The 144,179-nt window shown below is 45.2% G+C and overlaps 1 protein-coding gene across 1 annotated transcript; it reads right to left on the bottom strand.

Annotated features, from left to right (window-relative positions):
- Window positions 1-30,833: 30,833 nt before the first annotated feature.
- On the bottom strand, window positions 30,834-115,161 carry LOC142760322 (uncharacterized). Its single transcript, XM_075863473.1, has 5 exons — window positions 114,594-115,161; window positions 83,485-83,563; window positions 80,890-81,371; window positions 55,739-55,792; window positions 30,834-34,350 (listed from the first exon to the last, which is right to left on the bottom strand). Exons 1-5 carry the CDS (start codon window positions 114,660-114,662, stop codon window positions 34,222-34,224), a joined length of 813 nt encoding a protein of 270 aa, XP_075719588.1. The 5' UTR covers window positions 114,663-115,161; the 3' UTR covers window positions 30,834-34,221.
- Between the last annotated feature and the right edge of the window lie 29,018 nt (window positions 115,162-144,179).

Genomic DNA, 144,179 nt, shown 5'->3' with positions numbered 1-144,179 from the left:
ATCTCCTATTTGTTGCGGGTTTTACCTCCCAATTGAATTCAATGGGGAAAATTCACAACAAAAAAGCAGCGATTACACAAATACAATTCACGCTGCGGATTAAAAAAAAAACAGTGCATGTCAATATCTGAGCGTTTTTTCCGCTTATCATTTGCGCAGCGTGTGGAGGAGATTTATTCTACATCATCCCCTCTGCTGCTACTGTATTATGCTGCGATTTTCCACAACGTAATCCGTTGTAGAAAATCTGCAGTATTTACGCTACGTGTGAACTTACACTGAGGCCTTGTTCACACAGCGTGTATTCGACGCGCTTTTGACGCATTTTACGTGCCGTAAACTTACCCTAAATGTGCTGATGTACTGACTGTAATGCTGTTTTATCCCCCTAGGTGGCGCTGTGTAGGTGGAGATGCCTCTCAGCCCTCCGCACTTCTGTTGCGCTGCTGTAGATGTTGCGCTCTGTAACGTTGTGACCATTTTTTGCGACTGTTTCTTTGTAGAGTAAACGGTGGTAGGTCGGCTAGAACCAAAAATGCATGGCGGTGCGGTGTACGGCATGGACGCCATCTTGTTTGTATTGCCGCGCCATAACAGTACCAGTACGATGCAGCAGAGATACGTTGCGTCCTGACATTGACGGCGACGCTGACTCTATAAAACGGCGGTGACAACTTACAGGACTTATAGGATCTGCTGCCATAAAGTGATGTCTGATCTGTGTAAATGTCAAATAGGAGAAAATTCTGAATATTTGGGCAAATTTGCCGTTCAGGAGTCTGGGAAAGCTCGCTGACAGTTTCTGTGAAATTGGCGGCATTTGTTAGCAGTAGGACGCGCCGGTCGAGCGGATCAGCTGTATTTTATTTTCAGACAGGAAATGTCAGATTGAATGGTGGAAACTGTGAGAACTCCATCCGCCTCCAAGTATGAGCCAAACCGTTCCACAAAGAGCAGGATTTTTCTGGTGGATTTCTCAATATGTTTTATTCATTCTTCTCCCGTCAATAATGTCAGAAGGGGTGAAGTGTTCACACGCAAAGCTGCCGACCACTGGTGCGCACCACAAGACCGCGGCAAAACCGGATATCACTACAAACATCCTGGAACTCAGTAATAAAAGATGCCGGATTATCAGATATTCTGGAGTATTGGACGATCATAAAATAGATCACACTTATTTTCTTATAAGGGTAGAAAAACTGTATAATCCGCCGCAATCCAGAGGATGGGATCTAATTCCTGATACATCACAGCAAAAAACAGAAAAGCCATATAAAAGTATTCTACATAAACACCAAAGTATAATACAGGATAAGTAATGTAATGTATGTACACAGTGACACCACCAGCAGAATAGTGAGTGCAGCTCTGGAGTGGGTGGAGTAGGAGGTGTGGAGAGAGCTGCTGAGACTACCGTGCAGGCCTTGGATCCAGGGACTTTCCTTATTCTATCTGCCCAGGCCTCATACCATCTGCCTGGGCTTGGAAAGTACCCTGAGGGGGGTTCCATCCTAGGATGGAGCCTCAGACCTCTACCTCCCGGAGCATGCCAGCGGGGGGTAGAGGGTCATCCCAGCTGGCTGGGAATATGCAAACAGTCGCGGGGGTGAGGAGATCATCTCGGGGCAAGGCTGTCCTGGCTCCCCCTGACGCTGGAACCCTGGATAAGGGTATGGAGACGCGGTCCGGCAGGGTGATCGAGGTGTCGTCATCTGGAGAAGGACCAGCGCCGTCCGGACATTTGGATGACGGTCGTGTGGAGGAATGGGGACAGCTGAGGACCGGAGAGACGGTGGAGAACTTCAGCTCCCGTCTGGCTATGCGGTTGGAGGAGTATCGGGACCTCAGGAAGTCGCTGCAACGGCTCCGTGCGGACTTGGCGGTCGCCAGAGGAAGGGCTGCAAAAGCCTCAGGAGGTAAGAGGTCCCGATACCTTTTAAATGTGAAATCCTTGTTGGAGGAAATAAAAGAAGTGGAAGAGAGACGTGAGGAGATTTTGGCAGGCGGAGGGGTGTTTGGTGAAAAATTAAAAAATGAAGAGAGGTTTGCCGAGATGGCAGAACCTATAAAAATAGAAAGTGTGGAGGAAGACAGCAGAGCCCCAGACACAGCAAAGGAAATTGTGGGGGAGAAAATGGAGCATGAGAATGCAAAGTCCAGAGAAGGCTCAGATTCTGAGGCACCCAGGAGCAGTGAGGAGGAGGAGGGTGGACTCACAGCTGGGAGAAATCAGGAGAGTTTTGATACTGACAGTGAGCGGCCTCCAGGATTACTCACTCAGATCCGTAATGTGGAGTCGCCGGTATCCTTCCAGGGATTTTGTTTCGGTGCGGAGTTACCCGCAGAGGAGGAAAAGCAAAAGAAAAAAAAATTTAAGAAGAAAAAAAAGACAAAGGAAAAAAAATCTGCTGAAGGTTCATTTAAAATGGTGTATACAGCAAGATCCTTCCTGTGCTCTGAGCCAGATGCAAGTCAGGATCAGGGCGCAGGTCCCGCAAGACCCCCAGCTCAAGCCTCTGCAGTGGGGCTGGAGCGGGAATGCGGGGAGAGTGTTACGGGTCCGGCATTAGAACACGTGGTGGTCAAAATGGCGCCGGACGCCAACCCCTGCAAAGGGGGCGGTACTGGTGGCCTGGTGACGCCAGGGGGTGTGTCCCCGTGTCCGGTTAATGGCGAGCCCGGGAAACTGGTCTCTGATGCGAGTCAGCGGTCTGGAGAACGGGTAAACCAGAAACCGGATGTGGTGTCTGAAAGCCGGAAGATGGAGGTTAATGAGGCTTATAACATCTGGTGGCGTCCCTGCAAAGGTGCCTGATGATGCGGAGACTGAAGCAGTGTCTACCCACACAAAATGTACAGGAAAAATACATAACATAGGACCAGGCCTGGCCAGAAGGATGACTGCAGGGGGACCTGGTGGGTTAAATAAAAAAGTTGCGGCTGTGGATGTGGGAACTGCTGGGGGTATGCAGGTGTCTGTAAATAAAGTTGCTGGAGTGTCTGCTGGTAATGGGGTGTTGAGTGCTGTGTCTGTAGGTGGTGAGGTGGTGGGTGGTGGGGATGGGGTATCAACCAGGGGCAATGGGCCTGGCGCTCCTCTTGCTGTGACATCCGGCAGGTCTTATGCTGGTGTGGCAGCGGGGGGACAGCGGGCCCACCCATCTTCATCCTCAAGGTCCGGGGACGGTAACTTGCAACAACGTCTCTTGGACGCTTTAAGAGAGGGAAAGCAAACCCTAACCATAGGGGGAGTGCAGAAGGACCTGTCTTTCTGGATAGACAGATATGGTCTAAATGCCTTCCGAGAGCAACGAGGAGATCAGTGGTCGCTCCCAACAGCCGGGCAGGCTGTAGCCAGGAGGAATGTGGTCCGTCTCCGGTGGCGTGGCAATGATGCGTGCCCTCCCAGAAAGAGGGTGGTGGAGCTGCTGCTGGGGATGGGCTTCAAGGCGAGTGACATCTTTGCCTTGATACATCCTCATGGCTCGGTCGAGTTTGACATCAGCTTTGTTCACCTAGGGGGCCTTGAGGTCTTCTGGGGGAACTACGAGCTGATGAAGGACGAGCCTGGCTGGCGAGACTTTGCTGCACAAGCAATTTCTCGCCAAAGTGGTCCCAAGAGAGTGACCGTTCTTACCCGTAATGAGTCACTCTCTTGTATTGATATAATGACCTGGTTGGGAAGGTACGGAGAGGTAGTAGAGATGCCACGGAAGAACATGGATGAGTTTGGCATCTGGTCAGGGGCCTGGACGTTCATGGTTAAACTAAAGCGTCTGGGACAGACGGTGTCCCACATACCATCGTCTGCTTTCCTGGGAAGAGATCGGATCCTTGTCTTCTACCAGGGGCAGCCGAAGTTGTGTCACCGGTGTGGCGACCCCTCACATTTGAGTGCAGGCTGCAAGGTGCAGAAGTGTGCTCATTGTGGGGGGATTGGTCATCTAGCCGCATCGTGTGACCGGATTCGCTGCAACCTGTGTGGTGACTTAGGTCACCCGTTCAGTCGGTGTCCTCGCTCTGTTGTCAATGCTTGTTCCAAACCTGCAGAGGATGAGAGGAGGGAGGCCTCCGTGGGTGAGGGTGCGGGCAGGGACGATGGGGCACAGGGGCAAGGGAAGAATGCAAAGAAGGGTCCCCCTTCTCGCCAGAGAAGGGCGGAGAAGCGAAGGAAGGAGAGGATTTAGAGGGCGCTCCAGGAAACTGGGACGACCTCTGATTCGGATCTGGATGACCCCCCTGAAGCTGATGCCCCTGGGGAGGCCGAATTGAACGAGGAGATGAGGAGGATCCAAAGGGAGCAGAGGGCTGAGGACTCTCAGTCCTCCCACTATGAAAGTGTGGGAGAGGAAGAGAGGACTCAGCCTACAGCAAAAGGGACACCGGGCAAAACCCAAGGGCCAAATACATCTGGCCCCGCCCTGGCCCAGGAAGGTAAATCCTGTACCCCCCTGGTGCGCTCTACTGATCGATACCATGCTCTTGTGGACGTTCCAGCCTCCCATACTAAGAGGGAGGGCATGGTAGGGCACCCCAGAGTCGTTGAGCCTCCCCTGCTGCAGGGGCCGTTGCCCCCAGAGGGGGAGGTTGACCCGGAACTTGGGGATGAAGATGGGAATAGGGTGGTGAGTATGGACTCCTCAGTTTGCAAGAAGCGAGGCAAAGAAGGGGGGTCCTCATCAGATAGAGGGGGGGGGTGGGAAGAAGAAAGCCGTCTAACTCAAACATCCATGATGGCGGCACCCACTCCGTTGACGCTGGCATCAATTAACGTTGCCAGCATTAAGTCAGATAGGGCGAGATTTGCAGCCTTTGATTTTCTTGGCCGAGTTGAAGCCGACATTTTGTTTTTGCAGGAGACCAGGCTGTCACTTTTGGCAGACGTCGTTAAATCTAGGAGGGAGTGGCGACGCGGGCCCTCCTACTGGTCTCTTGCGGCTGAGCCCTATAGCGGAGTGGCGGTCCTTTTCACCGCACCGGTAACATGCCGACGGATGATTGAGTTAGAAATGGGGAGGTGCTTGATCTTAGATGTCCTCATGAGGGGACAGGAATTAAGATTAATCAATATATACGGACCCCAGAGCAAATGGGACCGTAAAAGTCTCTTCATGAGGATTAAGCCTTTCCTTTTTTCAGGTCGACAAGTTATCTTTGGAGGGGACTTCAATACTGTCGTGAGGCCCCGAGATAGAGGAGGTTCCGGAGATAAAAAATTGACCTATGATAGTGTAGCATTAAAAAATATAGTTAGCGATGCTCGCCTGGTGGATATCCACATCAGGCATACCCCAGGCCACTCGGGTTTCACCTATCGTAGAGGTAGTTGTAGGTCTAGGATAGACAGGTTTTTTTTTTGAAGGAGGAAGCCATCTCTTCACCAGTGTCCGTTGTTGAGGTGGAGTTCTCCGATCACTGTATGATTATTTTCTCTTTGAACATTGCAGAGTCCCTCCAGATGGGAAGAGGTATATGGAGGCTGAATTCTACTCTCTTGGAAGAAGCGGAGATAAGACAGGCCTTTGAGGATTTTCTTCAGAGCCAGGTACCTTTGTTGGATCTCAGTGGTACTAAGTCTGAGTGGTGGGAGTTGTTTAAAGTCCGGGTGGCAGGATTTTTCCGCAGGCTCTCGAGCCTCAGGTCCATGAGTAGGTACCGCCTATATCAGGAACTGAGGAGGAAACTCGAACATCTGGTCTCAACCGGGGGTAGTGGGGAGGAGATCTCCGTGGTGAAAGCTTTGCTCAGGAGGTGTCAGTATGATAGGCACACATCTTTAGTTCTTGAGAGGGATTTCGGGAGGTACCGCTCGCCCGACCCCTACAGGAACTGTAAGATGTCAGTGAGTCGTAAGGTTGTGACAGGACTGATTGATAGTACAGGATCTCTGAAGAGATCCAAATCAGGGATCTTGGAGGTCGTCAGATCCTTCTACTCGCACCTCTTGGGGAAGCAAGATCCAAACCGAGACGAGATGTCGGCTTTCCTGGCTGAAACCATCCCTGAGCCAGGGGTAGACCCCTCTCTCAGTGTTTTGATAGACTCGATCAAGGAAGAGGAAGTGGGATTGGCGATTGATGGGCTTGCCCTCAAAAAATCGCCAGGGCCGGATGGCTTAACATCCGAGTTTTATAAGACTTTTAAAGGAACCCTAGTTCCCCTCTTGACTGAGGTGTTTAATGAGTGCCTTTCCTCGGGTACTTTGCCAATGTCAATGAGGAGGTCGGCCTTGATTGTTTTATCGAAGGGTAAAGACTCGACCCGTATTGAGAATTGGCGTCCCATAGCGCTGCTCAATACGGACAGAAAGGTTCTCGCAAAGGTGCTGTTTAATCGGCTGGTGAAGTTTGCATCCCGGCTCCTTTCGCCGGTCCAGCATTGCTCTGTTCCAGGCCGCAGCACATTTAGTGCTGTCCTCAGTGTCAGAGAGGCAGTGGAGCAGGGAAATTCTGGTCGGTGGGAGGGGTACATCCTGTCCTTGGACCAGGCCAAGGCTTTTGACCGGGTGGACCACGAGTACCTCTGGTCGGTCCTTCTGAGGTACGGCCTACCGGGGGGGTTTGTCAATTGGCTACAGACCTTATACACTGGGGCTGAGACTTTTGCGCTGGTGAACGGTTGGGTTGGAACCCCCTTTGAGGTTGGGTCTGGTGTCCGCCAGGGTTGTCCCTTGAGCCCTTTGCTATATGCGTTCGCAATTGATCCTTTTCTTAAAAGGATCGATCGTGGGCCATTGGCGGGAGTCAGGGCCGGCCTGGAAGGGCCGGAGGCCACTCAGAGGGTGGTTGCGTACGCAGACGACGTCTCCATTTTTGTCTCCTCGAGAGGGGAAGCAGAGTGGGTGATGTCGGAAGTGGAGCGTTACTCATTGGCATCTGGGTCCAAGATCAACCGGGATAAGTGCAAAAGTCTCTGGCTGGGAGGAGGAGATCCTGGTTTTGATCTCCCGGACACCCTTCCAGAGCCTCAGGGGTCTGCTAAGATCTTAGGAGTCGAATTTGGCCCGGGTGATTACCCCAAGAAGAACTGGGAGGATAGGCTGAATCTAGTTGCCCAGAAGGTCGACCAATGGAAGGGTTGGTCCTTAACCCTGAGGGAAAGGGTTCACTTGGCCAAGGCCTACCTGGTGCCCATGTTGCTTTACCTGGGCAGTGTGTGCATCTTGCCAGAACCTCTCTGGACTCGGGTCTATAGCCTGTTCTTCCAGCTGTTATGGGGGAACAGGCTCAACCTAATCAAGAGGGAGGTTACTTACCTACCAAGGACACTAGGTGGGTTAGGTATGGTTAACCCGGTGGTGTTCCTAGTGAACACCTTTGTTAAGATCAACCTGGCAAACCTCTGGCAAGAGAGGGCTCCTTGGTGGATATCCTCCTGCAGGGGGTGGTTTCGGCCTTTCTTCCAGGAATGGGAGAGAGGAGGGCAAGTGAAAGACCTGCGTACACCTCACGGACATCTCCCGGCTTATGCCACCCTGGCGCTGAAGATTGTTCGCCGGTGGGGTCTGGAGGTGTGGGAGATCAGGACCATGTCGAGAAAATTTCTTGACAAGAGGGTCCTGATGACCCACTTCCAGAAGCCCCTGGCGCTCAAAGACTGCCCAAGTAGTGACCTCGGGGTGGGATTAAAACTTTTAAATTCAGCGAGGATTCCCCAGAAGTTTTGGGATCTGGCTTGGCGTTGCTTCCATGGGAGACTGTACGTGAGGGACAATCTAAAGTGCAGAAGCTCTGATGATCGGGATTGCCCCCGGGAGGAGTGTGGCGGAGTGCTGGAAAGCATGGAGCATTTCCTGCTTCATTGCCCTTTCAATACAGAGGTATACAAAAGGGTGGGAGCCTCCATTGGTTGGCCAGGCCTAACCAGCCTCTCCTATGCTGGGTGGGCCTATGGAGTGTTCGGAGACCTCGGTGGTAGGGACCATTGCACCTTGTTTCTAGTCAGTATAGTGGTCAGGCACTTTATGTGGAATGCACGATGTCTAGTTTCTACCCAGAAGAAAATCCTCCTAGTGGATGAGGTTGTTAGCAATATCATGGGTGACCTGGTGAAGGTGCATTCTTTGGAGGTTGGCAGATTGGGAGCATCCAAAGCCTCTCGTCTTTGGAGGGGCTTTTCCTTTTGGGTGCCTTAGTGTGTCTGCCTTCATGAGGGAGGGGGGGTCGTCACCGGTGCTCAACTGGAGGTGGGGGTCTGCGTTCCGCTGAGGCACCAAAAAATTATAGAGATAGGGCTCGGAATAAGGGAAAGGTGAGGGTCAGCATAGGGTCAGCTTTCAATAGGGTCAAGAAAGGGCTAGTAATAGGGTAAGGAGATAGGGCAAGCGATAGGGAGGGTGCAGCGGTGGACGTGGTACCTTGGCCTCTGGGGGGGAGCTGGGGGGGCTTTCCCTTCTCTCTATCTGGTGATGGGCTAGGTAAGCACTGGAAGATTTTTGTTTTGTTTAGGATTGAAATGGCAGGAAAAAGGTTTACAAGCGACTGAACTTGGTGCTTTCGGGTACGGTGTATTTTGTATATGGTTTGGTATTTGGACAAGTTGGTGATGTGTATTGTATTATATTGTAGAAATGTTGTTAGAATAGGGATAGACTTAAGTGGGTTAATAGATAGGTTGGGAGGGGGTCGGGTGGGGGGGGGGGTTTGCCTGACCCAGCCCCGGACTATGCGGACATGGGAGGACATGGGGCGGGGGGCTGGGCTGGGGTGTTGGGTGTGGTGGTGGGGGCCAGCATCTGGACTATGCGGACGTGAGAGGACATGAGGCGAGATGCTGGCTGGGGTGGTGGAGTTTAGGTAAGAAGGGTAAGGTTAGGGAAAGTCAGGATGTGTATAGTGTGTTTAAAAAAAAAAAAAAAAAAAAATTGGGATTAGTATTATTATATTTTGGATTGTTTTTGTTATTATTATTATTTTATTTGTTATCATTATTATGTTGTTTCTTTAGGCCCTTGGTTGACGCGGGTCGGGGGATTTTCTGTTGGTACTTTTGATTACGTTTATATGATGTTTGTATATATTCTAGTTATTGTTTAGTTTCGGATGAAGTGTAGATGTAAGTATATAAGAGTGGGGTGTATGTGGCCGGGTCTGGTATGGTTTTCTCTTCTCATATACAGAGATGTATATAAGAAAATTTGTTTATAAGAATTTGGTTGTGACTTTTTGGTTATATGGAATTAGTTATGTATTTGTTTTTCAGTTTATGTTTTGTAAATTTATATAAAATAAAGAGATACAGGATGTAACTCAGGATCAGTACAGGATAAGTAATGCAATGTATGTACACAGTGACTCCACCAGCAGAATAGTGAGTGCAGCTCTGGAGTATAATACAGGGTATAACTCAGGATCAGTACAGGATAAGTAATGTAATGTATGTACACAGTGACTCCACCAGCAGAATAGTGAGTGCAGCTCTGCAGTATAATACAGGATGTAACTCAGGATCAGTACAGGATAAGTAATGTAATGTATGTACACAGTGACTCCACCAGCAGAATAGTGAGTGCAGCTCTGGAGTATAATACAGGATGTAACTCAGGAACAGTACAGGATAAGTAATGTAATGTATGTACACAGTGACTCCACCAGCAGAATAGTGAGTGCAGCTCTGGAGTATAATACAGGATGTAACTCAGGATCAGTACAGGATAAGTAATGTGTGTACACAGTGATTCCACCAGCAGAATAGTGAGTGCAGCTCTGGAGTATAATACAGGATGTAACTCAGGATCAGTACAGGATAAGTAATGTAATGTATGTACACAGTGACTCCACCAGCAGAATAGTGAGTGCAGCTCTGGAGTATAATACAGGGTATAACTCAGGATCAGTACAGGATAAGTAATGTAATGTATGTACACAGTGACTCCACCAGCAGAATATTGAGTGCAGCTCTGCAGTATAATACAGGATGTAACTCAGGATCAGTACAGGATAAGTAATGTAATGTATGTACACAGTGACTCCACCAGCAGAATAGTGAGTGCAGCTCTGGAGTATAATACAGGATGTAACTCAGGATCAGTACAGGATAAGTAATGTGTGTACACAGTGACTCCACCAGCAGAATAGTGAGTGCAGCTCTGGAGTATAATACAGGCTATAACTCAGGATCAGTACAGGATAAGTAATGTAATGTATGTACACAGTGACACCACCAGCAGAATAGTGAGTGCAGCTCTGGAGTATAATACAGGATGTAACTCAGGATCAGTACAGGATAAGTAATGTGTGTACACAGTGACTCCACCAGCAGAATAGTGAGTGCAGCTCTGGAGTACAATACAGGATGTAACTCAGGATCAGTACAGGATAAGTAATGTAATGTATGTACACCGTGACTCCACCAGCAGAATAGTGAGTGCAGCTCTGGAGTATAATACATCATGTATCTCAGGATCAGTACAGGATAAGTAATGTAATGTATGTACACAGTGACTGCACCAGCAGAATAGTGAGGGCAGCTCTGGAGTATAATACAGGATGTAACTCAGGATCAGTACAGGATAAGTAATGTAATGTATGTACACAGTGACTCCACCAGCAGAATAGTGAGTGCAGCTCTGGAGTATAATACAGGATGTAACTCAGGATCAGTACAGGATAAGTAATGTAATGTATGTACACAGTGACTCCACCAGCAGAATAGTGAGTGCAGCTCTGGAGTATAATACAGGATATAACTCAGGATCAGTACAGGATAAGTAATGCAATGTATGTACACAGTGACTCCACCAGCAGAATAGTGAGTACAGCTCTGGAGTATAATACAGGATATAACTCAGGATCAGTACAGGATAAGTAATGTAATGTATGTACACAGTGACTCCACCAGCAGAATAGTGAGTGCAGCTCTGGAGTATAATACAGGATATAACTCAGGATCAGTACAGGATAAGTAATGTAATGTATGTACACAGTGACTCCACCAGCAGAATAGTGAGTGCAGCTCTGGAGTATAATACAGGATATAACTCAGGATCAGTACAGGATAAGTAATGTAATGTATGTACACAGTGACTCTCTTTTTCACAATGCCTTGCAGATGACCTTCCCAAAATGCACTGTGGTTAACCCTCCCTCATATATGTTTCTGTTACTTTTATATTACTAATGCTGACTTGGTGTTATATATCTTAAAAGGGGTTGAATATCGTCCTTAGAGAGTCAGACAATTCGGACGCTTGCGATTCATGAAGAATTTATTTGTGCTCAATCAAATTGAAAGGCCGATTTGAAATAAAATAAATGTTGGGAAAATCGCTCATCTCTTGTAGCCGGTCATTGAAGTTGAACTCTGCAGTTTGCGGAACGTGGCGGATTGGGTACGCCACGCTCGAGCTTTCAGGAGGTGGAGTCGACCAGAGTTTACAGTCCAAGAGTAGGCCGGAGACATTGTGTAACGTGAATATTGTCTGAGTGTCTGAGCGGCAGAATGCCGCCATTGTGATCGGGAATTGCGTGGAATAAGCTGTGGCTGATTGGTTGAAGAGAGAGCGTCACATGTGAGAGAGACACCCGAGGAGGCGCAGGGCAGAGTGAGAGAACCATCCTATGGCTAGTCAGATCGTCTGTGCACATCGCGCTGACAAGCCATTTGCCGCCACTGTGAAAAAAACATTTAAAGGGGAAGCATCCTCTGCCAACAATTGTAGATAGATGTTCGCAGAGAGTCTTAGAATTGCGCCTATTGTGGAACCAGCAAGCGTATTGTCCCGAATTGAAAAACCGCCACCAATCTGCCAACCGCCCCGTGCTTAGTATTTGTCTGCAACAAGGTGTGCGCCCGCTGTGCGAGAGACTGAACCGTCCGCTTGTTGAACTGTGTATATATTTGATACCGGACGCTTGCATCGCCTGAGGACTGAATAAAAGTAACGCTTTGGCGCCGCAGCCATTTTCAGTTTTACATTTTAGTGTTTTGCTGTCGCCTTACAAAAACCATGTGACGGCTTGTTTTTTGCTGGACAAGTTGTCGTTTTTAATGTCACAATTTCAAGTACCGTATAACGTACTGGGAAACGAAATAAAAATTATTTGTGGGTAGAATTAGAAAAAAACGGATTCCTTTATTGTTTTTTAGGGTTTTGTAGTGAAGGCGTCCACCGCGCAATAATAGCTACGTGTTAACTTTATTCTGCGGGTCAATACGATTATGGCGATACCAAATTGATAACGTTTTTGTAAAAGAAAAAAAATTGCGCCGCTGCATTCTGAGACCCATAACTTTTTTATTTTTCCATCTATTTTTCGGTACATACGATGTTTTTTTCACTTTTTAATCCATTTTTTTTTTGGGGGGGAATCGAAGTGACCAAAAAAAACAGCAATTTTGGCAGTTATTTATTTTTTTCGTTCACTGCGAAGTTTAAGTAACGTTATATTTTAATAGTTTAGACGTTTATGGACGCGGCCATATCAATTATCTTTACCTTTTTTATTCTATACATTATTTTAGACGAACAGGATGTTTTTTAATTGTAATATTTTTTCTTTTTTGTACATTATTAAACATTTTCTTTAAGTATTTTTCACTTTTTTTTTTAGTCCCTCTAGTGGACTTGAACAAGCAATTGTTTGATCGCTGGTGCTATACACGGCAATCCTTATGTATATTGTGCTGTTTACCAGCTCCTATTAAGCCCTGCCCCTGCTTAATAGGAGTAGAAAGATGGCAGACTTGGGGGCCCCCAGACTGCCATGACCACTACGGGCACCCCGCGATCGTGTAGCCCGTGAGCCCGCATGAAATCAATGATGAGCTGTTTGCAGTCATATTTCAATTGTATTTCGGAGCGTAATGCGTCGTGTGAACGTGGCTTTACAGGCCCACCCGCACTTCAGAAGATCCATATTTGGTGGCATTTACTTACCCCCATAAATAATTTTTGTCATGCATCCCCAAAGATACGCAATTCAACGTTCTTTTTTTATCTTGGTTTGAAGGGGGGCGGACCTGGGATGGGGAAGTTTAAGATTTATACATAAATTATTTAATGAAAATTCCAAATATGGTAATCACGGCTCATAATTCCAGCTTAATGTCACGTTTCTAGGATCCGGAGCGCGCGTGTGAGGGTCTTTGCTGCGTTCTTCATCCTAATGAATGGCCGCCCAGCTCATCAATAGTAAATGAGTGCTGAATTGTGGCCGTGGGTCCCGGGCAGCGTCCCCTAGAAATACAAGGCTTGTTATCGGATCACTCTTCCATAGTCTGGCTGGGATTGGCCTCCAGGAAACGCTGAAGTGTCTCCAGATGTTGCTCTTCTGATAGGCTGGGATTCCGGCTCGGCGGAGAAACGAGAGGTTTAATAAAACAAAGTCTCTGGCGTCCGTGGACGAGCTTCTAAATACATTGACTCGATAGCCTGATGCACAAGCCCCTTGTTAACTGCATACAGTAAGAAGAGTGGGGGATGGGGATTGAGCAGGTGGTAGCGATTGTCTCCGCGATGGCGGCTCCGTAACACAAGGTTGTAATTATGAGCCCATTGTCATTGTGAATACGGAATATATCTGGAGGGGAGGCGAGGACGACCATAACCTGGGAAGACCATGGGAATATCCAAGCCATCGATAGGTTCTCGTCTACGTCTTCATAAGAGTCGCCATTGTGAATAATTAACAATATTCAGAAGCCAGCGTGACGTGAACCCGGCGGGCGGTTGATGATCGGACTTGGTTTATAGGTGCGGATACTAAATCAATAGATAAAAAAAGGAATATAGAAGGTCTGCAGGATGAGGTCACCACATCCATGACAATTGGCACCACCTGATGACATCACCTCTTACAACGTCAACACATTGGTCCAGTCCTTCATCTGTGGTCACAACGGTCACGGGAAACGCATACCTTCCATTTTAAAGTAGGCACAAACGTCCCCCTCCCTACAACCAAAGGCCATGTAGTCCCCAGAGCCTCAGTCACCGATGCCCCATACAGTATGTCCGCAGCAAATGCCCCCTATAGTAGTCCAGTCATAGATGCCCCCTCAACTGTTGAGGTCTCAGATGTGCCATCAAGTGTCTAAGCCACAGAAGGTCCTTCAAGTACTCCAGCCGAAGATGATCTGGGCAAGAAGTCCCTCCTCTACACCACAGTTGTAGAGACCCCCCTACATGCCTGAGATACATAATCCCTCAAGTGCTTCCGCCTCGGAAGACCCCAAATAGCCCCAGCTTCATGCCAACCCGAGGAGCTGGCAGCAACTTCTGGCCGTGACCTCCTGAACACCAGTGGTAGAATAAATCTTGCATGCTGATTTTTTTTTTTTATGTCTAAATGACAAAATTGAAAAAATTGGACCAAAAAAACATTTTTGGTTACACATTTTAAGGTCTTAATCAACCGTCCTTCATCTTGTAGCAAGAGACAATGGTGAATCCAGACCTCGGCTTGACTTGTGGTGTGAAGAACGTCGTGGCCCTGACCACATTAATTCAATCCGATCCAGACCTCAAAACATGTTAACAAAGCTGCCGCTGTCACAGAATGCTGGGAGTTGTAGTCTTGTAAGGGCAGGAGAGCCACAGGTTGCACAGCACAGGCTGTAGATTGACAAGGAGATAATTCCACAAGGTGGCGCTATGATGCACTCATGGTGTAGAGCCTGCAGCAAGGTGTAAGGTATATAGGATCTATTCTATAAATTGTTATATATATATATTTATTTTTTTCTGACGTTTTACATAAGGTATTAAAACCACTTTGAGGTATGGCACAAGTAAGAATAGTAATAACTGCTGGTCGCCATGTCTTCTGCTCCATTGTCAGTATATTGGCCCTGTAATCAGGGATATAAGGGACGTATATTCATGTGAATAGATGTTCAGCATTTTGTGCTTTCTGTAAAAAAAAAAATGTTAATAATAAAATAAAAAAAATGGCAGCTGCAACTATAACCGTCCCATCCAGGGCCATTTTAAACATAGGGCAATTGGTGCAGCTGCCCTGGGCCCCTTCAGTGGTGTCAGCCCGGCGCCCTGTGCTGCCAGAGATCAAATTTTCTACTCTCTACCTACTCACTAAAGGACTGCGGACAGGAGCTGTGAAGAACCTGTGGAGATCCCGCCCAGAGGGGTGGAGCTTATCACTGCACTATACAGTAGTCCAGAGGGGAGGAGCTTATCACTGCACTATACAGCAGTCCAGAGGGGAGGAGCTTCTCACTGAACTACAGAACAGTCCAGCGGGGAGGAGCTTATCACTGTGCTACAGAGCAGTCCAGGGGGAGGAGCTTATAACTGAACTACAGAACAGTCCAGCAGGGAGGAGCTTATCACTGTGCTACAGAGCAGTCCAGAGGGGAGGAGCTTCTCACTGAACTACTGAGCAGTCCAGAAGGGAGGAGCTGATCACTTAACTACAGAGCAGTCCGAGGGGAGGAGCTTATCACTGAACTACAGAGCAGTCCAGAGGGGAGGAGCTTATCACTACTACAGAACAGTCCAGAGGGGAGGAGCTTATCACTGAACTACAGAGCAGTCCAGGACCATGCTACATCTGACTAAGGTGGCAAAACTTTTTAATGTGTGACTATAAGGGTGTATTCACACATGCAGGTTTTGATCAGGTTTTGTTAAGGTTTTTGTTATGCAGTTTTTGAAGCCAAAACCAGGAGTCGATCATAAAGGGAGAGAAAGTATAAAGAATATATACTACTTCTCCTCTTATTCAAATCCACTAATGGTTTTGGATTTAAAATCTGCATTAAAAAAAAAAACCTGATTAAAACCTGCAAGTGTGAATACACCCGTGTGTGTGTGTGTGTGTGTGTGTGTGTGTGTGTGTTTTATGTATATATGTGCTGCATATACAGTTTATGTGGGGGGTGTGTGTGTGTGTGTGTGTGTGTATATACTAGTATATAGTACACGTAGTGTTTATATACGTGGTGTCTATATATTTGGTGTGTGTGTGTGTATATATATATGTGGTGTCTATATAAGCAGCATATATAGGTGGTGTGTGTGTGTGTGTATATATGTGGTGTGTGTGTCTGTATATGTGCTGCATATATATGGTGTATTTAATGTGTTTTTATATATGAGGTGTGTGAGTATCTGTATCATGCGGAGAAAGAGGTGGAGGGATGTATTTTTCAATTATTATTTTAAAATGTTTGTGGGTATGAAAGTGATTGGTAAGGGGGTCCCACTCATGAAATATTTGCACTGTGCCCATAAATTTGTAAATAAAAACCGGCCCTGGTCCAGTTTATAAAGATCATCCTGATGTCCCAAATCCTGCAGGATCCAACAGTTGGAAGAACCTCTGGGACTGCAGTACAGCTAGAAATGTCAATGATCCATTACTGGCCGCGGTCAGCAGAGGGCAGCATACACTTCCTGCACTGTTATGGGGGCACCTCTGTGATATATGGGGAACATGGGCCCTAAATGTACACACTATAATTCACTATTTATCTGAATAGGCTCTGTTGGTTTCTATAGGGCACTCCCTTGGCACCTCTGGCACTATACGGGTACAGTATAGTACTGAGCAGATACTGATTTGTTCTGTGTAGATGAAGTCTGGCTTTCTCTGAACTAGGGCCGGGCAATTATGATCTAAATCAAAATCACGATTAATTGAACATGTAACCTCGATTACGATTATTGAACGATTATTTAGGCCACGCCCCCTATTTGCATGCCACGCCATTAAATTAATATTTATCCCCTGAGCCTGCTGTATACTACTGTGTATAATATACCCCCTGACACTGCCCCCACACAGTATAATGCCCCATAGTGCTCCCCACACACACAGTGTAATGCCCCATAGCTGCCCCCACACAGTATAATGCCCCATAGTGCTCCCCACTCACAGTATAATGCCCCATAGCTGCCCCCACACAGTATAATGCCCCATAGTGCTCCCCACACACACAGTGTAATGCCCCATAGCTGCCCCCACACAGTATAATGCCCCCAGACACACACACACACACACACACACACAGTATAATGCCCCATAGTGCTCCCCACACACACAGTGTAATGCCCCATAGCTGCCCCCACACAGTATAATGCCCCCAGACACACACACACACACAGTATAATGCCCCATAGTGCTCCCCACACACACAGTGTAATGCCCCATAGCTGCCCCCACACAGTATAATGCCCCCATAGACACACACACACACACACACACACACACGCACACACACACACACACACACACACACACACACACACACAGTATAATGCCCCCATAGACACACACAGTATAATGCCCCCATAGACACACACACACACACACACACACACACACACACACAGTATAATGCCCCCATAGACACACACAGTATAATGCCCCCATAGACACACACACACACACACACACACACACACACACACACACACACACACAGTATAATGCTCCCATAACTGTCCTTCACACAGTATAATGCCCCCACAGTGCTACACACACACACACACACACACACACACACACACAGTATAATGCCCACACAGTGCTACACACACACACACACACACTATAATGCACCCCATAGCTGCCCCCACACAGTATAATGCCCCCCATAACTGTCCTCCACACAGTATAATGCCCCCATAGCTGCCTCCACACAGTATAATGCCCCCCATAACTGTCCTCCACACAGTATAATGCCCCCATAGCTGCCTCCACACAGTATAATGCCCCCATAGCTGCCTCCACACCGTATAATGCCCCTATAGCTGCCCTCACACAGTATAATGCCCCCACAGCTGCCCCCAATAGTGCCTGATAAAAATAATAATATACATACTAACCTAACCCCTTTCCAATGACGGGTTGAGGAGATCCCTCTGCTCCTCTGGTCGGTGCAGACAGGCGCGATGACGTCACTGCCACACGTCCAGCGATACACAGTGAATGGTAGAGCAGGGACCTTAGTCCCCTGCTCTACCATTGGATTCAACTGTATCTGCGTCCTGAAGATGCAGATACAGCGTAAACCGGGAGAAAATAATTGCTAAAACTGAAATTCGCAAGATGACGTCGATTGATTGCGCAGAATTTCGATTTTGATTATTTGTCGATTAATTTCCCAGCCTTACTCGGAGCACAAATAAACCATAACTTACACTCTCCCTTCTTGCATACCCTCCCCCCCCCCCCCCCCCATGTCTTTCTGGTTTTTCCCTAGAAGCTGCATGATTTCTGATGTTCTATCTTATGATGCGGCCTGAGTGGGAGCGATCGATAACAAGTCTGTGCAGCATGGAGGAGTCGTCTCCTGTACAGCAGACAGAACAGTATGTTGCCTTTTCAGTATATGTAAGTGCACGCAGTGAAATGGTGGTCACCCGAACAAGAAGACGAGCGGTTGCTAGGCAACATAAACTAAAATTCCCTATACATTACACTAAAGTAGCGCAGCAAGAAGGGGAATAATCATAGGTCCTATTAGGGAACATAATACTATGTAATACTTTTTTTTTGTGTAAGTTCTGTGACCCTTTCAAGGCTTTTCACAGATCTGCTAATGTAAATCCCATCCAGGGGTAAATGAATGGCCGTCTCAGTCCTTTTCTCGGGGGGCTTCCAGTCCTTACTATTGCCGCAGCCTGCCTGGACTTCTAAGTTAAGCCTCTGTGAGTTCTCGTGCTCCTCGGAGTCTGCTGGAGGGGGCTCGGGCACAGCCAGAAATTTGGATTATGTAACATACAATAAATTTGTTAGTGTTTTCGGGCCAGCTGGCTCCGGCGGGGTATTACTGTAAGGAGCGAAGTCAGGAAATGCTGGTTTACGAGGGCACAGCAACTCAATGCTGTTTTATGTCATTACATCTGGAGAAATTATTGCGGTTTCATTGACTAATTTAACATCCTTGGAAAACATTAAACATTTATGTCATTGCCATAGAGTATAATGGATACTATAGACACCCCTAAACTATAATGAAGGAAGCAGCGCGCATCTGTTACTGGCTTTACCCGGCTTCTTATTGACGCTATTCTTCCCCTTAATGCCGTAAATGTCTGTCCTATAGATTTCCCTTTAAGCTCATCGTATAATAGCCCGACCAGTCCTGGGCTGAATTTGCAACTGTGTCGGGAATGTGAGACCTAATGTCTTACCGTACCAAGGTTCAGTTCACACGTTGCGTAAATACTGCGATTTTTCCGCAACGGAATTAGTTGCGGAATATCCACAGCAAATACAGAAGCAGCAAACTGGATGACATAAAACAAATCTCATCCACACGCTGCGTAAATACGGAGCGGAAAACCCGCTCAAAAATGTACCTACGGTGCGGAATTTTATTTCCGCAGTGGACATTCCAACCGAAAAACTGCACCACAGTTTCATGCGCTTTTTTCGCCTGGAATTCCTTGCAGCGCACAGGGCGGATACGCTGCGTGCTTTTACGCAGCATATCCGCCCCTTGTGAACTCAGCCTGAATAAAATCAGGACTACACAACCTAGTGTGCAGTTCTACCCCAAGCGGACTCCCTGTGGCGGATTAAGTAGACCATAGGCCCTGGGCTGTTACCCACACTTGGGCCCCCCTTCCGCACCGCCGCCGCCGCCCTGTCGCACCGTAACTATTTTTAACACTACCTTTTTGGGCAAGCATTAACAAATGGGTGTTACAATTTCCCTTGTCACAGGGCTGTGTCCCTACATACTGACAGGATCACGCTGTGCAGGGACACATCCTCCTGACAAGGGGAATTGTCTATCAGTCCTGGACTGCAGAAAGACTTTGTGAAATACAAGCATTTCCTATAATAAACATGTCAGGAGAGGTGACAGATTCTCTATAAATCCAGTGACTCACAGGTGACGACGTCTCAGATTCTAGTAGTTTTTTACCCTAATTTCTTCTCCATCCGGTCCAGAGCTCATGACGACTTCTCCCGGCCATGACTCAGTTCTGCAGTTTGCCGCTCAGATGTCTTCAGCTCCTCACTTGTCCAACATTTCCACACCTATAAACGGAAATAAAATTATCATGGTGCCACACACTGTGCCCCTAAATATAATAACCACACACTGTGCCCCTAAATATAATACCAAACACTGCACCCCTGAATATAATTGTGTCAAGCACAGTAAAGTAATGCACCACATACACAGTGCCCCATGTACATAGCGCCACACACCGCCCCCTGTAGATATCACACATTCCCCCATAGCTAGCAAAACACACAAAGCTCCCTATAGATAGCGCCACACAGCCCTCCCCCTCTTGTAAATAGCGCCACACAGCCGACCAGTAGAGAGCACCACACACACCCCTGTGAATAGCACCACACAGCCCCCCCTTGTATATGGGGCCACAAGGCGCTACTCCCCTTGTATATAGTGTCATACAGCACTCCCCCCCTTTGTATATAAGGCCACACAGTGCTCCCCCCTTGTATATAGGATATAGGGCCACACAGCGCTTCCCCCCTTGTATATAGGGCCACACAGCGCTTCCCCCTTGTATATAGGAAATAGGGCCACACACCGCTTCCCCCCTTGTATATAGGGCCGCACAGTGCTCCCCCTTGTATATAGTACCACGCAGCGCTCCCCTCTCCCCTTGTATATAGGGCCACACAGTGCTTCTCCCTTGTATATAGGGCCGCACAGTGCTCCCCCTTGTATATAGGGCCACACAGTGCTCCCCCCTTGTATATAGGATATACAGCCACACAGCGCTTCCCCCCCTTGTATATACAGCCACACAGCGCTTCCCCCCCTTGTATATAGGGCCGCACAGCGCTCCCCCTTGTATCTTGGATATAGGGCCACACAGCGCTCCCCTCCCCCCTTGTATATAGGGCCACACAGTGCTCCCCCTTTGTATATAGGATATATGTCCACACAGCACTTCCCCCTTGTATATAGGGCCACACAGCCCTCCCCTCCCCCCTTGTATATAGTGCACACAGCCCTCCCCTCCCCCCTTGTATATAGGGCCACACAGCGCACCCCCCCTTTGTATATAGTGCACACAGCCCTCCCCTCCCCCCTTTTATATAGGGCCACACAGCGCACCCCCCCTTGTATATAGTGCACACAGCCCTCCCCTCCCCCCTTGTATATAGGGCCACACAGCGCTTCCCCCTTGTATATAGGAAATAGGGCCACACACCGCTTGCCCCCTTGTATATAGTACCACGCAGCGCTCCCCTCACCCCTTGTATATAGGGCCACACAGTGCTTCTCCCTTGTATATAGGGCCGCACAGTGCTCCCCCTTGTATATAGTACCACGCAGCGCTCCCCTCTCCCCTTGTATATAGGGCCACACAGTGCTTCTCCCTTGTATATAGGGCCGCACAGTGCTCCCCCTTGTATATAGGGCCACACAGTGCTCCCCCCTTGTATATAGGATATACAGCCACACAGCGCTTCCCCCCTTGTATATACAGCCACACAGCGCTTGCCCCCTTGTATATAGGGCCGCACAGCGCTCCCCCTTGTATCTTGGATATAGGGCCACACAGCCCTCCCCTCCCCCCTTGTATATAGGGCCACACAGCCCTCCCCTCCCCTCCCCCCTTGTATATAGTGCACACAGCCCTCCCCTCCCCCCTTGTATATAGGGCCACACAGCGCACCCCCCCTTGTATATAGTGCACACAGCCCTCCCCTCCCCCCTTGTATATAGCGCACACAGCCCTCCCCTCCCCCCTTGTATATAGGGCCACACAGCGCACCCCCCCTTTGTATATAGTGCACACAGCCCTCCCCTCCCCCCTTTTATATAGGGCCACACAGCGCTCCCCCCCTTGTATATAGTGCACACAGCCCTCCCCTCCCCCCTTGTATATAGGGCCACACAGCGCTCCCTCCCTTGTATATAGTGCACACAGCCTTCCCCTCCCCCCTTGTATATACTGCCACACAGCGCTCCCCCTTGTATATCGGGACACACAGCGCTCCCCTCCCCCTTGTATATAGTGCACACAGCACTGCCCCCACCCAAAAATAAATATATTGTGCTTGCCCCGTTTCCGCTCCAGCCGGACACATTCACATCCCCTGCGGGGGGGGGGGGGGACGGGACACATTCGCAGACCAGTTAGATGCAGTGACGTAATCACGCCGTCCTGAGCAGGGAGTCTTCCCAGCGCCGTATAGGCTGCAGGCCTAACGTGGCCTGCAGCCTATAGTATTCATTTGTATCTGAGTCCTGAGGACTTAGATACAAGTGAATGCAGCTTCCGCGATCCACGTGGCCCTCTCCATTACTTGCGACTCCACCGGGCATGAGGGGGCCCGTGCGGTCATGTGCGGTTCGGGCGGCCATGGGCCCCCTGGAAGCCTTGGGCCCGGGCGGCCGCCCGAACAATGATCCGCCACTGCTGACTCCGGTTGATACTCAAGTAGGAGGAAGAGCTAGCTACTTCCTCCCACACATATATCAAGCTTAGCCTAATCTTCCCAGAATTCCGTTTTCTACTTGCTAATAATAAGTCGCTTCTGAGCCCGCGCCATCACCACAACGTACAGTTGCGTTCTGCTGTGGTAAGTCATTGGCTGCAACCACGTAACTGCACAGTTTGTCATTAAGGGATATAGACTATGTTCAGACGGGGCGGATACGATGCATAAAATTACGCAGTGTATCCGCCCTGGCGGCTGCAGGGAATTCCGGCCGAAAAACCGCACCAAATTGTGGTGCAGTTTTTTGCCCGGAACGTCCGCTGCGGAAAACTTCACATAGAAGAAAAAACAACAACATATATTTACGCTCTGACGTCCTGCGGCCCAGCCCGGCCTCCGGGGATGACGTTTAATCCCAAGTGATCGCTGCAGTCTGTGATTGGCCTGTAATTTGCTGCAGCGGTCACATGGGATAAAACGTCATACGCGTTTCCTCATGTGGAGATTTGTTCAAATTTCATCCACTCTGCGGCTACTGTAATATGCTGCAGATTTTCCGCCATGAAATCTGTTGCGGAAAATCTGCAGTATTTCTGCTACGTGTGAACTGACCCCTAAGGGCCTGGCGAAGGCCATGACCAAACATAGAATATTTGCTTCAAAATGGAGGCGGAGGATTTTTTTCTGGTTCGTTTGAACAAAATTAGCCAGATACGCTGCTGCCACTGAAGAACTACAAGTCCCAGCATACCCGTCAGTTCATTTTAGAAGCAGAGACTGGAGTTGTCACCCACCCAGGCCTGAGGCTGATCGTCTGTATTCATAGTCAGGCCGGATCTGAACATCTGTCAGTCAGCGTTACAGTTAAATCAGTCCCGGAGGGCCGGACCCCACCTCGTGCCCCCGCATACACAGCTGCCGGGGGGGCCTGACGTACAATCAGTATTTCGGGGGAGGTTTGGAGCAGCAGAATTCTCAGAACTGACTAGGACAATGTGTGTTTAAAATGAGAAGCAGCCGGTTCACAATTTTCTGCTTGAAAGAGCGTATAAAAGCCGTGCTGAATATTTAATAGCGCCCTACACCCAGGATCGGCCGCCCGCGCTCCGGTCACCTGGAGTGAACTGCTGGCTGACAACAGGATTCACGCAGGAACAGAAGGAGGAAAAAGCAGAAGCCGCAAGGCTCGGGCTTTAGGCCGGGTTCCCACAGGTCGGACACGCGGTGTAAAAATCACGCAGCCTGTCCGACCTGGAACCCGCAGTACATTCTGTCCGAAAAATCGCTCTGTTCGGCTGTATTCACACACAACCGAAAACGCCTGAAAATACGGAGCCGTTTTCAAGGGGAAACGGCTCCTGATTTTCAGATGTTTTTTAATTAACCAGCGTTTTTCGCGGGCATCTCTTTACGTGCAGTGTTTGGAAAAAGGCGTAAAAAAAAACGCCCCGCCGGAACAGAACGCCGTATTTCCTATTGAAATCAAAGGGCAGATGTTTGTAGGCGTTCGGCTTCCGATTTTTCAACCGTTTTTCGGGACGTTTACAGGCCGAAAATAGCCCGTGTGAACATACCCTAAAACTGGCGTATGCAAGTCTGGGCGTGTGTGTTTCAAATCTTCATAATATGTAAGATCTCTGTTTGCTGTAAGAGAATGGAAACATTCATGGTTTACATTCAGAGCCTGGAAACATGTCCTGACCTAAACCTGCTCATTGAGCTGCAGTTTATTACAATGTAGCACCGCAGGCGAGCCAGGATACAGGTACGTGCTGCAGTGTGGAGCTTATAGCAGAGGCGGAAATTCGGGGGGTGCAGAGTTTGCAGTCACATCTGGAGCCTGAAACGTATTGTACAATAGCTGAAGGTCCTGTTATAGACAGCATTGGTGCCCAGTAGAGATGAGCGAACCGGGACAACCGAACCCGGTTTCGGTCCGAACTTCCGGTAAAGTTCGGTTCGCAGCGAATCCGAACTTCACCGGGTTCGGCCGAACCCGTTTTGACCGAACCCGGTCAAAAACATTATACAAATCGGCAGCCACTTATCTCTATCAATCACTGATAGAGAAAAGAGGCTGCTGATTAAAAATAAAATAAAAAGCATTTCATACGTACCCGGTCGTTGTCTTGTTAACGAGTCCCTCTTCTTCCTCCAGTCCGACCTTTTCTGACGCGGCAGCCTGTGATTGGCTGCAGAGGCCTCTGCAGCCTGTGATTGGCTGCAGAGGCCGCGGCAGCCTGTGATTGGCTGCAGCGCTCACAAGGCTGCATCGTCATCAAGGAATGTCGGGCCGGATGTCGAGAGGGACGCGTCACCAAGGCAACGGCCAGGAGACCGGACTGGAGGAAGCAGAAAGTTCTCGGTAAGTATGAACGTCTTTTTTTTTACAGGTACTGTGATCGGTAGTCACTGTCCAGGGTACTGAAACAGTTACTGCCGATCAGTTAACTCTTTCAGCACCCTGAACAGTGACTATTTAGTGTATGTGCACACACACTAATTACGTCCGTAAATGACGGACGTATTTCGGCCGCAAGTACCGGACCGAACACAGTGCAGGGAGCCGGGCTCCTAGCATCATACTTATGTACGATGCTAGGAGTCCCTGCCTCTCTGCAGGACAACTGTCCCGTACTGTAATCATGTTTTCAGTACGGGACAGTAGTTCCACGGAGAGGCAGGGACTCCTAGCATCGTACATAAATATGATGCTAGGAGCCCGGCTCCCTGCAGGGTGTTCGGTCCGGTACTTGCGGCCGAAATACGTCCGTCAATTACGGACGTAATTAGTGTGTGTGCACATACCCTTACTGACGTCACCTAGCAACGCTGCCGTAATGATGGGTGCACACATGTAGCCACCCGTCATTACGGGGCCTCATGCACACGAGTCGACCATAAAAACACCCGTTATCACGGGTCGTAATTACGACCCGAAATAGCGGGCCCATAGACTTCTGTTAGCCACGGGTACCTTCCCGTTTTCTCACGGGAAGGTGCCCGTGCCGTTAAAAAGATAGAACATGTTCTATTTTTTTATTTTACGGGCCGTGCTCGTAATTACGACTCGTAACTACGAGCACGGCCGGCTGGCCACGGGCAGCCGGCCGCTTTTGCGAACCGTGCTGTCATTATAATTATAGCAGCACGGCCCGTAAAATAGAAAAATAGAACATGTTCTATTTTTTTAACGGCACGGGCACCTTCCCGTGAGAATACGGAAAGGTACCCGTGGGTAACAGAAGTCTATGAGCCCGTTATTGCGGGTCGTAATTACGACCCGCAATAACGGGTGTTTTTACGGTCGTGTGCATGATGGGAGCACGGCTCGGAAAAACGAACGGCTGCCCGTGCTCATCTCCTGAAATACTCTGTGCTGCCTTAAACTCTGTGGACAGGTCAGGATCCTGTTTCTTTTAAATGCTGCTAGGGAACCCGCTCGATCCACTATATAAGGCTACGCTACAGTGCAGCATTTAAAAGAAACAGGATCCTGACCTGTCCACAGAGTTTAAGGCAGCACAGAGTATTTCAGGAGATGAGCGTGCAGATTCAGTGCTGTTGTGAACTCTGCTCTTACCATTACGTAGCTCTCAGTCTGTTATCTCTCCTCCACTCCTGTCCTCAAGAACACCTTCACATGATTGCCAAGTCACCACGTAATGGTAAGAGCAGAGTTCACAGCAGCACAGAGTATTTCAGGAGATGAGCGTGCGGATCTTGTGCGTGGTGGTGACTTGCCAATCATGTGAACGTGTTATAGAGGACAGGAGTGGAGGAGATGTAACAGACTGAGCTACGTAATGGTAAGAACAGAGTTCACAGCAGCACAGAGTATTTCAGGAGAGGAGCGTGCAGATTCAGTGCTGCTGTGAACTCTGCTCTTACCATTACGTAGCTCAGTCTGTTACCTCTCCTCCACTCCTGTCCTCAATAACACCTTCACATGATTGGCAAGTCACCACCCCGCACAAGATCCGCACGCTCATCTCCTGAAATACTCTGTGCTGCTGTGAACTCTGCTCTTACCATTACGTGGTGACTTGCCAATCATGTGAAGGTGTTCTGGAGGACAGGAGTGGAGGAGAGGTAACAGACTGAGAGCTACGTAATGGTAAGAGCAGAGTTCGCAGCAGCACTGAATCTGCACGCTCATCTCCTGAAATACTCTGTGCTGCCTTAAACTCTATGGACAGGTCAGGATCCTGTTTCTTTTAAATGCTGCACTGTAGCGCAGCCTTATATAGTGGATCGAGCGGGTTCCCCAGCAGCATTTAAAAGAAACTGTGTTTGTGTATGTGTGTTTGTGTATATATGTGTGTTTGGGTATGTGACTTTGTCTGTTTTTGTTTTTATATGTGTGTGTGTATATATGGGTGTGTTTGTGTATATGTGTTTTGTGTATATGTTTGTGTATATATGGGTGTATTTGTGTATATGTTTGTGTGTAGATGTTTGTGTGTGTTTTTGTATATGTGTATATGTGTGTATATGGGTGTGTGTTTGTGTGTATATATGGGTGTGTTTGTGTATATGTGTTTGTGTATATGTGTGTTTGGGTATGTGTGTTTTTGTTTGTATATGTGTTTGTGTATATGTGTTCGTGTATGTGTGTATAACTGTGTGTGTGTGTGTGTTTGGATATGTGTGAGTTCGTGTATATGTGTTTGTCTGTTTATGTGTGTGTGTATATCTTGTTGTGTTTGTGTATATATGTGTGTCTGTGTATGGTTGTTTGTGTGTGTGTGCGTGTATATATGTGTGTGTAGGAGAGTAGAAGTATTGGTATTGTTCACATTGATAACTGTTTTTTTATGTTGTTGCAGATTTTGATGTACCGATTGGACTACATCTACGATTCGTTGGACTACTGCGTAGATCTGCGTTTTTTCAAATTTTAATAAAATGGTTAACGAGGGTTTTGTTGGGGATTTCTTATTTCAATAAAAAAGAATTGTCTTTGTGTTTTTTTTTCAAACTTTATTAGTGCCTAGATAATGGCAGTTGGCTGATTGACAGCGTCCATTATTAAGGCGGTACTTAGTGTTAGCCGGTGCAGAGGCTAGCACTAACCACCCATTATTACCCCGGTACCCACCACCACCAGGGGTGCCGGGAAGAGCTTGGTACGATCCAGTACCCGACCATCTGTTGTGATGGTCGGGTACTGGGGCGGCCGTAGGCTGGTATTATGAGGCTGGGAAGGGCCAAAATCAGTGGACCTTCCCACCCTTGTAATGCTAGGCTGCTGCTGCTGTGTTGTATCGGGCTGGTTATAAAAATGGGGGGGACCCCCACGTCGTTTTTTTTTTGGAATTTAACAAATTTAGCAATAGACGGGTCCCCCACATTTTTAATAACCAGCCATATACAAGGCCGCAGCAGTCTGGCATTACATGGGTGGGAAGGGCCACTGGTTTTGTCCATTCCCAGGCTAATAACACTGTGTTGTATGTGGCTGGTTATGATAAATTGGGTGGAACCCCATGTCTTTTTAAAAAAAAAAAATTTAAATAAATAAATAATTTAAAAAAATGACGTGGGGTCCCCCCCACTTTTATAACCAGCCAGATACAACACAGCAGCAGCAGCCTAGCATTACAAGGGTGGGAAGGTCCACTGTTTTTGGCCCTTCCCAGCCTCATAATACCAGCCTGCGGCCGCCCCAGAGCCCGACCATCACAACAGATGGTCGGGTACTGGATCGTACCTGGCTCTTCCCGGCACCCCTGGTGGTTTTGGGTACCGGGGTAATAATGGTGGTTAGTGTTAGCCTCTGCACCGGCTAACACTAAGCCTCGCATTAGTAATGGATGTTGTCACTCAGACAGCGGCCATTACTAAAGTGGTAATAATAAAATTTGAAAAGAAAAAGACAAAGATATAGATAAAATATTTTATTGAAATAAAGCACCCCCAACACAACCCTCATTAACCATTTTATTGTAGAAAAAAAAACGTCATCGAAGTAGTCCTCGAAACCGACGTAGTCCAAACACCAAACCTGTAAAAAAATAAAATAATGAAATAAAACATGTCGTAGGCTTAGATTCAGTTTAATGTGTGATACTGACTGTTATACCATGTATAGAAGCCTGCCGTGAAGTTGACTTAGATACAGGGCGCCAGCAGACAGTATCATACATGGCCATACATACATACATATATACAAATATACATACATATATACAAACATACATACATACATATATACAAGCATGCACATATATACATGCAAATATACATACATGCAAACATACACACATATATACATGCAAACTATCATACATACATGCATACACACACACACATGAAAACATACATACAAACAAACATGCAAAGATACATAATACATATATACAAGCATGCACAAATATACATGCAAACATAAATACATGCACATATATATATATAAACATACATGCAAACATACATGCAAAAATAAAAACATGCAAACATACATACATGCACATATATACATACATACATGACAACATACATACAAACATACATGACAACATACATACATGCAAACATACATACATGCAAACATACATACACACATGCAAACATATATACATGCAAATATACATACAAACATGCACATGTATACATACATGCCAACATACATGCAAACATACATGCACATATATACATACATACATGACAACATACATACATGCAAATATACATACATACATACACACATGCACATACATGCCAACATACATGCACATATATACATACATACATACATGACAACATACATACATACATATATATATATACACACATGCAAATATACATACAAACATGCATACATACATGCAAACATACATTCATGCAAACATACATGCAAACATACATACATACAAATATACATACACACATGCACATATATACATACATGACAACATACATACATACATACATGACAACATACATGCAAAAATACATACATGCAAACATACATACATACATACATACATGCAAATATACATACAAACATGCACATATATACATACATGCCAACATACATGCAAACATACATGCACAGATATACATACATACATACATGCCAACATACATACATGCCAAAAAATAATAATAATACGTTCATACTTACTTTCCTCCTGTCCGGCCTCCAGCGATGACGTTTCATTCATGTCGCCGCTGCAGCCTGTGATTGGCTGCAGAGGCGGTCACGTGGGATGAAGCGTCATCCTGACGTACGTGACCGCCACTACAGCCTGTGATTGGCTGCAGCGGCGAAAGGGATGAAACGTCATCGCTGGAGGCCGGACAGGAGGAAAGTAAGTACGAACGTATAATTTTTATTTTTTTATTACATTTAAATGGTATTTTCCGCGCGCCGAGCATGTACTGTGAAGGTTGCTGAAAGAGTTAGTGCAGCCCATTAACTCTATCAGCACCCTGGACAGTAGCATGCTCGGCGCACGTAAGTGACAGGTTCGGTCAGAACTAGTTCGGTCCGAACCGAACTTTTTTGTGAAATTCGGCGAACTAGCCGAACCGAACTTTTGATAAGTTCGCTCATCTCTAGTGCCCAGCAACTTCAAGATAACTTTATGGCTTGCAGAGAATTGCCTAGGCTGATACACTGTAACAAACCCTCATCTATGTAAGCAGACTTGATAAGGATAGGTTTTCAGCTTCTGAATGTAAAATTTATGTTTCCATTCACTGACAGTAAGAAGAAATCACTACACAGACTACCAAAGTCCAATCAGCACTGACAAGCGAGACTGTGTAGGGACACGGGCATGGTAACGCAGAGCTCTCAATAAATTCATACATTTCCAGGAGGAATAACAGAGGAACGGCACATGGCAAAGTTCTAAGAAAATATGTTTCAGAATTGTTATTTCATGGGGAATACAATAGTTTACTAAAATAGACGTGTCAGGAGAGAGGACCGGTCCCCTTTTTCGTACCAGTGTTAGGATCTTTTCTATCACGATGCTGGTTATTGAAGGTGATTGGCTGCGGCAGTCACATGGGATAAAACGTCATCCCAGGAGGCCCCGCTGGAGGATGGAACACAGACTTCTGGGTAAGTATAAGTTTTTGTTTTTTGGGAGTTGTGTTTTTCGCGGCGGGATCGCTGTGAACCCACCGCAAAAAACACAACTTCTCTTTGTTGGGGAAAACCTGCAACAAATAAGCAGCGTTTACCCAAATACAATGGACAAGCGGAAAAAAATTCCGAAACCGCAGGTAAATTTCTGAGCGTTTTTTCCGCAGCGTGTGGAGATTTGTTTGATCTCATCCAATTTGCTGCTACTCTATTTGCTGCGGATTTTCCCCAACAAATTCAGTTGCAGAAAAACCTCAGTATTTATGCAATGTGTGAACTGACCCTTACACTCCCAGCGGACAGTAGGAAACATTCGAAGAACGCACGAGAAATCCTGGAGTTTTAGGATTAGGCAAAAGCAAAGAAAAAACACCACACGGACCTCCGGACGGGCGGTCTCTGCGTTTTATTGAAGCCGTTCAGACAGAAGAAGTGGTTACCTGCGGTTTTAGTCGCCGTTACAATAGAAAAGCTCTTAAAGTACAAACACCAACGCACCGGTTTTACAAAAATGTGTACAAAAATAATTTCGCAACTATTCAAAAAGTGCGCGGCACAAATAATCCATCGTAATCCAACCAATGCGAGAGATTCATTATCCGACTGTCACTGGGAAATACGTTTTTGGGGATTATTTTTTAATCCTTATTCAGCAACTCCGCAGCAAAGAAACCATCGATGCTCCAATTTCATGGCGCCCACCATTATTCAGGTTTATATCCAGTCCATCGACCAAGAACTAGATGAGATATTTCGTCCACCAGATACAGGTTTGGTCTATTTCACGATTTGGACCCCCCCCCCCAAAAAAATATTTTTTCCGTACCTTGTGAGTACATGTAGAGCAGCGGTCACCGGCCCTTGTATCTGCTATATACCAGACTGGCTCTGCACTATGCACAGACTTGTTTTTGTCCCCTCCCACTTAGGCCACAAGAAGAAGGAGAAGACCTCACAAGATGTTCTGCAGCTTCAGGACGATGTGAAAACTGGAAAATAAACTTTTATTCTATTGGCTGGGGAACGGGGAGATCCAATTGGCTGATCCCGGAGGTGTCAAAATTATGGTTTTCTTTCCATAGATTTTAATGTGATCTACAAACTTCTGTCTAGGACTGTCCGATGGTCCCAAAACCCCGGCAAACAATGGTAGGACAGGGTTTTCAATGGACTGATTGCTTCCCTTGGGATAAGCAGCATCAAAGTTACCTTACAGCCCCTTATCTACCTTCCCCTATTAAAATACCAAACGTTTTGGTGCCGAATACTAGTTTGTGGGGCAGTTGGGGGCGGATATTTCAGGTCTAAGGCCGAGGATTCCCACCACTATCCTGAATGAATGGACAACAGGCGCACGCCATAGCTAACAGCCACTTTGAAAAACATTTTGCTTTACTGATCTTGTATCATGCTCCATTCACAGCCAGAGCTGCATTCAGAATTCTGCTGGTTTCCTATTGGCTTTCTGTTGGACCTCAGATCGCAAAAGCGGTCTCTTTTTTTTCCAGAAATAGCGCCACATCTGTCTATAGGCTGTATCTGGTGTTGTAGTTCAGCCCCATTCACTTGAATTGGAAAGAACTGCAATACCTTACACAGCCTATAGACAGACGTGGCGCTATTTCTGGAAAAATAAAATAATTCACATAAAATACATTATTTTTTTTTATAATCTTGGAGGATTTCTTTAATATTTCCACCTGAAGGTTTATGGTGTATACAGAACACTCTTTGATGTGTTGCATTGTGGGAGATGTATTTTATACACATCAGGCCTCATAGTCCGAGGTAGAAAATATTTCATCTACCGCAATGCAACTCACCAAGATTCAGCACATTATAAAGTAACTCTACTAGAAAGAGAATTCTGAATGCAGCTTTGGGTGCGACTGGAGTATAAGACAAAGTTTTGCAAAGTTACTCAGTGCTATGTGTAGAGCAGGTCATAGTCGCATGGGAGACCTACAGACTGGATATATAGAATATTTTGCTGATTAAGCAAGAATATCCACCGTCAGGCCGATGTCCCCGATACTCATAACGAGGCGATATATAATTTAGGAATTGCACAAATTAAGCCCCAATCCATTATCCTGCCAATTCCCTGGAGGCCCAAGACAACAGGAGATTTTTAGTAATTTTTTGCTGGACTATTGAAATCAATTGGATAAAATGGAGCCAGACCACGACACATTGTATCAGCGCCATTCTTTCAAATCTTGTTCTCTACAATGGTCACATCGATCCACTACGGTAAATTTTTGGCCATGTGAGCGTCCCCTCGACGCGACTTAGAACTTATCCGGTTTGTGACTCTCAGATCACCGGACGACATTCCTGAAAGCAAACGTCTTCTTTATGCCACAAAACCGGCGCCTAATCGTTTAACCGGTTCAGGACCAGTCACCGTTACGCACGCGTTAATTAAACTGCCAGAACTTGTTTGCTGGGAGTGGTTTGTTTTTTTCGTTATCAAGTCGTTTTTTTTCTTCTTATTTTATACACTTAATTTGTCCTTTTTTTTAAGCATTTTTAGGCTTATGGTTTGAAAAACAAAAAGTAAAGAAAATGTTTTTTTACTTTCTGATAATATAGCGTTACCCTAAAATAAACGTATTGGTTATAGTCATGGTCTACGGTAAATCTTGATATTGAACATGCCTATTTTCTATTTTTAGGGTAATCGGTTAGGGCCGGGGTTACAACAATTATTTGCAAGGGGGGTTAGGGATCCGGCCTGTGTAATTTTTATTACATTTTTGTCTTTACTTATTATTAGGACCTGTCCCTTAAAAAAAAGGGAGATCGGCCATGTTATAATGACTAATGTTAGGGTTGCGCTGGGTCTATTTAGACACGTGATCACCAGGACCAATAAAAGCTGCGGCCTCTATTATTTACAGATCGCTCATTGAGTGCTGGGTACGTATACAGAGAAGACAAAAGCAACGTAAATCTATAGAGTGGCTGGTCCTCAACTAGTTAAAAAAAATCACATTGAAACGTTGAACCCATGACCAAAATGGGCTCCAAAATAGGCGATGGGTTAATAGCCATTTGTCACACACCCAAAGTTACTAAAAATTTCCTGTGTAGCTCGGGCCCCAGGCGGTCAATCATGTTGCGTTATCTGGCCTGCTTTTCCGATCGGTATTGGTTTCTCCAGTCTTCTTGAAGAACGTTGACTTGGGTTACGACTTGGCCGAAGAGTCCTTAGACAATATTGCGTCATAAAGGAGAAGACATATAGTTTCTTTATTCTAGAATGACCCATCTTGGGTCACGGCCTCCAGAGATGTCCATTCAACGAGAACAACCATAAAGCACAGTCCTTTGGAACACATCTTCAACGTCTAGATGCCCGGCTGGCACACATACAGGCATCGGCATTGCCGAGACGATGGACGGGAGCCGGGTTTTCCTTTTCTTTGACATAGTCCTCCGTCACCCAGGTCTTCTCCCGCCTTGTTTGGTCTCATGTCCTAACATGGTAGTCCAAGAAGTCAATGACTAACATGGGCCCTACTCTACTGAAGATCTAAAACGTCTACCAAATGCCACCACGGAGCCTTGGACATGCAACACATTCTTCTTCTTCCACCACTTAAGCTCCAGCTGACGCAACGACGGTGCTGGTACAAGATTAAGAGCAGAATCTCTTGCATATGAAAATATATAAATATATATTGCTTGGTTTAGTAACCGGTTGTGCTGCAGTGGGCTGGTCTACGTGTGAGTGTCCTGAGATTATCGTCTTCCACAATATTCTTATTAATAGGCACATGAAGGTTCTTCAACAGCAACTATTGGGCTGATAGGCTTTACGGTGCTAAGGGAACGGAACGCAAATATTGCCGGGTCGTAGACGAAGTGTGGAGGTTGTCGGCCACCATTGATACTCTGAAAATAAAGAAGAAACAGAAGGAGATTAATAGAAATAGAAGATGACCAGTCTGACCCCATCAGATGATGCCTAAACCAATTCCCAAAACTCTATAGAGGACACAAACAAACCCATCTGGGTTCTGCTTAGAGATTACCGTCCCTGGGAACCGAAGACACATCCAGAGGGTCCAAAGCCAAAACTGTAACAGGGCCCCCCACCTACCATGTGACTATTACAGTACTGGTGTCTTTTGTGGAAGAGGGGCCCTTGGGCGTCATTGAAGCTTATGTGAATCCGTAGTATATGGGTACCACAAAATATAGGGTGCTGCAAAAGATATCATTGGAGGAGACAGAAAGCACATGACTGAAGAGCGCACACCCAAAAATTATGAAAATACAAATTTTATGCGATAGAAAAAAAAAAAAAAAATACATAAAAAAATCTAAAACAAGACACAAAAACCAGGTCAATGTAATATACAACAAGACCCGTGGCAGAAATCACCCCTGATAATAAGATGTAGACATTACACACGGGTCAACTAGGTAAAGACGCTGCGTAAGCCGCTGTAATGGGAACCAACAAATCTCACGGTCAAATGGTGAAGATATAATAGTAGAAATAACATAATAATAATAATAATAATAGCAGCACTGGGTAGATATCAAATAAAAGAAGTGCAGAGTGCATGAGAACCGAAGAATTTTGCATGAGCTCCTAGGACAAACCTTTACCTCCACAATGTGACGTGAAGAGCGCCACGCAGAGTCCCTTGTAGCAAGTTAGGGACGCACGGCGCATCAAAATTTCTACACCATTTTGATGCTGTGCGCTGGGAAACTGTTTGACACCGTCAACTTACGTATTTCAATACTAAGCTGTGCGCCCGCACAGTTAATATTAAAATACATGGAGAACATGGCGCGCGCGAGCACTGTACTGCACCTGCGATGTTCTCTTCCTGCAGCGACCGCCCCGCTCCCCATTAGTCCTTGGCGCATCACAGTAGGAGGGAGGAACGCTCCTCCCTCCTTTCCCACTGCCACCAATGATGGGCCGAGTCACCGCTCCAGGGAGGGAGGAGAATGACGCGAGCGGCACAGGCTGTGGGTTCCGGTTGACGTGCCGATACCGCTCGAATCCTAACTTTGGAATCAGGACCGCTCTGCAGTGTGATCAGTGGGAGGAAAGCCCCAGGCAGGTATTAGAGCAGAACAAAAGCCTAAAATAAAGGCACTAGTATGTGTTTCAGCCAGCATTGAGGAACATTGAGGTTAAGGTGACCCACACTAACCCTAATGTTACCGCTACTATTAAAAGGGGATTTCCCACAAATCCCATTAATCCCTCCGCAGGAGATACAAGTCATTGCTGGGTGTCGGCCACTGGGACCCTCAGAGATTAGGAGAACGGAGACTGAAAGTCCCCCTGAAGTGCTCCATGAGAACGGAGCATTGGTGAGCATGTCCAGCCAGAGCTCCATCGATGGAGACGGTGGTCCCGGAAGACCCATAGAAATGAACGGAGCGCTGGCCGAGCACGCTCACAAACGCTCCAGTCTCATGGAGCACTTCGGGGGACTTTTGGTCTCCGTTCTCCTCATCGCTGGGGGTCCCAGTGGCCGTCACCAAACCGAAAACGTAGGTCTCACAAGGATTTAGACTATAAAATATCTTCAGTGCTCTACACAGTGCCGTACCCCTTAATTATGGGTATTGGGGGTCCCAGTTCATGGTACCCCACCCGTACGATTCGCTGACCATTCTTCAAAACTTTTCAGAAGACAAACATTTTCAATATTCCAGTAGGATTTTAGTAACATGGTTGGCGATTTCCAGTAAAACACTTTAGCTCAGGCATTACTCTTTTTTTAAAGGGGTCCCCCTCTATTAACCATATAGATCCTATCCACCCAATGGGCAAGTCTACATCATCATTCCCTATGCAGTATGTGCAAGTTCCAGGTCACATGTAGTGGGCATTAGGTGCTTACAGAGGAAGCAACTCTTGTAATATGAGATAAACCACATTTTTCTTAACAGTTTGCCAGTAGGGGGCACTGTCCCATTGAAGTCTATGGAAGAAATATTGAATTGCAATTCACTGGAGTATTCTGTAGATCAGTAATAACTTCAGACATTATTATAGGTTTACTGAAAATTCCTAGAGAAAACCGAACACCCTATAAATAAACTTGGCTCATATCATCGGAGAGCTCGTCCAGTATTGCGGATGCAGAGCCAAGTGCGTCCGTTCACCCTGCACAGCGACATCTTGCAATCTGTTTTTCGGAAGTAATGAAGCCAAACTATAAAAATTATATTTTTTTCCTTATTCTTTTGTAAGAGGAAGCTCCGATTTATTGCAAAAGGAGGAAAATACCTTCAGGGGCTCCGAGTCCTGGAAGATATTTCCAAATGTGGCCCAGACCCCGTCCTCCATTGGAGCATTGGGATTTATGGGCAGTTAGATCAATGTCATAGGTTGGAGAAGAGGCGTGAAAGGATCTTGTAGTCGTTCTATTCCTTGGTTTAAATGTTCCCTGACTTTTCCGAAAAAGCAATTACTGGCGCATCTACCACCGAGGAAGCGCAGGACAGGGTGGAGGATCGGTGCCAAACTGTACCTTGCCCAAGTGCCATTTCCAGAGCTCGGTTCCTAAGTGTTACCTAGCTTGGTGCCCCCTCCTGGCACTTGGAGGACCTGCGGGTTTGCATTGGCTGGATAACAATGGACCTGGAAAACCCATCTTATCGGATGCTGAAATTGCATTCATTATATGATCAAGAGGGCTGCAGTCTCGCATCAGGCAGGACCGGGCACATGTTTGGGGCTGTAGTCAGCACCAAGTAAACATGGGCAGGTGCAAAGACCCATTGGGCTCAAAAGGGCACATGACAATCTGTATAAATATGCTCTATGCTTGTCAAGCTGACCTGACTGTTGGGCAGACAGGGGACCCGCTGTGCCCATATAGACCCGGAAGCTGCTCTGCAACGCAACCAGCCCGTGACATCGGACGCATGCACCCATAAGTAGCCTGCGACTACCTGGTCACCAACTTACAGCACCCATCAACAAACTGATGTGGCTCAAAGGGTCGCCACCTAGATACAAACCCGTGACGTGGCATTTGTAGTACTGCTGTCCTCTATGGCAGAGGGTCCTATGACCACCATGGGTGTGAAAATCAGTAACTTCTAGACTTGAGCCTTCATTAAATAAAGCAGATGTAAATGCCAGTGTGTGGAGAGAATGCCACCCGAGAATGCCTGGCACAAAGTCGCCCAGTGACCGTGCACAGAACCCTCTGCTCCTGCGGCCAAGCCAATTCTCCAGTGAAAACTATAAAGACTTGTGTACTGGGCGCAGCCGAGTCCTGGATACTCCTCAATAGAAGGATAAAGCTGAGCTACGGCTAAGGGGTTGGCAGAGAAATGGATTGCAAAACGCCTTCGCCCTCTAAGCCAGAGCTGCTGTACTAGAAGAACGTTACACGTCCTGGACCTTTACAACGATATGTGCCAATACTGGACTCATTCTTTATTGGTCTCGAATTGCATTATACATTCTACTCCAGTCACATCCAGAGCTGCATTCAAAATGATCTTGAATACCTATGCCACTCCCTGCTTGTTCAGTGTCTGCAAGCGGTCTGTAATAGTTTAGGGGTCTGATCTGGAATACGCATTTATTTAGGGTCGGATGAGGGGGTCATATGGGGCTTCAGGTTCGGGGTGTGCGCTATATTAATGGCCAGGTTATATGGAAACGCTACACAATGTTTAAAGGGGTATTCTCATCGCAGACATTTATGGCCTATCCACAGGATAAGCAATAAATGTCCAATAGATGCAGGTCTCAAACTGATCTATAGAACGGCGCCCCCTGAAGCTTTTCCTGCCTTCTCCCACTCCTGTTGTGCTCTTGCCATGGAGTTACGAGGTGGCTAGGAGAACAAACAGCCAAGCTCGCTGTGCTACACTGTTTCCATGCTCCCGGCCACCCTGTAACCGAGTGGCCGGATAGCAGCGACAGTGGGAGAAGGTAAGACGGGGGTCGGGGGGCACCGTTCTATAGATAGGAGCTGGTCTCAGAAGTCGGACACGCATCTATCGGACATTTACGGCATTTCATCTGGATATGCCATAAGTGTCTGAGATGAGAATAACCCCTGTACACGTCGCATTTTGGAATCGCCATTTAATACATCACCTCAAGGACTCCCCACCAGGGGGCAGTATATAGAGGTCGGGCAGGAGAGATCCTGGATCTTACATGATTGGTTCTGTATAGACTGAATATTATGAGAACCTTTTAATTCTATCGTTTCTAATAAATCTGTTAACTAAAACTAAAAACATTTGACATGTCAGAGATTTTAATCGGTGGGGGTCCGAGCAATAAGACCCCCACCGATCGCTAAAACGAAGTTGCAAAAGTGCTCGGAAAGCTGAGCGAGCGGTGTACGGGCTCAATAACAAGTCTGAAGTCCATACGATGTGAGCTTGGCTGTCCTGAAGAAAGAGCACAGCACTCACCGAGCACTTCTGCCGCTTCGTTTTAGTGATCGTGGGGGGCTCAGTGCTCGGACCCCCACTGATCAAAACTTCTGACATGTCAAAAGTTTAAAAAAAAAGTTTAGTTACCCTCTAAGAATGTACTTCTTATTTACATAAATCTGGAAAATTTCGATACCTCACATTGCCAGCTGTGGCAGTATATAAATCACTGGATGGCACGGTTAATTGGGGATTCTTCTTTAAAGATGGATGGATGTCCCCACTTCTCATTGCCTGTATCAGGGTCCCCAACCATCATGTGCAAAGAGGGGACCCCTCATCTGTGGCATAGATAAAGAAGGGGTTCCTCTAGCAAAGATTAAAACGGGCTCCCATTATGGTGCCCGGTTCTGCCACCCAGGACAGAAGGGCCTGGGTCTGGTTTCCCCTTAGACACCCCTGCCATGACCCTTGGGCCAATCCCTTGCCCTTGGCCAGCACCACAGTTCCTCAGGGGAGGGGAGTCCTGCACAAGTTCTGAATAGCAAAGGGGATGGGACCAACCAGGGCTCAGGGGGCCCCGTAGACTGCCCTTTATGGTTCGTACAGTCTTGCCCCTCATCTGCCCCTATAGCCCCGCTGATGCGGTTACAATTCAGCATTCTGTACGATGGGGTGATACAGGAAGGACGTGGGTCATGGAGTCCTATAAAATGAAAATGGCGAACGTTCGATGATTCCATTTCCCCCGTGGCGGGAGGGTCAGCGGAGAACGGCCATTAAGCGCATTGCTCGGCCACGTTTTATCAGTGCAATTAAAAACAGAGATGAGAGCGACGCGCGGTCCGAGGTCGTTACCCAGGATGCCTTTCTGCCTTAAATGACAGGTTTGTGCTTGAACTTCAAAGACAGAGGCTTCTGGCACGGGCAGCCGCCTGGAGGACGGAGCTTCTATTGTTGCGCTGCCAACTCCGTCTATGGCCTCGACATCAAAAACAAAACCGGGATAAATGGCAGCCAATTTGTTCGGAGGATCTCCCCTCGCAGCCTGGATACAGCGGGGCCGCGGCGGACGGAGCACGACACGCTCAACAGCAGATCAATGACTTGGATGTAGATCAATGACGCGGCGGTGCAAGCAAGCTGGGGGACACTTAACCCCCCACCCCGCAACATTTCTTCCCCTGCCAGCCCCGATTGTCACCTCTTTTCCCAAAAATCTGGGCAGGTTTGCAACGAAGAACCTTTTAAATGTGGGTCCACTGTACCCAGATATAAAACGTACTTAGAAGGACAAGTAACTTTACAAATACTTCACCGCTCAAGTTAATCCGTATCCTCTACTCCAGTCACATCTAAAGCTGCATTCACATTGCTGCTGAATCTCACACCTCCCTGCTGCCCCCTGCATGTCCTTCTCTGGAGCATTCAGAGATATGTCAAGGGCGGATGTACTAGAAAAGTCAGTTGTATGGGGACCGTGACCAATCTGTTTAGGCTTCCCCTTTAAGAATAGCGACAAACGAGGGGGAAACAACCGGAGGGTCAATGTCACCCTCTGATATAGTAAAGTCAGGGGCTGAAGATGCAACAAGCTCTAGGACCTCTTTGCCCACGATTGCATGGACCCCTCAAATCTGTATACCCCCTGACAGAAGTATAATGCAGAACAAAAGCTAGATTAACCATAATGCATTGCACCAGTCAGTGCAGTGTAGGATGGGATTCAGCTATGCTTTTAGGGCTATGTGTATCAGCATTGTTGATGGATAACAAATGGCAACCTGAAGAATTTTGAATGCAGCTCTTGATGTAACTGGAGTATCTCTATTAATTTAAGTACAAAAATAAAAATAAATTAAACGTAGATTTAAAAAAATTTAAAATTAATCTTAAACCGCTTTGAGTATATTTCCCTTGTGTATCAGATTTAAAGTCACAGCCAGCAGAATTCTGGCTGCAGCTCTGGATGCGACTAGAGTATTAACATGATGCAACTCAAGTTTCATATGGGATCAGTAAAGCAAAGTATATACGATTTAATATAATATAATGATGGCCAACAGAGAACGTACCCTTTAATATGGGCAGGACAGAGGGCATCACTCCCAGAGAAGTCTGTGTTAAAGGGGATGTACAGGATTAGAAAAACATGGCTGTGTTAGTCTTTCAGCACCACATATGTCCACAGGTTGTGTCTGGTATTGCAGCTCCGCTCTATTAAAATGAATGGGAATGAGCTGCAGTACCACATATAACCTGTGGACAAATGTGGCGCTGTTTTTGGAAGAAAGCAGCCATGTTTCTCTAATGGACAAAGTCCTGCATGTCAGTGGTGCCTGGTTATGAAGAGATCCATTCCTCCACATAACTAGACAGACTTGCCTATCAGGATTCTAGGAAAGCTGGGTGTCTCCTATCTAGAAGGAACGATTTGTCTTCCCGGTGTGATGTTCTCTCCCCTCATATCTGCTCTGACCTGGTGATTTATGATCTTCGGTTCTGCCAGCTCCATCCTGGAGAAGATTCTTCCTTCCCTCCCGCGCAGCCAATATTGATAAACGGTTTAATGAGAACCAAAGTGTTTACTCAATTCTGCGGGAGAAATTTCCGGCCAACGCTTGTTTTTTTCCCTCAACAACGAAGACTTAAAGGGGTTTTCCACTACCGGACAACTGATGACCCATCTACCGGATAGGTCATCAGTATATCATCGGTGCGGGTCCGGACCCCCCACCGATCACCCGCTCTGGTGGCCTGCGAGAACCGGATATTATTGCACATTATGCGATATATGGATCTGGAAGCAGATGGCTCCGTACGTTGCATAGCGGCCACGCGACAGTACTGTAGCGTGGCCGCTATTCCGTGGCCGGAGCCATCTGCTTCCGGCATGTACGTCCGGTGCCCGGAGGTGGCTGAAGCGGCTTAACGGCATAGAGTCCGGGTGTCGGACCCCCACAGATCATGTACCGATGGATAGGTCATCAGTAGTCCGGTAGTGGACGACCCCTTTAAAAAGTGTCCAGGATCAAAGGATTTTTCATAATGGGTCAATGTCATAAACCGCACTGTAAACGTAATTAGCGTCGCGGTGCACAAGTAAAAGGAGTCATTTCCAATATGAATTTGCTCTCTATTGTACGGGACTATACGCTAAAAATGGCGCTAGCGCGCTACAAGTTACATCCCTGTTTGCAGAAGTTTTCACGCTCCCCAGATCTAAAAATAAAAGTAAAAAGCATCGTTATAAGTACCACATAAGGGGCAATTAAACATAAAATAAGCCGAGCTTCTGCAATGACCTGGTCTCCGCTGCATTGTAAATGCAGCTTTGGATGTGACTGGAGAATACAATTTAATTCAGAACGAGTACAAGATGAGTAATGCAAAAGGTATTGGCAAATTTACTCAACATTGTATGAAGATTATTTCTAATCACACTCCAAACTCTTTAATGAGGGTTGTCTGGCTTCAAATAACTACAATTTCCAAATATGCGATTAGGGAATTCTGAGTTAAAAGAGGGGGGGGGGGGTCCCCATTCAGGACCCTCGTCTATTAGAGCGGTTACATAGAGTCTCATTCTAGAAGAACAGGCACATCCATTGATATGAATGTGCACTGTGTAATACTTTACTTCTCCTACAGCGCCTCCACAGGAGAAATAAACACTTGCAGCTGGGTTCCCCCACAGATTACAGCTGATTTGAGGGGTCCCAGGAGCAGAACACCATGTGATCAGCTGAACATTGGGGAACCCTTGCCTAAAGCGGCCAACTCTTAATTTATGATCCCACACTATATGTGCATAACATATGTGAACACCCGGGCAATACATACCAACACCATTGGCATTGGAGAGACCTTTCCCTAATCGGATGCCCCAGAGCTGGGAGCACGTACTGCCGTTTTCCACAATATCACTGTATGTAGTTCCAGTCAGTCAAACTAAGATGCCAAATCATGAAAACCATCGCCCAACCATTACTCCACACATTCAGACAAGCAGTGCCCTCCTGGTATTCACCAAACCCAAAGTACCGGGTGGTAAAGTGCGATCCATTCATCCAGAGATCACGTCCCCAGTGCTCCAGTGACCACTGGTGGGGGCCACGCGTGGACATAGACAACAAAGTGCCCCTGTTGCAAACATACCCACAGCTTACATCTTCATTGTTAAAATAAGTAATGACTGAAAAATATATATTTTTGTCTCTCTGGTAGTGTTAATGATCCCTGCAGCAATGGCTAACATCCCTGGTGGTCTAGGGCAGTGAAGAGGTTAATGAGAACATCCCTGGTGGTCTAGGGCAGTTAAGAGGTTAATGAGAACATCCCTGGTGGTGGTCTAGGGCAGTGAAGAGGTTAATGAGAACATCCCTGGTGGTGGTCTAGGGCAGTGAAGAGGTTAATGAGAACATCCCTGGTGGTGGTCTAGGGCAGTGAAGAGGTTAATGAGAACATCCCTGGTGGTCTAGGGCAGTTAAGAGGTTAATGAGAACATCCCTGGTGGTGGTCTAGGGCAGTGAAGAGGTTAATGAGAACATCCCTGGTGGTGGTCTAGGGCAGAGAAGAGGTTAATGAGAACATCCCTGGTGGTGGTCTAGGGCAGTGAAGAGGTTAATGAGAACATCCCTGGTGGTGGTCTAGGGCAGAGAAGAGGTTAATGAGAACATCCCTGGTGGCGGTCTAGGGCAGTGAAGAGGTTAATGAGAACATCCCTGGTGGTGGTCTAGGGCAGTGAAGAGGTTAATGAGAACATCCCTGGTGGCGGTCTAGGGCAGTGAAGAGGTTAATGAGAACATCCCTGGTGGTGGTCTAGGGCAGTGAAGAGGTTAATGAGAACATCCCTGGTGGTGGTCTAGGGCAGTGAAGAGGTTAATGAGAACATCCCTGGTGGTGGTCTAGGGCAGTGAAGAGGTTAATGAGAACATCCCTGGTGGCGGTCTAGGGCAGTGAAGAGGTTAATGAGAACATCCCTGGTGGCGGTCTAGGGCAGTGAAGAGGTTAATGAGAACATCCCTGGTGGTCTAGGGCAGTTAAGAGGTTAATGAGAACATCCCTGGTGGTGGTCTAGGGCAGTGAAGAGGTTAATGAGAACATCCATGGTGGTGGTCTAGGGCAGTGAAGAGGTTAATGAGAACATCCCTGGTGGTGGTCTAGGGCAGTGAAGAGGTTGATGAGAACATCCCTGGTGGTGGTCTAGGGCAGTGAAGAGGTTAATGAGAACATCCCTGGTGGTGGTCTAGGGCAGTGAAGAGGTTAATGAGAACATCCCTGGTGGTGGTCTAGGGCAGTGAACAGGTAATGAGAACATCCATGGTGGTGGTCTAGGGCAGTGAAGAGGTTAATGAGAACATCCCTGGTGGTGGTCTAGGGCAGTGAAGAGGTTAATGAGAACATCCCTGGTGGTGGTCTAGGGCAGTGAAGAGGTTAATGAGAACATCCCTGGTGGCGGTCTAGGGCAGTGAAGAGGTTAATGAGAACATCCCTGGTGGCGGTCTAGGGCAGTGAAGAGGTTAATGAGAACATCCCTGGTGGTGGTCTAGGGCAGTGAAGAGGTTAATGAGAACATCCATGGTGGTGGTCTAGGGCAGTGAAGAGGTTAATGAGAACATCCCTGGTGGTGGTCTAGGGCAGTGAAGAGGTTAATGAGAACATCCCTGGTGGTGGTCTAGGGCAGTGAAGAGGTTAATGAGAACATCCCTGGTGGCGGTCTAGGGCAGTGAAGAGGTTAATGAGAACATCCCTGGTGGTGGTCTAGGGCAGTGAAGAGGTTATTGAGAACATCCATGGTGGTGGTCTAGGGCAGTGAAAGGGGTTAACTCCCAGTCCTGATGGCTGCAGGACCCCTTCTTCTTGCCCCATTCTCTGTGGCTGTAGACTGCTCATCCCCACAGACACTGCGTACAGAGGCAGTGGCGTAACTACCGCTGTAGTAGCCGTAGCGGCTGCTACGGGGCCCGCGACATGAGGGGGCCCGTGTCGCCCGCCGGCACGGGCCCCCACCATGGCCGGAGGCTCCGCTAGCAGCCGCTATGGCTGCTACAGCGGGACGCCACTGAACAGTACGGCAGAGCAGGGAGTTATCTCTCCGCTCTGCCATTAAACAAAAGACATGTATCCCCTCTCCACAGGATCTCCACAGGACAGGGGATACATGTGTGATCGCTGGCAGCGATAGGGAGAACGGGGGACCGAAAGTGCCCTGAACTTCTCCATGACAAACCTCGGACTTCCTTTTGTCTTTTCACACTGTAGGTCGCATTTTTTGGGGGGTTTGGGGACGCTGTATGGCGTTCCCTACAAGGGGGGGGGGGGTTGTATGGCGTTCCCTACAGGGGGGGGCTGTATGGCGTTCCCTACAGGGGGGGGGGCTGTATGGCGTTCCCTACAGGGGGGGGCTGTATGGTGTTCCCTACAGGGGGGGGGGCTGTATGGTGTTCCCTACAGGGGGGGGGGGGCTGTATGGTGTTCCCTACAGGGCGGGGCGACTGTATGGTGTTCCCTACAGGGGGGGACTGTATGGTGTTCCCTACAGGGGGGGGCTGTATGGCGTTCCCTACAGACCCCCCCTGTAGATAACGCCATACAGACCCCCCTGTAGATAACGCCATACAGACCCCCCTGTAGATAACGCCATACAGACCCCCCTGTAGATAACGCCATACAGACCCCCCTGTAGATAACGCCATACAGACCCCCATGCAGATAACGCCATACAGACCCCCCTGTAGATAACGCCATACAGCCCCCTTTGTAGATAACGCCATACAGACCCCCATGTAGATAACGCCATACAGACCCCCATGTAGATAACGCCATACAGCCCCCTTTGTAGATAACGCCATACAGCCCCCTTTGTAGATAACGCCATACAGCCCCCTTTGTAGATATCTACAGAGGGGGCTGTATGGCGTTATCTACAGGGGGGCTGTATGGAGTTATCTACAGGGGGGGCTGTATGGCGTTATCTACAGAGGGGGCTGTATGGCGTTATCTACAGGGGGGGGCTGTAAAAAAGGCACTATCTACAAGGGGGGGGGGGTTGTGTGACACCCTGGGGACGGGGGGCCCCAGTCAAAAGTTTGCTATGGGGCCAGTCTTTCCTAGTTACGCCCCTGGACAGAGGCTTTGTGATTGGCTGATGGGGATGATGCAGAGTCTGTGTAATAAACGACCTGCAGGGAGTGTGAGCAGCAGGCGGGTGGGACGAGAGAAGCCGAATACTTGTTGTAATAATCGTTGTGGCCAGAATGGGCCTCCTCTGGGCCCCTGTGCAGCTAAACAGGCAGCACAAGCTATTATATCCATCTGATGGTGGCTTTACACCACTCGAGCAGCTTCCTGGCATTGTGCAGGGTGATCTTGGTTTTCTCATGAACACACAATCCTCAATCTATGTAGCTCGTGATGGTCAGGTCTTGTGCGGATGTTGCTACCAACCACGAGGGGGCTGGAAATGAAGTAGAATGAGTTTCCACAGACCCCGTAGGCCCAAGACCAAAACTTTCATCAACTTATTAACTTTACGTGTATGGAGAAACTGGATCTAAAAACAAGCCGTCCTGTGATCGCACTCCCTCATCTGCTTTCCTCCATACGGTCTCCAGGCAGGAAACAAATACCTAATTCTGCGCTGTATCATTGTAAACAAGTGTGTCCCTCGGGCAGGTGGTAACCCAGAGAGAGGACCCAGAGCCTCATCAGCGCTGCTCAGGAACAGCTTTTACATCAGCAAACGACCAACCATTATGTAATCCTGCAAGAGTCACCAGCGGCTACTGAACTCCTACCAGATACAGACTCCGAACACCACGGGGCTGAACACATCGTGCTGTTACCGGCTTATGAGGTATCTAGGTGGAGGGAATGATGGTTTCCTCACACACCAGACTCCATAATGCAACGAACAATGTACAATGGAGATCTTACAGGCGCTGAACAAGCAGGGGGTGACAGGTGGATGTAAGGTCCCATAGCCTGGAAACTAGCAGAATTATGAGTAGTCATGACTGGAGTATAATGCAACTCAAGAGATCGACCCATTAACCAACAAAAGTCCATTTAGTTAGGAATCCATACTCTTTAGCGGTGTCTGGTAAAGATGGTCCTTTACCAATTGGATCCCCTTTACATCTAAAGCAGTGGTCACCACCATGGCCGGCCTTAAAGGTGTACGACCTGTGCTACTGTGGTGGGCGCCACTGGCTTAGGCAACCAGAGTTTGCACCCCAGATCCCACATTTGATGCCCAAATTTATGGAAAGACGGCTACATCCCCTATGGTATAGATTGGCCAGTGTTATTTGGGCACTATATGGATCACCATAAGGAGGGTATCCTTAATGATAACTTTGCCTTGTTAAGTAGTGATACACCCCCACACCTACTCCTGTGGGATCTCCATGGTGGTCCTATTAGTTTTTTGTTTGTTTTTCTCTAAGAACCAAGAAAAAGTTGGATAGAATGGTTACCAACTTGGCAGAGCTCGAGGCCTTTTAGGTGGAAATGCCCTTTAAGACACCAGGTGGAATGAAGGAGCCAGTTCAATATAATCTATGACATACCTTACACTAACATCTTCATTAGCTCTTAATACGCTGGATGACCCCACATGCAAAAAGCCAAAATTCCTTAGGGTACATTTATCTTTGAGGAACCGTGCCAAGACAGATCCACCTTTCCCTGAGTGTTTGCCTGAGATCACGGCCGGTTTACAGAGCCATGGAGAATTGCACAAACCATTTGGCACAAAATGGACCATTGTAGACTGTGCAAAACAAAAATAGTGGATTGTGACCGGCCCCCTCCCTCCTCATTCTTCCCGGCAGCTTGTTACAAGTCTTGGCTGGGTGATATTATATATATTTGTTGTTGACCCTGAAGTCATCACCTAGGAATGAAGACAAGGATATGGGACCGAGCATTAAATACACATCACGGAACTTCTACTACACAGCGGGTAGAACACTTCACAGTAAACAGAATTGCACTTGACCTACAAACACACAGGTGGGCTTCAACCACAGGACTGTCCTCTTGGGTGGTCATAGAGGACATGCAACATCTAGTCCATTTTGGAAACCAGGGGATGATTGGCAAGGGTGGAGGAACTATTGCCCGTCATTGCTAGTACTGGTTCTAGGACTATAGGCTTCTTTAGTAGGGCTGGACCTCAGAACCAACCCAACCGTCAGCTTGGGTGGTCAATAAGGAAGACGAGGTCTGACCAATTGGCCAAGTCCTTCCAGTAAGAAGCGGATCGTTGGCAAGAGACATTAGGACTATTGCCCATCTCAGCTTTTGAGCAGCCTGATAAACCTGGTGGTCTATAGCCTGATGGTCTTTGAGAGGTTGGACGCTGGTCCTACAAGAAACCAGTAAGAGCCTGGTGCCTTCCAGTGAACCGCTTACACAGGCAGGCCCACAAAATCTTCACCCTAGGCCACAATAATGGGAAGATGCCTTACCAACAGTTGATCATTTTGGGATGTCTATAATCTGGTAATAATACTGATGCAGATCTATCAACCCCATAGATTTATCATAGATACACAATATGGTTTTCCCAAAAAAGTTAGTGCCACGTCAATACAATTTCTCTACGGCCATCATGGGACGTGGACCGAAGCCAAGCCTAGTATGGCAGGACTAAGATCTACAAGGAGGCCAATTCTAAGGACTACAGTTGACTTCACCCCCTGTGATCGTTGACTTTCCTGGGGTCCCGAAAACCTCATTGAAGTCTTCCTGCTCTTCAGGGAACGTCTCCATTGTTTGCTCTAATTCCGGCCCGATTAAAAATAAACTGCAGAACGCTGTGGGTATTAAAACAAAAATGTTATACGTCAAAACAAGTTTCTGGCTGGAGACTCAAAGCCTCTGTTGTCCTAGGGAGTGAGAGCGCATTTCTCTTGATTGAGCCGAGAGACAGGAGATAAGAAGCAGGAAACCCTTGCAAAGAGTTGGCATGGCTCCCTACTATTCCCAGATAAGAGGCGTGCAAGAATAGCAGAGCCGGCCCGTGTTCTTACTCAACATTACACAAGCTCGGTCTGTGGTATCAGGCCACATCTCCAGCCCAGGCTCCAGCACCGGCCACGCTGGAATATCCTTTGTCAGGGTATAAATAGGAACAAAAGACAACACTGGGAAATTGTAACTCGATATCAAGTAATGGTGGAAGGAGAATTTCAATGCCCAGATAATGAAATCCCAGAAGGTTCAACGAAGGGTAATAGGTAAAAATATAAAACTCGTCCATAGACTCAAACATCAGAAGGTGTGGTGCACTTAAAATATTTATACTGCAGGTCTCCTGCAACAAGATGATGATCATTGTGGGAAAGGGGGTTGAAGCAGAGGCCCCCACAAAATTCCTGCTAACAATTGTCACTGGGGGAGCCAAAAATTAAATTTTTAGAAGGATAAAGCAATACATGATTGGAGGTATCGACCTTACCTTAATTTGGCTCCCCATACCCTGCTTGTTCAGTGTCTGCACAGATCCTGCTTTTGTGATTCGCATTTTATTTTCAATAGCAGCAAATAGAATAGTGAGTGCACCTCTGGAGTATAATACAGAATATAACTCAGGATCAGTACAGGATAAGTAATGTAATGTATGTACACAGTGACTCCACCAGCAGAATAGTGAGTGCAGCTCTGGAGTATAATACAGGATGTAACTCAGGATCAGTACAGGATAAGTAATGTAATGTATATACACAGTGACTCCACCAGCAGAATAGTGATTGCAGCTCTGGAGTAGAATACAAGATGTAACTCAGGATCAGTACAGGATAAGTAATGTAATGTATGTACACAGTGACTCCACCAGTAGAATAGTGAGTCCAGCTCTGGAGTATAATACAGGATGTACCTCAGGATCAGTACAGGATAAGTAATGTAATGTATGTACACAGTGACTCCACCAGCAGAATAGTGAGTGCAGCTCTGGAGTAGAATACAAGATGTAACTCAGGATCAGTACAGGATAAGTAATGTATATACACAGTGACTCCACCAGCAGAATAGTGAGTGCAGCTCTGGAGTATAATACAGGATGTAACTCAGGATCAGTACAGGATAAGTAATGTAATGTATGTACACAGTGACTCCACCAGCAGAATAGTGAGTGCAGCTCTGGAGTATAATACAGGCTATAATTCAGGATCAGTACAGGATAAGTAATGTAATGTATGTACACAGTGACTCCACCAGCAGAATAGTGAGTGCAGCTCTGGAATATAATACAGGATGTAACCCAGGATCAGTATAGGATAAGTAATGTAATATATGTACACAGTGACTCCACCAGCAGAATAGTGAGTGCAGCTCTGGAATATAATACAGGATGTAACTCAGGATCAGTACAGGATAAGTAATGTAATGTATGTACACAGTGACTCCACCAGCAGAATAGTGAGAGCAGCTCTGGAGTATAATACAGGCTATAATTCAGGATCAGTACAGGATAAGTAATGTAATGTATGTACACAGTGACTCCACCAGCAGAATAGTGAGTACAACTCTGGAATATAATACAGGATGTGACTCAGGATCAGTACAGGATAAGTAATGTATGTACACAGTGACTCCACCAGCAGAATAGTGAGTGCAGCTCTGGAGTATAATACAGGATGTACCTCAGGATCAGTACAGGATAAGTAATGTAATGTATGTACACAGTGACTCCACCAGCAGAATAGGGAGTGCAGCTCTGGAGTATAATACAGGATGTAACTCAGGATCAGTACAGGATAAGTAATGTAATGTATATACACAGTGATTACACCAGTAGAAAGTTATCTGCCAACGCACCATGGTTGTCCACGTGAGATCACTCGCTAACAGTTATTTAGTGTCTCCATATCAAGACACCACTTTCCATGGTTGAATGTGTTTTAATTTAAAATGATGAAGACTTCGTTCCTCTGCATTGCGACACGGTACATAAACGGTTAAATGTGATTGTGACATGTAAACCCCGATAAACCTCCCGCAGCGTCAGGATGCTGGAGTTTCAGTAAGATGTGAAACTAATGGGTGTGAGCTGTTTAGTACACAGAGCGGCGGCAGCTGCAGAGCCCGGTGACGGCACAATGATCCGCGGACAATACAGCGAGATGCTGAACTCCGGCGAGCAGCTCATTTCATGCAGCAGCTGCCCCCAGAATATTCATGATCTGAATCATTTAAGCCAAAAGTACAAAAAAAGATTAAATGAAAAACATTTTTTCTTCTCTGAATCGAGGGGCAAAAATTTCCGTAAGAGCCCAAAAAACGCAACGCGGGGGAGATGGTCAGAGACGCCCCCCGGGTGTTAAACGTATTATTCTCTGCACTTTCAAACTAAAATCAACAACTAAATAATTGTAAATTTATACATTAAAGTTCCTTTTATTCATAGTCGCCTTCTTTTTAAGAAATTATTTTCAAGGCGATATGAGATGTGGCGCGCTTTGCTGGAGGCGGAAGTCTTTCATTTAGGCTCCACCCACAAGCAGAGATCACACCCACATAACAGCAACCTGGTCCCCTCAATCACAGGACATCAGTGCCAGGACAGGGAGCTCCCTCTAGTGGTGGCTGCCAGCAGACTGTAGATCAGCTGTAGATCTGCCTACTCTGCTGGAAGTGCAGGAGATCTCCCCCATTTTGGAAGATTTTGATGATCTTGGTTAACTTCACTTGAACCGCTTGGAGTTCGGGTCTGGCAGCCGCTTTATGGCCATCTGAATGTGGCCTCAATCTGGCAACCGATGGTCTGGAAATCCTGCCAATTCGGCACGTGAGAATAAATGCTTAGAAAACTACCTGGAAATTCAGGGGAAATGATCTGCAAAGGCAGCAAAAGACAATATCTGACTCCACAGTAAATATAAATGAGGTTAGTGTCCCTTTAAGAAAAATATTGCTTAGGGTAGTTGTCACAAATTACTTTTTATTGCCAGATTATATAACGTGCTTTGCTCCGCAGGGGGCGACATTGATCACAGGCAAAAGCTCCTCCCGGACAAATACGCAATATAGGGTTGACCTGAAGAAGGGCGCAAAAACTTTTACAATGTACTGTAAGCTATGAACACGGCAGGTAACTACCTATCTGACAACACTCGGCAGTCACGGACACCTGGATTATCGGCCTCTACAGCCGTTTACAACCAGTTTTAAAAAGTAACCGCGACCAAAGCGGAAATTCCAGTCGTAAATATTACTCACAGATCTGACCCCACCCTCCGGTTTTATTAGGGATTCATTAAAAGGTAAAAGAATAAAATGTTCCTGATGTCTAAATTTTTCTGTTGCCCGAGCTGGCAACTGTCCCTTTAAGCACAGAAAGTAGGCGGGACTCAGTGACAACTATGCTAGTAGAAATACTATGAAGGGTGCTCTCCAAAGCGAACAATTTTCTCTTCCATCTCTCAAAATTCATAACCGAAATGGATAAAACTTGGGGAGGAGGTAGATGAAAGGTCATTGCACCCGGAATCGAATGTGGAGTTACGGGTGGAGTTACCCTTTAAAATGTTCTAATCAGAGACAGCACGTGTATGTGAATGGATATAATCTGGATTTGTCAAATAAAATAAAATAAAAAAAAGTTCAAAACTTCCCCGGTTGTGAAGACCCAAATTAATCGTCTCTGGTTTCATATCAAATTTAAGTTTCTAGGACTCAGGAAGCCGAGACTTCAAGATCTTTTTATTTTTATAGATCCCACCAATCTAGAACAATGATCCTTTTATGCTTCCTCAGGACGGAGTTATTGGATGGCAGGGCGGGTGATGGGTGAGGGTGGAGGTAATCTCACACAACCATCAGGGCCCCATCATGAAATACGTGCGCGTCAGCGACATGTATGAACTACGAGCTGGCGGAAAGAAATATCCGGGTTTTACAATGATCAGATTTATTATACAGGTTAATAGTCTATACATAAAGTCACAGCCTCATAGCCAGGCGGCTAGAAAAGCCAAGTAACTCCTCGCTAATGTAAAGGCGTAGGCAAGATTGTTTTATGAACTTTGTTACATGGACCCGACTCCTTCCGCTATGTGAAGGTCTGCGATCTCCCACAAGATCAGCTCACTCCTCACCTGAAATACTCTGTGCTGCTGAGAACCCGGCTCCTTCCGCTTTCTGACGGTCTGCGATCTCCCACAAGATCAACACACTCCTCTCCTGAAATACTCTGTGCTGCTGAGGACTTGGCTCCTTCGCTGTGAAAGTCTGATCAGCTCACTCACCTGAAATACTCTGTGCTGCTGAGGACCCGGCTCCTTCCGCTATGCGACTGTCTGCCATCTCCCACAAGATCAGCCCACTCCTCTCCTGAAATACTCTGTGCTGCAGAGGACACGGCTCCTTCCGCTTTGACTGTCTGCCATCTCCCACAAGATCAGCACACTCCTCTCCTGAAATACTCTGTGCTGCAGAGGACTTGGCTCCTTCCGCTATGCGACAGTCTGCCATCTCCTACAAGATCAGCCCACTCCTCTCCTGAAATACTCTGTGCTGCTGAGGACACGGCTCCTCCCGCTTTCCGACTGTCTGCCATCTCCCACAAGATCAGCCCACTCCTCTCCTGAAATACTCTGTGCTGCAGAGGACACGGCTCCTTCCGCTTTGACTGTCTGCCATCTCCCACAAGATCAGCACACTCCTCTCCTGAAATACTCTGTGCTGCAGAGGACTTGGCTCCTTCGCTGTGAAATATGTGTGTGTCATAACTTTTCCATACAGTTGCCTAAATAAGATTGGTATCATAATACACTGCAAAAAAAAACTAAAAACTAAAAAATTGTGTCAGAGTAGCAGCGCCACACAAAGCCCAAAAAAATAAAAATAAAAAAAATACTGCCATACCAGGGCTCAAACAACAACAACAGCTCCATACATAAAGTAACCACATAACGGTGCTATACAAGGACTATAGGACTATAGCTGTTGCTGTAACTGCTGGGAGTATAACCCCCCTTTACCCCATCCATGGTAAAATAAGGGAAGCAGCAGGGGGTAAATCTCCTGCCAAGACTAAAGGGGGGATCCTCCAATAATCCACTATCCGAGACAGGACAGGGAGATGTGAGAAGATGGTATTGACGGGGGTCATGGAGCTTGGACTATTATTCCTACAGGGAGGCCGTTCCATACAGTAAACCATCAGACCATCTGAATGCAGGGTTTGAATCGTCCACCGAAGTAGCCGGGTGTGCTGCGATGGGCCCAAACCCTTACACAATACTGGACCCCAAAAGGACCCTCCGAACACAACCCCATTTAGAGGAAAGCTTGCACTTTTACTTATGGGATGAGTCACAAATAACCTATTAGATCTTATTAACGAGCTGCACAGGGGAGTCCACCCGGCCACGTTATTGTGGGAGGTCAGAAATCGCAGCGTTTTGATGGGGGTGTGGCTTAGTGGCGTAAATGGATGGAGCTTAATCGGTGGGGGCGGGGCTTTGTTAGTCACGTGTTTATAGTGCGATGATATTTGTGCGATGTACGAGTGACATATGAACGGTGTGAGCGTCACGTGTCCCACGTGTGTGTCTGATCCCTCTACAACGAGCTGTATAGATGGAGGGTGGTCCTCAGAATCGGAGGGCCCCAGGAACCCCAGTCCTGAACTATTCTCGTCCCCTTCTAATCGCGCAGTCAACTCTGCTGTAACATTGCACAGCCGGACTACAAGACGCCAGTGACCAAAAAACGTGACTCCATCATCCGCTTCACGCGGGGTTCTCCACTACAAGGACATGTTGTAGTTACCTAAGGATCTTCCGGTGGGCCCCATCCTACTCTGGGGGGCTCTATGAGACCCTTCCCTCCCCAGCACGGGGCCTCGGAGACTGTTTTTGTGGACTCTTGCCAAGAGCAGCTTAGAAACGTGAATAGAGAACGCAGCGTGGGCAGATTGTCATCTCAGGTGAGATTGTGTCATCAGATACTTGAGATGCCTCCTCACGAGCGGACGTCTGTGCCCTGCGGGCGAGGAGCACTCAGGACTCAACGCTTTATTTACACATTGCCCTTGAGATTCTGTATCTGGCCCAGAGCAATAACTCGGTATAATAATGTTAATCCTTCAGCAGATGCGACTGAACGTGAGCTTGCGAAACGCGTCCTCAAACCACGACGTTCCCTGGAGATACTCGGGACATTCGCAACAACGTCTGTGGCCACGAGAGGCTATAGGATCATAAACGTCAATTATATTGTAAGATAAACATTGCAAACATAAGCAGCTTGTATGAGGGCAAGATAGGTGAATTTACCATGGAGAGCCCCCGACAGCTGCAATGGCGTATGGAAGTGGTGGGGCTCCAGCTCATCCCGAATACACATGGATAGGTCATGCAAACCTATAGAGCCCCCTTTCCTCTTATCTATGTGCATATCTGATCTACGGTGCATACACAACCATCATCTTGGCCTTTGATGTAGCAGAGCCGGGTTGAACGTGTTCGGAGTCATTTGCTCCCTTGCAGATATTTTGTCTATTTTTACACACGACTCTTTGTTCAAGGTGAGCAAATTATAGAAATGGGGAATAAAATGATCAATTTAGCTATAGGAATCTTAAAGGGTGATTAATGTAACCCTGTAGGGGGCGCTTCGATCAGGTTGGCTCCACTTTTGAACAACATTATACTCCAGTCACATCCACAACTGCCATCAAAAGTTCTTCTGGCTTCCTGATTTCATGGTCCTCCCCCCTGCTGGTTCAGTCTCTGTACAGATTGTACTCTGCTACGTCTCCCACAATGCTCCCCAGCACTTACACCAGATACTACTTCGTACTAAGAGACGGCATCCTCCGCGCTAGGCTCGGAAAGATCTAGGTGTTCATGATAAAATGAAGAACAAAGATGTCACTTACTCGAATTTTAATGACTCTCGTCTTGGATCCACAGGTTTTCTTAAGCAGCATTTTCTGAAATAAAGAAAAAACAGGTCAGTTTTATAGAACGATGGTCAGAAATATATGAGGACGTACATAATGCATCAACCAGCAGGGGGAGACGACGAGCACAGGAGGAAGCTCCTCCCAGGATACGAATAATAAATCTGCGCTCCACCCTGAGGCATGATGGGAGGCACGTTCCGAAGAATAAAGAAATTTGCAAAACTTAATTTAAGTTTTTATTAGCACATAACGGATGACGGACGAGCGATGTAAATATTAATTGCGACTGGAACTTCCCTCTGAGAGTCTTCAACGTATGAACCAAATAGGAATATTGATCGCGCGCTCCATGTCTTTTTCTGGGGGAAAATTGGCAACCAATATTGCTGCAATAACGGATGGGGTTATCTTATCTTCACACAAAGACTTTTCTAATATCCCTAGGATCTAGTGTACTAATGATCCCTGGTGGTCTAGGGAAGTGAAGGGGCTATGTGAGCATCCCCGGTGGCCTAGACATCCCTGGCCCCATGCCCCCCACCCACGTCCGGTGGCGCTGCTGGCATCGGTAGAGACGCCACTACGGGGGCCGCTCCACAAGGCCCTTAACATTTATGGGCCAGACGGCACAGCCCCCTCATGCCCGGTGGCGTCGTTGGGACCGGAGGGGGTCCGGTGCTAGCGACAGCCACATGAACTTATATCTGCGTCCCCAGGATGCAGATACAATTGATTACTATAGGCTGCAGGCCTAACGTGGCCTATAAGGTGCTAAAAAGAATCCTTGTGCAGTCCGGCGTGATGACGTCACTGCATCACGCTGGCCTGCGCAAGTGTCCCGCCCGGATGATGTGCAGCACTCCGTCCATCGTCGGAACGGGGCCACATAAGTACAATATATATATATTTTCTTGGGGTGGGGCTTTGTGACAGCATACAGGGCGGGGCAGGATGGCATTATATAAAAGGGGGGGAGCTGTGTGGTTGCTATATTCAAGGGGATGACGGCGCTGTGTAGCACTATATACAAGGGGGGAGCTGTGTGGCACGAATTACCAGGCGAAGGGCTGGGTGGCACAATCTACAGGGGTCTGTGTGTGGCACAATCTACAGGGGTCTGTGTGTGGCGCAATCTACAGGGGTGTGTGTGGCGCAATCTAAAGGTGTCTGTGTGTGGCGCTATCTACAAGGGGGAGGGCTTGGTGGCGCAATCTACAGGGGGCTGTGTGTGGCGCAATCTACAGGTGGGGCTGTGTGTGGCGCAATCTACAGGTGGGGCTGTGTGTGGCGCAATCTACAGGTGGGGCTGTGTGTGGCGCAATCTACAGGGGGCTGTGTGTGGCGCAATCTACAGGGGGCTGTGTGTGGCGCAATCTACAGGTGGGGCTGTGTGTGGCGCAATCTACAGGTGGGGCTGTGTGTGGCGCAATCTACAGGTGGGGCTGTGTGTGGCGCAATCTACAGGTGGGGCTGTGTGTGGCGCAATCTACAGGTGGGGCTGTGTGTGGCGCAATCTACAGGTGGGGCTGTGTGTGGCGCAATCTACAGGTGGGGCTGTGTGTGGCGCAATCTACAGGTGGGGCTGTGTGTGGCGCAATCTACAGGTGGGGCTGTGTGTGGCGCAATCTACAGGTGGGGCTGTGTGTGGCGCAATCTACAGGTGGGGCTGTGTGTGGCGCAATCTACAGGTGGGGCTGTGTGTGGCGCAATCTACAGGTGGGGCTGTGTGTGGCGCAATCTACAGGTGGGGCTGTGTGTGGCGCAATCTACAGGTGGGGCTGTGTGTGGCGCAATCTACAGGCGGGGCTGTGTGTGGCGCAATCTACAGGTGGGGCTGTGTGTGGCGCAATCTACAGGCGGGGCTGTGTGTGGCGCAATCTACAGGCGGGGCTGTGTGTGGCGCAATCTACAGGCGGGGCTGTGTGTGGCGCAATCTACAGGCGGGGCTGTGTGTGGCGCAATCTACAGGCGGGGCTGTGTGTGGCGCAATCTACAGGCGGGGCTGTGTGTGGCGCAATCTACAGGCGGGGCTGTGTGTGGCGCAATCTACAGGCGGGGCTGTGTGTGGCGCAATCTACAGGCGGGGCTGTGTGTGGCGCAATCTACAGGCGGGGCTGTGTGTGGCGCAATCTACAGGCGGGGCTGTGTGTGGCGCAATCTACAGGCGGGGCTGTGTGTGGCGCAATCTACAGGTGGGGCTGTGTGTGGCGCAATCTACAGGCGGGGCTGTGTGTGGCGCAATCTACAGGCGGGGCTGTGTGTGGCGCAATCTACAGGCGGGGCTGTGTGTGGCGCAATCTACAGGCGGGGCTATGTGTGGCGCAATCTACAGGCGGGGCTATGTGTGGCGCAATCTACAGGCGGGGCTGTGTGTGGCGCAATCTACAGGCGGGGCTGTGTGTGGCGCAATCTACAGGTGGGGCTGTGTGTGGCGCAATCTACAGGTGGGGCTGTGTGTGGCGCAATCTACAGGTGGGGCTGTGTGCGGCGCAATCTACAGGTGGGGCTGTGTGCGGCGCAATCTACAGGTGGGGCTGTGTGCGGCGCAATCTACAGGTGGGGCTGTGTGTGGCGCAATCTACAGGTGGGGCTGTGTGTGGCGCAATCTACAGGTGGGGCTGTGTGTGGCGCAATCTACAGGTGGGGCTGTGTGTGGCGCAATCTACAGGTGGGGCTGTGTGTGGCGCAATCTACAGGTGGGGCTGTGTGTGGCGCAATCTACAGGTGGGGCTGTATGGCACTATCTACAAGGGGGGCTGTATGGCACTATCTACAAGGGGAAGGTGGGGGGCGCTATCTACAAGTGAGGTGTGACACTATCTACAAGGGGGCTGTATAGCACGGTCTGCGTGTGGCACCCAGTGAAAAATTTGCTATGCGGCCCAGTCTTTCCTAATTACGCCCCTGCCTGGTGGTCGTCTAGGGTAGTGAAGGGGTTGTGTAAGCATCCCTGGTGGTCAAGGGTAGGGTTGGGTTATTGCCAACTTATCATCTAGGAAAGTAAGAGTTTAATGGTCTAGGGTAGTGTGGGGGTTTAATGTCAGCATCCCTGGTGGTCTAGGGCAGTTAATGGGTTATATAAGCATCGCTGATTGCCTAGGGTAGTGTAGGGGTTAATGCCAGCATCCCTGGTGGTCTAGGGCAGTAAGACGGATCACAGTCAGGGTAGAGCTTCCTGAGCAGGATCATACCCACCAGTGACAATGTAAGAACGTAATACCGGCACTGACCTCCTAGATTCAGGACAAGCCACTCACTTACCGGCCAGGTGGCAACTCGAATTACGGATTAAACCGGGGCTGCAGCCCAGCTTTTCCAAAATCCTGCACGGCAAAGCACCCTTATTTAGAGATATCTCCCGAACCCCCATATCCTTGCACAAAACCAAGTAGATTTGCTATTTTGGACTTTTGGAAGCCATAACAGTGGCCATATTTGCGGTTACCCAGCTTTCCCAGACAAGGGATATAAGTAATGAGTTCATTCACGGATCTCAAGAATATGGTGACCATCAACGTGGTATTGCTTATCTGCAGTATGTCTGATAGCGTGTGACTCGCAGTGACCCTCAGAGCTAACAGTCTATGTATATCATCTTCTAGAGCCGCAGGGAAACGTGTGTCACAACATGGAGGAGCCCGTGACAGAGAACATCGCCTCTCCACGCCACGCGGAGCATGTACAGAAGCTTCCTGTTTATACAGAGGTGTTTGGAGAATGCAGCACACAATGTACGGCTCTGGTCCAAGATAAAAACACGAGTCCTGATCCAGAATGACAACAAGACAGATCAGGAATTAGGGGGGGGGGGGGTGCAGACGCAGCGACGTGGTCACAACTGATAAAATACTGTACTAGGTTGTGAGTCATGCAGCACCTTCCCCAGAGACCTTCCCTACACGTACGATATAACTCCATGTCTTCACAGTTACAGTCTGGTTTCTACATTGTAGCAGATTGTGGTGGTTATTTTCATGACAACTATTATCCCACACCACATGTGCCAGGCTCCACCCCCTTGTCTCTCCCCATACAGATGATAGTTGGCAGGTGCACAGTGTCATGGGACAACTAAGCTCCACCCAAGATGTAAAATACATAGAAAACAGCAGTTGGGAAAGATGCATCATGGAAACAAAACAAAACAAAACAAAAAAAAAAGGGTTTATATTACAATAAATTATTCTCTTATTTTCATGTTGGATCATTATTGGCCCTTTTTCAGTGTGCTCATCGATGTTACATGCGTGAAGAGTCCTTTAAGTCCACATTAATCTTTACTCCGCAGTTGAGCAGAATATTATATGACAATGAACTATCGCTGCAAGTACCTGGAGGAGGACGTGGTATTAAGGATTTCCTGGAATGATTAGCTGTGATCCATAACCAAAGTATTACATGAGTAAATGGACACAATGTGACATGATGGTTGTGGAGAGCTGCAGTTCTACGGTCATGTTTCAGTATGATGCAATTGACATACCAAAATATTAAAGGGGACGGTAATGGGGGTGACAGCCACCCCACTGTGCAGCTGCATTGCTTTCTACTGAGTGGTAGATGTCTGATCACTTCTTTATGTTGTCTAATACAAGGATTTTTTTAAAGAATAATAAGTAGAATAAATAAATTGTATTGTTTTTGGAGCAGAATGTCGTTATTTAAAACTTTGCCCCATCACTTGCATGTTTCTCTAGGTAATGTTGTACTAATTTACTTTAATGGCAAAAATGCAACCAGAATAGCAAATGCAAGCAATCAGTGCGCTAGTAGATTTAATCCGGTACCATAAAGGGGGCACCGCAATGGGGTTTACATGAAGGCAATTCTGAAACACCATAAGGAAAAATGCTGCTACATCTTTTGCATCCTCATCGCATGTCTCCCATGTTGTAATGAATGTTAGAACATATGAAGATCATTATGTGACGTCAGACAGGGCATGTATATGGAAGACCTGGGAGCACAGGTTTACGCACACGGTTTTCTGTAAAAAGCTTTTCATGGCTATTTTTTGGGAAGTTGTCCACTGCAGTAGTGGTGAGGCTCCACTCCACAATGTACGAACGCATAGTTAACTCGGAAGAGAGACAACCAACCACTGCCTTGGACGATCACGTAAATCCATCAGGGCTAGCAGTCATGGACCTACTGGGTTGAATAGGTCCATGACTAGAGCAGGCTAAGCTAAGGATACCAGCTGGCAGAGTCAAGTAGGATGAATACTCTAAAGGCAAAACTAATGATGCTAGACCAGGGAGCAGTCGATGGATTATCTCTTCTTTACCTTGAAACCACCTAATGAAGGTATAGACTTTCCTGGAAGGAACCCAGAGGTCACTATCCTAAAATAGTCTCATTTAGTTACAGCCGAGCAGGCCGGAGAGATGAAACACTGTACAAGGACGATAGATCCGAGATAGATAGATCGATAGAATAACATTTGAACAACACATTCCAACAAAATAAAACAAAAACATATATACAGGTGCAAGAACACCGGTCACTGCAAATATACAGCACAGAAGAGAATGATGACCTCACACTGCGAACACTAATGCCACCTAAACTCTATATATAAATGAATATGCATTACTGATAAATCTACTTACAATACTGAGGTTCTTAGTGCACATTTTGATCAAATTGTGTGAGCCCACCCGCCACAACAAGGCGACCTCACTTATAAGGTGGGTCCCTACGCTGCACATGTGCAGCGTAGGGGCCCGCCTTATAAGTGAGGTCGCCTTATCGTGGCCAGTGGGCTCACACAATTAGACAGTCATACAGAAGACAAGGTCGGGGCTGGTGGAATACATTAGAAACAAGGAACGGGCCAGGTCAGGCAGCAAAGAGATAGCAAGGAGTCAAACCAGGGCAGTACCAGGTAAAATGAGCAGAAAGACCTTCACAGGAGCAAAAACAAACTATAGAACAGACAGAGGAGTGAAATCCGAAGCAGGTGTAAATATCCAGAGATGCTCAGCCATAGGCTGATCTGGGGCATTGGCCCTTTAAGGGAATATCAGATGTGCACACCAGTAGGGGGGACAGAACGGTGGTGGCCAGGTAAGCAGCTGGTGTCCCCTGGTAAGAGAACGACACTCCCGTACATAGCAAATGGTGACAAGTGGACGAAGCTTCAGCCATTATACTCTAGCACATCCGTCAGCGCATTTCTATGCCTTACACACGGTTACAATGACAGCAGGTGGTGCAATAATCACAAGTCATTTCGAATAACCTTGTAGAGACCAAATAAAGGAAGTACAAAGTCATAAAGAGAGGAATTTTCTCATTTACCAAGACCTTACACAAGAGCCATATACACAACTACGCGTCCAGGAGCTCTTTAAATACGACGCACTTCCCTTGTAAAGCCCTTTAAATAAAAAAATTAAATAAAAAACACGTGAAACATCGCCAAGCCTCAAATAAAACCATGAAATATTGGACAGCGACTGATGTGCCCCTATAGATGGTGTCATGTGCGGGTACACAGGACGGGGTCAGCTCATTCTCACTGGCTCCTTCAACAATGTTTATCACGTCCTGCAAATTTCTGGAACTCGTCCAGGCAAAGAGTAATCCCAGATCCCTATACACCAGGGTGAGATCTGCTTTCAGTCCATTCCAGAACATTTCACTAAATCGTTCTTCTGCATGCACTTCAAAATGTCCATCTGCCCATGATGAAGCTTAAAGGGGAAGTATCGCCTTTCATAAAAGTGATGTTATACGTTTTGTAATACAGTTTTGCTTGATATTAAAACAAATACCACCCCCTATTGGATTATTCTTCCATATTATAGAGCAATATACAGTGAATGAGATTAGTTTTTGTTTAGATCAGTTGCAGTACCACTTTTTAACCAAATGTTTTCAATACACTCCAATGCAACAGCGCCCCCACCCATAGCCTTTATATAAAAGGAGTAGGAATAACCAGTTTTAAAATCTGTGTCTTACCTAAATATTTGAGAGAAATATAAAAACCTTAAGCAGCTAGGAGTCTATCTATACCCGGAACGCAAGCGCTACTGCCATCGTTATCAATGAACCTTGAAAAAGTCCCCACCACATCCTGGCACACGGGGCCTAGTTGGCGTAATACATTCTGGCAGCATCTAGATTGGCATCGATAACACAGATGTAGAACAACCGTTGCCCAGATCTGATGTGTTTTTGCACTTGGCATTGCGAAACATTTACTAGAAGTAGAGTTTTTATCACAAGCCAAGACGTCAGATTTTTTTATGTACTTTTTGAAACTAGGAAGCTCCCAGGAGTCCCCTCTGCAGAGCACACGTTACTAGATTAGCATTCAGCTGCTGTAAGAACAGCAAAAATTAAGGCGAATAAGAATTATTTATTTATTCTTTTTTTTTTGGGGGGGGGGATTTAAGGGGGGAGGCCATGCCAGGTCTACAGGCCCCTCCAAGGATAGCCTATGACTACAGCCCCTCCAAAGGGTAGGCCAGGCCTACAGCCAACATCAAAATGAAATCTATAGTCAGAAAAAGGACCAATATGTTTTTGTTTTGTTTAGTTTTCCATGCCGCAATCTGTATAAAAAAAAAATCCTCAAATCTTGCAGTTTTTACACGGACAGCAGAGCCCTCAATAGACGGACACTTCCTGCCTGTAATTATAATAAGATGACTGCTGAAAGTGGTCTCTACAAAACAGAAATACAAGGAAAATTAACAGCTATTTTTTTGCGAGAGGCAAAGAACACTATTGATGCTTTGTCATGAAGACGGCTCCTCCTGCATCTCCCTGCCCAGTGACTACTGGCTTGCCACCTCCTCCCTCTCCCTGCACAGCGACTACTGGCTTGTCTCCTCCTCCTGCCTCTCCCTGCACAATGACTACTGGCTTGTCTCCTCCTCCTGCCTCTCCCTGCACAGTGACTACCGGCTCACCTCCTCCTCCTGCCTCTCCCTACACAGACACTACCAGCTCGCCTCCTCCTCCTGCCTCTCCCTGCACAGAGACTACCGGCTCGCCACCTCCTCCTCCCTCTCCCTGCACAGTGACTACCGGCTCGCATCCTCCTCCTCCCTCTCCCTGCACAGCGACTACTGGCTCACCTCGTCCTCCCTCTCCCTGCACAGCGACTACTGGCTCGACGACTCCTCCCTGCACAGTGACTACCAGCTCGCCTCCTCCCTCTCCCTGCACAGTGATTTCTGGCTCGTCTCCTCCTCTTGCCTCTCCCTGAACAGTGACTACTGGCTGACCTTCTCCTCCCTTTCCCTGCAGTAACTAACAGCACGTCACATAGCATGCTCACAACACTCTCCTGTATAAGTCAAAAGCTTGTTTTTGGACTTACGTTTCAGTCCAAGCAGACAAAAAAAAAATAAAAAAAAATAGTAATAATAATAAATAAGAATAAGTAACATTCCCTGTTAAGAAGAACATGTTAGGGCCTGTTCACATCAGTGTTGGCTTTCCGTTGAGGGGTTCCGTTGGAGGTTTCCGTCGTGGAACCCCTCAAGGGAAATTCAAAGGGAAACCTTAGCTTCCGTTTGCATCACAATTGATATCAATGGTGACGGAAAAATTGCTAATGGTTTCAGTTTGTCACCGTTACGGCAGGTTTCCGTTTTTTCGACGGAATCAATAGCACAATCGACTGCGCTATAGATTCCGTCAAAAAAATGAAAACCTGCCGGAACGGTGACAGACGGATGCCATTAGCAAGGTTTCCGTCCCCATTGATATCAATGGTGATGCAAACGGAAGCTAAGGTTTCCCTTTGACTTTCCCTTGAGGGGTTCCAGTCTTTTTGAATACTGGCCTTATAACAACGATATGCTCCAAGGACCGCTATGGGCGCTGCGCAGTCCTGGCCATCTCCTGACGAATGACTTATGTCCAAGGAAGACTCAAGCTGCTGGTCACTTCTCAAACCAACACAATCTGCAATAGACATCTGAGCTTTTCAATGGATTATCCAAAAGAATATAAATCTCTCAGGGTTTATTACAGACTTGATTCAAAAGGAGCCGCCATGCACCCGTCCCTTCAGGATCTTGTCCAGCCGCCCCATCCCACGGATTACTAAACTCATCCACTTACCAGCTGCTTCCCTTGGCTTTAGATTATAAAAATAAAGGCAGACACGGCTCGAAAATCAACCGAGTATCAAAAATGAAGCATCCATCCAGTCCTCCCTACATGGCTTGTTTGTGGAGTGAAAAATGGATACATTTAGTCCAAATCAGACAATGGCTATGCAATATGGAACGGCTCACCTAGAACGCTGCCTCCCTATTGGCCATTGTCAATTATCATGGAAAAGGAACATACAAAGAATACCAGTGCAGTACCACTTTTCACCACAGGGGGAAGCACACGTTTACACCATAGACACCAATACTACAGCAAACGAGAAAATATAACAATTATATATATTAAAAAAAAAAAAAACTGTAATTCATTGATTAATAAAGATGGAGATCAATGATCGGGATGAGGAATTTTCCATTAATCTTACATCCAAAAATGGAGATCCAAAAAGGGGTGGTGTTAGGGAGGGGGCTCAAAAAGACATCTATTATGGACTTGGGTAAGAATGATTCCAGCGCGAAAATAGATAATGAGGGATATTCTATCCAAACCAAAAATGAAAAATGTTATGAAACATTTGAAATTGCTCTAAAACACCCCCTATAGCTACACCATTGATTATATGTACAGGACTGGCGCCAGGGTATGCGGGCCCCTGGGGGTCACCGGGTCAGGAACTTTTTTTCCTTTTTTAAAGGGCTAAGCAGTCTATGAAAGTCTCATCGTGCCATCAGAGGAGTCTGTGGGCTGTTAATGCACCCAACAAACCTTCACTTCAACAAATGCCGTCTCCATGCCAAGCCCATGAGTTGGCACAGAAATGCAGACAGAATATTTAGATCAATTATTAAATTGTTGGAGATTTGAATGTTCAGAATTATTCACGGATTTGAATATAAGTCTCAACCAGCGACATCAGGTTAATGGTTCTAAACCAATGTGTAGGATCTGTGTATCTAAGCCAATCATGGGTGATACGGTTTGCTGATCTGCTGTATCTAATCCTACCATATGCAATATTGTCTGCGGAGCCGGTGGATCTAATCCAATCAAGTATAATACGGTCTTCTGAGCTGATGTATTCAAGCCTATCGTGTATGATAATGTCTGCCGAGTCAGGGTATCTAAGCCCATCATGTGATACCATCTGTGACCAATGGCAGATCATCATATAGGCAGTTCTGGGGGCTGCCCAGGGCCTGAGGCTCCCAGGGGCCAAACCGCACAATTTTAAACTACTATAAGAACTCTGCAGCACGCTAGAGCTGCTGACGACTGCTGCGGAGAAGGGGAGGAGGGGCAGGGAGAGCAAGTGCAGTGGCAGGCTGGGCCGGTATAGTGATAGATAGGCTAGCGGTAGAACACGCCTGATGCTGTGCATGCCGCCAGAGAGGAACAGGAGAGCGCTCCCTTCACAAACCGAGGTCTGAAGAGAAGAGCAGGGCGGTGAGGTTAGTGGTACTGCCCGGTCATCCTCCTGCCTCTAACATTAACAACGCTCAGACCCCCCTATAAAGCCCTCAACAGTCAGACAATCTGACCTCCCCTTGCAGTATAATCCCCCCCCCCTCATACAGCCCTCAGTAGTTATTTTACGACAAGGGGAGGGGTGTCCGTAGCTAAACTTCTAAACAAACTTTTGACACAAAGTGAAATGTCAGAAGTTTTGATCGGTGGGGGTGCGAGCACTGAGACTGCCACCGACTGCCACGACCGCTAAAACAAAGTGGCAGAAGCGCTCGGGTGAGCGCTGTGCCGCTTAGTTTCTGATCGGCTTTTCTCGGAAAGTCCAGCGAGTTAGGGGAGTTTCACAGCATGAGGGGAGGGGGCGGCCCAAGTTATGTGAACAGCCCGGGGCCCATGGTATACGTCATCCGACACTGTGCTAAGGAACTGATGTATCTAAGCGTATCATGTGTAATACAGGCTTAAACACATGAGCTTATTAGACAGTGTCACAGATTATACGCTTAGATACACAAGCTCATTAGACAATCACTTTTGATACAGTTTGCCAAGTCAGAGTATCTAACCAATCATTAATTCATCTGGGAGCTGAGAAAGTGGTTAGTTTCTTCCCTTTGTAGTTGGGTCCAGGAAATTGCTAACTTTTGGTCAAAGAGTCACCCCGGCTTCAAAGAAATGCATAGTCCCTGCTCTGCCCTTCCTCTCTGTGGCTCTTCCTTTCTGGTTTCACACAATTCAATGTAGAGCCAATAGCAGCCTGGAGGGGAAGGCCACCACCAGTAATATGGGATCCTGAACTTTTTGGCTATTCATGGAGAACTGCACAGGTGTTGCTATAGGGGGTGCAGGGGTAACAGTAGCACCCGAGCCCTGGTTCCTGAGAGGGCCCAAAAAGCAAATGGTAGATGGTGGCCGTGATACAGTTTTGGAATTGGGGCCCTATGATATAAAGAATAATTTTTGGGGCCTTCATGTATTTTCACTACTAAAAATAGGCCAACAGGTCGATAGATGAATGGAAAATATGGCCGCCTGTGATGGAAACGTCTTATTTCTTAATATTTTGTGCCAATGTCACTCATAAACATTCATCGCTCTGAAGATCAGTGAATGGATTAAGAAGCAACACAGCAGGAATCCAGAGGTTGAGACATGTAGAGCCAAAATCTACTGGAATCTTCGCGGTGATCAAATGATCTTAAAACTTCTTTGCCCGCACCCAAGTAAGTAGTGCGATCTGCGGAGGATGAGCAGCAGGCTTCATTGCGGCACAGAGTTTTTTTGCAGGACGAAAATCTGCCTCAAAATTCCGTTTGTAATTTTGAGGCAGATTTTGCTCTGCCTGCATGCCAATTATCGCTGCGTTTTTCGCCCGCGGCCATTGAGCGCCGCGGGCATAAAACGCCGCAAAATATGCTTTCTCTGCCTCCCATTGATGTCAATGGGAGGTCAGAGGCGTAAACGCCCGAAGATAGGGCATGTCCCTTCTTTTACCTGCGAGCCGGTTTTTCCACTCGCAGGAAAAAAACACCTCCGCCTCCCATTGATTTAATTTTCGGCCATTTTTTGGCGCAGCTTCCGTGTGAAACTAATTCCAGGCCCTCCATAGTAACTAATCCATGAAAACTGATTGCCAGACGTCTGAAACACTTTGAAAAAGGACTTTGCGAATGTTGCGATCCTGTGGAGCGTTCACATATTAGAAATGCCGGCACTTATCCACATATGCTACACAGTATTTACACCCAGACTTATATATGGACTACTCCAACTCACACAGTTTCCTCACCTATATTTGGCCTTGGACCTTAGACAGGCAGTCTACGGAACAGAAGATTGCAGCTCAGCATTTTAGAACGCATTTTACGATATCTGATACTTAGTCCACCACTCATACCACAGAGCGCTCACAAGCAGCCTCTCAATCCAGAGCGCTCACAAGCCGCCTCCCAATCCACAGAGCGCTCACGAGCCACAGAGCGCTCACAAGCCGCCTCCCAATCCACAGAGCGCTCACGAGCCACAGAGCGCTCACAAGCCGCCTCCCAATCCACAGAGCGCTCGCGAACCACAGAGCGCTCACAAGCCGCCTCCCAATCCACAGAGCGCTCACAAGCCGTCTCCCAATCCACAGAGCGCTCACAAGCCGCCTCCCAATCCACAGAGCGCTCACAAGCCGCTTCCCAATCCACAGAGCGCTCACAAGCCGTCTCCCAATCCACAGAGCGCTCACAAGCCGTCTCCCAATCCACAGAGCGCTCACAAGCCGTCTCCCAATCCACAGAGCGCTCACAAGCCGTCTCCCAATCCACAGAGCGCTCACAAGCCGTCTCCCAATCCACAGAGCGCTCACAAGCCGCCTCCCAATCCACAGAGCGCTCACAAGCCGCCTCCCAATCCACAGAGCGCTCACAAGCCGCCTCCCAATCCACAGAGCGCTCACAAGCCGCCTCCCAATCCACAGAGCGCTCACAAGCCGCCTCCCAATCCACAGAGCGCTCACAAGCCGCCTCCCAATCCACAGAGCGCTCACAAGCCGCCTCCCAATCCACAGAGCGCTCACAAGCCGCCTCCCAATCCACAGAGCGCTCACAAGCCGCCTCCCAATCCACAGAGCGCTCACAAGCCGCCTCCCAATCCACAGAGCGATCACAAGCCGCCTCCCAATCCACAGAGCGATCACAAGCCGCCTCCCAATCCACAGAGCGATCACAAGCCGCCTCCCAATCCACAGAGCGCTCACAAGCCGCCTCCCAATCCACAGAGCGCTCACAAGCCGTCTCCCAATCCACAGAGCGCTCACAAGCCGCCTCCCAATCCACAGAGCGCTCACAAGCCGCCTCCCAATCCACAGAGCGCTCACAAGCCGTCTCCCAATCCACAGAGCGCTCACAAGCCGTCTCCCAATCCACAGAGCGCTCACAAGCCGTCTCCCAATCCACAGAGCGCTCACAAGCCGTCTCCCAATCCACAGAGCGCTCACAAGCCGCCTCCCAATCCACAGAGCGCTCACAAGCCGCCTCCCAATCCACAGAGCGCTCACAAGCCGCCTCCCAATCCACAGAGCGCTCACAAGCCGCCTCCCAATCCACAGAGCGCTCACAAGCCGCCTCCCAATCCACAGAGCGCTTACAAGCCGCCTCCCAATCCACAGAGCGCTCACAAGCCGCCTCCCAATCCACAGAGCGCTCACAAGCCGCCTCCCAATCCACAGAGCGATCACAAGCCGCCTCCCAATCCACAGAGCGATCACAAGCCGCCTCCCAATCCACAGAGCGATCACAAGCCGCCTCCCAATCCACAGAGCGCTCACAAGCCGCCTCCCAATCCACAGAGCGCTCACAAGCCTCTTCCCAATCCACAGAACGCTCACAAGCCTCTTCCCAATCCACAGAGCGCTCACAAGCCTCTTCCCAATACACAGAGCGCTCAATCAGATTGATTTGATGGAGGTAAATCAGTTGCTGTCATTGGTATACCCCTTTAAATACTATTAAAGATAAAAGTTAGGCCACCAATTTTAAATTGTTTATGGCTTGTGGCATATAAAGCGCTATTAGAACGCCAGTAATACACAGAGGACAACCACGGGTTCGGTTACATAAAATGGACAACTTATATCCAATGAGCCGAGAGAAAACCTAGTAAATCAAGTATTCCGCCCGTATGTGACTCCTCTCTGAAGTTTCCAGGCTCTTCCGCGTGCGAACATCTTATTTAATATTTCAGCGCTTTTTCATTTCTGTGTGCACACGATTTGTCACGTCCATTCAGGCAACAACTCAACAGATCTGTGTGCACCTCACAGGATAAGAGGAAGCGCCACATACAATGTGCGGTTTACCAGATATTCTCAGCAATAGCACATCCGTGTAATCTGTGTAATGAAGCAACATTTACACTCTGCAGACCATGCGACCACTGGAAATGTGCAGTACAAAAGGTGTCTGATGCCTGGACACTATGTGAAAAAGAAATTTCCCTACAAGATAAAATTAAAAAAGGTGATAATGGCGCTATATAAGGCGAGTTCACTACAGGGAGACAGGTGCTCAACAATTAAGTAAGTTCTCCGTGTCGTGTTGCGCAACTGTATAGGAACATCACTATAATCAGACACAGGTGCGTAGCTAGAGGGGGGCAGGCGGGGCATGTGCCCAAGGCGCATCGGGAAGGTGGGGGGGCCCCAGGGCTGCACTGTCCAGGACGGTGGCCTGCTGCCTCGGTGAGGGGGGTGGCGGTGCCACTAAAACCAGCTGCCACAACCCCCTCCTGCACTATAGGCGATGAATGGCCGGGTACGTTCCATGCCCGGCCATTCAACGACTCAAGCGGCGCGATTACTTCTTTGCGCCGCTTGCATCGTTGAAAGGCGCCGATTGCCCTGCCAATCAGCGCCTTTCATAGATGCAAGCGGCACGATTATATCATCGCGCCACTTGCGTCGTTCAACCCCAGCAGACCTGCTCAGAAGAGTGATATTATCTACAGGGAGGCTATATGTGGAGCACCTTTTAATAGGGGGAGATATATGTAGGGCACTATCTACAGGGGTGGGCTATATGTCGTACACTATATACAGGAGTGGGCTACATGTGGAGCACTATCTACAGGGGGGCTACATGTAGGGCACTATTTTCAGAAGGGGCTAGATGTGGGGAACTACATGCAGGGGGGCTATATGTAGAGCACTATCTACAGGGGGCACAGTGTGTGTGTGTGTGTGTGTGTGTGTGTGACACAGTGTATGGCGCTATTATATTTAGGGGCACAGTGTCTGGCACCATGAGAACTTTATCTTTGCTTATAGGTGCAGAAATGTTTGAAAAGTGAGAAGCTGAAGACATCTGGAGTTGCAAACTGCAGAAATGGGCTGTGGCCGGGAGAAATCATCATAGAGGTCTAGACCAGATGGAGAAAAAAATTGAAAAAGAACAACTAGAATCTGAGATCACCACCTGTGAGTCACTTTATGTAAATGTTTATTCTGCCTCTAATGCGGACTGCAGTCACTGTATAATCTGTCGCGAGATGATGGTGGTATGATTTTTTTTTTGTGTGGAACAGCATCTCCCAGCATATCCTTACCATTGTTTGGGCCATACTGGGAGCTGTATACAATTTAGTGCAAACCTATAAAGGCAGGGGTTACACTAAATTGAGCTGTATTTATGTACGGAGCTTTGTTCTGGCACTGTATATATGGACGGAGCTTGGTTCTGGTACTGTATATATATATATATATGTACTGAGCTTGGTTCTGGCACTGTATATATGTACTGAGCTTAGTTCTGGTGCAGTATATAGAACTATATTGCTTGTTAAATGTACAAATGGCTTTATGCTCAAGTTACATTTTTTTTTTAATGTGGAAACAAAAAAATGACACCATTGATTGGTAGACAAAACAAACATGAGGGGGAAGATGTTGGGAAAGACGTTCGGGGGGGGGGAGGGGGGGGCGACGAACTTAATCTTTGCCCCGGGTGCTGGAGAACCTAGCTACGCCTCTGTTCAGACATATATCATGTTAGGGGAATCTGGCACCGGCAGCATCCTGTGTGATTGATGCCCACCTCGCCGGGAGCTTGGAGGCATGCAACTCACATTTGGACAGGAATCCTGGTCCAGGAGGAAAGACGGGCACTCGTTTGGCACAAAACACCAATGGCAATAAGAAAGATCCAAAATCATGACTATTAATGCTGTGAGTGCATCAGGACTGCACATTTCGGGGTGCCCAGGGCCCCTTCAACAAGAGACATACAGTGTAAAGTGCTAACAAAAAAAAACATTTAAAAACAAAAAAAGTGTGAAGACTTGACTCCAGCCGGTACTACGGGGAATGAACGTCTCCAGAACTAGATACAGATTTTGGCAAAAGTTAATATTAAAAGAGGTTGTTTGGGCATGGGGCGTTTTTTCATAATGATGACTTATTCACCGGATAGGATCGGTGGGGGTCTGACACCCGGACCCCGCACCGATCAGCTGTTCCGGACCACAGTATATCTGGCACTGGAGGCAGCCGGAGCTGCCGTCTGACTGGCCCACCGGAAGGGTTAGAAACTGCCACATTCACTTGTATCTGCGTCCTCACGTGTTGTGTGGCACTATCCACAAGAGGGGGGCGCTGCGTGTGTGGCACCATCTACAAGAGGGGGGACGCTGCGTGTGTGGCACCATCTACAAGAGGGGGGACGCTGCATGTATGGCACCATCTACAAGAGGGGGGACGCTGCAAGTGTGGCACCATCTACAAGAGGGAGGACGCTGCGTGTGTGGCACCATCTACAAGAGGGAGGACGCTGCGTGTGTGGCACTATCTACAAGAGGGGGACGCTGCGTGTGTGGCACCATCTACAAGAGGGAGGACGCTCCGTGTGTGGCACTATCTACAAGAAGGGGGACGCTGCGTGTGTGGCACTATCTACAAGGGGGACGCTGCGTGTGTGGCACCATCTACAAAAGGGAGGACGCTGCGTGTGTGGCACCATCTACAAGAGGGGGACGCTGCGTGTGTGGCACTAACTACAAGAAGGGGGACGCTGCGTGTGTGCCACTATCTACAAGACGGGGGACGCTGCGTGTGTGGCACCATCTACAAGAGGGAGGACGCTGCGTGTGTGGCACCATCTACAAGAGGGGGGACGCTGCGTGTGTGGCACTATCTACAAAAGGGGGCCTGTGTGTGTGGCACAATCTACAGGGGGCTGTGTGTGGCACTTATTGTGGGGCTATTATAGTGTGTGGTACCGAGCAGGGCATTATTTCCATCTGGGGCACTATAAATAGTGAGGAGGTGCTAGAAAAGTGAGAAGCCAATGATGTTTGTGTTGCAAATTCAGGAGAGGCGACTCGTAGTCGGGAGGAGTCAGGGAAATGCAGGCAGGATTAAGAAGAAAAGGAAAACTGAGCAACTCCAATCTGAGAAGACGTCACCGGTGAGTCACAAGATTTCACTCTAACGTAATAAAGGAGTTTTCCCATCTTAGACATTCATGGCATATCCACAGGAAATGCCAAAAACGTCTGATAGATGCGGTCCCAGCACCTATATCTAGAACGGACGGACCGCAGAATCCAGACGAGACCAGTTGAGAAAGGGTCACGCGTGCGCGCAGCACTCTCTATTCTGTTGTATGACTGTTATGGAAACAGCCGAGCAGCTCTTGCTCCGTGTTTAAAGAGAAGAAATCATTTCTGTATCTTGTAGATTGTAGGTCCTCGCAGGCAGGGTCCTTTCTCCTCCTGTACAAACCGGTCATTTATTGAGCTCATGTTATTATACTTTTTATTATCTCGTGTCATGCACTTAAACCTTTTCATATGACATTCACGGTTCTATTTTAAGTCATTTTAAGCAGCGCTCGGTGCAAAACTGATCCGTGGTCATTCCTAGTGCAGGGCCTGAGGGGGTGGAGCATGACAAAGAACACTTTCCCTTTTTGGAGCTCTTCGTTTCCCTGTATTACGCAGCGACTCCCTAGGCCCTGCATTAGGCAAAATACAAGTTATTAGTTTTACCCGAAATATTATTGCAGCACTTGGGAGCGGTACCTTCTGGAATGAATCCCTCGGACGAGATAAGTTTGTGCACCCCTGGTCTACATTGTACATTTACACTGAATATGAGAACCTAGCAGACGTTTAATGTTATATTGCAATCTATTACCCGGCTGCTATAGTCGGTCTCACACAGTAATCCTCTCAGGATCATCATCCTCACCCCCATCAGGTAACTATAGTCCACAGTGAGAATCCAGCACCCTGCTGTACGACAGCTGAAATTTCAGAGCCGGCTAATGGAGTGAAGATAAGAACACAGCTGTAATTAAATATTCACACGTGTTCAGCCCCTGACCGATAAATCACACCGTCATACTGCACATGCAGCAGAGGCAAAACACACAGGCCAGGACTGGCTGGGACTTGTGGTGAAACTGAAACAAGAAAATACCAATTCTGCACGGACATGGTGCGGAGCTTTCAGATTGGGTGAGGTAATGCTGGGACTTGCAGTACTACAGGCTGCAGCGCATTCACACATTTGTCTTCATTAGTGCCCGTGATATCAGAAAGAATTAAAACTCAAAATTAAATTTACCCAATGCCCACCATCATGCAAGATCAATGGGAAGGCACCGCCCTCATTATTATTTGAGCACTGCACGGCGATATTATTTGGGCACTGTATGGCGGTATTATGCGGGCACTGCACATCGGTATTATTTGGGCACTGTATGGCGGTATTATGCGGGCACTGCATGGCGGTATTATTTGGGCACTGTATGGCGGTATTATGCGGGCACTGCACGGCGGTATTATTTGAGCACTGCACGGCGGTATTATGCGGGCACTGCACGGCGGTATTATGCGGGCACTGTATGGCGGTATTATGGGATCACTGCACGGCGGTATTATGGGAGCACTGCACGGCGGTATTATGGGATCACTGCACGGCGGTATTATGGGAGCACTGCACGGCGGTATTATGGGAGCACTGCACGGCGGTATTATGGGAGCACTGCACGGCGGTATTATGGGAGCACTGCACGGCGGTATTATGGGAGCACTGCACGGCGGCATTATGGGAGCACTGCACGGCGGCATTATGGGAGCACTGCACGGCGGCATTATGGGAGCACTGCACGGCGGCATTATGGGAGCACTGCACGGCGGTATTATGGGAGCACTGCACGGCGGTATTATGGGAGCACTGCACGGCGGTATTATGGGAGCACTGCACGGCGGTATTATGGGAGCACTGCACGGCGGTATTATGGGAGCACTGCACGGCGGTATTATGGGAGCACTGCACGGCGGTATTATGGGAGCACTGCACGGCGGCATTATGGGAGCACTGCACGGCGGCATTATGGGAGCACTGCACGGCGGCATTATGGGAGCACTGCACGGCGGTATTATGGGAGCACTGCACGGCGGTATTATGGGAGCACTGCACGGCGGTATTATGGGAGCACTGCACGGCGGTATTATGGGAGCACTGCACGGCGGTATTATGGGAGCACTGCACGGCGGTATTATGGGAGCACTGCATGGCGGTATTATGGGATCACTGCACGGCGGTATTATTAGGAGCCCTGTATGGCAGTTTTAAAAACAAAATTATTGCGCTGTTTGCGGTTTGTAATCTTTCAAATTATTGTATCTGTATCATTTTCATGTTCCATGTGTAGCCTTTTTTTCAGAACTAGTGTCTCCTCCCTTAAAAAAAAACAAAAAAAAAAACAGAGCAATATTCCTGACCTCTGTTGCGGTGCAGTTTCCAGTGTTTTCTATGGTACGTGTTGAAGCCAAGTAGTAATTACATGGAGTCTCATCGTTATCTGCAGCGCGACGATCACCTGTGGCCTAGGGGTGTCCCAAGTCTCCATTTAGTTTAGCCATAGCCTCAATACTAAGGAGACCGAGATTAAAAGGGATTCCTCACCTAAACGAAATTTTAGCGAAATCTGATTAATAGCGCAGACAAAAGAAAGAGGGAGTCATGGCGCAACCCGTCCCCCAATCTCCGCAGAAACACTACAGCTTAGAACGAGTCGCTGCTATCGGCAGATAATCCAGATCTATTCGAGGAGTTGTGCGGTAGCTCTAGAACCGGCCCGTCTCGGATCACTCCGATTTTCAGATCAAGTCCGAATTGCCAGTAAACGGTGGGAAAAAGAGCAGCAAGGCGGCAGGATTTAAAGGGGTTGTCCGAGATTAGTGCTCAACATGTTTAAAAGCAGAGCTACATCATTTTAGAAGACAATTCTACATTGACTATTCACTAAATTTGCTAATCTTTTCTTATCTGGAGATAAATCACATCTTATACTCGTCACATCCAGAGCTGTATTCATGAACATTCCATATTTCCGACAAACCTTACGGCTTCTATACCTGAACAGAGCACGTTCCGTGGTGATGCATTGTGGGAAATGTAGTATATCTCCTGCAAGATCTGATTATGAGAATGCCACATAACGTACATCAGGCCGACGGAAGAATCTTCGATTTTCATACAAGCCCCCAAAAAAAACAACTTCTGTTAAATGACACGTCTTCCTTTACAATATATATAAAATAGGTTCCTAAAATTACGGTTTTCAGCCATTTCCTCGGTTTCACAACACACCTCTTCCTCAAGCAGAACAATGGGATCACAACCACCATCATTCGTCTCTTCATCATGTTTTCAAAACACATCGGCGGCCACTGTCTCATTGTCACAAACAAAACAAATTAATGTTTCCAGCCCTCGACACATCACAAAAGGTGGCGTACAGATACTGACACGAGCACATCAGCTCAGCAACAGCTCGTGTATATAAAACAAATGGAAGATTAAAAATAGATTCAACTATACATCCCCTGGAAAGCTGAGATACACGACAGGGCCGAGATACACGACAGGGCCGAGATACACGACAGGGCCGAGATACACGACAGGGCCGAGATACACGACAGGGCCGAGATACACGACAGGGCCGAGATACACGACAGGGCCGAGATACACGACAGGGCTTCATCTGTACTCTCTAAAGATCCAGAAACATTTAACTCATAACCTCATCCTGAATCATGTATAGAATCCTTCTACATAGAGACAGTATTATAGTAGTTATATTCTTGTATATAGGGGGCAGTATTATAGTAGCTATATTCTTGTATATAGGAGCAGTATTATAGTAGTTATATTCTTGTATATAGGGGCAGTATTATAGTAGTTATATTCTTGTATATAGGAGCAGTATTATAGTAGTTATATTCTTGTATATAGGAGCAGTATTATAGTAGTTATATTCTTGTATATAGGGGCAGTATTATAGTAGTTCTATTCTTGTATATAGGAGGTAGTATTATAGTAGTTCTATTCTTGTATATAGGGGCGGTATTATAGTAGTTATATTCTTGTATATAGGGGGCAGTATTACAGTAGCTATATTCTTGTATATAGGGGGCAGTATTATAGTAGTTATATTCTTGTATATAGGGGCAGTATTATAGTAGTTATATTCTTGTATATAGGGGGCAGTATTATAGTAGTTATATTCTTGTATATAGGAGCAGTATTATAGTAGTTATATTCTTGTATATAGGAGCAGTATTATAGTAGTTATATTCTTGTATATAGGGGGCAGTATTATAGTAGTTATATTCTTGTATATAGGGGGCAGTATTATAGTAGTTATATTCTTGTATATAGGGGCAGTATTATAGTAGTTATATTCTTGTATATAGGGGGCAGTATTATAGTAGTTATATTCTTGTATATAGGGGCAGTATTATAGTAGTTCTATTCTTGTATATAGGGGCAGTATTATAGTAGTTATATTCTTGTATATAGGAGGCAGTATTATAGTAGTTATATTCTTGTATATAGAGGCAGTATTATAGTAGTTATATTCTTGTATATAGGAGCAGTATTATAGTAGTTATATTCTTGTATATAAAGGGCAGTATTATAGTAGTTATATTCTTGTATATAAAGGGCAGTATTATAGTAGTTATATTCTTGTATATAGGAGCAGTATTATAGTAGTTATATTCTTGTATATAGAGGGCAGTATTATAGTAGTTATATTCTTGTATATAGGGGCCGTATTATAGTAGTTATATTCTTGTATATAGGGGGCAGTATTATAGTAGTTATATTCTTGTATACAGGGAGCAGTATTATAGTAGTTATATTCTTGTATATAGGAGCAGTATTATAGTAGTTATATTCTTGTATATAGGAGCAGTATTATAGTAGTTATATTCTTGTATATAGGGGGCAGTATTATAGTAGTTACAGAGCCATGCTTCATCTATGAGCCGCTCGGAATAGTTCTTTATAGTGTTCATGGTTACATCATTTGAACAACGCGTCCTCTTCGCACACACCAGTTATTAAGCCTTACAAAATATAGGTTAATGAACCATTTATATTCTGAGTCCTTTGTTTTTCAGCTTTTAGTCATAGGCTTTGGGGCATAGAATAATGAGCCTGGAATGAATCAACAGGACATCGCATGTATGACTCCAAGAGTGAAGAAATCTCCGTGTTACCAAGAGTCTCCATGAACAGGACTTTGAATAAAGGGGCATCACTCTACCAGCGGTCCGGATGTATATATGGTTTGCCCCCAATTACTGAGATTTACTGTAGAGTTCTTTAAGAGGAACCAGTACCGGAAGTCCAGAAACCTCCCTGCCTCCATGATCTTTAGGTCTCAAATCTCTAGTGACGTTTCAATACATGAAGCTGATCAGTTTAGTGTTAGTGGCCCTTTAAATGAAGGATCCGGCTTAGAATTAAATACCCGCAGCGCACATAAAGCAGCAATTACCATACATCAGGCCGCAGTGTCTCCCCCACCTTGTATTTCACAGTCTGGGCATGTCGGCCCTCCAGTACCTGACTGAAGCGGCTTCATCCCATTAACTTCACTTTCGAATAATAAAAAGTGGCTGCAGTGGATACTGGGACAAATGTTATTTAACCTATAGCCCGGAGTAACCCAGCCGAGCGCTCCAGACTGGGCCAGCAGCATACAAGTGAGGGGGTCATCCCAGCGGGACGTCACATAGGATCACCGCAGAAAGCAATATGCTTACATAGCTGCATCCTAACCCAGTCCTTACGTCAAATATGGCCGCCTCTATCAATAGACAATACCACGAGCTGCGCGGTGCGTTAGGACAGATTGTCCGGACTCGGTTTAAATTAATAACCTGCTGCACAGACGCTCCTAAGGGTCTTATTTTTTGTAATTAAAAATTCACATCCGCCCTCCGCTTAGTCCATGTTTACCAATATTTAAATCCAAGATCGTGGGACCTATAGCCCGCACCGATTACGCCAGTAAGACACCACCAAAACGACAGTTAACACCAAAGAAGACGACAGTAAAAGCCATATAGTTGACATTCTACACCTGAAAGACCCACGTTGTCCCAGGAATACAGGAATTCCATAAACCTTGACAACTGTATTTCCCGTACGTAAAATTTTAAAAGAAAAGTCAAAATAACCAAAAATAATGCTCCTTAAGTCTGTACGTTCCTTCGGCACTTTTGGTGTGGCCGCCTGTTAGAGAGAGGACTAGTGGGAGAAGTCAGACTTCATCAACTTTTGCCCAAGACGGTAACTAGTCCCTTCTACAGTAGATTTGGCAAGAGCGTAACATTTTTTGAGCACCACAGGGAGCCCTCTTTTGATTTATTGTGTGGTCTCAGCAGGACGTGCCCACAATGGAAGTCTGGACGACTGTAGCGGTTACTCTTGGACACGACACCTCTTCCGAGATAAGCTGCTAATTAACAGGAGCTTAGGAATCGAGACGTTGCCCAGAAGCCTTCTGATAAGGATGATGGGAGCTCACAAATCGGGAAATTAAAAAAACGGAATGAGGAGACAAGGAGAACAGATGACACCCAAAACATCCCATAATTCAAAGAGGTGACCCTACATTGGCCAGTTATAAACTCAACTGTTACATCTGAACACCCTGAGTATGGGGAGATATAAGGAACTTGTGGCCACCGAAGGTTCTCAATATCATAGAATGTCAGGATTTAGGAGTCAGCGTAGGACTGGGGTTCCTTGGGTCCAGCAGAGGAGAGGTTTCTGAGGGCCACCCTCCATCCATCCAATGTTCATGGGGTTGTCTTCTGCTGGATCATTTTGGCCTATTATTGTATCAGGTCTGGGCCACTGGAGAACCCATTGCTTCTCTGATGGGCCAGTCCAACACTTAAGTATGCGCGAAATGTCGGAACATTGATTCAATGAATGAAACCTGACCCATGGTGGAACATCTCAATAGCATCTATAAGAAAGGCTAGTTTGAGGTTCTACTTTAGAAGGACAACTCTTCTGAAATTTGACAGGACTGAATACCAATCTTCCCGATACCCCCACGCTATGATATTTAGCAGACCAAGGAGAACCGCTTGACCTGCCCAACCTCTGTAAGAGCCGAGCCAAACCGCACCGGTGATCTCACCTTCCTGGTACCATGTATGATGGAAGATTACCCCAACCCCTGTAGACCTGACAAGTTGGCCATACGTGGCCAGATACTGCCACAATTTCACATCCCAGTGCAAGAACTAGACGACAATCAGGCGGTGAGAACTTCGGAGAAGGTCTATTCACCCTACTATTACAGCATCAGAGCATCGCTTGTTATCGCACAGATTTTTTTAGCTTTGCAAACCCATCAAATAAACTACATTGACTATGTCACAGCTTCGAACTAGGATTGCAGTGGGTACCTATGGATTGGCAGGTCACCCACCGCCTGGCATTCTCAGTGGGGCATCTACCCATCCATGGCCACCTGGAGTGCAACTGGAACATGACTACACATAGCTCGACCAGAACCAGCTACAGACTTAGGCCAGATTCACACAAACCACTGCAAACGCGGACGTGAAAAACTGCCGTGCGGGCCCGTTTTCACGGATTCCCTTAAACTTGAAACTATCGAGGAATCTGTGAAAACGGGAGAAAATAGGGACGTGTTCTATTCTTCAACGGACCCTTCACGCGGACGTATACTACGGTCGTCTGAATTCGGCCTTACCTGTTGCATCTTCTCCAAGTCAAGGCTGGGTCTGCTGTTTTTGTCTCCATAACCTTGTCTGTGTCTTTTACACGGCATTCCTGGGTCAAAAGGGGACCCCATACTGGTGAAAATAAGAGGCCGAGAGCCTTGGATCCGGTTTAGAGGTTGTAGTCTCTTTGGAGGGGAGGCACTAAACAGGACGGGGCTGGAACTTCCACACAATCCGTCGGCCTGCTCAACAGGCCTGAAGGACACGGCGCACAAATGTTTGACTTCCTCGTCACCGGACGACGTATTGTCTCTATGGCAGCTCAGCCTGCTGACCTGGGACCACTTGCGTTTTTCCGCAGCAAATTCCCTGCTGATTCGTTCGAGCTCCTCTTCCGAGCTGTGTCGGTCCAGGCCGGCATGGAAGATGGATCTCACTTTGCAGCACTGGTTGCCTTGGTTCTGCAACTGGTTGGTGGCCAATGGGGTCAGGACACAATTTTGTCTTCTCTCTGTCATGAACAAGCAAGAAACAAGGCGTTCAGAAGACATCACCTCAATAATCCTAGTCATCTATTAGGTTGTGTTCACACGTAGAGGTTTTTTTGATGTCATTTTTGCAAAGTCGCAGCACCATTTCGCTGAAATTTTGTAAAAATAAAGCCAAAAAAAGAACAAAAATCGACTGCGATGTGTGAACTCATCCTTAGGGTTAGATATATTTGCATTCTTAAACTCCTTCCCGCAGCAGCAATTGGTCGTTTTTTCCCTCCCGCCTCCGAAAGGCCATAAAGTTTATATTTTTCCAATCAACATTGCAGTATGAGAGCTTATTTTTTCAGTTTTTTTGAGGGAGGAATTGTAGTTTTTAATGCTTCAATGTACTGGTAAACCCTTAATTGTGGCATCTAAGCAGTTAAATGCCTGGGATCAGAGTTATCTCAGATCCCAACCATTAGCGCGAGGCATCAGGTGTAATACAGAGCGGATACCCATGGCGTATGGAGCGGGCCCAGGCCGTGAGCCTGCCTTGTACAACCCCCCTCCCAACTATGGCTTACATGTACATCAAGTGTCGGGACAGGGTTAATTGGACAACCCCTCGTCCTCCACCAGCCACATAAATTACACTTTCCCTAAGGGTATGTTCACACGCACTAATTACGGACGTAATTCGGGCGTTTTTGCCCCGAATTACGTCCGAAAATAGCGCCTCAATAGCGTTGACAAACATCTGCCCATTGAAAGCAATGGGCAGACGTTTGTCTGTTCACACGAGGCGTATATTTACGCGCCGCTGTCAAATGACGGCGCGTAAATAGACGCCCGCGTCGAAGAAGTGACCTGTCACTTCTTTGGCCGTAATTGGAGCCGTTATTCATTGACTCCAATGAATAGCAGCGCCAATTACGTCCGTAAAGGACGTGGCGTTCAAGCGCCTGCACATGCCGTTACGGCAGAAATTACGGGGATGTTTTCAGGCGGAAGCATCCCCATAATTTCAGCCGTTACGGACGCTGTCGTGTGAACATACCCTAAGGGTTTGTTCACACAGCCTATTTTCTGCTGTTTTTTGGGCCGTAAACGCCCGAAAAATGGGAAGCAGAACGCCTCCAAACATCTGCCCATTGATTTCAATAGGAAAAATGGCATTCTGTTCTGATGGGCAGTTTTTTTACGTGGCCACGAAAAAGTGCATGTCACATCTTGGGACGTTTTTGGAGGCGTTTTTCATTGACTCTATAGAAAACCGCTCCAAAAACGGCCGTTAAATAAGCAGCGAAAATCGCGAGCGGCTTAAAAAACTCCTGAAAATCAGGAGCAGTTTTCCATTGAAAACAGCTCCATGTTTTCAGACGTTTTTGGTTAAGCGTGTGAATATAGCCTAAAGGGGTTGTCCAGGATTATAAAGACATGTCTGCTCTCTTCCAGAAACAGCGCCACACCTGCCCATGGGTTGTGCTGGATATTGCAGCTGAACTCCAATCTCTTCCAGCTGTGGACAAGAGTGGCGCTGTTTCTTGAAGAAAGTCGCCTATACACGGCAAACGACCTCTTTAAAATATATTATTTTCCCATTAGACCAAACCTTGTCCATAGGACCTATTTGAGGATATGGATGTCAGAGGGGGTCCCCGGCTCACGACTCCCCCTCTATTAATCAGCGCAGGGAACACACGCTCAGCCCCCTACTTCCATTTGAATGGATGACATGTAATACCAAATTTCTCCTGCAGTGGCCACTGCAGGAAAAGTATGAAGTTGTTGGGGGGGGGGGGTGATTCATCTGATGGATCGGCGATGATCAACAAAATAGTGCAAATTGCGCAAAATTTGTCAAAATGACTCATGTGGCTTTACGGATTACGTCATTTGGCGCATTTTGAGTCTCCTTAGCCACACCCATTTTTGTAGAGGAACATATTATATTTTTCTGTGTTTCCTCATGAAGAGCACTACAGTCAGTCTAAAAAGGCCAATAAGAGATCAATAGAGTACAGATAAACTAGGTTAGTATTCCTTTAAGGGCGGGTTATTCCTTCCTACATATTTCTAGGAATGATCATTTTTACAATTTAAAGGAACCAGGAGACTTCTGAGGAGCCGTGATCCTTAACCTCTGACCTTTGTCAATCTGTGCAAGTTCATGATTTTCGCCTTCAGAATCGTCACTGTCGCCCTCATCGCTCGGGGGGTACGAAATCTGAAAGAGCAGAGAGATCTATATTAACATCAATTGTAACAAACCCTCAGCTGTAAGAAGTATTCGATCAGGACAGGGTTTTCAGCCTCTGCAGGTAAAAAGAAGAATATTCCTATTCATTGAGAGCAAGCACAGATCTTGAAAATGGTGAGGAATTGAAACAAAATCTACTAGAAAATTCCAGGACTTCTCATTATACAAAAGCTTTATTAAAAAAAAAAAAAAGTGGAAAATCCCTTTAAAAAAAAAAAATCATCTGTTTCTATCTGGAACCAGTCAACAAGCAGGTTAGCTGCTGCTGACAGATCTTATTCTTTTCATGGTTCTTGCTTTACTGCATTGACTGTTCATTATCTCATGTAGAACAAACATCTAACATCTAGATCAGGACGTTCTGCAGTCGTACGTTACGATCATTATTGCTGGAGGGGTGTTAAGGGCTAATCAGCCAATCAGACCCCAGTCCATTTACAGCAAGACACCATTATACACTCAAAGTACAAATAAGATCCATTAACAGCAGCTGACCTGCTTACTGACGGTTTCCATGCAGCAACAGGAAATTTTTCTATACTGCAGGGCAAAAAAAAAAGCAAAACATGTAATAAAGACGTACGATGAAGTTGTTGGATGTCACGCCTGTGGACTATAGAGTCAATGTTAGTTAAAAGGTGGCGTGTCACTTTAAGTACAGTCATTTCAAAGTAACTAGAGGGTGGGCGAGCGGTCTCTGGCCGCGCTCCTCAGCTGTGTAGGCGCTGACAATCAGATTTCCTAAGTACTGAAACACGATTAATAAATTACTTATTGCGCTGACGGTTCCTGGAAAGTCTTCGAACCCATAAAAACCGCCATAAAACTGGATTTTGGAAGAGATCATCGTCGCTCCTTCCAAAACTTGTAGGAACTGAACTCAAGACGGTTGACGAAATGCCGCTGAGTAACAGATCTATCTGCGCTTTCAGGAAAACATAACCCCCTGCTGCAGTACTACTGAAGATCTGCCATTCAGGAGTCTGGGAAAGCAGAGTGACTACGCCTCGCCTCGGAGATGGCAGCCACCTTGGTCAGAGATGAAACGGTCAGTCGTGTGCACCTTATGGAGGGGATGTGATGAGCTATCATAGCGTAAATGTTGGCGCCTTAAGCGACCACCTGTGCCCGCACCTTGGTGCAAGAGTACGACGGGTGACGTAAGTCAAATGTACATCCTTATTCGTCCAATTTTTGGGTTCTGGAAATTCGGGGTGTCTGCGCAGGTTTTAAGCGCCAGTTGCGCACACACATCACGGACGTGTAAATTTATGCAAGTTCCCCACGTCTCTGGCACGACCCCCTGAGATGCGGAGTCTGCGATTCCGAGTGATGAACAGTATCAAAGGGGTTTGCCAATGTTTTAGCCCCCCTCAATCTGGGGTTCCCAGATCACCGATCCCCGTTCAGACGGGTCTATAGCCTCCTCTCAGAATCGGTCCACCCCGCGGGGTCTGTATCCCCCCCGTACGTAGATTACAGCTCTGGACCAGGTATACGGGTCTCCAGTTAACATTTTGGCACACGTGCCCGCTGACCCTTTCGCTCTATCCCAGGAGCTTATAAACAGGACAGAGGCTTCATACGAAATTCCGTGCAGCCTCAGCCGCGGCCAAGTGAACGTCCGACTTTCCAGAACCGCTCCGAAGATTTTAAGTTTACTTGAAATCTGGATTTTGCATTGACAATATTCAAAAAGGATAGAAAAAACGGAAAAGTCGCACAGAACCAGCGCCACGTACAGAGCGGTCGGCCATCGTGCAGAAGAATTATCCCCAAAGCAGGTTTGAAGGCATGCTGGGAGTTATGGTTCTACCATATCGAAACCCATGAAGGTCTATGACTATTGCTGCTCTAAAGCTCAGCCTGACACGCAGATGGAGTAGAAATGCAGCGGGCGAACAATGCGGGGGGCGGGGGGGGTCAGCTGAGGCCCTGGAGCGAGGCCAAGTTTCAGTTCTTGCAGCAGAGGATGCGGCACAGGACAGAGTGCCCCCCCCCCATAATAAATACAGGAAAGAGAATGAGGAATATTACATCACAAACCTTAAAGGCACAGCGACACTAAAACACCATGATCACACCGGCCTATGCATTAAAGGGGGTTTCCAGATTTACGTAAATAAAACTTAACCGCTGTATAATAAAGAGTTCTGCAACTTTAATATACTTTGTGTGTGAATTCCTCAAAATGTTCAAGTTCTCTGCTTGCTAACAGTGAATGGAACATCCCGAGGCTGAGAATATGTTCAAACGCAAAGTGAAAAATGGATAAAAATTAGGGTATGTTCACACAAACATCTGCCCATTGATTTCAATGGGAAAAACGGCTTTTCTTTGTGACGGGGCATTTTTTACGTGGTTGTTTGAAAAAAAACGGCGCTTAAAAAAAAACGCCCCGTAAAAAGAAGTGCATGTCACTTCAACCATTGTTCATTGGGTCTATAGAAAAACAGCTCCAAAAATGGCCGCAAAAAAAAAAGTTTGTGGTTTAAAAATGGCTGAAAATCGGAGGCGGTGTTCCCTTAAAAACAGCTCCGTATTTTACAGCCGTTTTTGTTTAGCCCTCTGATTTTCAGCCGTTTTTGAAGCTGAAAACGTTTGGAGGCGTTTTTTCTAGACGTTTTTGGAGCGGTTTTTCCATTGACACAATGAAAACCAGCTCCAAAAACGGTTCAAGAAGTGACGTTCTCCTTTTTACGCGCCATTTTTAAAAGCGACGGCGTAAAAAAAGCCTCATCTGAATGAAACGCCCTTTTTGTCATTTGTCATTGATTTCAATGGGAGGCGGATTTTGCGTATTTTGCAGCGTTTTATGCCCGCGGCGCTCAATGGCAGCGGGCGAAAAACACTGTGAAAAATCGGCGTGCAGGGAGAGGAAAATCAGTCTCCAAATTCCAAACTGAATTTTGAGGCAGATTTTCCTCCTGCAAAATACTCCGTGTGAACCCAGAAAGCGACATTTCATATCCCATATAAAAAAGCCGGATGGTCTCGCTACGCCAGCGCTGGATTTGTGTTTCTGCGCGCGCGGCTGCGTGGTTATGGAGGAACGTTGGTCAGATTGCCATTTGGCAGAAACAGAGTTTATTGGAAGTTTCCATTAGTCGCTCCAAACATCAGACATGTGACAAGTTTTGTGGTCGATCCGGAAATCATCAAAATGCAAAATTCCTGGGACCCATAAAGTGATTCGTTTAACCGCAGACGTGTGCTCACGAGTCTCATAATCTGCGGGTCCAGATCTATATAGTGACAAGAAGGTTTATCAGCGGGACGTTCCTCTTTCCCCTATCAGATTGCAGTTTGTGAGGACGAGGTTTTCTGCCGTGAAAAACTAAACTGCTAAGAATTTCCTGGGCCACAGTTTAACCGCACGCAACGTTCATGTTGAGGATTTCCCATATAAAACATCCTCATATATAACATTTACAGCCTGTGTCCACCACCTAACAGTTCACATATAGAATAAACTCAAAAACCAGTGGAGTCCCTGTGTACATACATTACTGATCCGGAGTTCCATCCTGTATTATACTCCAGAGATGCACTCACTATTCTGCTGGTGGAGTCACTGTGTACATATATTACATTACTTATCCTGTACTGATCCTGAGTTACATCCTGTATTATACTCCAGAGCTGTACTCACTATTCTGCTGGTGGAGTCACTGTGTACATACATTACATTACTTATCCTGTACTGATCCTGAGTTACATCCTGTATTATTACTCCAGAGCTGCACTCACTATTCTGCTGGTGGAGTCACTGTGTACATACATTACATTACTTATCCTGTACTGATCCTGAGTTACATCCTGTATTATTACTCCAGAGCTGCACTCACTATTCTGCTGGTGGAGTCACTGTGTACATACATTACATTACTTATCCTGTACTGATCCTGAGTTCTATCCTGTATTATACTCCAGAGCTGCACTCACTATTCTGCTGGTGGAGTCACTGTGTACATTTATTACATTACTTATCCTGTACTGATCCTGAGTTACATCCTGTATTATACTCCAGAGCTGCACTCACTATTCTGCTGGTGGAGTCACTGTGTACATACATTTCATTACTTATCCTGTACTGATCCTGAGTTACATCCTGTATTATACTCCAGACCTGCACTCACTATTCTGCTGGTGGAGTCACTGTGTACATACATTACATTACTTATCCTGTACTGATCCTGAGTTACATCCTGTATTATACCGCAGAGCTGCACTCACTATTCTGCTGGTGGAGTCACTGTGTACATACATTGCATTACTTACCCTGTACGGATTCTGAATTACATCCAGTATTAAACTCCAGAGCTGTACTCACTATTCTGCTGGTGGGGTCACTGTGCACATACATTACTTATCCTGTACTGATCCTGGGTTATATCCTGTATTATACTCCAGAGCTGCACTCACTATTCTGCTGGTGGAGTCATTGTGTACATACATTACATTACTTATCCTGTACTGATCCTGAGTTACATCCCGTATTATACTCCAGAGCTGCACTCACTATTCTGCTGGTGGAGTCACTGTGTACATACATTACTTATCCTGTACTGATCCTGAGTTATATCCTGTATTATACTCCAGAGCTGCACTCACTATTCTGCTGGTGGGGTCACTGTGCACATACATGACATTACTTATCCTGTACTGATCCTGAGTTACATCCTGTATTATACTCCAGAGCTGCACTCACTATTCTGCTGGTGGAGTCACTGTGTACATACATTACATTACTTATCCTGTACTGATCCTGAGTTATATCCTGTATTATACTCCAGAGCTGCACTCACTATTCTGCTGGTGGAGTCTCTGTGTACATACATTACATTACATTACTGATCCTGAGTTACATCATGTATTATACTCCAGAGCTGCACTCACTATTCTGCTGCTGGAGTCACTGTGTACATACATTACATTACTTATCCTGTACTGATCCTAAGTTATATCCTGTATTATACTCCAGAGCTGCACTCACTATTCTGCTGGTGGAGTCACTGTGTACATACATTACTTATCCTGTACTGATCCTGAGTTATATCCTGTATTATACTCCAGAGCTGCACTCACTATTCTGCTGGTGGAGTCACTGTGTACATACATTCCATTACTTATCCTGTACTGATCCTGAGTTATGTCCTGTATTATACTCCAGAGCTGCACTCACTATTCTGCTCGTGGAGTCACTGTGTACATACATTACATTACTTATCCCGTACTGATCCTGAGTTACATCCTGTATTATACTCCAGAGCTGCACTCACTATTCTGCTGGTGGGGTCACTGTGTACATATATTACATTACTTATCCTGTACTGATCCTGAGTTACATCCTGTATTATACTCCAGAGCTGCACTCACTATTCTGCTGGTGGAGTCACTGTGTACATACATTACATTACTTATCCTGTACTGATCCTGAGTTACATCCTGTATTATACTCCAGAGCTGCACTCACTATTCTGCTGGTGGGGTCACTGTGTACATACATTACATTACTTATCCGGTACTGATCCGGAGTTACAGCCTGTACTATACTCCACCAGCAGAATAGTGAGTGCAGCTGTGGAGTCACCATGTAGCCAATCATAGAGGAACAATGACCAGAAGAAAGAAAAAAAAATAAATAAAGAATATTCTGTTTTGCATTAGTAATCAGATTCTCTCTCTCTTTTGGTGGACTTCTGCATGGATAAATCTGATCACAGAGGTTGTATTCCAGGCTCTTCAACGTGGGGTACTTAAATACCCCTCACCCCAGGTTTAGGTCCCTGTTTCTTTAAGACAAGCCTTAGTTATCAATAAGTAACAGTTCACACGGAATAGATCAGCTGACCGAACGCCTATTCACCCAATGAACATAAACCGTGAACAGAGCTGAATCACTTATGGCGCCGGGTTCATACAAAGGACTGACAAATGTTACCAGCATACAATGACTGCACACATCCATGTCCGGGCCGCACTAACTGTATATAATCCCATCACTGGGCCGCACTAACTGTATATAATCCCATCACTATAGGGCCAACAACTGTAACATCCAGATTCTTTGGAATGTATCTTCTTAACCTTTATACTGATTTACTTACAGAAAATACACCACTTGCCACATGGAAACCATCATCAAGCAGGCTAGCTTCTGCTGACAGATCATATTAAAGTTTTAGAATTATTCTATCGGTGGCGTGCATGAACATCCAGGAATGCTGAACTCATTAACACACGACTACCCGAGGCTCATTACCATATAAATAGTATAAAAAGCTTAATGAGACTGCAGGGGGTATTAGAGGGCTAATAAAGTTGCTCAGACCCAAAAGGAGGGCATATAAAATGAACAGTAGTTTGCTGACGGTTTCCAAAAAAGCAAAAGGAGGTTGTTTTAGTACACTTAGGACAGTCTACGCTCTATTGTTCCCAGTTATCAGCCACATTGGGCTGGAAAGTCATTGTTCTCCAATGAGAAGTCGCTCAGAATCCTCCCGTTCCTCATGACCATTACTTTGTCACATATCTCCAGTGTGCCGGATATCTACCGCTCCTCTTATAACGCTGCTGCACTATTATAAGCCCCGGACTTCAGGTTCATCGCTCCTTTAAGTACAGACGCCGGCTCTTGGGGAACAATGATCTCTATTCAGCTGGACAGAAAATCTCGCAGCATTTGGCTGAGAAATTACCCGTGTAAATCTAGATTATTGGCACATATGACGGAGCACCTGGATCTGCTGGACGGGGATGGCAGCCAGGGAGGCGAAGTCTCAACAGCGCCGGATCAATGACAAAAAAAGCCCAAAACCGGAGTTTCCCCATTATCCTTCATATGGTCGAGCAGCACTTCTAGTCTTGGCTGCCAAGGAGGGGAAGGTGGCAGCTAGAGCTTATTTTTGGTTGCAGATCTGGATGGGATTGGAGGAAAGGGGCTGGGTTTGTTAAGAAACCCATCCCCCTTACTCCAATCCCCTCCAGATCTGCAACGAAGCTTTCCCCAGACTGCACAATCTACCTAGTAACAATATGGGGGCAGGGATATACCACTGTAGAGCCAGGCAGACTGGTCACTCAGGAGTCTAGGAAAGCGAAAACGGCAGCCATATTGGTTTCACCCAGCTTTCCCAGAAACAGATAACGAAAAAAAAAAAAGGCTGCATTTCGAAAAATTTGGACGTATCAACAATCACCGGACATAAGTATTTTTAGGTCTTCTCCCAGACACCAAATTGTTTCAATGCGCAGAGAACCCGTCAGACCTCCTGCCCCTTATTAAACGCTCAAGGATCTTCTCAGTATTTCATCTGACTGAATTACAAAAATCCTTGACCCGATGTGAAGAGGCCTCCACAATGTGAGGCTTCAATGAGGCGTCGGGTCTCTCGGAATGGCCACCGTCCAGGAATGCTTTCATGACACTGAACATGGTGGACGAGGAATGTTCTCAGAAGGGTCTAGATTCCAGACCGGAGGAGCAGCAGGAGGAACAATGACACCATAACTAACAATGCGCCAAATCAGCCCACGTTTGTATAACAAAACCACAATTATTGTCCATAATGTCTTATATACTCTAGTCACATCCAAAGCTGCATTCACAGTTTACTTGACATATGCATTACAGTCCCATTGATTTCACTCGTAGAGTCATCAACATAGATCTCCAAGCATAAAGCGCGCGGACGTCCCTAGAACGCAGTTCATGGACCCCCATATGTATCGGCTGTCAGAAGTCGTGTCAACACAACATCTCCCACAATGCAGCGCAGCAAAGCCGGCTCTGTATGGACACAAACTATGCAGGAGGCTGTAAAGAGAGGTGAGGGCGACATCCATAAAATGGGCCGGTTTACTAATCCCTTTTCAGCTTGGTGGTCGTCTTCTAGGACTGTGGCCAGAGGGGGGGGGGACCCCCGAATAGGAACTATAGAAAGAGGGGTCTAATCGAGACCATCCCCTAAACAGAAAGGATATTTCTACAGGGCTGCTTAGAACATAAAACACAATGGTTGGCACCAGTCAAAAAGCAGTTTTGGGGTGAAGCTACATTTTAAGTGGTGACCATTGTAGATATAGACGATACCGTGGTTGGGTGTTCATGGCCTGGGACCCCCAATGGTTCCAAAAATGAAGGGTTTGGTGGCGTGGCACAATGGTGGTCTTCAAACTCCATTTTTGACTTTCAAAAAGCGTCAAAAATATTCAGAGACTCCACCAAGAACAATGGCCGCTTCTCTTTGGGTATCGATGGACGTTCAAGCTCATTGACCGACTTCACCCGCCAACCAAGGATTTCTTTTTGGGCAACAAAAAGTTGGAATCTCCTTTGGGCGGGTTCACACATAGCGGAATTTCACTTAAATTCCGCTGCGGACACTCCGCAGCGTTAATCCGCAGCGGAGCCGTTTCTCCATTGACTTTCACTTTAAATTAGCAGTGTTCGTTTACACGATGCGTACAATTCCGCTGCGGAGCATAGGCTGCGGAGCGGAATTTGGTGTCCGCAGCATGCTCTGTCTGTTGCGGAGCAGTGGCGGACTCATGGCGGAATTTCTCCATTGACTTCAATGGAGATTCAAAGTTCCGCAATGAAGTCCGCAGCTGTCATGCACATGTCATGTGTGCTGCGGATACGTCTTGCTTTTTTAACTTGACATTTCTTCATTCTGGCTGGACCTATGTATTTCTAGGTCTACAGCCAGACTGAGGAAGTCAATGGGGCTCCCGTAATGACGGGAGCGTTGCTAGCAGACGTCAGTAAATAGTCACTGTCCAGGGTGCTGAAAGAGTTACGCGATCAGCAGTAACTGTTTCTGCACCCGGGACAGTGACTACCGATCCCAATATACATGTATCTGTAAAAAAACATAGAAGTTCATACTTACCGAGAACTCCCTGCGTCTGTCTCCAGTCCGGCCTCCCAGGATGACGTTTCAGTGTAAGTGACGGCTGCAGCCAATCACAGGCAAAGCACAGGCTGCAGCGGTCACATGGACTGGCGCGTCATCCAGGGAGGTCGGGCTGGATGCCGAAAGAGGGACGCGTCACCAAGACAACGGCCGGTAAGTATGAATTTCTTTGACTTTCACTAGGGAAAGTGCTGTCCCTTCTCTCTATCCTGCACTGAATAGGGAGAAGAGAAGCACTTTTCCTGCAGTCCGCAGCGGCCAGTCCGCATCAATTTTCTGCACATTTTGTGCAGATCCGCTGCAGAATCTGCAACGCAGATTCTGTGCGGCATTGATGCGGACAGTTGCGGAGGAATTCCGCCATGTGTGGTCATGCCCTTTAGGACACGGCCTGAACGTCAACTCCACGTTCCTGTTTGGCTCCGGTTAGACCTACTGGAAGACGGGGCCGGAGCTCCTAAACCTGGTGTCACCGTGTCCTGCAGCTGCTGGAAAACTCAATATTCGAGGATGCCAAGTGGCACAAGAGTCAGCCAGTCATGACACGCGGTTCACTGCCAGGCTCGGAAAAAAACAGCAACTTTATAATGGAAATATTCTCCCGGTAACTGGTCATTAATGGTTCATCGACAACACACCCAACGTGCCCCTCACTGTGGGCAGGGGGGGTATAAGCGTTTATTCCATAAATATAGCCTATACAGAAGGTCGACCGTTCACCTGGGGTCAAATATTTACTAACAAGACAGCAACGAGTCGGACGACTTATCAGACCTAATCCTGTCAGCCGGATCCACGGGACGTGACGTCATTAATGAAAAGTCTTCTGCGGCCAGAAATATTCCCTAAAAAAAAAATTACTAATTAGTTCTCACTGCATGAGGGATGGAAAGTTCACCTCCACGTTGGAGGAGATCAGCGGGCGTGAGGCCTTCACATTGGCACGCTGCTCAGGAAGAGAGTTGTGGGTAGTGCAAAGCATCAAAGGTTTCCTCTAACAGCAGCGTAACCAGGACCGGACTATAGAGCGTTTATAGGAGAGACACGGAGGAAAAGGAAATCTCCAGACACTGATCCCAGTATGTGACATCTAAAGAAGTCTCCAAGCCAGTAGTCACAGCAGAGGGTCAAAATAACATGACTGTCCATAGGGGGCAGTATTATAGTAGTTATATTCTTGTATATAGGAGCAGTATTATAATAGTTATATTCTTGTATATAGGGGGCAGTATTATAGTAGTTATATTCTTGTATATAGGAGCAGTATTATAGTAGTTATATTCTTGTATATAGGGGCAGTATTATAGTAGTCATATTCTTGTATATAGGGGGCAGTATTATAGTAGTCATATTCTTGTATATAGGAGCAGTATTATAGTAGTTATATTCTTGTATATAGGGGGCAGTATTATAGTAGTTATATTCTTGTATATAGGAGCAGTATTATAGTAGTTATATTCTTGTATATAGGGGCAGTATTATAGTAGTTATATTCTTGTATATAGGAGGCAGTATTATAGTAGTTATATTCTTGTATATAGGAGCAGTATTATAGTAGTTATATTCTTGTATCTAGAGGGCAGTATTATAGTAGTTATATTCTTGTATATAGGAGCAGTATTATAATAGTTATATTCTTGTATATAGGGGGCAGTATTATAGTAGTTATATTCTTGTATATAGGAGCAGTATTATAATAGTTATATTCTTGTATATAGGGGGCAGTATTATAGTAGTTATATTCTTGTATATAGGAGCAGTATTATAATAGTTATATTCTTGTATATAGGGGGCAGTATTATAGTAGTTATATTCTTGTATATAGGAGCAGTATTATAGTAGTTATATTCTTGTATATAGGGGCAGTATTATAGTAGTCATATTCTTGTATATAGGGGGCAGTATTATAGTAGTCATATTCTTGTATATAGGAGCAGTATTATAGTAGTTATATTCTTGTATATAGGGGGCAGTATTATAGTCGTTATATTCTTGTATATAGGAGGCAGTATTATAGTAGTTATATTCTTGTATATATGGGCAGTATTATAGTAGTTATATTCTTGTATATAGGGAGCAGTATTATAGTAGTTATATTCTTGTATATAGGGGCAGTATTATAGTAGTTATATTCTTGTATATAGGGGGCAGTATTATAGTAGTTATATTCTTGTATATAGGGGGCAGTATTATAGTAGTCATATTCTTGTATATAGGAGCAGTATTATAATAGTTATATTCTTGTATATAGGGGGCAGTATTATAGTAGTTATATTCTTGTATATAGGGGCAGTATTATAGTAGTCATATTCTTGTATATAGGGAGCAGTATTATAGTAGTTATATTCTTGTATATAGGGGGCAGTATTATAGTAGTTATATTCCTGTATATAGGGGTAGTATTATAGTAGTTATATTCTTGTATATAGGGGTAGTATTATAGTAGTTATATTCTTGTATATAGGGGGCAGTATTATAGTAGTTATATTCTTGTATATAGGGGTAGTATTATAGTAGTTATATTCTTGTATATAGGGGGCAGTATTATAGTAGTTATATTCTTGTATATAGGAGCAGTATTATACTAGTTATATTCTTGTATATAGGAGCAGTATTATAGTAGTAATATTCTTGTATATAGGAGCAGTATTATAGTAGTAATATTCTTGTATATAGGAGCAGTATTATAGTAGTGATATTCTTGTATATAGGGGGCAGTATTATAGTGGTTATATTCTTGTATATAGTAGCAGTATTATAATAGTTATATTCTTGTATATAGGGGCAGTAGTATAGTAGTTATATTCTTGTATATAGGGGGCAGTATTATACCGTAGCAGTTATATTCTTGTATATAGGGGCAGTATTATAGCAGTTATATTCTTGTATATAAGGGGCAGTATTATAGTAGTTATATTCTTGTATATAGGGGCAGTATTATAGTAGTTATATTCTTGTTTATAGGAGTAGTATTATAGTAGTTATATTCTTGTATATAGGGGCAGTATTATAGTAGTTATATTCTTGTATATAGGGGCAGTATTATAGTAGTTATATTCTTGTATATAGGGGCAGTATTATAGTAGTTATATTCTTGTATATAGGGGCAGTATTATAGTAGTTATATTCTTGTATATAGGGGCAGTATTATAGTAGTTATATTCCTGTATATAGGGGCAGTATTATAGTAGTTATATTCTTGTATATAGGGGGCAGTATTATAGTAGTTATATTCTTGTACATAGGGGGCAGTATTATAGTAGTTATATTCTTGTATATAGGGGGCAGTATTATAGTAGTTATATTCTTGTATATAGGGGAAAGTATTATAGTAGTTATATTCTTGTATATAGGGGCAGTATTATAGTAGTTATATTCTTGTATATAGGGGGCAGTATTATAGTAGTTATATTCTTGTACATAGGGGGCAGTATTATAGTAGTTATATTCTTGTATATAGGGGCAGTATTATAGTAGTTATATTCTTGTATATAGGGGAAAGTATTATAGTAGTTATATTCTTGTACATATGGGGCAGTATTATAGTAGTTATATTCTTGTATATAGCGGCAGTATTATAGTAGTTATATTCTTGTATATAGGAGGCAGTATTATAGTAGTTATATTCTTGTATATAGGGGTAGTATTATAGTAGTTATATTCTTGTATATTGGGGGCAGTATTATAGTAGTTATATTCTTGTATATAGGAGCAGTATTATAGTAGTTATATTCTTGTATATAGGAGCAGTATTATAATAGTTATATTCTTGTATATAGGGGCAGTATTATAGTAGTTATATTCTTGTATATAGGAACAGTATTACAGTAGTTATATTCTTGTATATAGGAGCAGTATTACAGTAGTTATATTCTTGTATATAGGGGGAAGTAGTATAGTAGTAATATTCTTGTATATAGGGGCAGTATTATAGTAGTTATATTCTTGTATATAGGGTGCAGTATTATAGTAGTTATATTCTTGTATAAAGGGTACAGTATTATAGTAGTTATATTCTTGTATATAGGGAGCAGTATTATAGTAGTTATATTCTTGTATATAGGGAGCAGTATTATAGTAGTTATATTCTTGTATATAGGAGCAGTATTATAGTAGTTATATTCTTGTATATAGGGGCAGTATTATAGTAGTTATATTCTTGTATATAGGGAGCAGTATTATAATAGTTATATTCTTGTATATAGGGGGCAGTATTATAGTAGTTATATTCTTGTATATAGGAGGCAGTATTATAGTAGTTATATTCTTGTATATAGGGGGCAGTATTATAGTAGTTATATTCTTGTATATAGGAGCAGTATTATACTAGTTATATTCTTGTATATAGGAGCAGTATTATAGTAGTAATATTCTTGTATATAGGAGCAGTATTATAGTAGTAATATTCTTGTATATAGGAGCAGTATTATAGTAGTGATATTCTTGTATATAGGGGGCAGTATTATAGTGGTTATATTCTTGTATATAGTAGCAGTATTATAGTAGTTATATTCTTGTATATAGGGGGCAGTATTATACCGTAGCAGTTAGGGCGGGTTCACACATGGCGGATTTTCACTTAAATTCCGCTGCGGACACTCCGCAGCGTTAATCCGCAGCGGAGCCGTTTCTCCATTGACTTTCACTTTAATTTCGCAGTGTTCGTTTACACGATGCGTACAATTCCGCTGCGGAGCATAGGCTGCGGAGCGGAATGTGGTGTCCGCAGCATGCTCTGTCTGTTGCGGAGCAGTGGCGGACTGGTTGCGGACTCATGGCGGAATTTCTCCATTGACTTCAATGGAGATTCTAAGTTCCGCAATGAAGTCCGCAGCTGTCATGCACATGTTATGTGTGGTGCGGAGCGTATTGGTTTTTTAACATGACATTTCTTCATTCTGGCTGGACCTATGTATTTCTAGGTCTACAGCCAGACTGAGGAAGTCAATGGGGCTCCCGTAATGACGGGAGCGTTGCTAGGAGACGTCAGTAAATAGTCACTGTCCAGGGTGCTGAAAGAGTTAAGCGATCGGCAGTAACTGTTTCTGCACCCGGGACAGTGACTACCGATCTCAATATACATGTATCTGTAAAAAAACATATAAGTTCATACTTACCGAGAACTCCCTGTTTCTGTCTCCAGTCCGGCCTCCCAGGATGACGTTTCAGTGGAAGTGACGGCTGCAGCCAATCACAGGCCAAGCACAGGCTGCAGCGGTCACATGGACTGGCGCGTCATCCAGGGAGGTCGGGCTGGATGCCGAAGGAGGGACGCGTCATCAAGACAACGGGCGGTAAGTATGAATTTCTTTTACTTTCACTAGGGAAAGTGCTGTCCCTTCTCTCTATCCTGCACTGATAGGGAGAAGGGAAGCACTTTTCCTGCAGTCCGCAGCGGCCAGTCCGCATCAATTTTCTGCACATTTTGTGCAGATCCGCAGCCGTAATCCGCAACCCGGATTAGGTGCGGCATTGATGCGGACAGTTGCGGAGGAATTCCGCCATGTGTGGTCATGCCCTTATATTCTTGTATATAGGGGCAGTATTATAGCAGTTATATTCTTGTATATAAGGGGCAGTATTATAGTAGTTATATTCTTGTATATAGGGGCAGTATTATAGTAGTTATATTCTTGTTTATAGGAGTAGTATTATAGTAGTTATATTCTTGTATATAGGGGCAGTATTATAGTAGTTATATTCTTGTATATAGGGGCAGTATTATAGTAGTTATATTCTTGTATATAGGGGCAGTATTATAGTAGTTATATTCTTGTTTATAGGAGTAGTATTATAGTAGTTATATTCTTGTATATAGAGGGCAGTATTATAGTAGTTATATTCTTATATATAGGGGCAGTATTATAGTAGTTATATTCTTGTATATAGGGGGCAGTATTATAGTAGTTATATTCTTGTATATAGGGGCAGTATTATAGTAGTTATATTCCTGTATATAGGGGCAGTATTATAGTAGTTATATTCTTGTATATAGGGGGCAGTATTATAGTAGTTATATTCTTGTACATAGGGGGCAGTATTATAGTAGTTATATTCTTGTATATAGGGGGCAGTATTATAGTAGTTATATTCTTGTATATAGGGGAAAGTATTATAGTAGTTATATTCTTGTATATAGGGGGCAGTATTATAGTAGTTATATTCTTGTACATAGGGGGCAGTATTATAGTAGTTATATTCTTGTATATAGGGGGCAGTATTATAGTAGTTATATTCTTGTATATAGGGGAAAGTATTATAGTAGTTATATTCTTGTACATATGGGGCAGTATTATAGTAGTTATATTCTTGTATATAGGGGCAGTATTATAGTAGTTATATTCTTGTATATAGGGACAGTATTATAGTAGTTATATTCCTGTATATAGGAGCAGTATTATTTTAGTTATATTCTTGTATATAGGGGCAGTATTATAGTAGTTATATTCTTGTATATAGGGGGCAGTATTATAGTAGTTATATTCTTGTATATAGGGGAAAGTATTATAGTAGTTATATTCTTGTATATAGGGGAAAGTATTATAGTAGTTATATTCCTGTATATATGGAGCAGTATTATAGTAGTTATATTCTTGTATATAGGGGCAGTATTATAGTAGTTATATTCTTGTATATAGGGGCAGTATTATAGTAGTTATATTCTTGTATATAGGGGCAGTATTATAGTAGTTATATTCTTGTATATAGGGGGCAGTATTATAGTAGTTATATTCTTGTACATAGGGGGCAGTATTATAGTAGTTATATTCTTGTATATAGGGGGCAGTATTATAGTAGTTATATTCTTGTATATAGGGGAAAGTATTATAGTAGTTATATTCTTGTACATATGGGGCAGTATTATAGTAGTTATATTCTTGTATATAGGGGCAGTATTATAGTAGTTATATTCTTGTATATAGGGACAGTATTATAGTAGTTATATTCCTGTATATAGGAGCAGTATTATTTTAGTTATATTCTTGTATATAGGGGCAGTATTATAGTAGTTATATTCTTGTATATAGGGGGCAGTATTATAGTAGTTATATTCTTGTATATAGCGGCAGTATTATAGTAGTTATATTCTTGTATATAGGGGTAGTATTATAGTAGTTATATTCTTGTATATTGGGGGCAGTATTATAGTAGTTATATTCTTGTATATAGGAGCAGTATTATAGTAGTTATATTCTTGTATATAGGAGCAGTATTATAGTAGTTATATTCTTGTATATAGGGGCAGTATTATAGTAGTTATATTCTTGTATATAGGAACAGTATTACAGTAGTTATATTCTTGTATATAGGAGCAGTATTACAGTAGTTATATTCTTGTATATAGGGGGAAGTAGTATAGTAGTAATATTCTTGTATATAGGGGCAGTATTATAGTAGTTATATTCTTGTATATAGGGTGCAGTATTATAGTAGTTATATTCTTGTATAAAGGGTACAGTATTATAGTAGTTATATTCTTGTATATAGGGAGCAGTATTATAGTAGTTATATTCTTGTATATAGGGGGCAGTATTATAGTAGTTATATTCTTGTATATAGGGAGCAGTATTATAGTAGTTATATTCTTGTATATAGGGGCAGTATTATAGTAGTTATATTCTTGTATATAGGGAGCAGTATTATAGTAGTTATATTCTTGTATATAGGGAGCAGTATTATAGTAGTTATATTCTTGTATATAGGGGCAGTATTATAGTAGTTATATTCTTGTATATAGGGGGCAGTATTATAGTAGTTATATTTTTGTATATAGGGAGCAGTATTATAGTAGTTATATTCTTGTATATAGGGGCAGTATTATAGTAGTTATATTCTTGTATATAGGGGGCAGTATTATAGTAGTTATATTCTTGTATATAGGGGCAGTATTATAGTAGTTATATTTTTGTATATAGGGAGCAGTATTATAGTAGTTATATTCTTGTATATAGGGGCAGTATTATAGTAGTTATATTCTTGTATATAGGGGGCAGTATTATAGTAGTTATATTCTTGTATATAGGGGCAGTATTATAGTAGTTATATTCTTGTATATAGGGGGCAGTATTATAGTAGTTATATTCTTGTATATAGGGCAGTATTATAGTAGTTATATTCTTGTATATAGGGGGCAGTATTATAGTAGTTATATTCTTGTATATAGGAGTATTATAGTAGTTATATTCTTGTATATAGGGAGCAGTATTATAGTAGTTATATTCTTGTATATAGGGGCAGTATTATAGTAGTTATATTCTTGTATATAGGGGCAATATTATAGTAGTTATATTCTTGTACATAGGGGGTAGTATTATACTAGTTATATTCTTGTATATAGGAGCAGTATTAGGGCATGGCCAGACGTGGCGGATTTCCTCCGCAACTGTCCGCATCAATGCCGCACAGAATCTGCGTTGCAGATTTTGCGGCGGATCTGCCCAAAATGTGCAGTACATTGATGCGGACTAGCTGATGCGGACTGCGGGAAAAGTGCTTCCCTTCTCTCTATCAGTGCAGGATAGAGAGAAGGGACAGCACTTTCCCTAGTGAAAGTAAACGAATTTCATACTTACCGGCCGTTGTCTTGGTGACGCGTCCCTCTTTTGGCATCCAGCCCGACCTCCCTGGATGACGCGGCAGTCCATGTGACCGCTGCAGCCTGTGATTGGCTGCAGCCGTCACTTAGACTGAAACGTCATCCTGGGAGGCCGGACTGGAGACAGAAGCAGGGAGTTCTCGGTAAGTATGAACTTCTATTTTTTGACAGGTTGCTGTATATTGTGATCGGTAGTCACTGTCCCGGGTGCAGAAACAGTTACTGCCGATCGCTTAACTCTTTCAGCACCCTGGACAGTGACTATTTACTGACGTCTCCTAGCAACGCTCCCGTAATTACGGGAGCCCCATTGACTTCCTCAGTCTGGCTGTAGACCTAGAAATACATAGGTCCAGCCAGAATGAAGAAATGTCATGTCAAAAAAATCAAGACGGATCCGCAGCACACATAACATGTGCATGACAGCTGCGGACTTCATTGCGGAATTTAGAATCTCCATTGAAGTCAATGGAGAAATTCCGCCATGAGTCCGCAACCTGTCCGCCACTGGTCCGCAACAGACAGAGCATGCTGCGGACACCAAATTCCGCTCCGCAGCCTATGCTCCGCAGGGGAATTTTACGCATCGTCTAAACGAACACTTCTAAATAGAAGTGGAAGTCAATGGAGAAACGGCTCCGCTGCGGATTAACGCTGCGGAGTGTCCGCAGCGGAATTCAAGTGAAATTCCGCCACGTGTGAACCCAGCCTTAGGGGGGATTCACACGAGCGTGATTTGGGTCCGTGCGGGCCGCGTGGTTTTCACGCGGCACGCATGGACCAATACAAGTCTATGGGGCAGTACAGACAGTCCGTGCTTTTTGCGCAGCGTTTGTCTGCTGCGCAAAAAGCGTGACCTGCTCAATAACTCCACGTATTTCGCGCATCATGCACCCATTGAAGTCAATGGGTGCGTGAAAACCACGCCGGTCGCACGGAAGCACTTCCGTGCAAACCGACTGAAACAGCGCACCAGCTGTCCAAATGATGAATGTAAACAGAAAAGCACCACGTGCTTTTCTGTTTCCAAGCATCCAAACGGAGTGTCTTGGAGATGAGCGAACCCGGACAACCGAACCAAACCTCACCGGGTTCGGCTGAACCCGGCAAAAAATTTTCCGGTCCGCGACGTCCGGAGACAGTCACTGTCCATGGTGCGGAAAGAGTTAAACTGTTTCAGCACCATGGACAGTGACTTCCGATCCCAATATACATGAACATGTAAAAAAAACGAGGTTCTGACTTACCGATAACTCCCGGCTTCGTCCTCCAGTCTGACCTCCCGGGATGACAATTCAGTCCAAGTGACAGCTCCAGCCAATCACAGGCTGCAGCGGTCACATGGACTGGCGCGTCATCCAGGGAGGTGGGGCCCGATGTCAAGAGAGGCGCGTCACCAAGGACGCGTCACCAAGGCAACGGCCGGGAAGTTCTCGGTAAGTACGAACTTTTTCTTTTTTTTTAACAGGTTTTTCGATATTGTGTTCGGCATTCACTGTCGAGGGTGCTGAAAGAGTTAGCTCTTTCAGCACCTTGGACAGTGACGGGCGTCGACTAGCCTCATCTCTATGATGGCGGCTGCGCGAAAATCACGCAGCCGCGCATCAGACACGGATGACACACGCAGCTGTCAAATGGTTTTTGCGCGCGCAAAACGCAGCGTTGTTTGCGCGCGCAAAAATGCAACGTCCATCTGTATCTGCCCTTACAGTAGTTATGTAGTTAGGAACTGCATCCATCTAGAATTTGAGAATCCCTTTAAATTTATCAGTTGCCAAGAGTTCCGTTTCAGACAGGCCATAAATGTGGTCACAGGGACAAGACAATATAATAATAAAATATCTGTCATGTGATCAGAAAAGAACTTTTGGAAATAAAGACACAGTGAATCTGTAAAAGGAAGTCGAATTAAGTGTTCTTTTACTCCGGTCAATATGTGCTGTAACAACGAGCGCCGATCAATGGATCGCTTGTGGATCGGCACTTGTTTGCTCTTTTTACAAGGAGCTATTATCAGTAATGTATGGGGTAGAGCCATAGTTATACGAGCGCTCTTCCCCATGCATTTCTATCATGTCAGCTACACAGCTCCCTGTTCACACAGTAATATTTTCTGCAGAATAAACTATACGATCAGCCGATGATCGAGCGTTTGCTTGTTTATCAGCTGATCGTTGCCCCATGTGGACCATTAGGCCGGGCTCCCACGGGTTGGATACGGAGCATAAAAACTACGTAGTGATGGAAAAAAACAACCCATTTATACTTACCCCTCCCTCTCTTCTGCGCGTAGTCCGGCCTCCTAAGATGATGTTGCGGGCCATGTGACGCTGCAGCTTGTGATTGGCTGCAGCAGTCACATGGGACGAAAAGTTATACCAGGAGGCCGGACTGCAGCAAGAAGCAAGGAGTTCTGGGTAAATATGTTTTGTTATTCGTTTTCTTAAGCTTTTGCCGCAAAAGCAAACACATGGCTTTCTGTCGCGGGTTTTGCATCCCCATGGAATTCAAGGGGGAAAACCTGCGTTGGAAAATCAACAATAACGCAGCATAAATTGACGTGCTGTGGATTTAAATTCTGCACCGCAGGTCGATCAACGTACACGCTGCATTTTTTTCCGCAGCGCGGGCACGAGATTTTCTAAATCTCATCCACTTTTCTGCTACTGTAAATGATGCGGAATTTCCGCAAAGAATTCTAATGTGGAATTCTGCAGCGATTACGCTACGTGGGAACCCGGCCTAAGGCCCCATGAACACGACCGTAAAAAAAAATAACTTTAATTTCGGACCGCAACACGGGCCGCAATTACGGACCCGCCCGGTTCTATTGGCCGCGGACACCTTTCTGTACCTCTACGGATAGGTGTCCGTGCCGTGGAACTGTGCGGGAATTATGGAGCATGTCCTACTTTTAGATTTTTACGGGCCGTGCACCCATATTTTGTATGGGAGCACGGCCCGAAAATGCAGCCTGCGACGGTCGGCGGCCGGCCGTGCTCGCAATCGTGGGCCGTGATTACGGGCACGGGCGTGTGCATGAGGCCTTAGGCTGGATTCACACAACACGTATTTGTTGCATATTTTATTGGACAATTTTGCGCCAAAAAAAACAAAACTGCATCATAATCTGCAACAAACCCGCTCAATGTGCAGGGGCCTTACTTTTTGGATTTTCTTCCTGAATCTTTCCCCATCATGAGGTGCAAAAAAAAACACTTTGTACATTAACCTCTTTGCTTTCTTTCTGGCCATACATTTGCTCTGTGAGCTAAAAACAGCCAAGATTCCAGACTGATACAATGTAACAAATATCAGCACAGGAGAGATTGTTGCTGCTTACAGAGGATCGTCTAGACTGGATACAATGTAAGGCCCTGTTCACACTTTGTTTTTTGCAGGGAAAAAAATCTGCCTCAAAATTCCGTCTGGAATTTTGAGGCAGATTTTGAGCTGACTGCACGCCGTTTGCAGAGTTTATTGTGGCGTGTTTTGGCCGTGGCTTTCTCTTCCGCCCGTTGATTGAAATCAGGGACGTAAACGCCCGAAGATAGGGCACGTTGCTTCTTTTTCCCGCGAACATTTTTTACCGCTCGTGAAAAAGGAAAAAAACAAAAACAAAAAACACCTCAGCCTCCCATTAAAAGCAATGGGAGGCGGTTTCAAACAATGGTTTGGCGCACTTTCCGACGCAGTTTCCGTGTCAAAAAACTCTGTGTGAACTCCGCCTAACAAACCCTCAGTTGTGAGAAGTCTTTACAGGTTTAAAACCATTTGGATGTCCCTCTGAGGCCCAGTTCACTCAGTGCGGTTTTTGACGCGGAAACTGCGGCAAAAAAAAAAATGGCCAAAATTTCCTCCCATTGATTTCACCGAGCGGCGTTTTTTCCCTTGAGCGGAAAAAAAAAAAAAACGCTTGCGGGAAGAAAAAGCAACATGCTCTTTCTTCCCGCGGTTCCGTCTCTGATTTCCCATTGAAATCAAACCAAGGTATAGAAAACTTTTTTCGTGGCCTCGACGGACATGGCCAGAACGCGCTGCAAAAAACGCGGCAAAGTGCAGGCAGGGCAAAATCTGCCTCAAAAGTCTTGAAGGAATTTTGAGGCAGATTTTTCTGCCTGCAAAAAACGGAGTGTGAACAGGACCCAAGTAGTAGGGTTTTCTGGGTTTTAATATTAAAGGGGAATCCCTCAGAGTTCCAACAACACGTGATCGATGCCGCATTTGATTATTATATAGGAGAAAAGAAGACAACATTAGCGTGCGCAGTAAACGGAGCATTAAAGTACCAGGCGCAGAGTTTTAAAGGTCCTACGTGTCCAATAACATCTACTCATCTGAATACACGGAGACCACGAGAGAGGAGACACGGCGGGTGCGTGGAGGAGAACGTGCTGTATAACGCTCCTGTCTCCCGACCTCGCAGCTGCTGATTTTTAACAAAAACGAGGCTTTAAGTAAGACCAGGACACGCAGTTTTCCGTATCGCCACCAGATGTACACTCATCTTAAATACTCCGTGCTGCTGGGGATCCTACCCCTACTATGTAACGCTCAGTCTGATCTCTGACAAGATCAGCACACAATGTTCCTGAAATACACTGTGCTGCGGTTTTCTTACATAAGAAAAGGTTTGATTCTTGGATGGGACATGGAATGATCTGCTCAGAGATAATGGGGTTTTCTCTCTTATATAAAGAGACTTTCCTGTGGTCTGTTCAGTGCGTGGACAGATTTGTATGAGCAGCGGCACGGTCGGCTTCGGCAACGATATGAGAAAAAGGACCTAAAGCAAGCAGAAGGCCCAGGTGGGGCGCCCTAAAGCAAGCAGAAAGCCCAGGTGGGGCGCCCTAAAGCAAGCAGAAGGCTCAGGTGGGGCGCCCTAAAGCAAGCAGCAGGCCCAGGTGGGGCGCCCTAAAGCAAGCAGAAGGCCCAGGTGGGGCGCCCTAAAGCAAGCAGAAGGCCCAGGTGGGGCGCCCTAAAGCAAGCAGAAAGCCCAGGTGGGGCGCCCTAAAGCAAGCAGAAGGCTCAGGTGGGGCGCCCTAAAGCAAGCAGCAGGCCCAGGTGGGGCGCCCTAAAGCAAGCAGAAGGCCCGGGTGGGGCACCCTAAAGCAAGCAGAAGGCCCGGGTGGGGCGCCCTAAAGCAAGCAGAAGGCCCGGGTGGGGCGCCCTAAAGCAAGCAGAAGGTCCAAAGGCTTCTCTAGAGACCTTCCCACCTTCATAGGACAAACTAGTGCATTGTGGTGAATCTGTGGTAAACGGCCTAGAGGGCACGTGAGGTGAGCAGAGGTCAGACCAAAGTAGATACAGGAGAGAGCGGACCCAAGTGTAAACTGGCAGAGGAGAAAGTAGAATAATTTGGGCAATCAGCAGCGATGACATCAGAAGGGGCCGCAGTGGTGTGAGGTGGGCGCATTGTCATCATTCACAGGGTGGCGTCTTGAGCCGGATCGTTCTGATTTTTGTCTTCTCCGCTGCACGATCGCTCTGGGATACAAAAAACTTTTTGTATAAAAATGAACTATTTTAAAAGTTGAGCTCGCACTTCAAAACTTCCATCCCTGACCCGCCGATCACTCATTCCCTGAGGGGCTGCAGTCGGGTAAACAGCCCGTTCACATCCCGAGGTCCGGAATATCTTGGGAAAGTTACAGCCAAGTTCATGCCTGTCCCTTTAACACCTCAGGTGCCGGACTTGGCGACAAACGTCAAGGAGAACATTATAAAAATAGGAACGGTTCGATCACGTTACTATTATGGACCAATATGGGATCTGAGTAGGGTTAGTAACTCCTAAGCATCAGGAAAAGGACCTTGTCCAAAAACGGTGACCGGTGTACTACAATAGTGCAAGATTCTGCATGGATTTAAAAGTACATCATGGCTTGTACTCCATTCACATTCAAAGCTCCGTTTACATTTCTATTAATTTCTTGTTTGCAGAAAGCATTATGGAGCTCAGTTGTTAAAAAAAAAACACAAAAAAAACAGCCTATGCCAAGGAAACCCTCTAGAATTTTGAAAGCAGCTTTGGAAGGGATTGGAGTAGAAAACAATATATGAGTCAAGGGCAAAACAAGAAAAGTAAAAAGAAATGGATGTGGAATTTTATTACAGGGCAAACGGGCATTTATTGCAAAGCGCTGACGTCTCCGAGGCTTTTTACAGCGTAGAGGAAAGAGACATTTTTACCGCGTCACCTTTAAAATTAATAAAAAAAGTAATTCCCCCTGGCATGAAAAATGATACCGCAAGATCTGTGCCAAGAATTCACCCAGGCACTGTCCATGATACCCACATTGCAGTATCTTCAGGTGGAGGGGGGGGGGCACAGAGCGGCATTTACTGGTGTCCAAAGTGGCTAGAAAATATTTAAAGCAGGTTTTAGGTTGTGGTCTTAAAAATGATATACTAGAGGGAGTTTACTGTACACAGTGTCAGGCCCCACGCACATGACCGTGCCCATTTGGGGGCTGTGCTCCCATTATAAAGTATAGGAGCACGGTCCATAAAATAATAAAAAATAGGACACGTCCTATTTTTTTGCGGGTAATTTCTACGGCCCGGACACCTTCCCGTACACCTCCCCTTGTCCGTGGCTAATAGAAATGAACGGGTCCGTACTTTGATCCGCAATTATGGTCTAATTGCGGATCAAAATTATGGCCGTCTGCATGGGGCCTTATCATGGAGGTCAATGGATAATCATGGAGGTCAATGGATAAACACTATGAGCTCCCTCTAGTGGTGGCTGCAGGAAGACAGAATTTGATCATACAACTACATCTATGCAGGGGATTTGGAGCTTTGTTTCAGAAAAACGAAGCTCCGACCGCTATGAAGATACATTAAGAAATCAAAGCAAAATTTTGGTTCTATTAAGACTAAAAAAAAAAAATCAAAATGTTGTTGCAGGGCGGACAGTCACCTGACGTTATGTGCCATACAGGTACAGTAAATATTCACACCCCTCGTGAGTTCCTGCAACATTTATCGGATGGTTTTTAGTGGGTTGTAGTATATTGTGGCGCACATCCGATAAAAAAAATGCGCCACAGTGCTGCTGCCCCTTCCGGTTAATAGGTTTCTGCTGCTATTTTTGTGCCATGTAGAGACGGGTGCTGCAGCGGAGAGAGCAGGGCCGGTCATATGATACAGGGCGCTGCACCGAGGTCTGCTCAGATAAACAATCAGCCTGACATCAGCCGAGTCACAGGCCGCCGTTACATGTGAGGACGGAGCTACTCGCTCACGTCTCTCACACACGGGTCATTGTTGTCCACCATGCGGCTGCTCCGGTCAGCTGGCACAATGATGCCCACATGGAATCGTTCTCTTACCATATGGGCACGTAGTTCATATTCACTGCAGGGAGCTGCCCGCACCTTAAAGGGCCGGTCCAGTAAATAAAACAATTATTGTACAGTAAAAAGTTCTGTGATGGTCTAATCAATTTTGTGGTTTAATTACTCACCATCTCTGCTTGCTGTCAATGACTAGCAATATGGTTTACATCCAAGTACTTCTCACAGCTGAGGGTATGCTACAATAGTATTAAGTCTAGACAATCCAATGCTAGCTAAATACATCAACCGCACAAGAAAGCTGGATGAAAGCGGATGTGTGCGCCCAATATAACCACCATTACAGACCCCACAGGAGTTGTTATACAGGAATATACATCCCCTACAGACTTTCATGCAGAATCGGGTAGATTTATCATTGAATGTCCTTAGAATCTGCTCCGGCTGGGCAAGTGTCAGTCTTCACTGCAGTTGTGGAATTCTGCTCATGAGCCAGAAACTTGTGTTGCAGTTTTTACAGTATTCAGTTTAAGGTTTTCGCCAGGAAAAATCTGTGTTTGAAGTTGCAGGACCATTGACTTGAGCTCCTCTGCTCCCATTTCCACATGATAACATTTCATGTCGGAGATAGAACTTGAAGCCACTTGGCCCCAATCTAATATCTACAATAGGGCCCCTCCCCATACACCACGTGCCATTTATGCTACGGATGTTTTCTTATGCGGTTCTCCTCAAGTTCTAGGGCTTTAGAGTCATTTAAACTTTTGCATCTCATAGTTCAGACCCGGGCTGTGCTTTGACCATTCAGTGTTGTCACAGGGACATGGTCATAGATGGCAATTGTCCTTATTTTGGCAGAGCATTTTTTTTTTAAATTCTATGATCCCAGGCACTTTGCATTGGCTGGTGCCAGGGCGGCAGTCTCAGAGGGCAAGTTACTTGTCATTACTGTAGGTGGTGCCACTGGCCCTCCCTTATAGTCATTGGGCAGGGTTATTTGGGCACTGTATGGTACACCATGAAGAGGGGCATCCATAGAAGATGCTGGACAGGGGCACCCTCCAACCTGAGGCCGGCCCTTATTGGCGCGATGATGTCTCTGCATCATTCTATTTCAAGATGCCGAAGCAATGACAGGTAAGATAATGGGGCACTGGCTGGCCCTATTGGCACGGGCACTGTAAAGCACTAGATGGCACCCTTCATATCAACTAGAGAAGAATGTCAGATTCACTCATTCTTAGCCTCAGCCATAGAATGTCCCTATGACAAAGCTGAACTGCCAGAGTGGCAGGAAGTGTTGTCATGGGGACACTGGCATTAAACAATTACTCTTTTCATGTACACAAAAGGGAACATTATAATGTTTTTTATTTTTAGTAGAACGGAGGATCCCGCTACAAATTATAATGTATTTTTGTGCCAACAGATCCTGAAAAGTAAATCCCGTCTCCATCGTCTGCTGCAGGAAATCACCTGGCAGAGACGATCCGGTTTCAGCACTAATCCCCACGACCTTGGGTAAACCGTATTTGTCTCGCTGCCTCCAGAAGTGTAATTAAAAGGTATTCTGTTTGAGGCAGGTCTAGATGGGGCCGCTCACTGACACAAAGACCTAAAAATCACTTAAGCTAGGACTTAAAGGGGTTGTCCATGAATAGAAAAACATGGCTGCTCTCGCCAGGAAACAGCGCCACACCTGTCTATGGGTTGTGTTTGGTATTGCAGACTGGTTCCATTAAAGTGAATGGGCCCGAGATGCAATACCAGACACAACCTGTGGACATGTGGGGCGCTGTTTCTAGAAAAAAAAGCAGCCATGTTTTTCTATTCCTGGACAATTCCCTAAAAGGATTTAATTTCCACTTCTCTCAATTTTTTACTATATTATTCAGGATGAAATTCAGGTGGAGAAGCCCTTTATAATGGTCCTTTAGAGGTGTCAAATAAAACACTAACAATACGAGTAGATATCGCTGGAGTCACTTATCTCGGTCCCGTCATTAGTGCCGGATATTCCAGCTCCGATGTCTGCACAACCTCTGATCTTATGTCCCCAAGGCAACCCTTCCTGTCCTGTGCCTTAGCAATTCAAACTTTTCACAGGGACGGACCACATTAAAAGTTTATTACGTAACACGCAGCAGTCTCGCGCTCTGACCTAGTGACGTGGTGTGACCGGCTTCATCCCGTTCTTCCCGCGTTTTCTCTATACGTAAAGTCGTTATCTCCCTGCCCTGATGTTGTACCTGATGAAGGCTCCGCAGCCGTAAAGCGTAGTGCTGCAAATAACGCCTGTTATTTATCTACTTTATTCCGCAGCGCTGAAGTTACCGGCCATTTCATAGATTTTTAGATTTACTTTTACCGACGTTCTGCCAGCGCTGATCCACTGTCGCAAATTTTGGTGATAAAAGGAGGTGGTCCTCCCCCTCCCACAGATTTACCAGAAACTGGCGTAAATGATGGCGCAAATCTACACCGGCTCATAGCAGGCTTACATTGGCATTTATGTCGCACGGACAGCCAAAGACGCTCCAGCTTTATCACAGTGGCGCACGCTGTATAATAAGTTTGGCGCATCATGCTAGACACTCGTCTTCCTTATATCAACTATTGGCATTCTGGGTGTGTAAGCCACGACTGTTTAAGACACTTAGGCTTCATGCACACGACCGTGCCCGTAATTACAGGCACGGCCGGCCGCGGACAGCCGAAAAAAAACCGCAGCGTAAACGTTAATAAATTTAACTGCGGTGCGGAATTTAATTCCATGTCAATTTCTGCTGATTTTCTTCTGCAGGGTTTTCCCATTGAATTCAATAGGGGGTGCAAAACCCGCAACAGAAAGCGAAGTGTTGCGATTACACCGCAAAAAAGTCGCAACTCCGGGGAAAAAAAAAATAAAAAATGGGACTTACCCAGAACTTCCTCCTTCCTGCAGTCCGGCCTCCTGGGATGACATTTCATACCATGTGACCGCTGCAGCCAATCACAAGCTGCAGAATGGAAGGAGGAGGGAGCGGGTAAGTATAAGCGCTTTTTTGACACAACGGAAATTCTGTCTGAAGAACCGCACCACAACGTGCTGTGATTTTTCGGATGGGATGTGCTGTGGGTTCCTGGTCAGATACGCCGTGATTTTTACGCAAAATATCCCACCCGTGGGAACCCGGCCTTAAACCGTGACTCATGAGGCGTAAAACATCTGTTCTAAAAATACTCAAAAATATAAGTGCACCAAAATACAGCGCATTTTTCGTCACATCCTAGACGCACAGTAGTAAATCCACCCCAGCGTCTCAGTAGATTGTATAATTGGTGTGACAATTGGCGCAGCGTTACGTAAACAGCGGACATGTGTTCAGGAAATGCTCGGAGCAGAGGTCACCGTCAGCGTCCAGAAGCGGAAGTCTCCGGCAACATCCAGAATTATATACCAGTCTGACAAGTGGAGGCAAATCATACAAAACCCCCTCCCCCAACTAAATCTAGAACGTCAGCAGGTAAGAAAAACTTTGGGGGCTTCTACAGAACCATAAAGTTCTAAGGCCTAATCTTACACACGGCTTATTGACAGGAAGTTTAATGTGCAAACCAAAAATAAGTCCCCCACCTGACGGGGTTCACAGCGCGTCTGTCAATCACACGACCACTTAGGATGCCAACCCCGTCAGCTCCCACCACTGGACTGTTGTGTAATTGCAGTCGTGCATTTTTCCCCCGTCTAGGTCACACAGTGAATGGGAAAGTTACACAATCGCCTTCACTTCAACCGCAAAGCTGCTGCGAGTCGCGCCAAAGTTACACATCTCTGCGTCTTACGCCACGTAGAGTTGTTCTTAAGACAGACTATTGTGGCGCACGTTCTGTGCAAGTTTCATCTTGATATTTTGTTATTTTATGCAAACCTATGGCGAGAGTAAAGTTGTCGTCTAGTACAGGCCGGCTGCAAGTCAAACTAGCAGAATTATATTAAAGGGGCAGTACAGGATTTTTCCAGTTTTGTATCACTGTATAATGTTCTGCAACTTTCTAAAATACTTACAGTTTAAATCCTCAGTTTCCAAGATTTCTGCTTGCTGTCAGTGAATGTGAACAGTCTTGTTCATACCCAGACTGAAAACCTGTCTAGATAAGAGCACACCTATAGAGGGTGCAGAGGTAACACCCCGGACCTGGTGCCAAGGGCTCCTCTGCCACAGACACTATTACGGGGGGCCCTTTTACCAATCTTCCATTGGGGCCCAGGAGCTTTGAGCTACGCCTGTTCATAGACCCACTTCTTCTTAAAGCTGAGGGTTTGCTACAATTGTAGACAATTCCATGTGAGCCAAATACAGCAGCAGCGCATATCTCTCCTGTCCTAATCATTTGTTACATTGTATCAGAGCAGGTAAAATGTATCAGCCTGTAGTCCAGACTATTAAGCTCACAGAATGGTCTATTTTATTCAATTGTAACAAACCCTCAGCTGAACAAAGTATTAGGCCCCATTTAACCATAGCAGAATTGCCGCGGATATGCTGTGCGATTCTGGTGTTCTGTACAATACAGGCAGAGGGATTCTTTAAAACCCCATATGAAAAACCAAAAGTTGCAGATTCTCACCCCGGTTTTCACCCTTCCAATGTATAGGGTAAAACTCGCAGTAAATCTGCAGCACGATGGACGTAAATAAGGCTTACATTTACTGACAGCAAACAAATATTAAAAATGTTGAGGAATTTAAATACAAAAGTATGTTCGATAGATGCAGAACTTGCGGAAAAAAACAAAAACTGTACTGGCCCTTTAAAAGCACAGTAAATAAATGTATAGCCGTGTATATACATAGCGTATGGCGGGAGCTCATGAGTACAGGACAGGACCTGGCAGGTAAAGTATACACATAAGATGGGTGGGGCGAAATAACACGGGCGCAGCTATAATCTGGAGATATTGTGACCTGCAGATAGAGAAATATATATATATACACATACACTAAAGACCGACTAGGACTATAGATATTTAGGGTAAACCATTTTTACTACTGGTACCCCCAATAATGCCAAGAAACAACCACCTGTAGTGAATTGAAGAATTAACGGTGAGGGGAGTATTGATTTTTATGGAGAGTCATTAATATATGGGGGAGGGGGTCTCCGGCAGGGGAGCCCCGGACATCTCATCGGATCATTGTAGGCCAAAAGAGAAGCACTTACTGTACATTGCAGCATATAAAGCTTTACATACACATATCAAACTAGAAAATTCCTTTAATTCAGAATCTGATACACCGGAAACTGATAGTTCAGCACAAACTTGCACGACAATCTGTAATCTCCCCAAAACAGAAGTCCGAGATAACCAATTACGAGAAAAAAAAAACCCAGATAAAGATTTTCTGGTTTGGAAGACTTCTACCCTCATACGTCAGTTCTATAAACTTTTGTGCAGCATCTGCCAATCCAGAACATTTGATAATCCAGCACCTAGATTAACTTTCAATTTTTATTCTTACTTTTCCCCAAATTATCCAATTTGCATTAACAAAATAAAACACCCCACCCCCACTTCCTATGAATCCAGCGCCCCCTGGTGTTGAAAATCAGATTTACCTTAAAAACTTCCTATGAGGTTTAATATTATATTCCATACTGTTCAATTTTCTTGTGCGGGTTTCAGACCCATCACAGGTGATCGGCTACATGGTCTACACCGCCGTAACAAAAAGGAACGCGCCAATATTTAGATCAACAGAACAGGTGGGATAATCGTTACAATGTGTGCAAAGACTGGATCTGTCCTGTCCAAAAGGGCAGATTGTTACATTGTGTCAAGGATCGAAAGATATTAGGCAGAAAGAAACAGAAGAGCCTTGGAGGAGCCGGACGAGATCCTGTAGGCCCCAGGCATGTACACAGCTCCCCTGCCCCGCACAATAGCCGGCTCTGCATTGTAAACTCTGGGTCTATAGAGCAGCCCTGCATCCTCAAGGTGTCCGGGGAGGCCTAAAATAGTCCAGAGACCCCAACACAGGCCGGAGATCGACCCCCAGCCCCATCTAACTTCTTAATGCGATGCCATCTGATGCGAATAACCAGCCTCGTTACAGCCTGGCGCCAAGAAAACCCAAATCCTTCCACCCAAGACACCGCAACGACACGAAAAAAAAATACAAAAAGTTTCTTTACCTTGACTTGATAGGGCTGGATCTCATTTAAACTCTGGTTCTTCAGCTTCTTGGTTAAAACCTTCAGCATTGTACAAATCCGAAGGGTCGAGGAAGGGGTTAAAGACTCATTGAAGACACTCGCGCTCACACATTCACACACGCCAAATCTGCCGCCGCTAGCACGGTAAGGAAAAAGTAGAGGAACAGTACGTCATTAAAATAATTCAATTTGTTCCGTTTTCTTTAGCGCATAAGGATGAGACGCAAAAAAAAAATTGAAAATTGAAAATTTTTGGACTTTTTTGAAAAAAACAATTTGAAAAAATATTTAGTTTCTTAGGTCTTTAAGATATTTTTTTTTAGTTTTTTAGTTTTTTTTTTTTTACAAGAGTTTGGATGAAGATATGGAAGAGCTCGGTCCCCTTTATTGTCGATGCATGGTAAGTTTAGGCTTTCCCGGGAGTCGTGTCCAGCTCTCCATAGTCGTGGATCCCAGTCATGCTTCTCGATCACGATCGGGATCACACTCACTCACACAAACATACACACTCATATACACACACACACAGCCGCTCTGTCTGAGACTCTGCCTTCTAGCAATGTGAAACTTGTAACAAACACACAGCTCAGCGCAGACGCCTATTGGATGGCAAAGGGAAACTGTGTCAATTTCAGGAGGCCGGCCCTTTATTTAAAGGGAAAGTGATAGCAGGCCTGGGATCCTGCAGACAGATGAATAGCTGCTGTTTCTGTCCTTCTTCCTGTAAAGCTCAGGGGACAGGAGAGTAAGAGCTGCAGCACGTCAGTAGGGAGATTACACACGGTTTTCTCTACTTTACACGGCTCAGAGGACGTTTAACCTTGGAGACGACCTGCGCTTACTTATTACCGATATTAATCACATAATGAGCATGTTCTTTTAAAATAAAATAAAAAATAAAAATCCAATGAAAAGTTGTTAAAAATATGTTTTGGATCTATGAGGGCTGGGCAATAACCAATATAGACGCCAATAATACTCCTACAGGGGGGCATCACTTTTTGAAAGCAAATCAGTCTCAATAATACATTATCATTCATAAGAGGGAAAGCCGACTGACAATCCCTGTAAAAAAAAGTTATGACATTACTAGTAATCTTGTATATAGGAGCAGTATTATAGTAGTTATAGTCTTGTATATAGGAGTAGTATTATAGTAGTTATATTCTTGTATATAGGGGCAGTATTATAGTAGTTATATTCTTGTATATAGGAGCAGTATTATAGTAGTTATATTCTTGTATATAGGAGGCAGTATTATAGTAGTTATATTCTTGTATATAGGGGGCAGTATTATAGTAGTTATATTCTTGTATATAGGGTCAGTATTATAGTAGTTATATTCTTGTATATAGAGAGCAGTATTATAGTAATTATATTCTTGTATATAGGAGCAGTATTATAGTAGTTATATTCTTGTATATAGGAGCAGTATTATAGTAGTTATATTCTTGTATATAGGTGGCAGTATTATAGTAGTTATATTCTTGTATATAGGGGCAGTATTATAGTAGTTATATTCTTGTATATAGGGGCAGTATTATAGTCGTTATATTCTTGTATATAGGGCAGTATTATAGTAGTTATATTCTTGTATATAGGGGGCAGTATTATAGTAGTTATATTCTTGTATATAGGGGCAGTATTATAGTAGTTATATTCTTGTATATGGGAGCAGTATTATAGTAGTTATATTCTTGTATATAGGGGGCAGTATTATAGTAGTTATATTCTTGTATATAGGGGCAGTGTTGTAGTAGTTATATTCTTGTATATAGGGGGCAGTATTATAGTAGTTATATTCTTGTATATAGGGGGCAGTATTATAGTAGTTATATTCTTGTATATAGGAGGCAGTATTATAGTAGTTATATTCTTGTATATAGGGGCAGTATTATAGTAGTTATATTCTTGTATATAGGGGTAGTATTATAGTAGTTATATTCTTGTATATAGGGGCAGTTACATAGTTACATAGTTAGTACGGCTGAAAAAAGACACATGTCCATCAAGTTCAACCAAGGGACGGGAAAAGGGAAGGAAAAATTTCTATACATAGGAGCTAATATTTTTTTGTTCTAGGAAATGATCTTTGCCTTTTTTGCAGCATCTCCTGTCCCTGCTGTGACGGCTCCTGCGGTGACTATTCCATAGATTCACAGTTCTCACGGTAAAGAAGGCTTGTCGCCTCTGCAACTTGAACCTTTTTTTCTCCAGACGGAGGGAGCGCCCCCTTGTTTTTGGAGGGGGTTTTACAAGGAACAGGATATCACCATATTTTTTGTATGTGCCATTAATATATTTATATAAGTTAATCATGTCCCCCCTTAGGCTATGTTCACACGGGGTATTTTGCCGAGTTTTTTGACGCGGAAACCGCGTCGCAAAACTCGGCAAAAACGGGCCGAGAACGCCTCCCATTGATTTCAATGGGAGGCGTCGGCGTCTTTTTCCCGCGAGCAGTAAAACTGTCTCGCGGGAAAAAGAAGCGACGTGCCCTATCTTCGGGCGCTTCCGCCTCTGACCTCCCATTGACTTCAATGGGAGGCAGGAGAAAGCGTATTTCTCGCTGTTTTATGCCCGCGGCGCTCAATGGCCGCGGGCGAAAAACGGCGCGATAATTGCCGCGAAAATCGGCGTGCAGGGAGAGGAATATCTGCCTCAAAGTTCCAAACGGAATTTTGAGGCAGATATTCCTCCCCCAAAATACTCCGTGTGAACATAGCCTTAGTCGTCTTTTTTCAAGGCTAAATAGGTTTAATTCTTTCAATCTTTCCTCATAACTTAGATTCTCCATGCCCCTTATTAGCTTCGTTGCTCTTCTTTGTATTTTTTCCAACTCCAGGGCATCCTTTCTATGAACTGGAGCCCAGAACTGGACTGCATATTCTAGATGAGGCCTCACTAATGCTTTGTAAAGTGGCAATATTACATCCCTGTCCCGCGAGTCCATGACTCTTTTAATACACGACAATATTCTGCTGGCCTTTGAAGCAGCTGATTGACACTGCATGCTGTTATTGAGTTTATGATTTACAAGTACACCCAGATCCTTCTCAACAAGTGACTCCCCCAGTGTAGCGCCCCCTAGGACATATGATGCTTGCAGGTCATTGGTACCCAGATGCATAACTTTACATTTATCTACATTAAACTTCATCTGCCAAGTGGACGCCCAAACACTTAGTTTGTTTAAATCTGCCTGTAATTCATGAACATCTTCCATAGTCTGAACTATATTGCATAGCTTGGTGTCATCTGCAAAAATAGAAATAGTGCTATTAATCCCTTCCTCTATATCATTAATAAATAAGTTGAATAATAGGGGTTCCAGCACTGAACCCTGGGGTCACCACTTATAACCGGGGACCATTCAGAGTAGGAATCATTGACCACAACTCTCTGGATACGGTCCTTGAGCCAATTCTCAATCCAATTACAAACTATATTTTCTAAACCTATAGTCCTTAATTTACCCATTAGGCGTCTATGGGGGACAGTGTCAAATGCCTTTGCAAAGTCCAAAAACACTAAATCCACAGCGGCCCCTCTGTCTAGACTTCTGCTCACCTCTTCATAAAAACAGATTAGGTTAGTTTGACAACTTCTGTCCTTAGTAAAACCGTGCTGGCTGTCACTTATAATGCTATTTATTGTCACATAATCCTGTATATAGTCCCTCAATAGCCCCTCAAACATTTTCCCCACGATGGATGTTAAGCTTACTGGTCTATAATTACCCGGGGAAGACATAGAGCCCTTTTTGAAAATAGGCACCACATTTGCCCTGCGCCAGTCCCTTGGCACTATACCAGTCACTAGAGATTCTCTGAATATTATGAAAAGGGGGACAGAAATAACTGAACTAAGCTCTTTAAGAATTCTAGGGTGTAACCCATCTGGTCCCGGGGCCTTGTGCACATTTATTTTATTTATTGTATTATAGTAGATATATTCTTGTATATAGGGAGCAGTATTATAGTAGTTATATTCTTGTATATAGGGGCAGTATTATAGTAGTTATATTCTTGTATATAGGGGGCAGTATTATAGTAGTTATATTCTTGTATATAGGGGCAGTATTATAGTAGTTATATTCTTATATATAGGGGGCAGTATTATAGTAGTTATATTCTTGTATATAGGAGCAGTATTATAGTAGTTATATTATTGTATATAGGGGGCAGTATTATAGTAGTTATATTCTTGTATATAGGGGCAGTATTATAGTAGTTATATTCTTGTATATAGGGGGCAGTATTATAGTAGTTATATTCTTGTATATAGGGGCAGTATTATAGTAGTTATATTCTTGTATATAGGAGGCAGTATTATAGTAGTTATATTCTTGTATATATGGGCAGTATTATAGCAGTTATATTCTTGTATATAGGAGGCAGTATTATAGTAGTTATATTCTTGTATATAGGGGGCAGTATTACAGTAGTTATATTCTTGTATATAGGAGCAGTATTATAGTAGTTATATTCTTGTATATATAAGCAGTATTATAGTAGTTATATTCTTGTATATAGGAGGCAGTATTATAGTAGTTATATTCTTGTATATAGGAGCAGTATTATAGTAGTTATACTCTTGTATATAGGGGCAGTATTATAGCAGTTATATTCTTGTATATAGGAGGCAGTATTATAGTAGTTATATTCTTGTATATAGGGGGCAGTATTACAGTAGTTATATTCTTGTATATAGGAGCAGTATTACAGTAGTTATATTCTTGTATATAGAAGCAGTATTATAGTAGTTATATTCTTGTATATAGGAGGCAGTATTATAGTAGTTATATTCTTGTATATAGGAGCAGTATTATAGTAGTTATACTCTTGTATATAGGGGCAGTATTATAGCAGTTATATTCTTGTATATAGGAGGCAGTATTATAGTAGTTATATTCTTGTATATAGAGGCAGTATTATAGTAGTTATATTCTTGTATATAAGAGCAGTATTATAGTAGTTATATTCTTGTATATAGGGGGCAGTATTATAATAGTTATATTCTTGTATATAGGGGCAGTATTACAGTACTTATATTCTTGTATATAGGGGCAGTATTATAGTAGTTATATTCTTGTATATAGGGGGCAGTATTATAGTAATTATATTCTTGTATATAGGAGCAGTATTATAGTAGTTATATTCTTGTATAAAGGAGCAGTATTATATTAGTTATATTCTTGTATATAGGAGCAGTATTATAGTAGTTATATTCTTGTACAGTATATAGGGGGCAGTATTATAGTAGTTATATTCTTGTATATAGGGGTAGTATTATAGTAGTTATATTCTTGTATATAGGGGCAGTATTATAGTAGTTATATTCTTGTATATAGGGGCAGTATTATAGTAGTTATATTCTTGTAAATAGGGGCAGTATTATAGTAGTTATATTCTTGTATATAGCGGTAGTATTATAGTAGTTATATTCTTGTATATAGTGGTAGTATTATAGTAGTTATATTCTTGTATATAGGGGCAGTATTATAGTAGTTATATTCTTGTATATAGGAGCAGTATTATAGTAGTTCTATTCTTGTATATAGGAGCAGTATTATAGTAGTTATATTCTTGTATATAGGAGCAGTATTATAGTAGTTATATTCTTGTATATAGGGGGCAGTAATATAGTAGTTATGTTCTTGTATATAGGGGGCAGTATTATAGTAGTTATATTCTTGTATATAGGGGCAGTATTATAGTAGTTATATGCTTGTATATAGGGGCAGTATTATAGTAGTTATATTCTTGTATATAGGAGCAGTATTATAGTAGTTATATTCTTGTATATAGGGAGCAGTATTATAGTAGTTATATTCTTGTATATAGGGGCAGTATTATAGTAGTTATATTCTTGTATATAGGGGCAGAATTATAGTAGTTATATTCTTGTATATAGGGGCAGAATTATAGTAGTTATATTCTTGTATATAGGGGCAGTATTATAGTTGTTATATTCTTGTATATAGGGGCAGTATTATAGTAGTTATATTCTTGTATATAAGGAGCAGTATTATAGTAGTTATATTCTTGTATATAGGGGGCAGTATTATAGTAGTTATATTCTTGTATATAGGGGGCAGTATTATAGTAGTTATATTCTTGTATATAGGGGCAGTATTATAGTAGTTATATTCTTGTATATAGGGGCAGTATTATAGTAGTTATATTCTTGTATATAGGGGGCAGTATTATAGTAGTTATATTCTTGTATATAGGAGCAGTATTATAGTACTTATAGTCTTGTATATAGGAGGCAGTATTATAGTAGTTATATTCTTGTATATAGGGGCAGTATTATAGTAGTTATATTCTTGTATATAGGGGGCAGTATTATAGTAGTTATATTCTTGTATATAGGAGCAGTATTATAGTAGTTATGTTCTTGTACATAGGAGGCAGTATTATAGTAGTTATATTCTTGTATATAGGGGCAGTATTATAGTAGTTATATTCTTGTATATAGGGGCAGTATTAGGGCAAAGCCACACGTGGCGGAATTGCTCTTGAATTCCGCTGCGGACACGCCACAGCGTTAATCCGCAGCGGAGCCGTTTCTCCATTGACTTCCACTTCTATTTAGTAGGGTTCGTTTAGACGAAGTGGAAAATTCCGCTGCGGAGCATAGGCTGCGGTGCGGAATTTGGTGTCTGCAGCATGCAATGGCTGTTGCGGAGTTGTAGCGGACTGGTTGCGGACTCATGGTGGAATTTCTGCATTGACTTCAATGGAGATTCTAAGTTCCGCAATGAAGTCCGCAGATGTCATGCACATGTTATGTGTGCTGCGGATGCGTCTTGCTTTTTTGACATGACATTTCTTCATTCTGGCTGGACCTATGTATTTCTAGGTCTACAGCCAGACTGAGGAAGTCAATGGGGCTCCCGTAATGACGGGAGCGTTGCTAGGAGACGTCAGTAAATAGTCACTGTCCAGGGTGCTGAAAGAGTTAAGCGATCGGCAGTAACTGTTTCTGCACCCGGGACAGTGACTACCGATCCCAATATACAGCAACCTGTAAAAAAAATAGAAGTTCATACTTACCGAGAACTCCCTGCTTCTGTCTCCAGTCCGGCTTCCCAGGATGACGTTTCAGTCTCAGTGACGGCTGCAGCCAATCACAGGCTGCAGCGGTCACATGGACTGCCGCGTCATCCAGGGAGGTCGGGCTGGATGCCGAAAGAGGGACGCGTCACCAAGACAACGGCCGGTAAGTATGAAATTCTTTTACTTTCACTAGGGAAAGTGCTGTCCCTTCTCTCTATCCTGCACTGATAAAGAGAAGGGAAGCACTTTTACCGCAGTCCGCAGCAGCTAGTCCGCATCAATTTACAGCACATTTTAGGCAAAGCCGCAACAGAATCTGCAACGCAGATTCTGTGCGCCATTGATGCGGATAGTGTATGCAGAACTCCGCCACGTCTGGTCATGCCCTAATACTGCCCTATATACAAGAATATTACTACTATAATACTGTCCCCGTAATTATAGGAGCCCCATTGACTTCCTCAGTCTGGCTGTAGACCTAGAAATACATAGGTCCAGCCAGAATGAAGAAATGTCATGTTAGTAAAACCAATTCGCATACGCAGCACAAATAACATGTGCATGACATCTGCGGACTTCATTGCAGAATTTTGAATCTCCATTGAAGTCAATGGAGAAATTCCGCCATGAGCCCGCAACAAGTCCGCGACACGTCCGCAACAACCATTGTATGCTGCGGACACCAAATTCCGCGCCACAGCCTATGCTACGCAGCGGAATTGTCCGCAACGTGTGAGGGTATGTTCACACGAGGGCGTCCGTAACGGCTGAAATTACGGGGATGTTTCAGCCTGAAAACATCCCCGTAAGATCAGCCGTACCGGCATGTGCAGGCGCTTGAACGCCGCGTCCATTACGGGCGTAATTAGCGCTGCTATTCATTGGAGTCAATGAATAACGGCTCCAAATACGGCCAAAGAAGTGACAGGTCACTTCTTTGACGCGGGCGTCTATTTACGCGCCGTCATTTGACAGCGGCGCGTAAATATACGCCTCGTGTGAACAGACAAACGTCTGCCCATTGCTTTCAATGGGCAGATGTTTGTCAGCGCTATTGAGGCGCTATTTTCGGACGTAATTCGGGGCAAAAACGCCCGATTTACGTCCGGAAATAGGCCGTGTGAACATACCCTAAACGAATCTCACTAAAAAGCTGTGGAAGGCAATAGAGAAACATGTACGCTGCGGATTTCCGCTGCGGACTGTCCAGAGCAATTCCGCCACGTCTGGTCATGCCCTAAGCATCATTAGTACAACTGCAGACTGACAGGTGACAATCACAAAGGGGTCATTACAGTGTATAATAGGGGCAGTTGCATCCTAACCAGTTGCCTTTCTTGCATTACAGCCCATTCCATGCACTGCGGCCTCATTTCACACACTCTTCTATCTGAGAAGAACCTATAGCAGCTTTCATCCAGGGCCTTCTGATTCACGAACATAATGAGAGAACAACAGTGAGCACTGACACCTGAACAAGCAGGTAACTAAATCAGGGGGTGCAGAGGTGGGGGATGTAACTCACTATAATATTGCAGATTGTTTCATAATTAATGATTTATATAGCGCCATGACTTACTTCTTTACAATGCGATACAAAACAGAGGGAAGAACACATAACACTTGTACAATTACTATGGCAAACAAGATAAGGTCACAGGAGAGAGATTTGTACATAGGAGCTCACAATCTAACGGGTAAGATATCTGCCATTCAGGGTCTGTGGGAAGCTGGGTGATAGCCCTCATGGGCCCTGTCATGACACATATTAGTGAACTCTCTTTTTTTCCTATTCTTCTGCTGAGTTTCTTTAAGGGGAGACTTAAGATTTCCGTCGACACAAAGCATCTTCTCCCGGGCTGGAAAATGTCCTCAGGATTCAGTAAGACATGTTGGCATCTGGAGCTTTTGGAGAATAACAGAATATGTGAATGAAGCGTTTGTTCCCGTGACCCGATCCCTCGGGACGGCGCTCAGAATGTGATTGTAATCCGGTGTTTCTGAGTTCAATGTGCGAAAATACAAAACTTGTAAAAAAGCTGCAGAGGTGTGAGAGCTGCGGGCACCGGAGCCGCAAAATAATAGAGCAAGGTGGAAAATGATGCATTACCATTACCAGCTGCCCGTCACCCAGCTTTCCACAGACCCTGAATGGGAAATGTATCTGCATTGTTACACTGAGTTATTTTACCCCTGCCTCGTCTTTCCTAATGTTCTGCATATGTGCAGGGCCGACCTTAGGGGTACGTGACTTGTGCGGTTGCAGACGCTGCTGCTGAAGAGTATGGAGCTAGTGTTTGAGCACTGTATGGTGGTATTATTTGGTCACTATATGTTGATATTACTTTGTCACTGTATGGGGGTATTATCTGGGCACTGTATGGTGATATTATTTGAGCACTGTATGGTGGTATTTCAGCACTGTATGATGGTATTATATGAGCACTGTATGATGGTATTATATGAGCACTGTATGTGGTATTATTTGAGCACAGAATGGTGGTGTTATGTGAGCACTGTATGGTGGTATTATTTGCACAGTTTATGGTGGTATTATTTGAGCACTATATGGTGGTATTATTTGAGCACTGTATGGTGGTATTATTTTGGCACTGTATGGTGGTATTATATGAGCACTGTATGGTGGTATTATTTGGTCACTGTATGTTGGTACTGTTTCAGCACTGTATGTTAGTATTATTTGTGCACTGTATGGTGGTATTATTTGAGAACTGTATGGTGGTATTATGTAAGCACTGTATGTTAGTACTGTTTCAGCACTGTATGTTAGTATTATTTGTGCACTGTATGGTGGTATTATTTGAGAACTGTATGGTGGTATTATGTAAGCACTGTATGTTAGTACTGTTTCAGCACTGTATGTTAGTATTATTTGAGCACTGTATGGTGGTATTATTTGTGCACTGTATGGTGGTATTATTTCAGCACTCTATGTTGGTATTATTTGAGCACTATATGGTGGTGTTATTTGAGCACTGTATGACGGTATCTACTGAGGCATTGTGTGACGCCGCTAATAAGGCACCATACAGAATATAATTTTTGCAGTGCATGGTGATGGTGGCGGCAGTTTCAAGCATTTTTATTACTGACACAACTGTAAAGAAGTGTTATTTATCTAACATATGACACTGTTATTTGGGAATCCTGCTTTATGGTGCTTATTATTAGGCACAAAACACCATATGGTGGAGAGGGGGCACCAACAGAAAGTACTGCACAGAGCAGCATCCAGCATAAGGCCAGTCCTGCATGCGTGTCAGTGTTCACTGTAGTACTAACATTATAATCATGATCCAGGCAGCTCAGGATGGACATTTTGATAAGTGCTCTCCTGTATATAAAACTGTGCTGAATATGTAATATACTATTAACTGTATGGATACAAATATACTACAATAGATATAGTGAATAATGTTATCAGTGTGACTTGGCTCACTGTATACATGTGATTTTAGATTTTGATTTGATTCAAACATGGCTTAAATCATATAATCTGGTGTCTGTGTGTACCCCATGGAATAGGTTTATTAGTATTGAATTTAATGTGTTAATAATAGCATATTTTGTGACTATTGGGTTAAGAATAGAGTCCGTGGGGTCTAGTGGGTTAATAATAGTACACTGGGGTCTAGTGGGTTAATAATCGCATCCCTGGTGTTAACTAGGTCAATAATAATATTCCTAGTGTCTAGTAGTTTGAAAGGATTGTCCCAACATTAAATATCATATTTATTGTATAGATCATGAAAAATTAACAACGTATGCCATTTTAGGCTCTGTTCACATCTGCATCAAGGCTCCATCACAGATTCTGTCGTTTTTGCCAGACAAAATAATGCAGCATGATGCCTGAAGTTAACAAATGCTAACATGCTATTAAAAAGAAACCAATCCATTGAAGAGTTATTTACTTAGATAGTATGGCGCCACCTGGTGTTGAAAGTGTATAGCAATACACATGTCTACTTAATGAACTGAGTGATGGTGGACACACATGCTCAGCTACCCTCCCCTCAGCTAGGTCTCTGCATAGTGATCCTCTGTTCACTGCAGAGCAGCCAATAGAAATAGCTCTCTGTCCTGCTTGTCAGGGAAGGAGCAGACTCTGTAGAATGTCAGTATACTCGTGGAAACACCTTCTCCGCTTGTCAGGGAAGGAGCAGACTCTGTAGAATGTCAGTATACTCGTGGAAACACCTTCTCCGCTTGTCAGGGAAGGAGCATTCTCTGCCGTAGAAAGTCAGTATATTTGTGGAAACGCCTCAGCTTGTCAGGGAAGGAGCAGTCTCTACAGTAGCATTATAGTATAGCTGAGGAGACGTCTTCTCAGGCCATTTCCCCTCCTCCACCACATGTTACAACAGGCACTATGCATTTCAGTAGGTAACGTTCTCCTGGCATCGCTAAACCCAGATTCATCCATCGCACTGCCAGATAGGGAGCCATGAGTCATGACACCAGGGAACACGCTGCTCCAGAGTCCAGTGGCGGCGTGCTTTCACCACTCTAGCCGTTGCTCGGCATTGTGCATGGTGATCATTGGCTTGTGTACAGCGACCATAGAAATTTATTTGATTGATAATATTAACACTTACAGGTGACTGGGGCATCTCTAGCAGATAATAATAACACTTACTGGTGACCAGGGCCAATCTAGCAGATAATAATAACACTTACAGGTGGCTTTGATGGATCAAGCAGATAATAATAGTACTTACAGGTGACTGGGGCAGATCTAGAAGATAATAATAATAACACTTATAGATGACTGGGGCAGATCTAGCAGATAATAATAGTACTTACATACTTACAGGTGACCGGGGCAGATCTAGCAAATAATAATAACACCTACAGATGACCAGGGACGATCTAGCAGATAATAATAACACTTACAGGTGACCGGGGCAGATCTAGAAGATAATAATAATAGCACTTACAGATGACCGGGGCAGATCTAGCAGATAATAACACTTACAGGTGACTGGGGCAGATCTAAAAGATAATAATAATAGTACTTACAGGTGACCGGGGCAGATCTAGCAGATAATAATAACGCTTACAGGTGACTGGGGGAAACCTAGAAAATAATAATAACACTTACAGGTGACCGGGCAGATCAGAAATTTCACAAACGGACTTGTAGTAAAGGTGACATCCTATGACAGTACCACATGTAAAGTCACTGAGCTCTTTAGTACAACCCATACTGTTAGCAATGTTTATCTCTGGGAAATTGCACTTCCTGCTTGTTCCGTGTCTTTACAGCCCTTGCTGTAGTGATCTGTATTACATAATACTCTGATGTATGACAATGACTATGTTCCCAGAATGCAGTGCAACAAAAAGCACAGCTTTATAGGAGTTCACCTAAGGGTATGTGCACACACACTAATTACGTCCGTAATTGACGGACGTATTTCGGCCGCAAGTCCCGGACCGACCACAGTGCAGGGAGCCGGGCTCCTAGCATCATACTTATGTACGATGCTAGGAATCCCTGCTACTCCGTGGAACTACTGTCCTGTACTGAAAACATGATTACAGTACGGGACAGTTGTCCTGCAGAGAGGCAGGGACTCCTAGCATCGTACATAAGTATGATGCTAGGAGCCCGGCTCCCTGCACTGTGTTCGGTCCACTACTTGCGGCCGAAATACGTCCGTCAATTACGGACGTAATTAGTGTGTGTGCACATACCCTAAGACGTATGGGGTGTGTCTGTTTACACACTGTCCTAAATAGCAACTTGTTGTTCATACAGCTTTGGATGTGACCGGAGTATTATCCTTACTGTAACTCAGATGAGTAATGCAAAGTATCTCAGCTTCATATGTTCTGCAGATAATATCTAGATATAAACCGTACAAAAATAAACTCTCACTCCAAACATGACTCCGCTGACATCGCACCACATCCTGGAACCTTTTCGAGCCATTTCCTATTAAACGATTTTCTCGCCGGAGAGGCTCAGCTCTTCACGCTGTGACGCCGCGTCACCCAGCGCTAATATATATATAATCTAAAATTATAATTAACATTTTTGCAACTTGTTAATATATTTTGTGTTTTTATTTCGCATCACTTTCAATACGTCTGCTTGCTGTCAGTGAATGGGAACGTTCATTATTTACATTTGGACGCTGACAATCCGTCGTGACCTGGTCATGCTCACGTAGCTGCAGATTGTTACAATGTATCATTGCAGGTAAAATGTACAAGCCCGGGGTCTAGGACAGGAGATTTGTGCTGCTATGTTCAGCTCACAGAGTATTTCTTAAACTGATACATTGTAACAAACTGTAACTGTATAGGGCAAGGTCAGGATGGATTTTACCTCCAGCGGCTGAGGGTTTGTTACAATTGTATCCAATGCAGACAATCCTTTGTGAGCTAAACAGACTGATACATTTCACCTAGACTAAGGCCCCAGGCACACGACCGTAAAATCACCCGTAATTACGGTGCCATTCATTTCTATGGCCGACGGACACCTTCCCGTATGTGTCCGTGCCGTAGAAACCTGCCGAAAAGAATAGGACATGTCCTATTTTTTCATTTTATGGACCGTACTCCTACACTTTATAATGGGAGCATGGCCGTCCGCGCCCGTAATTACGGGTCGCAACTACGGGCACGGTCGTGTGCATGAAGCCTAAGGCCCCGTGCACACAACAGTATTTTCATCTATCCCGAAATACTGACCATAAATACAGATCAGTAGGCATCCGTATATACGGAGGGGTGTCCATAAATACGGTCCGTATTGCATCCGTATTCAAGCCGTATATACGGGTCCTTACAAAAAGAGGGAGGTTGCAAATGATGTCATCAACATGTTGCCTAGCAATGCTTCCGTAATTTACGGATGCCCATCAGTAGCCGTCCGTATTTACAGAAGCTCCCATAGACTTCTATGAGAGAGTCCGTGCAGTAATTACTGACAAGAACAGGACGGGTTCTATCATTTTTTCAGCACGGACGCCCATCCGTAAAAATACTGAAAGTGTCCGCGGCCAATAGAAATGAATGGGTCCGTAACTACTGATGAAATATACGGTCGTGTGCGCGGGGCCTAACACATTGCAACAAAGTTTCAGGACAGGAGAGACATTTCTGCTTCTGTTTAGAGGATTGTCTGTGTTGGTTGAATACAATTGTAACAAACCCTCAGCTGTGGATTCTGGCAAAAGTTAGGCACGAATTCCACACCTGATTCCGGACAGACTCCGATAACATTCTGCTGGCAATGCATGTGAATGGAACATCTTACGTCACATGAACCCGCTTAGGAAAATATCTGAATGCACAGCGGATTTCAAGAGCTACGCTATGTCCTTTATTGACGCGGATTCCTCGCCAAAAAAACAGCTCCATTGAATTACAATTCGCCTAGTCAGCATTTGTCGATCTGTTTGCCAATCCGCAGCAGAAATCAGAGTTCTAGCTGCGGATATCTGTAGCGGATTATCTATAAAACCCACGGCAGATTTACCTGGTGCAACTCCTGCGTGTGAACGTAGCCCAGGAGGGATTAGTGAGTTGAGACGTCGCAGATGTTCAGGGCACAGTCCACACCAGAAATCTGCGACAATGTGCCGTGTAACACGTGTGGATGGGAGTTTTCGAATCCTCAGCATGTTAATTCTGTTGCAGATTTTGATGGATTTTCCAGTTTTCAGCCTCTGAATGCAAACAACAATATTCTCATTCAGTGACAGCAAGCAGAGATTTTTTTATGGTGAGGAATTGAAGCACAAAGTATATCACACAATGTAAGAACTTTTCATTACACAAGGATTTGTCTGTATTCATGTAATGGAATTGGCAGATCTCTCTTAATGCACCAAATTCAGAGGTGTCCGGAGGGGAGCGCGCACATTGCCCCATACACGCTCGAGGACGGCAAATCACGCCATGGGGGAGCATTGATTTGTGGCTTTAAAATATCGAAGACGTTCTGTGTGCTGCAAGAAAACTGTGTGCTACGTCTGAAACTTTGGTCGTGTGAACATACCCTAAGGCCGGATTTACACGAGCGTGAGTGTTTTGCGCGCACAAAAAACGCGGCATTTTGCGCGCGCAAAAGGTATATAACAGCTCCGTGTGTCAGCCGCGTGTGATGCGCGGCTGCGTGATTTTCGCGCAGCCGCCATCATTATGACACTCCGTTTGGATGTTTGTAGCACGCGGTGCTTTTCTGTTTTCATTCATAGTTTTACCGCTGTTGCGCGAATCACTCGTGTCCCACGGAAGTGCTTCCGTGTGCTGCGCGTGATTTTCACGCACCCATTGACTTCAATGGGTGCGTGATGCGTGAAAAACGCACAAAGAACGGACATGTCGTGTGTTTTACGCAGCGGACTCACGCTACGTGAAAATCACGGACAGTCTGAACGGCCCCATAGAGTAACATAGGTCCGTGCGACACGTTCGTGTAAATAAGCCCTAATAGTGCATATTATGTGGCGTTATCCCTGCTCTGTATTAGTGTATAATATAATCACATACATGTACAGATGTAGCAGAGCTGAGTGTCACTGGGCACAGCTCTGTGATGTCACAATGTTTTATCTGTGGTTTTTCACTGGACTGCAGGTAAATCCTACAACATTATGTCGGCTCCATGAGTTAGTACACAAAGCAAACAGCTCTGCTACACCTGGATAACGCACGCTGGCCTAGTTAATTATTGAGCTGTTCCTAAATTTCATAGATGGATTATTTGTGCAGGAGCCAGCTGCCGGCCCCTATCTCACAGCCGATAAGAGAAAGGAATGGCGGACCCTGGACTTCACAAAACGTGCCTAGAAGACAGAATACCTTACTGTTTCTTAAAGGGGAACTCCACACTTAGCTTTGACAATGCAACTGTTATCTAAGTTCCCACAATGCATTGCTCTGTGAATGCAGCTCTGGATGTAACTGGAGTATAATACATGATGTCCATGAGGCACACAATATTAGCAACTTCCAAACATGGTAGAAATATCAAATGATCTAAAAATGCTCTTCATGTGGTTTCCATGCAAACAAAAATGTAAAAAGGAGAAGTGGGGGAAGGGCTAGGTTGGCATTAGAGCCATCCAGACGATTAATTCATTTGGATCAATTCCTTGTGACAGACCCCAAGTTGGACACTTAAAAGTAGTCACCAGTGTGTTGAGAGCAGTTGTCACGTTCCTTCCCCCGCTCCGATTGTCAGCTCATACTAAGTTTATTACTTAGAGGGGGGGGGGGGGGGCAAGAATAAGACTATGAGATCTGTGCTCTGCCCCAATGCATGATGGGAGGGACATTAAGAATAAAAAGATTTTTTTTAAAAAACTGTTTCCTTACGATTGCCTTCCCATAAGATGATGTCTGGTGCCTTAGGCCACTCCCATCAATCTGGCCACACCCACAGTCGTATACCTTATAAAGACATGAATATAAATAACCTGAAAAAAAGCTTTGTGTTGTTAAACTTAGGTCTTATGATTCTTCTACATAATAAAGCTGCCATATAGTGCCCAGATAATGCTGCCATACAGTGGCCACATAATACCACCATACAGTGCCCAGATAATACTGCCATACAGTGCCCAGATATTACTACCATACAGTGCCCAGATAATGCTGCCATATAGTGCCCAGATAATACTGCCATAAAGTGCCAAAATAATACTGCAATACAGTGCCCAGATAATACTGCCATAGAGTGACAAAATAATACTGCCATAGAATGCCCAATAATACTGCCATAGCATGCCCAGATAATACTGCCATAGAGTGCCCAGATAAGAGTACCTAATAACATGCACATTCAGTGCACGGATAATATAGCCTTAAAGGACTGAAATTATAGCCCCATACAATGCCCAAACGATGAATGGCACAGCAGGACCGTTATTTGGCTGTACTGTACACAGTGCCCACTAAACTCCACTGTTGGGAACCCCCTGGGCCACCTATAGGCATGAGCCTACCAGTAAGACCGGCCACAGTGAGACACTTAACAAGACATTTCTGGACATCAGATTGATTCTTGAGGAGGAGAAGACGTGTTATGTCCCGATGAATAAATTCCATGATGCCCTGAAGCGGATGCTCCATTACGAGAGACCGCAGCCCGTTTCATCAAGATGCTCCAGGGATTGGTTGGATGAAAACCAAGATGGATCATGATGATGATGAGTATTATTCCCCGGGCACTGACAGGCGGTTCCTGTAATAAGATGAGGCTTCAGGCGCGGTTCCATCTCTGGAGAACCAAGGTGTTTCCTTGTGATGTCACTTCAGGGAGAAGATTCCATGGAAAATCACCTTCATGGTGTGCAAGTCATTGTAGAGATCCGTGTGATGTCACCTCCAGTTTCCATCTGATGGAGGCTGCTCCCCTCAGCAGATACCGGCATTCAGGGTGGATTCCCCAATTTTCACAAAATCGAAGCAAAAATTGCTACATGACCCACCATGTGAATACACAACTCTGCCTAAAACGGATGCTTTCCTTAACAACGCACGCCCCAGAGTCTGTACATATAACATTTATGTAATCCAATGGGCTTATGGTCACATGCCACAGAAAAGATAAAACCGAATTGGAGTACCAGTTCTCTGCCCCCCATGCCATGGCTGAGTTAGGTGACCATCTATGGAGCACTGCATGTTAACCTAAACTTAGTCCTTTTATCAGGACTGGAAAACCTCCCAACCGTCCATAGGATTTCCCACGAAACATACCACAAAGGGGTGGGGCATATGCAAATGCTACCTAAAGTGGGCGTTTCTGGGAGGTTTTGTGGGCATAAAAAGCGGGGCTTAAAAATATCTTGGAAATGAGAATTTAAATGTTGGAAGGTATGGGGTAAGTATCAGCACCTGGCACATTTCTTAGGCAGATTGTTGATTTTATTTTTTATTTTTTTTCGTGGGGGGCATTACAATTACTGTTCTACCTGAGGTAGACAGAGGGGCCACAATGTGACCCTAAGGGCCACGTAAACCTTATGATCACCACTGTTTTATGAACCTGCAATGCGTTTGAAGAGGTCGTCACTTCCTTCCCCCACTGTGCTCCACCTAAGCTCTGCTAAGTTACAGTAATTGGAAGAGATGCATCATGGGACCAGACTAAAATCAGAAAGGTAAAGTATCTATGAGGCCCTGATCATCACTGATCTCTAATGGGGAGTCAATTATGTAACTGTAAAGGATCTGTCAGGCACAGCTTCGGGGTTAACTCCCTTAATTAATCAGTCAGCACCTGAATCTACATCCCTGAGACTGACTCCAGCTTCCACCACTCAGGCTGGCAGGCTTAGGAGTGGGAGAGCCTATCGCAGCCTGGCCAGACTCAGCTAGCTCCCGCCCTCTGTCTATTTATACCTGCATTTCCTGTTCCTCCTTGCTTGTTATTTCTTTTTCGTGTGGTTTCCTGGCCCAGCTAAAGCTCCTTCTATTTTGTTCCTGCTCCATACAGACCCTGGCTTACTGACTACTCTTCTGCTCTTCGTTTGGTACCTCGCACACTCCTGGCTTGACTCGGCTCGTTCACCACTCTGGTTGCTCACGATGTTGCCGTGGGCAACTGCCCCTTTCCCTTGCTTGTATTCCCTTGTATGTTTGTCGTGTTTGTCGTGCACTTACTGAGTGCAGGGACCGCCGCCCAGTTGTACCCCGTCGCCTAGGGCGGGTCGTTGCAAGTAGGCAGGGACAGAGTGGCGGGTAGATTAGGGCTCACTTGTCCGTTTCCCTACCCCCCGGTCATTACATAATAACAGGCCCTCCAGGAAGTCTCCTCTGCCTCCAGGTAACGGTGGGGTATTGGTACATTCGTCCCTCTTCTTCTCCGGTAGGTGCTGGCTTCTTCTTCGTGGGGAAGAAGGATGGTGGTCTTAGGCCATGAATTGACTACCGTAGCCTGAATAAGGTCACGGTAAGGAACCAGTATCCCCTTCCTTTGATACCTGATCTCTTTAATCAGGTTCAGGGGGCCCAATGGTTCTCTAAATTGGATCTACGGGGGCGTATAACCTTATTCGCATCAAAGAGGGGGATGAGTGGAAGACTGCGTTTAACACGCCCGAAGGCCATTTCGAATACCTCGTCATGCCCTTTGGGTTGTGTAATGCCCCTGCGGTCTTCCAGAATTTCATAAATGAGATTTTGAGAAATTACCTGGGGATATTTCTTGTAGTGTACCTTGATGACATACTGGTGTTTTCCAAGGACTGGTCCTCGCACGTGGAGCATGTCAGGAAGGTGCTCCAGGTCCTTCGGGAAAACAAACTGTTTGCCAAAACCGAAAAATGTGTGTTTGGGGTACAGGAGATACAATTTTTGGGTCAAATCCTCACTCCTCATGAATTCCGCATGGACCCCGCCAAGGTTCAGGCTGTGGCGGAATGGGTCCAACCTGCCTCCCTGAAGGCGTTACAGTGTTTTTTGGGGTTCGCTAATTATTACAGGAGATTTATTGCTAACTTCTCGGTCATCGCTAAGCCTCTTACGGACCTCACTCGCAAAGGTGCTGATCTCCTCCACTGGCCTCCTGAGGCTGTCCAGGCTTTTGAGGTCCTTAAGAAGTGCTTTATCTCGGCCCCGGTGCTGGTTCAGCCCAACCAAATGGAGCCATTTATCGTGGAAGTTGACGCATCTGAGGTGGGAGTGGGGGCTGTCTTGTCCCAGGGTACCAGGTCCCTCACCCATCTCCGCCCCTGTGCCTACTTCTCCAGGAAGTTTTCGCCAACTGAGAGTAACTATGATATTGGCAACCGCGAACTCTTAGCCATTAAATGGGCATTTGAAGAGTGGCGCCACTTCCTGGAGGGGGCTAGACACCAGGTAACGGTCCTTACCGACCACAAGAATCTGGTTTTCCTAGAATCTGCCCGGAGGCTAAACCCGAGACAAGCTCGATGGGCGTTATTTTTTACTAGATTCAATTTTTTGGTTACCTATAGGGCTGGGTCTAAAAATATTAAGGCTGATGCACTGTCGCGTAGCTTCATGGCCAGCCCTCCTTCGGAGGAAGATCCTGCTTGTATTTTGCCTCCAGGTATAATAATTTCCTCGATCGATTCTGATTTAGTCTCTGAAATTGCTGCTGATCAAGGTTCAGCTCCCGGGAACCTTCCTGAGAACAAGCTGTTTGTTCCCCTGCAATTCCGGCTAAGGGTACTTAGGGAAAATCATGACTCCGCACTATCTGGTCATCCAGGCATCCTGGGTACCAAACACCTCATTACCAGAAATTATTGGTGGCCTGGGTTGCCTAAAGACGTTAAGGCCTACATCGCCGATTGTGAGGTTTGTGCTAGGTCCAAGACTCCCAGGTCCCGACCAGCGGGCTTACTGCGTTCGTTGCCCATTCCCCAGAGACCTTGGACACATATCTCCATGGATTTTATCACCGATTTGCCTCCATCCCAAGGCAAGTCGGTGGTGTGGGTGGTGGTAGACCGCTTCAGTAAGATGTGCCACTTTGTGCCCCTCAAGAAACTACCCAACGCCAAGACGTTGGCTACCTTGTTTGTAAAACACATCCTGCGTCTCCATGGAGTCCCTGTCAATATTGTTTCGGACAGAGGGGTACAATTTGTTTCATTGTTTTGGAGAGCCTTCTGTATGAAGTTGGGGATTGATCTGTCCTTCTCCTCTGCCTTCCATCCTGAAACCAATGGTCAAACGGAGAGGACTAATCAATCTCTAGAACAATACTTAAGGTGTTTTGTCTCTGACTGTCAATATGATTGGGTCTCATTCATTCCCCTCGCCGAATTTTCCCTTAATAACCGGGTCAGTAACTCGTCAGGGGTCTCCCCCTTTTTCTGTAATTTTGGGTTTAATCCACGGTTCTCCTCCGTTTCACCTGGTAGTTCCAACAATCCCGAGGTAGAGGTCGTTCATCGGGAACTGTGTACAGTCTGGGCCCAGGTTCAGAAGAACCTAGAGGCGTCCCAGAGCGTACAAAAAACTCAGGCTGATAGAAAACGTTCTGCTAACCCCCTGTTTATGGTCAGGGATCTGGTGTGGTTGTCGTCTAGGAACTTGCGTCTCAAGGTTCCGTCCAAGAAGTTTGCTACCCGGTTTATTGGGCCGTATAAGGTCATTGAGGTCCTCAATCCTGTCTCCTTCCGGCTGGAGTTACCCCCGTCTTTTCGTATACACGACGTGTTTCATGCCTCCCTCCTTAAACGCTGCTCCCCGTCCTTGGCTCCCTCGAGGAGACCTCCTGTTCCCGTCCTCACCCCTGAGGGGGTGGAATTCGAGGTGGCCAGAATTGTGGACAGCAAGATGGTCCAAGGCTCCCTCCAGTACCTGGTCCATTGGAGAGGTTACGGGCCCGAGGAGAGGACTTGGGTACCCGCCCGGGATGTTCACGCTGGGGTATTGGTCAGGAGGTTCCACCTGCGTTTCCCCAGTAAGCCAGGTCCACTTAGAAAGGGTCCGGTGGCCCCTCATAAAAGGGGGGGTACTGTAAAGGATCTGCCAGGCACAGCTTCGGGATTAACTCCCTTAATTAATCAGTCAGCACCTGAATCTACATCCCTGAGACTGACTCCAGCTTCCACCACTTAGGCTGGCAGGCTTAGGAGTGGGAGAGCCTATCGCAGCCTGGCCAGACTCAGCTAGCTCCCGCCCTCTGTCTAATTATACCTGCATTTCCTGTTCCTCCTTGCTTGTTATTTCTTTTTTCGTGTGGTTTCCTGGCCCAGCTAAAGCTCCTTCTATTTTGTTCCTGCTCCATACAGACCCTGGCTTACTGACTACTCTTCTGCTCTTCGTTTGGTACCTCGCACACTCCTGGCTTGACTCGGCTCGTTCACCACTCTGGTTGCTCACGGTGTTGCCGTGGGCAACTGCCCCTTTCCCTTGCTTGTATTCCCTTGTATGTTTGTCGTGTTTGTCGTGCACTTACTGAGTGCAGGGACCGCCGCCCAGTTGTACCCCGTCGCCTAGGGCGGGTCGTTGCAAGTAGGCAGGGACAGAGTGGCGGGTAGATTAGGGCTCACTTGTCCGTTTCCCTACCCCCCCGGTCATTACAGTAACGTTATGTGATGACTGAAGTTATATTTTATGGTAACTAATAACAACAATGTAACAAGTACACGGTTTCCATGGTTACACTAACAAATTTAAATGAGACAACTCTTCTGAGTGTCCAGCAGCAGATGACAGGAATAAGTTCAGGACAAGGGGTCATGTCCGTAAAGTGCAAGCTCCAGTTTCATGATCTGCAGGAAGAACACGACTGTGGAGTTACTCTGAAATCACCAACATGAGCAATTCACAATCTCTTCTACAGAGATCAGACACGTGACGGCCGAGCAATAATGAATTGACCACAGAACACAGCGATGTCTATGGGATCCCTCCCAGAAATGGGTTATTATTAGTACAAAGCCCTAAAGTTCTTATTCACTGCACATCCAACCCCCACCCTACAAAATGTGACAACAGAGATCCGTGGAAATGTCTGTATCCATGTATCTTAAAGAAATCAATAGACAACTCAGTGACAACACCACCTATAAACAGATTAAGTACGACCCCAAATTTTAAATCACCCGAGAAATTAAAAACATTATTGAGGATGCACTCACAGGAGGTATTATTGATGATGATCTAGCTCAATATTTAGTTATTGACCAGCCAAGAACCCCTGTTCTTTATGTACTCCCCAAGATCCACAAATCACTTACTGATCCACTGGGCAGACCAATTGTCTCTGGTTCAGATTCCATATTTTGTCACATTGCCATCTTTTTAGACAAATTACTTAGAGTATACGCACTTGAAGCAGAGTCATTCTTTAGAGATACGTCCGATTTCCTTTGCAAGTTACGCAATGTCACCTTACCACCAGACACCTGTATTACACTGGTATCCTTTGATGTTACCAGCTTATACACGGTCATTGATCACACCAAGGGCGCCTTAGTAGTTGAGAATTTTCTTAAAACTTCCGACTACACCTCTGAATGTCAAAGATTTGTGCTACAATTACTGAATGTCATTTTAAGGCGTAACTATTTTATTTTCTGTGACAATTTTTTCTACCAAATAAAGGGGACAGCGATGGGGTCCAATATGGCACCAACTTACGCCAATATGTACATGCGTTTCATCGAGGAAACACTGATCTATACAGCCTCACATTTTTTACATGTCCTTACATGGTGGCGCTATATTGATGATGTCTTTTTACTTTGGACAGGTGATCTGACAGAACTGCAGGATTTCTACACATACATTAACGAGATCGATGAGACTGTCAAATTCACCATGGTGTACTCTGACACCAAAATAAAATTTTTAGATGTACTGATCACATTGGAAGGGCAGAATTTTATAACCGAACTCTACACTAAGCCCACTGACTGCAACAACTTACTTGAATTTCACAGCAACCACCCCAGAAAAATGGTAAGGAGTTTACCCATTACTCAACTCATGCGAGTTAAAAGAATTGTGAGTGACACTGAGACATCCCAACGATCTATTGATACCATGATCAACAAATTCAAAACACGTGGTTATCCACGGCGTTTACTCAAAGAACATCACCACAAAATTCAACATGTAGAGAGAGACACACTTCTCACACAACAGACATCTAAGAACAGACAGGAACGTATACCGTTCATTTCAACATACTCTGATGAGAGTGGACAAATAGCTGATATCATCCGCCGCCATTGGCCGATGCTAGGTAACTGTCTTCGAAATATACCTGAATTTACTAATCCCCCATTATTCTCATATTGTAGACCTACAAATCTGAGGGACAAACTTGTAAAGGCTGATCTGGGCCCACAGAGAGTGAGTAGACAAACATTCCTCAAACAGCCCAAACTAGGATGTTTCCCCTGCCTGAAATGCGTCAATTGCAGACTTATCAATAAGGGTCAGACTCTTGTACATCCCACCACCAATAAGAGTTACGACATTCGACACTTTCTCACCTGTGAAAGTGACTTTGTCATCTATGTTCTCCAGTGTCCCTGCAACCTTCTCTATGTCGGTCAAACTACACTTGATCTTAAGACCAGACTCAACCAACACAGGTATACTATCAGGAAAAAGAAGCTAGATTTACCCGTGTCCAAACATTTCTGTGACATGGGACACAATGAGAATCAACTCAGGTTTTGGATTCTTGACCACATCCCTCCTCTTAGAAGAGGGGGTAACAGGTCTAAACTGCTTAAAATACGTGAGCACCAATGGATTAACAGACTCAACTCCCTTAAACCACATGGCTTAAATGTAGACTTTGCCTTGGGTGGGCTGGTCTAGTCTCCCCGCTCCCCCTTGGGTCCCCATGGGCTCCTTGCTTGAGGTCGCCCTCTGTTTTCATGATTTTTATGACTTTTCGTTTTCGTATTATATGTTAACATTATTCTCTTTACTTTTTTGCAGATGATCCACACTCCGTATCCATCACCTCTATGATACCCTACTGGTGTTTTACATGTTTTTTCTTTATATCTACTTTTGGGTAATTTGATATATTTATTTATGTATACCGCTCCTATAATTGGTCTCCTGATAGGAACCTGCATTTGATGTCCATTATATGTTACAACTTTGAAATGTCATATGCCACCCTTGTCCCCTCGCTATACACATTTGTGTGGTCCCCACCACACTACCTATAGGGAGTTATATGGATGCTCTACCAGCCGAGGAGCAAGCTAACGCACGTTCTGGTCGCTGGTGCTCCGTATTTTGGAGCTTGGATTATGACCATCCTTGATGGGCATTTTATCCTTTCTCCTCTCCCAAAAACCCTTCTAAGTGTATGAGGTCACACGGCTACCTGACTACTATGAGTGCAGAGATACACTCGTACTATTGGTACATAAATGTATGGATACATCCTTGCATGTTGTTCCCTTTAGTCTAACAGATACTATTCCATACTGTACTATAACTTGAATCTATATAGATATTAATATCAGGATGACCGAGCGCTACTATTCCACGCATGCGAGTACGAGCAACTTAGGCATGCTTTCCATAATCCAAAATGGCGTCTATGTCCTCATTCCCTTACGGCGCATGCACCGCTACGATCTGTTACCCTGAGTCTGATTTATTTCCGTACATGCGCACTTGCGCTGCCCGGACGCCGCTTTCGGCTACACCCACGGTATACTCGGAGGTGAATAGAGAGATTTTAACTCACTGCACCTTTACACTAATCACCTTGTTGTGATGATTTTTATATTTTATTTGTCTGTATATACAAATACAAACTTCTACATATGTATCCAGCTTCTGTATCCATAATCACGTATATGTATTGTAATTTGCACAGTCCATTATGTACAAACGTCTGCATTTTCTATTGATTACTGTTAAACAGCACTTATGTTTGATACCTGTTATAATGTGTGAACTCACACTAGTCATTTGCTTGAGAAAGGCTCCAGTGGACGGAGCTGAAACGTCGCACGGGCAATAAAATACCCATTTTTGACTTGATCTTTGGAGTTGCTGCTCATTTTTCGATTTGTATGTACCTGGAACTTGGTCTGTTCCTCAGAGCTTGTACCCACACGCTGCCAGTGCTGCCTAACTCCGTATATGCCTAGATAGATAGATAGATAGATAGATAGATAGATAGATAGATAGATAGATAGATAGATAGATAGATAGATAGATAGATAGATAGATAGATGATAGATAGATAGATAGATAGATAGATATGAGATAGATATGAGATAGATAGATATGAGATAGATAGATAGATATGAGATAGATATGAGATAGATAGATAGATATGAGATAGATAGATAGATAGATAGATAGATAGATAGATAGATAGATAGATAGATAGATAGATAGATAGATAGATAGATAGATAGATAGATAGATAGATAGATAGATAGATATGAGATAGATATGAGATAGATAGATATGAGATAGATAGATATGAGATAGATAGATAGATAGATAGATAGATAGATAGATAGATAAATAGATATTAGATAGATAGATAGATAGATAGATAGATAGATAGATAGATAGATAGATAGATAGATAGATAGATAGATAGATAGATAGATAGATAGATATGAGATAGATAGATAGATATGAGATAGATATGAGATAGATAGATAGATAGATAGATAGATAGATGATAGATAGATAGATATGAGATAGATAGATAGATAGATAGATAGATAGATAGATAGATAGATAGATAGATAGATAGATAGATAGATAGATATGAGATAGATAGATAGATAGATAGATAGATAGATAGATAGATAGATAGATAGATAGATGATAGATAGATAGATATGAGATAGATAGATAGATAGATATGAGATAGATAGATAGATATGAGATAGATAGATAGATAGATAGATAGATAGATAGATAGATAGATAGATAGATAGATAGATAGATAGATAGAGATAGATAGATATGAGATAGATAGATAGATATGAGATAGATATGAGATAGATAGATAGATAGATAGATAGATAGATAGATAGATAGATAGATAGATAGATAGATAGATAGATAGATAGATAGATAGATAGATAGATAGATAGATAGATAGATAGATATGAGATAGATAGATAGATAGATAGATAGATAGATAGATAGATAGATAGATAGATAGATAGATAGATAGATAGATAGATATAGAATCTATATAGATATTAATATCAGGATGACCGAGCGCTACTATTCCACGCATGCGAGTACGAGCAACTTAGGCATGCTTTCCATAATCCAAAATGGCGTCTATGTCCTCATTCCCTTACGGCGCATGCACCGCTATGATCTGTTACCCTGAGTCTGATTTATTTCCGTACATGCGCACTTGCGCTGCCCGGACGCCGCTTTCGGCTACACCCACGGTATACTCGGAGGTGAATAGAGAGATTTTAACTCACTGCACCTTTACACTAATCACCTTGTTGTGATGATTTTTATATTTTATTTGTCTGTATATACAAATACAAACTTCTACATATGTATCCAGCTTCTGTATCCATAATCACGTATATGTATTGTAATTTGCACAGTCCATTATGTACAAACGTCTGCATTTTCTATTGATTACTGTTAAACAGCACTTATGTTTGATACCTGTTATAATGTGTGAACTCACACTAGTCATTTGCTTGAGAAAGGCTCCAGTGGACGGAGCTGAAACGTCGCACGGGCAATAAAATACCCATTTTTGACTTGATCTTTGGAGTTGCTGCTCATTTTTCGATTTGTATGTACCTGGAACTTGGTCTGTTCCTCAGAGCTTGTACCCACACGCTGCCAGTGCTGCCTAACTCCGTATATGCCTAGATAGATAGATAGATAGATAGATAGATAGATAGATAGATAGATAGATAGATAGATAGATATGAGATAGATAGATAGATAGATAGATAGATAGATAGATAGATAGATAGATAGATAGATAGATAGATAGATAGATAGATAGATAGATAGATGATAGATAGATAGATAGATATGAGATAGATAGATAGATATGAGATAGATATGAGATAGATAGATAGATAGATAGATATGAGATAGATAGATAGATAGATAGATAGATAGATAGATAGATAGATAGATAGATAGATAGATAGATAGATAGATAGATAGATAGATAGATAGATAGATAGATAGATAGATAGATATGAGATAGATAGATAGATATGAGATAGATAGATAGATAGATAGATATGAGATAGATAGATAGATAGATAGATAGATAGATAGATATGAGATAGATAGATAGATAGATAGATAGATATGAGATAGATAGATAGATAGATAGATAGATAGATAGATAGATAGATAGATAGATAGATATGAGATAGATGGATACGGCCCCCTCTTTTGTATATAGTAGCACCCTTCTCCCCCCCTTGTCTATAGTGCAACACAGCCCCCTCCCTTGTATATAGTGTTACACAGACCCTCCTTGTATATCGTGTCACACAGACCCTCCTTGTATATAGTGTTACACAGACCCTCCTTGTATATAGTGTTACACAGACCCTCCTTGTATATAGTGTCACACAGACCCTCCTTGTATATAGTGTTACACAGACCCTCCTTGTATATAGTGTTACACAGACCCTCCTTGTATATAGTGTCACACAGACCCTCCTTGTATATAGTGTCACACAGACCCTCCTTGTATATAGTGTTACACAGACCCTCCTTGTATATAGTGTCACACAGACCCTCCTTTTATATAGTGTGACACAGTGCCCCTCCCTTGTATATAGTGCTACACAGCCCCCCCCCCCTCAAATAAAATTTCAAAATATATATTGTACTCACCTTGCCCCGTTCCCACGACTGACAAAGCACCGCACATCCTCCGGGCGGAGACACTTGCGCAGGCCAGTGTGATGCAGTGACGTCATCGCGGCGGCCTGCGCAGGGAGTCTTCCCAGCACTTTATAGGCTGCAGGCCTAACGTAGCCTACAGCCTATAGTATTCCATTATATCTGCGTCCTGAGGATGCAGATACAAGTGAATGTGGCTGTCGCTATCACCGGGGCCCCCTCCGGTGCTAGCGACGCCATAGAGCATGAGGCGGCCCGTGCTGCCTAGCCCATAAATGTTAGGGGCCGGGCGGTGCGGGCCCTGTAGTGGCATCGCTACCGCTGTAGAAGCCATAACGTCTGCTAGCGGCGCCACGGGCATGGGGGGGGGGCGTTTCGGCAGGTGGCATGGGCCCTCTCATTCCGCAGGCCCATATCAGCCACTGCTACAGCGGTAGTTAAGCAAGTGGTCGCTTGTATGTGACATAACCTGGTACACGTTCCCTATGGTTATGAAAAATATCTGCAATGCCACAAATAACCACATGGTGGCAACAGAGAGACAGGACTCCACATGACTAAACCTCAAACCCTCAGAAAAACTGACATCTTATAATAGTTCAGCAGCATTATAAGAGAAGCGGGAGCTGTCATTATAAGAGAAGCGGGAGCTGTCATTATAAGAGAAGCGGGAGCTGTCATTATAAGAGAAGGGGAGCTGTCATTATAAGAGAAGCGGAGCTGTCATTATAAGAGAAGCGGAGCTGTCATTATAAGAGAAGCGGAGCTGTCATTATAAGAGAAGCGGAGCTGTCATTATAAGAGAAGCGGGAGCTGTCATTATAAGAGAAGCGGGAGCTGTCATCATAAGAGAAGCGGGAGCTGTCATTATAAGAGAAGCGGAGCTGTCATTATAAGAGAAGCGGGAGCTGTCATTATAAGAGAAGCGGGAGCTGTCATTATAAGAGAAGCGGGAGCTGTCATTATAAGAGAAGGGGAGCTGTCATTATAAGAGAAGCGGGAGCTGTCATTATAAGAGAAGCGGGAGCTGTCATAAGAGAAGCGGGAGCTGTCATAAGAGAAGCGGGAGCTGTCATAAGAGAAGCGGGAGCTGTCATAAGAGAAGCGGGAGCTGTCATTATAAGAGAAGCGGAGCTGTCATTATAAGAGAAGCGGGAGCTGTCAT

The sequence above is a fragment of the Rhinoderma darwinii genome, chromosome 4 (genome assembly GCF_050947455.1).
Source record: "Rhinoderma darwinii isolate aRhiDar2 chromosome 4, aRhiDar2.hap1, whole genome shotgun sequence".
NCBI lineage: Eukaryota > Metazoa > Chordata > Amphibia > Anura > Rhinodermatidae > Rhinoderma > Rhinoderma darwinii.
This window is presented reverse-complemented; position numbering and strand designations above follow the sequence as displayed.

What these genes read in the sequence shown, in the direction of transcription:
- LOC142760322 (XM_075863473.1), bottom strand. Translation starts at nt 114,662, where the DNA reads ATGCTGAAGGTTTTAACCAAGAAGCTGAAGAACCAGAGTTTAAATGAG. An exon ending in TCCAGCCCTATCAAGTCAAG is followed by an intron (nt 83,564 to 114,593) that starts GTAAAGAAACTT and finishes CTGCTCTTTCAG; the next exon opens with ATTTCGTACCCCCCGAGCGA. An exon ending in ACTTGCACAGATTGACAAAG is followed by an intron (nt 81,372 to 83,484) that starts GTCAGAGGTTAA and finishes TGTTCATGACAG; the next exon opens with AGAGAAGACAAAATTGTGTC.